General features: G+C 63.0%; 2 protein-coding genes across 12 annotated transcripts; one reads left to right on the top strand and one right to left on the bottom strand.

Annotated features, from left to right (window-relative positions):
- Nucleotides 1-11,373: 11,373 nt before the first annotated feature.
- Nucleotides 11,374-34,380, top strand: SLC19A1 (solute carrier family 19 member 1). 9 transcript variants are annotated; one of them, XM_059164951.1, is made up of 7 exons: nt 15,013-16,253; nt 16,604-16,755; nt 17,830-18,073; nt 21,453-22,191; nt 22,291-22,483; nt 24,809-24,950; nt 33,629-34,380. In XM_059164951.1, exons 3-7 carry the CDS (start codon nt 17,873-17,875, stop codon nt 33,818-33,820), a joined length of 1,467 nt encoding a protein of 488 aa, XP_059020934.1. In that variant the 5' UTR covers nt 15,013-16,253; nt 16,604-16,755; nt 17,830-17,872; the 3' UTR covers nt 33,821-34,380. The 9 variants fall into 9 exon arrangements, with proteins under 9 accessions (XP_059020930.1, XP_059020933.1, XP_059020936.1 ...); XM_059164947.1 differs by lacking the exons at nt 15,013-16,253; nt 16,604-16,755 and adding an exon at nt 11,374-11,483; XM_059164950.1 differs by lacking the exons at nt 15,013-16,253; nt 16,604-16,755 and adding an exon at nt 12,300-12,425.
- A 1,968-nt stretch (nt 34,381-36,348) lies between these two features.
- Nucleotides 36,349-116,721, bottom strand: COL18A1 (collagen type XVIII alpha 1 chain). 3 transcript variants are annotated; one of them, XM_059164945.1, is made up of 42 exons: nt 116,622-116,721; nt 116,437-116,531; nt 69,032-69,576; nt 62,991-63,077; nt 62,138-62,197; nt 60,237-60,366; nt 57,137-57,207; nt 56,773-56,877; nt 56,425-56,451; nt 56,064-56,126; nt 55,895-55,981; nt 55,477-55,530; nt 55,205-55,363; nt 54,680-54,742; nt 53,966-53,992; nt 52,751-52,882; nt 52,228-52,290; nt 51,126-51,152; nt 50,302-50,337; nt 49,642-49,713; nt 49,239-49,274; nt 48,886-48,975; nt 48,199-48,228; nt 48,009-48,035; nt 47,695-47,757; nt 47,419-47,493; nt 46,661-46,687; nt 46,409-46,462; nt 46,077-46,151; nt 45,108-45,176; nt 44,574-44,616; nt 44,111-44,173; nt 41,237-41,280; nt 40,895-41,017; nt 40,184-40,337; nt 40,027-40,100; nt 39,474-39,602; nt 38,915-38,947; nt 37,844-38,080; nt 37,384-37,581; nt 36,979-37,094; nt 36,349-36,764 (listed from the first exon to the last, which is right to left on the bottom strand). In XM_059164945.1, the coding sequence occupies exons 1-42, from the start codon at nt 116,630-116,632 to the stop codon at nt 36,551-36,553; spliced, it is 3,888 nt and encodes a 1,295-aa protein (XP_059020928.1). In that variant the 5' UTR covers nt 116,633-116,721; the 3' UTR covers nt 36,349-36,550. The 3 variants fall into 3 exon arrangements, with proteins under 3 accessions (XP_059020928.1, XP_059020926.1, XP_059020927.1); XM_059164943.1 differs by lacking the exons at nt 116,437-116,531; nt 116,622-116,721 and adding an exon at nt 80,407-81,823; XM_059164944.1 differs by lacking the exons at nt 116,437-116,531; nt 116,622-116,721 and adding an exon at nt 81,148-81,823.
- Between the last annotated feature and the right edge of the window lie 20,686 nt (nt 116,722-137,407).

The raw sequence follows: 137,407 nt of genomic DNA, 5'->3' as shown, positions 1-137,407 counted from the left end.
CAGAGGTCTGAGAGGGAAAGAGAAATGCCCCGTCAGGGAGCAGCTGGACCAGCGTTGCCTGCCGCGGGGAGCCGGCAGCGCTCGCCAGCTGTGGGGCCCCTGGCGGCCTTGCCTCATGCTCAGAAACCCCACACGTCTCCCCAGCACTGCCCCCGGCTGGACGGACCCCAGAAGCAGAAGTAACGGGCCTCCCTCCCCTGCCCCCCAGGAGGCCCGTCTCGACCCCCTTTCAGCCCTGAGTGGGGCCAGCAGAACGTGACCCCAGCCGGTGGAGGCTCCCCACCAAGGCACTGCCCCCACCCTGTCTGGGTCTGGGCAGAACGGAGTGATGCCACGTTTCCGTCTGGACAAGCCCCGGACCTGTGGATGGGCTCCTAGCCTCCGCTTTTCACAGGCGGCTGAGGAGTGCCCTGCCAGACAGCTCAGACCAGCGCCCCAGCAGGACACTTATGCCCAAGCTGCCCCATCTCAGGGGACAGCGTCCTGGGTCGGGACCTGGTGAGCTCAAGACAGACGGCTGCAGGGACTTGCCCACACCCAGATAAGCAGCTGTCGCCCTCCCTGCCCGGTGCTGGTGAGAAGTGTCCAGGCTGGTGGAAAACACGGGGGCGCGGGCCGCGAGTGAGGCCAGAAGCACCTTCCATGGTCCCGTTCTGCCCGAACCCGCCCAGGGCCACCTGCGCCCCATTACAACGTGCGGGCCTCTCGCGGAGAGATGACATCCTCTGTCGTCGGCGTGCTGCGTGGCCTCCACGCTGTCCCCTTGAGGTCATCAGGGCCCTGCACCCTAGAGGAGCAGCAGGGCAAGCCCTCCCCCACCCCGCCAGCCTTGCCGGACGACCAGTCCCAAGGAGGGCAGGTGCGGCCCAGCTTGTCGCATCCTAGGATGCCATTGGCTGCACCGGCCAGTGGAGCAGAGAATCACTAGGCCAACCTCTGGGCGGGGTGGACCCGAGGGCCCTGCAGCCGCCTTTGGGAAAGCAGAGCCCCAGGATATCCCCGAAGCCTCACGGGGCAGCCCCGAGGAGGCAGGGAGCCCTTCATTCCACAGGGGAGGCGGGCGAGGCCACGGCCTGGCTCCTGCGGGACCGAAGCCCGGGCTGCGGGGGGCAGGCGCTGCCGTGCTGTCCTCCCCTCGCTCCGGGCCCGTGTTGCTGACGGGGCCGTGGTGGCCCATCGGAGCCGCGAGGAGCCATTCCCTCTTGTTGGCGAGCATCCCTGGGATCTCTAAGGGCGGCGAGAACAGCCTTCTGCCGGACCCTGGCACGGCCCAGGCTGGGCAGCCTGTCCCCACCTGCAGCCTGACTCCATCCCGCAGCCGCGGCCTCCGGGGGCCACACCGGGGTGGTCAGCCCTGACACCCACACCCAGCCTCAGAGTGGCCTCTCAGGTGGGGGCACACGACGCCGGCTCTCCCCACCAGTGTCTGGATTTGCCGCGCGGTTACCCCGTGGGAAAGGGGAACACAGGAGAGCCATGGGTGCAGGGGTGGGGAGGGGGGAGGGGTGGGGAGGGGTGGAAAGAGGGGTGCACGTAGGAGAGGGGTGTAGGGGCGTGGAGGGAGCAGCCCATACCTGGCTCCACTGACTGGACATGCCCACCCTAGTGCTTGGCCACTCTGAGCCCTGGTGCCTGGTATGGGGGCTCGACCCCAAACCTTTGCCCCCTGACAGGACGTGGGCTGCTTGGGTCCAGGTCAGGCCCTCCCTGGACGTCCCACAGTGAGAGCGTGGGGCACGGAGGGCAGGTGTGTAGGCTGTGATCCTGGACCCTGGCCTGGGGGCGGCTGGTCTGCAGGGGGCCTGGATGGGAGAACACCGCCCCCAGGGCAGGATCCCCTGCACTGCACGTCGGCCCCCGGCTCCCACTCGGATCAAGGCCGAAAGGACCCCGGGACCCAGAGCCAGGCTGGCGGCCTCGGCTGGTGACCCTCGGCGCGGCGAGGAGTCTAGTCGGTGACAGCTGCGCCCCAAACCACGGGCCCCCAGGTGCTCAGACAGCAGGACCAGCACTGGGTGGAATGTCTGCACAGCTTCAGAAAGAACTCAATTAGCTTTAATTAGTATAAATGTAAGCAATTTTAATTAGTTTTAGCTAATTTTAAACCTTTAATTAGTTAGAAACCAGGGTGTTCACACAAAAAAATGTCAGATTCCAGCCTTCTTTTGAGAAGTCGGCATCACTAGCAACACCAGCCCATCCCCCAATGGGGCAAGCAGGGGTCACTGAGCAGAACAGAGGCTGGGGGGCCTGAGGGAGATGGGGGTTGATGGGGGATGGGGAGCCCTGGGCAGTGGGGGGCCCTTGAGGGAAGGGGGACCCCGGGGAGCTGGAGGACCCCGGGGAGCTGGATAGCTCTGGAGATCGAGGTCCCTAAGGGAGATGGGGAGCCCAGGGCGGAAACGGGGGGCCGAGGGAACGATGGAGGCCCTGGGGAGTGGCGTACTGTGGGGGTCCCTGGAGGATCGGAGGCCCTGGTCCCCAGGCTCCATCCAGACCCTGCCTCCCTGTTTCCTGCCGTCCCTGCGTCTGGGGAGCCTGCAGTCTCAGGCAGGGTCCGTCGTTTCCGTCTGGGACCGTGCGCTCTATTTAGGCAGGAACCCTGCAGATCAGGGGCCATGACGTTCCCTCCCCAGGTGACCGTCCAGGGGCAGTAGCCGCCCTCCTCTGGGGATGTCCGTCGTGCTCCCTCTCTTCAGGGGAGCACGGTTGAGGCCTGAAGGGACCCTGCCAGGGGCCAGCGGCTCCTCAGGCCGCTCTTCCCCCGTCTGTGTCTCCCTGCTCAGTGGTACCTCGAGCTTTGTGGCTCTGACCCATGACCTGTGCCACTGCCCGTGAACACGGGGCCTCCTGCCCACACGGGGCCTTCTGCACCAGAGCTCGCTGAGTCTCGCTGAAACATAGCCCCTTCCCATCAGCCCCCAAACAGTGGCGTGGAAGGGTCAGCAGTCTCCTGCACCACCCCGGGGCTGGCCAGGCTCTGCGAGGCTCCCCTGGAGGCAGGCAGAGCCTGGGGCATGCAACCGCACTCCTGCCTGGCTTTCTGCCACTCCCCTGACCTGGCCTTGCCAAGGTCAGGGGGCGCAGTGACCCTCGGAGTCAGCAGGAGGAGCTGTCGAACCCACTGTCTCAGGAATCGGTGTGCAGCATGGGCGCCCCCACCCTCCGGGCTGCCCCATGGCCTGGCCCGTCCATCCCCTGTCAGCTTGGGCCCGAAGGGCAGGAGGCTAGTCAGCGTCAGTCCTAGAGCTGGAGGACAGGGGAGGGCAGGGGAGGGCCATGTGGGACTCTGGGGCCAGACCTTTCCAACCTCACCTCTCCCTGCAAAACCTGCTGCCCGCTGACACCTCAGCTAACAGACCCCAGCCAGAGGCCACTGCCATCTAGCTCTAGCCTCAAGGTCTGTGACCCAAACCCCCGCCGGACACCTGCTCAGGGGCCACCAACATGGCCAGAGGCCACGGGGGTGCCAACCGTGCACGTGGTTAGCAGCAAGAACCTGTCCACTGTCATCCCTGCATTCAGGGAGGGACAGGACGCCAACCCCTCGGCTTGTGGAGCATTCCCCGCTGGTCACTCCGTGCCACCCACCCTGCCCCGACCGAGCCCACACTAACAAGCAAGGGTGTGGTCACGTGCCCCTCAGGGCCCTGCGAGCTCACCTCTGCCCACCACCATGTCCAGTGCCCACCAGCCCACCCACCGGCCAGATCACGATGGTCAGGGTGGGCCTCGGGCCCCGAATGCAGTCCCAGCTCTCGGGAGCCAAAGGGCAGCACCGCGTTGTCGCCTGAGGAAGCAGGACGCGATGCCAGGAGCTGCCTGCCCCCTGGTGGCCGCGTACCCAAGCTGGACACGTCTCCACAGCATCGCGTCCAGGAAGAGGAGTGAAAGGACAGAGTTTCCAGAAGAGGACGGAGCCGTGACGGCGCGGGACGGGTCACACGGCAGGACGCAGGACGACGCCGTGACGGCGCGGGACGGGTCACACGGCAGGACGCAGGACGGAGCCGTGACCGCGCGGGACGGGTCACACGGCAGGACGCAATGTTCTGGGAACATAAAATCACGGACCAGCCCTAGAACCCGAGAATTCTCGGTGAGGGTCCTTCTGCGGGTCAGGGTGCTGACTCCCGTGGTTTTCTGTTTAGAAGGGGAAGCCAGGCGTAGTGCTGGGACTTGACCGGTCTGGACGGGAGCTGACAGTGAACTAAAGGGAGAAGGAAATCCGCCGTGAACACCAAGATCGAGCTCGCCGGCGGGTGGTCGCCGACAGCGCAGCAGTAAGAGCAGTCGCCAGCGCGGTGACGGCAGCCCCAGCCGGAGAAGCCACGTGTGCGCTGGCCGGTGCGCGGGTCCACAGGGCGCGGTCCGCGGTGCGTGGGGGCTGCTCGGCCTGCGCGGGCAGGAAATCCGGGCGCCCGCTCCAGCCTGGCTGCGTCCAGAGGCCATGATGCTCGGTGACCGGACACAGAAGGACCAACCCCACGTGATTCCACTCCCGTGAGGCCCCTGGAGTCCTCAGCTGCAGAGGTGGCTGGGGAGATGGGGGTGCACCATGCGGGCGGGGGAGGGGGCTGTGCTCTGGGGAGACGGAAAACCCGGAGGGTTCAACAGCGTGACCTGGTGTCACTGAGCCGCACCCTGAGAAGCGGCCAACTCTGTACATTTCACGTTCTATGCATTTTGCCATAATTTATAAAACAACAGTAGTGAGGCCCAGGCCATGGATGTGATGGGGGCCCCCGCCCGCCGCTGGGGGTGAGGGGTGGGGACAGGGGGTGCTCAGCCCGGGAGCAGTCCGGTTGGGGCTCGTCTGGGGCTCTGTCCTGGGGACATCCTCGTGGGGGAACATTCGTTATAACCCAACACAGTCCTGCATCATGTGGACATATCTGAAATGGGTCGTGTCCCTTGCCCTCGTATGCAGCAGGATGGATGGGGGCACCCTCCAATGGAACGGACCCACAGGCCTCACCAGTCACCACCGAGGGGACTGCCTGCACCCCCCCTTGGGGAAGCAGTCCCCACTTCTGGGAGCCTCCCAAACTGGGGGACATCCAGCTCCTGCCTTTCAGTTGGGCGTCCTCCTGGGTCCAGAACATTGCAAATTTGGGAGAATCTGTCTGCTTGGTGTTTCTGGAAGGAAAGAGCTTTTGTTGCTCAGGATCTCGAGTATTTGGTGTACTTTTGGAGCACCCTCCCACTAGGCGGACCCAGGAGAAGGGCAGGCGGAGGGGCAGAGCCACGTGGCCAGGGCTGGGCTGGGCTCAGGCGACCTCCCAGGACAGAGCACAGGAGCTGCTCATGGCTCAGCCAGAGGGCTGGGGAATGGGGCCTGCACTGTGGTTCGGCCGGTTCTGGACCAGGCTCACCCACCCGTCCCCACCCAGGACCCTCAGGAGGGCCCACCTGCAGGGCCGGGTCTCCACACACCAGGGGGCTGAGCTCCAAGCAGGGGGCCTATCGTCCCCAGCTGGGCTTCCTGGGTGGCCTCCCTCCAAGGGAGGACCGACAGCAACTTGGAATGGTGATGCTGAAACGTGCAAGCAGAGTCTGTACAACTCCCGCCACTGTGATCCTTGTGGTCGCTGTGAGCGACACACGGTGTTTCAACTCGAATTAGGAAAGTTAAGAATGCAGTTTCGAGCTGCATCTAGGTCTCCGGGGGCCATGGGGGCCGTAGGCAGCGTCTCCGTCATCATTCATCCCACGCAGCTCACGCAGGACTCGTGTCAGAATTCATGATGGGCCTTACAGCTCAGACAGGACCCATCACCCAGTGTTTAAACCACGCCAGAGAGCTGAGTCGACTCGGAGCAAAGATGCACCGTCACTAGGGAGCACAGGAGGGCGGCCCAATGTCTGGACGGCTTGTCGTGGAGGCAGAGGCACCGCATCGCTCCCGCTCCGAAGGCTGGCATTTCAAGAGCTGACGACGCTAAGTGTGGACGAGAACACGGACCGTCCGATGGTCCGGTCGAGGAGGACAGTCGGGCAGTTTCCAGCAAAGCTCAACGCGCAGCTCCTGCTGGACGCCGCCGTGCGCTCCCGGGCAGCCAGTCGTAAGAATGGTAACTTCTGGGGCGCCTGGGTGGCTCAGTGGGTTAAGCTGCTGCCTTCGGCTCAGGTCATGATCCCAGGGTCCTGGGATCGAGTCCCACATCGGGCTCTCTGCTCAGCGGGGAGCCTGCTTCCCTCTCTCTCTGCCTGCCTCTCTGCTTACTTGTGATCTCTGTCTGTCAAATAAATAAAAATTAAAAAAAAAAAAAAAAGAATGGTAACTTCTGTTCTCACAGAACTCAGGCACACACGCTCTTGGCATGTTTACTTAGAATCGCTGAGCTTGGCAACAACCCAAACGTCAAGGAAGGAAGGATAAAGGCGCGGTGGGGCCACACCTGGAAACCGCTGGAAGAGCGGGAAGAAGCGGGTGGAGAGGGCAGAGAGGCGAGTCCCTGTCCAGGAAACTGTCCCGAGTCCCCGTCCAGGAAACCGTCCCGGCAGGAAGCCGCGGGGCTCTGCCACCTGGCCGGAGCCGGGGGGGAGGACGGGCTGGGGAGGCCCAGGACCTCTGGACGGCCTGCTGTGTCTAGACAGCGCGGCGAAGGCTGTGATGTCGGGACACACTGAACTGCAGACGGCCACGGGTCTGATTAATTGCGTGTGAATTGCCCCCCAATAAAGTGGGTGTTTGGAAAGCCTGCAGGGCCGCGGTAGGAACCGTCAGGTTGCGAGCGCCGTCCCCCATCTCCCTCCCTCCTGTCCTGCTCTGGTGGTGCAGATCAGGGGGAAGATCAGGAGGAAGGGGCCCAGAGAACAAGAGGCTGGGGCAGAGGCCACAGTGTCAGGCTGGGGCAGAGGCCACAGTGTCAGGGGCTGCCCAGGCCTTCCCCACTGGGAGGCAGGTGAAGTGGCCAGAATGCTGGACTCTGGCTCTCGGTCACAGGTGAGACACAGTGCCCTGGAGCAGCGTGGTGGGGACACAGGTCAGGTGTGCCCTGGGCTGGGGCACACCCATGGCCATTCAGGCCTCCATGTGACTTGCTCCCGCAGAAACCCCCACCCTGGATGAAGACCCCCTCACATCTCCTGTACAGCGGGGTCTGTCTCTCCCCAGGCCCCAGGCTGAAGATGCCCTCAGACCAGGAATGGCCAGCGTGACCAGCGCCCACCCACCCGAGTCCTGTCCCCACCTGGCCACCCTCCTGACTCCAGACCCCCCCCCTCGCCGGCCCGCTTGGCACCAGGCAGCTCCTCCTCATGGTCTGAGGCCCTCCCTGGTTGGGGGCTGCCTTTGTCATCCCCCACAGAGACCTGGATCCTGGACCCCCCAAGTGGCAGCCAGGGGTCCCCGTCCACCCTCCCATGTGCCGGACCCCACTGTTGGTGTTATGCCCCAAAGAAGTGGCGTCTCTAGACATGAAGGGTGGTTTCTTGCTGGAGCTCCCTTCGTTACTTTGTCTTACTTAGTCTCAGAAATGAACCCGAAAATTTATTTGCAGAGTTTCAAAAACCAAAGCCCCTCCCCCCGCCCCGAGACCTGGGACAGAACTGCAGTAAATGGGGGGCGGGGGTTCAGGTCTGGGCAGCACTGCCTTCTTCGCCATCTGAGGGGTCTGGACCAGGGCCATGGGGTGGTGGTCCCCAGACCCCCAATGGTAAGCTCCTCTCAGTGCTTGCCAGGAACCCCATTTTCGTTGTATTTTGTGGTCAAATTGCCAAGAGTATTCTCTATGCCACATTTTTTTTCATTTTTATTTTTTGAGGAACCATACTTGGAATTTTAAAAAGTCAAGTTTTATTTGCTTCCCACTGAATGCATTTTCTCCCCTCTCCCACCGCTTCATTCTGTCTTGCTTTCTCTTTCTCACCCTGTTGTTCCTCTCTGGTTTCTGAGTTAACTGCTACGTTGCTTTAATTTTAATAATAGAACCAAGAAAAAATAAAACAAAAGCATCCAACAGTGAATTTTCCTCTGAGGCCCTCGGGCTAGGTCCCGTGGGAGTTGGTGACGTGTCCCCACGGCCACTGGTCTATAAATAGAAGCAGTGTTAGCTCCAACTTCCTCTCTGAGTCACTGGGAAGAATGGCTGCTGACTTCTGACCGGTGGGTCCTCGTGCACCTTGAAGGCGTGACAATACAGCCCAAGTGATTTTCATTTTTGAAAACATTTCCAGCTTCAATTTGCAACTTGTTTTTTTTCATGGGGTCTTGGGGGGAAAATGTGTATTCTCTCTATGCACACTACATTTTATATAAAAAAAAAAAGTTAAAAACAAAATTCCACTGAGTAAATTTGAAGATCTAATTGGCTTTATTCAACAATTCATGACTTGGGCAACATCCCACCTGGCAGATGGAACAGAGCTCCAAGAAGCTGTACAAGGAAGGTTTTTATAGGCAAATGGGGGGGGGTGTGAGGGGGGACACAAGGCTGTCACGTGCGTTTTATTTTGGTCAAGGTCACCTTCCCTTAGGGAAGCCAGGGTCTTATCAAGCAGATTACCTTTTACCTTACCAAGGAAGATTAGTGCTGACCAGGAAATTCTGAACAGATTGGTTTAAAATTCCACTCGTGGGAGAGGCTTAAAGTACAATTAGGTCAGGTGTCAAGGGTGGGTGGCGGCTAGCACGAATGATTCCATCCCATGGCATGTTTCGTTTTAACACAAAATCCAAATCACCAATAGTGGAGCTTAAGTCTCTAGGATCGCCATCAGGCATTCTCTGTGGTCTGCCCAGTTTTGCCAGGAAAGGACCGACACCCGTCCCTGGTCCGTCCTGTCCTCCTTGCTCACCCACAGACTCAGTTTCTGTGTCCAGTGCCAGGCTGTGACTCTGCGAATGGCTCTGTGGATGTGGGTTTTATGGGTGTAACATGGTCTCCTTGCCCACTTCACCTTTCCTCACCCTGAATTCCACTTTCTCAGGGGTTAGCACGAGGACACAGCCGCTTGAGCTGCGCCTGCGCCCTTCCCGCGCGCTCTCCCATCACTTTGCCGCAGGGGGTCCGTGGTGGAGTCCACGCTGCTACGGGATGGCAGTCCACCCACTCTGCGGACACTGTCCCGGCCAGCTCTGCCCAGGACACTCTGTGAGGCAGCTGTCACGGGCACTCGGGGCTTCCCTGGGCGAGCCAGGGCCCAGGGCGACAGTCTGCTGTCTCAGCCCTGGACAGCTCCTGCTGACCGTGGACCGGAACCGGAGTTCGGCGGCGTGGACTCCAGGCTTCGCAAGTGGGGGTCCCAGCACAAGGGGCAGGTCAGTGGTGGGACATCCAAGGCTCTCTGTGGGAGAAAGCGGCCCAACCCGCCAACCCGAGTGGGTTCTCCCACCCCGCACCCGCTGCAGGGACGCGCCCAGCCAGCGCCCGAAGCCTGTGGGCTGCAGCACCCCCTTCCTCACGTTCAGAGAGTGCGCGACGGCGCTTCGCCTTCTTAGCAGTTTTCCCCCTTCGAGGTCCAAGGCCGGTACTGTCCAGCCCGGGGCCGCGCTGGGTGACTCTGCAGGGTCCTCCTGCGGCAGCGCCCACCGGGAGCTCGAAAACGCCTCATCACGACAAAGAAGGCTGGCAGAATCTAAAATCAGAGAAACAGCTCCCGGGGTGCAGAAGCTGGAGTAGGCGCTGGAGGACACTGGATCTGCGGGCCGCAGGGAAGCCGTGTAGACGCAGCCATTAGTCCAGGGAAACCTGCCTGAGCGAAGCCCGGGAGCCCGCGCTCTCCTGCGCTGCCGCAGCCGCGGCCAGATCTTCCCCTGCCCCAGCAACAGCCCGGCCAATCAGAAGCCGCCACAGCCCGGCCAATCAGAAGCCGTCACCAGGGGGCCCTCCGCAGAGCCCCGTCCCGCGCGCTGTGCACCTGCCCGCGGTTTTGTCCTGACGCGCGCCCCGAATGTCCATTTCCGGCTCTTCTCCATAAAACCCTTCGGCGGGGGAAGAAGCTGGCCCGCGGCTGTCACTTTGCTCCGGGGCTTTGGTAACGGCCTCCCCGAGCTCAGCGGTCAGCCGGAACGCACCCTGCACCCCGTGCACCCGTCTCAGCGGCCTGGGGCTCCGCCGGGCCGGGCAGGATGGACGCTGGGCTCTAGATCTCTAGATCTAGACTCTAAAGGCTCTAGATCTCCTTGGGCCGGCGGCCATCGTGCCCCCTTCTCCGAGTGCGAGGCGATGAGCCTGTCCTGGGGTGGGGGTGGGGGGCACTGCTGTTACTGCCCGATATGGGCCCCTGCTGTTCCCTTCCTGGGAGTGGATCCCACGGGGTGGCCGCCAGCTCCCTGGGCATGTCCCCCTCCTGCTCTCTCCAGGCAGACCTGGTCATTCCTTTGTCTTCGTGGCCCCCTAGATGGCGGAGGCCCAGGTCCTGCCCCACCCCCCACCCCGGGGCCTCTCTGGGGCGTGGTGGGCAGCCAGTCTCCCCACCCTGCCCTCCCCCCACGAAAGTCCAAGGCGAGCCTCCCCCAAGCGGAGTCTGGAGGCTGGCAGGGGGCCCTGGCGCTCACCCCAATTCCAGGAAGCAGGGCCGACCTCCGACCCCACAGAGCCACCCCCGCAGGACGGGCCCGAGCCGCGAAGACCACGGACTGTCCTGCAAGAAACCAGCCAGCCCCGCCGCCCGGGCGAGGAGAAACTGAGCAACCGCGGTCAGCCGGAGCCCCCGCGTTCTGCAGCGGACGCCGGGTCACAACCACCCCCCGACTTCCTCCTTCTTCCGCACAAAATGCGCCCCTCTTCTTCGCTGGGCCGGCCTGCGGTCTTGCAGAGCTCGCGTGTCCCAAACGGGCATTCTCCGCCGTTCCTAGAGCAACCGGGAATGATCTAGGTCAGTCCTGGATCCGCTCCTTAGCGCTGACCAAGCACGGGCTGTTTCCTGTTCAAGGTTCGCACCTCCTTCCCGCCGCTTCCTGTGCGCCGTGCGGGTGCAGCGTCTCCCCCTGCATTCTCCTCCCCGGAAGCCCGGGACCGGACCTGACCTCCGCTCCCCCCACCCCCTCCACCAGAGCCTGGCTTCAGAGTGGACGGGGGGACCAGGGGAGCACCCGGGGGCTCGGGCACTGGGTGCCTCTGGGTAGGGGCTTGCCACGACCCCCAGGAGCAGGTGCCTGTGCCGTGTGGGTGCGGCAGGCAGCCGCCAGACCGAATGTGGGTCCGGGGGAATCCTAGGCTGGCGCTGCGTCGGGGGAGGGGAAGTCCGTCAAAACCCCAACAGTTCTGTCCTGGCTGGCACAGTGACCAACGTCCCTGGCTTAAGCTTGCGGGTTAGCCAGAAAAGGAACGTTTAAAATGAGCCAAAAAAAAAAAGAAAAAAAAAAAGAAAAAAAAAAGGCACATTCACTTCCAGCTTGGGATGGCAGGCGGGGTAAGCCCCAGCGGGGGTCAAGGGGCCGGCCCTCCTCCAAGAGGCGGTCACAGCTGGTTAGCGGGCAGGAGTGCCTCCCTCCAGGGCTTCTGCAGAGCTGCGGCCAGGGCCAGTAGGTGTGGGTAGGTTCCAGTGGGTGCTGGAAGGGGCCTCCTGGTGGGGGCTGCCTGAGGAGGTGGCCCAACGGGGGATTTGGGAGGAGTGATTCAGCTGAGCCTTCCAGGAGTGTGGGGGGAAGGGGAGAGGGAAACAGAGCAGAGGGACGGGTGTGTGCAGTGGGGGATGCCGGGGGGGGGGGGGGGGGGCGGTCTGGTAGGGGTCGCATAGGGAGGGGGTCGGGTGGGAGCTGCGGGGCGGTGGCATCCAGTACAGGCTGCGGTGAGACAGACGGCCAGAAAGGGCAGCTGCGAGAGAGGGGATGGTCCCGTGGGGGCTGCGTGGGGGCGGGGCAGGGTTAGCCCAGGCTGTGGGCGAGCGGGGATAAGGGGATGGCCCGTAACGGGGAGCGGGTGCCGGGGGCACGGTCCAGTCCGGGCTGCAGCCCTGGGGGTGGGGGAGGTGGTCCAGTCCCCTGGGGGCTGCACGGGCGGCAGGGGAGGGGAGCGAGGGACAGTCAGTGGTGGCTGGGGCCCGAGTGGGGCGGCAGGTGGGCGACCCAGCAGGGGACTGGGGGCCGGGCGGAGGTGGGGAGACCTCCAGACCCGGCTGCACCGGGGGCGGTGTCGGGAGGGGCGGTCCCGTGGGGGCTGCGGCCGTGCGGGCAGACCCTCCGCGGGTACGCCAGGCCCCTCACGGCGGGCCCCCGCCCGCGCCACGAGGCGGCCGCGTGACCGAGGTGGGGGGCGGCGAGGGGGCGGGCCGGGGCGGGCGGAGCGCGGGCCGGGAGGTCCGTGCTCGGGCGGGGGCGTGGTCGGGGCGTGTCCGGGGCGGGGTTTCGCCGCTTTTCCCGGCAGCGCCCGCGGCCACGGGTCACCGTGTGCGCCGGGACGGCGCGTGCGCCGGGTCCCGGTGGGTCCCCGGCCCCGCCGCCCGCGCGCCCCGAGGAGCGGACGCCTGCCGCCCAGGTACTCCGCGAGGCGCGCGCGCGGGGCTGCGGGGTGCGTGCGAGGTCCCGGGCCGGGCGCAGGCGCGGTCCGCGCGTGCGGGACGCGCCCTGGGCGCACGGTGACCCGTTCTCCCGGCGCTGGCCGTGGCTCCCGCGTGCGGCGCCCCACCCTCGCCTCCGCCCGAGCAGGGGGGGACTCGGGCTTCGCCCGCCCGCCGCCTGATGCCCCCGGACGCATTTCCCCCCGGGGCTCGCGGTGCGCGCCGCTCCGAACCCCACCTGTCACTTCCGCAAGGTCCGGCTAGTTGGGGTCTGAGGGCCGCCCGGACCCTCGCCCGTCACCGTCGGACTCCGTGTCCCTTCGGCGGGATGGGCAGGACCGCGTGGACTCGGTGCTGGCGCCCCGGCCCCGTGTCGCGGCACAACCATCCCGGCGCACGTGTTCCTCGCGCGGGAAGGCGGGGGATCCCCGGCCCACCCACCCGACCCGGGGAACCCTTGGCGCGCCTCCCAGTCCCGTGCCGGGCCCAGAGCTGGAGGCGCGCTGGCGCGGAGAGTGCCGGAGATTGCCTGGAATCCGGCGCCGTGCTGCAGCCCTCTCCTGAGTGGACCCACACCTCGCAGGAGGAAAGTATCCCCAAAGGTCCTGTCTGCTCTCCACGCTTGCCCCGGAGAGTCCGCGGCCTTGGCGCAGGCGCGCGCGGTGTGCTCCTGAGGTTCTTTACAATCTCTGGGTGCCCAGCCCCAGCCGGCCTGGTGTCAGAGCAGAAGTTGGAATCTGAGCCAGCTCAGAAATCCGGAATGCGTCTAGAAAAAGCTGTTTTCCATTCTGCTCAGAGCGCAGGTGGGGTTGTGGATCTGCCTCCCGCTTCCTGGGCAAGTGACCGAGCAGGGCCCCCCTGCCCCCCCTCCAGATTGGATCAGCAGAGCCGGGACTTTGTGTCCTGGGGGAACTGCTTCCCTCTGCGGGCCTGGGTGCCCAGAGCTCATGGTTGGGGTTCCCGGATGGTGTCCCACCGCCCCCCTGCCTTGCTCACTCCTGACTTGGTGCTACTAGTTCCTTTCTTTCGGAGGGGGCTTTGCAGGATGTTATTAACTCCAGACACTCCAGCCTGCTGCTGGGCAAAGCTGCTCACCTCCCACGTGTTTTAAACTTGAGGGTTGAGTGTCTACAGCAGTGATGGCCGGGGGTTTAAATTTACTCTTTGGAACACGGAACTGTGTCAGGTGGTTTGGGGGGAGGATGTAAGGGTTCTTCGTTTTCACTAAGAAGTTAACGAAACAGCCTTGTTAACCTGGGAGAGTGGTAGCTGGTTTAAAACCCAGGACACATGGTGTCTGGTTTTGGGTCTCCCGGCTAACTAGGTCCTGAAGGGACCAGCAGCTGGTGCTCCACACTACCCTCCCCCCCGCCCCCCACCCCAGGACAGGTGCTGGAGGGCTGTGAGGAACGGTCCATGTGGAACTGTCAGAACCTTCTCTGGGAGGCACGTGATGGGGTCCTTTGCTTGCCCTGAGGAGGCCTGAGGTTGCCTGGTGTTGGCTGGGGTCAGCACACTTGTGGTCCGAGCCAGTCCTCTTGTCTGTCACCTGCCCTAAGCGTGGGCACCTCATTTGCCGTCTGGGCTGCCCATGAGCGTGTGAGGGGGTCTTTCCACCTCCCCCACCTGGAGTGCGAGCCTGGGAAGGGCCTCTGTGTTGAGAAGAGCAGTCTGTGTTTTCCAGAGAGGACTTTGAGTTACAGCGGCAGTGGCCGGCCTCCTGTCAGGGTTGGTGACTACCCCCAGCTCAGGTGAGTGGAATAAAGAGACCCCTGCAGCCGAAGTCCACTCGGGACGCAGGCGGGGCCCCTGCCGGCTGCCCAGATGGCCGGCTCCCGGGTGGGTCAGCCCTTCGCTTTGAACCTAAGTCCTTGCACAGCGGCCTCTCTCTGGAGAAGCCGGGAGCCAGGGCTCGAGGCCGTGGGCTGTGCCCGGGGCCCTCAGACACCCTGGTACTGGGGTGCCCCGCATTTCTTCTGCAGTGGCCGCTCTTAAAAAAGGAGTTTGAATCAGACTCTGGAGTTTTAGCCCGTTGCTGTGTAGGTGCTGCTGCTTCAGGGGTGGGGCCTTGCTCCTCCCTGTGGCCTTGTCCGGCCTGGCTCCGTCCAGAGGGACCTGTTGTCCAGCCTGTTTCAGAAGTCTCGGTGTTGACAGAAGTGTGGAATATGAGCCTCAAAGATGCACATTCCAGAGTGGCCTTGGGCCTCGTGACCCTGGGGTGTCGTTCAGATAAGCTTTATCACTCACCGCCTCACCTTGCTCTTGCTGTGGCCTGTCATGCTCGCCCTCGAGGCCTGCCTGTCCTTCCTTCTGTGACACCAGCTGGGGGCACTCGAGCTGCCAGGGCTGACCAGAGGTCCGCTGTGCCGCATGTGCACTGCCATGGGACCTCTTCTCTCAGGAATCTGGGGGCTGCCTGTGCGGGGGGGGGCAGGATGGTGACCACCCTCACCCCAAGTTGGAGAAGGGGCAGGTTTTCTTTTTTCTTTCTTTCTTTTTTTTTTTTTTTTTAAAAGATTTTATTTATTTATTTGGCAGACAGAGATCACGAGCAGGCAGAGAGGCCGGCAGAGAGAGAGGAGGAAGCAGGCTCCCCGCTGAGCAGAGAGCCCGATGCGGGGCTCGATCCCAGGACCCTGAGATCATGACCCGAGCTGAAGGCAGAGGCTTAACCCACTGAGCCACCCAGGTGCCCCAAGGGGCAGGTTTTCTAAATAGCGCTCAGGAAGAATGTCTGAAGCAGAAACGCAAGTGCCCAGTTTTGAAGGGATGCGCTCAAGGGTCTGGTACCTTTTGTGCTTCTTGCGTTTCCTCTGCCATTTCTGGTGTGGGCCAGAGTGAGGCTGGGCTGGCCGTGAGGCCGCAAATGCGCTCTTTGTCCAGGGTGAGCATTTCCGTTCCTAACCTTGGAGAGTGGGTCTGGGCGCCTGGGCAGAGGAGAGCTTAAGTCCCCCTTTCCAGTGGGTGTGCAATGGGTGGGAGACGACTCCTGGGCACCGGAGACCTGGGGTGCACTGGCCCGGTGGGGGGTGGGGGGCCAAGCCAGCTAAGGGGCTGCAAGTGTGAGTGAACACAGTGTGGGCCCCGAGGTGCAATGCATGTGAACCCGGGGCTCCATGAGCTGTGGGGACACGGGGCCCTCAGCTTCAGGTGCTTGAAGAACAGGCAGCCACAGAGGCTTGGGCATCTCTCTCACAGCTGGGGGTGGGGGGGCTCTCCACTCCTACCATTATAAATGGGGGGGGGCTAGGTTGTCCAGCTTGCACCCCGCACTGGGCAGTGTTCCCAGATTTCAGGCATGGAGCTAGGGGATGGGCTGGGAACGAAGGGGCTCCCTGAGACGCTGTCTCTGCAGACGCTCTCCCCAGCCTGTGAGCTCCCTGGCCAGCCCCTGGGGCGGCTCCTTGCGTGCCTGTCCTTCTGGGGTTTGGGGCTGTTGTTACCCTGGAGGACTCCTGGGGGCCCTTCCGAGCAGTGATCGGGCGCCAGCTTGCCACGCCCCCTGGGGGCCCTGGATGTGAAGCTCTGCACGTCCAGCCAGGAGTCCTGAGGCGGCATCCCCACCTGCTCAGACATGCCTGTGGGATGTGTTAAGGTGTAGAGTCCTGGGCCATGACCCAGACCTTCAGAGAGCTGCAGCGAGCAGAGCCCAGAGTGGGAGTTTCTGGCAGTTCTCAGCGTAGTGTACGAAGCACTGCCCCTCGGTTTCGGAAGCGGTAGGAGTCCAAGATCCAGAGCAGAAAACATTAACGCGTTTGGTGTGGTGTTTGAAATTCCCACTACTGCCCAGGACTCGGGGACACCAGGTGAGGGAAGTTCCTGTTGCTTCTGGAGGTGACACCTTTTGAACAGGAGGGCCAAGTCCTCAGGGCTCCTGATCCCTTGGGGGCAGGGGCAGGGGCAGGTGGGGACCCACTCCCAGGGACCCTCGGCTCAGGTGGCTTCTCAGCTGCTCACCCCGAGCTGGAGAGCTTACCTGGCCGGCGGCCAGGGGGTGTACCTGGGAGTAGGAGAGTGAGCTGGAGGGGAGTCTGAGGGCCGGGATGGGTCCCTGGGGTGCACCCCGACATGGGAGTGGTTCTGCCGGTGGCAGGCCCTGGGGCCCTCCCATCTGGTTTTGTTTTGTTTTGTTTTAAAGATTTTATTTATTTGACAGAGATCACAAGTAGGCAGAGAGGCAGGCAGATAGAGAGAGAGGTGGAAGCAGGCTCGACGCCGAGCAGAGAACCCGATGTGGGGCCCGATCCCAGGACCCTGGGATCACGACCTGAGCCGAAAGCAGAGGCTTTAACCCACTGAGCCACCCAGGTGCCCCCCTCTCCCATCCGTTTATGCAAGCTCCCAGTGGGTTCGGGAAAGCACGTACCAGAACCTGCCCTCAGGAACCCTTGGCCTGGTCCCCAATGCAACAGTTTCCCGCAGGGGCAGTGGGGTGGGTGGGGGCAGTGGAAGCTGCAGCTCCCCAGTCTGGCCGATGGTTTCATTTGGCCTCTTGGGAGCACTGAAGGGGGTTAGCCCAGGACATTGTAACTCTTGGGATCACCCTCTCCCGCATCACTCGCTCCCTTGGAAACCCTGGCATTCCCGCAGCTACGCCTCACCTCTGCCCCGCCGTTCCTTGTCGCACCCACAAAGAGACCCCCAGCCTGTCTTCTTCAGGGCTTCACTGCTGTCCCTCTGTTGTCCCTGTGTCCCAGAAATAAGCACAGATGCTTAGATGGTGGGAACGGTTCTGCTCATTGGGCCACACAGTTCACTTCCCTGAGGCCCCAGCCCTGGTGTGGGGACTCTGTCTGTTGTCCATGGTCCTGGGTGGGGAGGGCGTCCTCGGCAGTCCCCTGGCCTTCCTGGGCCTCATCCTGGGAGGAGTGGCAGGGGGTGCGGGGGGGACTTCCTGCTTGGACAGTCTCGAGCTACCTGTGTTGGGATCCCTGGACCCCGCATCTCCACCAGGCTGGCCCCACATCTTGGGAACTTTTTGTGCCCACTGCTGGAAATTGGAGAGGGTTTCTCCATGGACCCAGACCCTCTACAGTCACCCTCTGTGAACAGGCCGTGCAGGAATGAACACAGAGCTCCCACTGTGAGCTCGTGGGAGGAGTTTGGGTGCCTGAAAGATGGCACTTTAAGTTGTGTTTGGTTTGAGTTGACGGATACTTAAGGTGCAGCAATCTTGCTGGTCTCCTGGTGGTGGTGACCGCCTGGGCTGGCTGGACCAGATGTCTGGGCTGTGACACGCGCCAGGCCTTTCTCAGGGCTGGGGCCCCTGCCCTGTGTGGACATTGTGTCCCGACCACATCGAAAGAGCCCTGGGGTTTGTGGGGAGGAGGCATGGGGTCCGAGGGCTGTTGGAGCTGCCCTGAGCCTGTGCTCATCTTTCAGGAGCGCCATCGTCTCGTCCGGGGCCGCCGGGGGGCTGGGCAGCATGGTGCCCTCCGGCCCCGTGGTGGAGAAGGACGAGCCCGCGGAGCCGGGGCCAGACCCGGAGCCGGACCCGGAGCTCAAGTCCTGGAGGTGCCTGGTGTTCTACCTGTGTTTCTACGGCTTCATGGCGCAGTTGCGGCCGGGGGAGAGCTTCATCACACCCTACCTCCTGAGCCCCGATAAGAACTTCACTCGGGAACAGGTGCGTGGCCTCCCTGGCCCAGAGTGGCTGAGCCTGCAAGGTTAGGTGGGTGGCCGCGTGGTGGGAGGCGTCCTGCCCTCTGCCCCCCGCAGGGCACCTTCAAGCAGGGGTGGGGGGCGGACTTGGACTCCTAAGCAGGCTAGTTGAGGAGTGACGGCAGGTTGCAGATGGGTCCGCGTCTGCTGAGGGTCGGAGGGAAGAGTGCGGGGAGGGGGCACCCTGCACCCCCCCCCCCCCCCCCCCCACAGGGGCTCACGTGGCAGGAGACCTCTAACAGCCGTTTGCCCGAAGGGACCCGGAGGGATTGACTCAGCAGAAGGATGAAGATCTCCGGGTTGGAACTTGGGTAACAGTTTCTACCCCAGGGCGGTAGAGGCGGGAAAGCAGTTTTCTCCCCAAAGCTCTCCTTATCAGGAGAACAAAAGAGCCGAAGGGCTGTTGGTAGATAAAATGTGCCGTCAGGCCTTCTGTCCGGGTGAGGCCTTCTGTCTGAGCCCAGATCCTGCCCTGCTCCTCCTGCCCCCAGTTCCAGGCTGGCGCTGCCCTGTGCTCCTTGGTCCTGCCCAGCCCTGGCCTCAGGCACTTTCCCTCCAGCACGTCACTGTGGCTAGACGGCTGGGTCCCACTGAGCCGCGGGCTTTCTCTGGGAGCCTGGCCTTTCTCCCTGCCTGAGAGCCTGACCCCTTCCCCTTGTGGACCTTCGAATTCTTAAAAGTCACATGGAGTCGCTGTGCACATGAGGCCTGACCTGACCTGCCTCAGGTGGGGGCTGGGCCCGCAGTGGCTGGTGTTGTGGCCTCTCTGGCTTGTGTCTGCCCCGGGCTTGCGAGTGGGGTTTGGGACGGCCTCTGCGGCGTGTCCCTGCTAGGCTGACTGGGGACACTTGTCCACACATGTCCAGGCTGCCCTGACCTCAGTGCACTCTAATGCTTGAACTGGTGCTTCCATAGTGTCTGTTAGCCCCGAGGGAAATCTGCTGCAGGTGTCCTGGGTACTGCCATGTGCGGCCTGGTGTTGCCGGCACAGACTCCTGCCTCTGCCGCCCGTGTGGCTGGCTGCCCATTTCCCTCTGTCCCCGGCAGTGGACTGGCACGGCTGAATCTCTGCCCATCTGATAGCCATTGAGAGCGGCTTGCTCGGCATGTTCTCCTTTGGTCTGCGCAGTGGGCCCTGGGCCTGGCTGGCACCTGCGGTCCTGGGGCTCGCTGCGCCGCCTCCACATTTCCTGCAGGGCTGTCCCCCTCCTGGTTGCCCTGGGGGATCGGACTGTCATCTGTTTCTCCCTGTCTGGGCCACTCACTTTGCTCGTGGTGTCCTGTTATGCTGGGGTTCTAAGTTCTGGTCCCGCCAGATCGTCCCTCGTGCTTCTTGCTGGGGGACACCCCCATCCTCTCTGGCTTAGTGACCGGCTGGCTCTCTGTCTTCCCATCTGTGACGCCCTTCCATCAGGCTGCCTAGGCTGAGTCCACGGCGCCACGCCAACGGGGAGCCCCCATCTGGGACTGCTAACAACACTCCTCCTCGCGGGCCTGGCCCCACCTGTCCTCTGTCAGCCTGGGGTCATCAGGGCCCAGCAGGGAAGGCCACTGTCCTGCTCCCCTGCCCTCCCCTTGCACGGGCCTCAGCGCCCCTCCAGGTGCTGCCAGATCGGGCTTGCGCTTCCTGCTGGATTTTGGGGTCCCTCGTCCTGCTCCCGAGAACCCACTGTTTTGCGTCCTTCTTGCCCTGCCGTGGCTCTGCCGCCACTCCCCCCACCTCCTCCCTTGTCTTGGCTGCTTTGGGGCCCAGCCGATCCTGCCCATTCAGAGAAGCAGCTGCCTGGGAGCCACCTGGATCCAGATCCGGGCACGGTTCCTGTGCTTTGCGGTCAGCCTGGCCCTGGCCTGTCCGCACACTAGGCTCCTGGGAAGGCGTCCAGGCAACACTAGGCTAAGCCAATAGGAAGCTGTCCTTGTGCCAAGTGCTGGGCCACTTGACAGATGCCACCGAACCCCAGGGACTTTGTGGGTGCTCACTCCCCTGGTACCTTCCAAGTGGATGTGGGTCAGCCGCCTCTGCCGGCCCGTTGGCCTGCCAAGCCCGAGGAGAGCCCATGGAGGATGCAGGGCAGGGTGAGAAGGGGAACGGGAAGGAGGGGTGGTCGGTCCTCCTGAGTCTCTACCCTCTGGGCTCTGCGGCCGGCCGTCATAACTGAGGGGCGGGTAGATGCCCTGGGCATGTCTGGACTCGAGCCAGGGCTCCGTGGCTCCTGGTGGCCCACTGTAGCGTGTTCTTTACCCTGGGACTGACCTGCACTCAGTCTCGGCATTCCTGGAGGCCTTTGGTGCACAGTGCTGTGGGGACCACAACCTTTGGGGTCATCCTTGGCTTTCCTGTGGGGGTGGGGGTTGACGAGGCCACTAGGCACAGGAGCCTCAGCCAGGAGGGGATCCAAAACCTTCCTGAGAGTCGCTGAGGCTTGGCCACCTGGGGCTCAGTCTGGGCACAGCCCTAGAAATGCTGTTCTACCCTCGTCCGGGACCACCTGAGGCTCCCCCTGGGTGGGCAGGGCTGCAGACAGCCATGGGTGAAGGCTGAGGCACCGGGTCCACAAGGCCACCTGGAGGCTGGCAGGTGGCGGGCATGGCACAGCCCCATGTGCTGACCTGAGGCTCCATATGGTCTCTCGGTTTCCTTATGTGGGGCCTTGGGGCCTGCTGGCTCTTGGGCCTGGCTCAGGTGGTTCCGGTGCCCGAGACAGGCTTCGTGCCCCAAGCCTGTGGATCACCAGGGAGGCCGTGATCTCTGAGGGCCCAGCTGGGTCTGCCCTAGTAGATGGGAGCCACGGCCAGAGCCCCCTGCTGGAGTCCAGTGGGGCTGGGCACAGGGCTTCCATCACAGCGTCCCTGTGCCCTGGGACCCCCTGAGGTGGGCCGCGGGTGCTGTCCCTCTGCAGAGAGGCGAGGTCCTACCATGGCGGCCCCTCTGAGGTGGGCCGCGGGTGCTGTCCCTCTGCAGAGAGGCGAGGTCCGATCATGGCGGCCCCGCTTCTGTTCCTTTTCCTTCCGGCTTCCTCCTCCCTGTGCTCCGTGGAACCCGCTGCCTGAGGCCTCTCCTCCCAGGCCGAGGCATCCATCCGTCCCACTGTCAAGGACACACCAGGTCACATTTTCATCTCCTAAAAGCCTGCGAACCTAGGTTGCCACACGTTCTGGTGTCATTCGGGACCATCAGCGGGTCGCGCCAGCTTTCCACAGGCCGTGCTGGCTGGGCCCCAGGGAGCCGTGGGAGGCGGGCAGGGTGGGTGCCCTCTGATGCGGAGGGCTCGCCCAGGACCCCCGTCGCCCCTCCCCAGCGCCCCCATGCCCCCGCCCAGCCTCACGAGCCCGCTGTCCCCCAGGTCACCAACGAGATCACGCCGGTGCTGTCCTACTCGTACCTGGCGGTGCTGGTGCCCATGTTCCTGCTGACCGACTACCTGCGCTACACGCCGGTGCTGGTGCTGCAGAGCGCGAGCTTCGTGGCGGCCTGGCTGCTGCTGCTGCTCGGCCGCTCGGTGCTGCACATGCAGCTCATGGAGCTGTGCTACAGCGTCACCATGGCCGCGCGCATCGCCTACTCCTCCTACATCTTCTCGCTCGTGCGGCCCGCGCGCTACCAGCGCATGGCCGGCTACTCCCGCTCCGCCGCGCTGCTCGGCGTCTTCACCAGCTCGGTGCTGGGCCAGCTGCTGGTCTCCGCCGCCGGCGTGCCCTTCTCCACGCTCAACCTCGCGTCGCTCGGCCTGCTGTGCTGCAGCCTGCTGCTCGCGCTCTTCCTGCGGCGGCCCCGGCGCAGCCTCTTCTTCAACCGCGACGCCGCCGCGCGCCGCGGGGCCGCCGCCTCCGAGCTGGCCCGCATGAACCCGGGCGCGGCGCGGGGGGCCTGGCGGGACTGGACGCCGGCGCGCGTGCTCCGCGAGCTGGGGGCCACCGCGCACTCGCCGCAGCTGCGCCTCTGGTCCCTCTGGTGGGTCTTCAACTCGGCCGCCTACTACCTGATCGTCTACTACGTGCACATCCTGTGGAACGTGGTCCACCCCACCGCGGACAGCGCCTCGGTCTACAACGGCGGTGCGGACGCCGCGTCCACGCTGCTCGGTAGGCCCGCGGCCCCGCCCGCCGCGCTTCCGCACAACCCCGCGCCCGCCCCCCCCCCCCCCGCCCCCCCGGCGGCGGTGACCTGTCCTGTCCCCCTAGGTGCCATCACCTCCTTCTCCGCGGGCTTTGTGAAGATCCGCTGGGCGCTGTGGGCCAAGCTGGTCATCGCGGGCGTGACGGCGGCGCAGGCGGCGCTGGTGTTCCTCATGTACAGCACCAACAACATCTGGCTGTGCTACCTGGCCTTCGTGCTCTTCCGCGGCGCCTACCAGTTCCTGGTGCCCATCGCCACGTGAGTTGACCCGAGTGTGGGGCTGTCAGGACGCAGTCTGGATGGCCCCTGACGTGACAGAGCTCAGAGCAGGCACTGGCGGGCAGCTGGGAGTGGACAAACCGTCTGCGTCTATTAAGAGGCGTCTTTTCTGGAATGTTCTGCGGGGAGCAGAAGGGGCGTGTGCAGGCAGTGCTGAGCTCGCTCAGTGGTGTGCAGTCGTTCATGTCGGGGGCAGCAGTGAACTGGGCTTTCTCAGTCGGGCCAGTCATCCCGTTGTCCACAGCACAGCCTGTCTTGGCTTCTGTGACCCCGAGCGTGATGCAGAGTCTGGTCCCCGTGCTGTCCCCTCTGTGGCTCCCACAGAGGCTACTTGCTGGCCTCGGTCACCAGCCATTGTGAAGCCATTCTTCCCAGCGCCCTTCCCTGTTTTCGAGGCCCCAAGTCCTACATGGGCCGGTCTGTGGTGCACAAGGCCTTTCCTGTCCCCACCCACCACAGGGCAGTGACACACAGCCAAGGAGTGACCAAGTAGTCCCGCCCCCCCTCTGCCGAGGGCTCTCCTGGTGCCCTAGCATTTCTCACACCCCTGGGGACTCCCCTCTTTCTGCCCAGGGATGTCCCCAGAGCCGCCCTTCTGCCCACTTCTGCCTTCCAAACCCTTCTCCATCCTGCGCCCTGCTTGCTGCCGAGGCCCTGGCATGCTTGATCTGTCCCTTTCACGGAGCCGATGCCGCACACCCACATCACACGTGTGGCTCGTACCCAGCGGGTGGGCCTGGCTCTGTTACCAGCTGCCCTTCTCTTGGCCCTGGTTCCCTGCTGGGCCTCACTCCTCAGGGCAGGGTGGGGAACCCTCCTGGTCACCCCGAGTTAGAACATCTGTCCCCACTGGTTCTTGCGCTCAGGCGGCATCCCTAGCTCCTGGTGCAGTGGGGCCACCGACTCTGTGCTCCCCGTGGCCAGGCCCGGGTCTTCCTGCTTCCCAGCACCACTCCCCCGCTCTCAGCGGGCAAATGTCCCAGAAGCATCTCCTTAGCACACTCCCACTTGGAAAGGGCTCTATGTCATCTCGCACTGCCATCCACTTCTTTATCTCTGCTGCTGGAATGTCTTTGCTGGTTGTAGAAACCGCAGGAGAGGTCAGGTCTGGCATAGGTAGGCGTGGGGGAGTGAGTGGGTGCCGCTGCCTCCTCCTACCCGAAGCCTGGCTGCTGGTGCTCGGGCCTCGGCCTCCGGCCCTGCCCGCCTGGCTGCCCACGTCCGCTGACATCCTCGGCTCTTGCTGGTACTGAGCAGCTGGGCCCTAGTTGGCGGGGTGACATGCACGGTATTTCCCTGTGACAGGCCTGAGGTCAGCACCCTCTTGCCTACTTGTGGGCCAAGCTGGTCATCACAGGTGTGACACGTTTCTCTCTGCATTGGGATGGTGGCCACGGAGGGGTCCCAGGAGGGGGCTGGCCGGGCAGAGTGCAGGCTTTGGAAAGGAGGTGTTGGCAGACAGCGGGCAAGCGTGTGGTGGGCCTGTGGGCGTGTGGGCCTGATGGCCTTCCTGTAGGGACAGCGTGGCTGGCTCCTCCCTGGTGTCAGTGGCCTGTTCATTTCTGGCCTCTTCTGCTGGGTTCTCTGCTGCGCTTGTGTCAACCGAGTATGGTAGGAGCCTCCCGACGTGTGCCGCTGGCACGGCTCCGTTTGCTCCCACTTGGGTTCATGGAGGCCGTGGGGGACACGCAGGGTGGTGGCGTGGTGTTCTGCCATGGCAGGCACGTGGCCCAGCGTGGGCTCCTCCAGTCCTCCGCCTGATGCGCTCTTTCTCTGGCTCCACGCGCTGTCACGCTGCTGCTCGTCGGGGCCCGGCGGGTCTGTCATGTGCCACCCCTGACCCAGCACGGTGGCGTCACTCACCCTCTGTCATCCTCTCGAAAGGCTTCTCGGGTGTGTCTGTCGTCGCTTTTCAGAGCTCTAGAGCGTCTCCTGTCCAGTCACTCGTTTCTGGAGGTTTCTCTGCAGCGGATCGGGAAGGGAGGGCACATTTGTTCTCCTGCTTCCCTTGTTTGCGTTACCGCCGTGTCCCGGACTCCCCACGTCTTCAACAGCGAACGGCCGCGCTTCCCCGAGATGCTCTGCCTGTTCTCATGAGGACGACTGACTGTGCCCCGGAATTACGGGGAGACGTTTCGAACATCCTCCTGGGGGCACACTTGTCCTCGGTCTTGGATTCACGGAGCCGGATCTCGTGCCCGGGCGCGGGGGATGGACGGCTGCTGGCTGGACGTGCCGAGTCCCTTTGAACTGTGGGCGCCTCTCATTCCCCCAGAGTCTGACTTCGGCCGCTTTCCCGTTCAGTTTTCAGATCGCGTCTTCTCTCTCTAAAGAGCTCTGTGCGCTGGTTTTCGGAGTGAATACATTCCTTGCCACCGTCCTCAAGACCATCATCACCCTCATTGTCTCTGACAAGCGGGGTCTGGGCCTCCCGGTCCACTCACAGGTGAGCCCACTTCGGCCTCGCTGCCCGGGGGACGCGGGTGTCTGGGCAGCGGCTTCTCCCACCCCACGGGCCTGGGGCTGTCGGTCTACTGTTGGGGGCAGAGGGGTTGTGTGCAGGGCGGGCTGGGCATTTCCGGCCAGACGCACAGACTGGAGCGGAGCAGGGAGGGGAGGGGCGGCCAGATGCCCTCTGACCTCTGCGGCAGCCCAGGTGCTGTCTGTCCTTTTTGGAGGAGCTCTGACCAGCCTGCATCGTCCCCCGTGCCGGCTGGTGTCCCAGGAAGGATGGAGGCCTGGCCGTGAGCCCTTCCCTTGGTGGTCCCCGCTCACTGCCCTCATTTGAGAGCTCTGCCCTTGTCAGTGCCTGTCAGACCCGGGCACAGGCTCACGGGCCAGCTCTGTGTCTGCCATACATGTGACGTGTGGGGATGTGATGTTGGTGCCCCTTCCCTCACCTAACCCTGAGTGGGTTCTCGGTGCTTCTGAGAGGAGCTGGAGAGCTCTTGCTCCTGGGAGGTTGGGCGACACGCATGTGTGTGACTCCAGGTGGTCTCAGCCAAGGTAGGACCTGTCTGGGCCAGCTGGAATGAGCCACAAGATGGTAGCCGGGCCCCTGGACCAGTGCCGTCCGCCAGCGGGGCTTGTGGCCTCCATCTGTCTGGAGCCCGGACACCCTGAGCTTGGGGGGCTCCGTCTGAGGGGGCTGAGTGGGCACAGCCTCGGTGACCGCAGAGCTGACTGGGAGAAGGTGCTGGGCAGGACAGACTTTCTCATTTAGAGACGGGCCCATGGGGTTTGGATGTGCCCTTGAGGAGTAGGAGATCTGAACCATCTGCCCCTGTTTGCAGGCTTCTGGGCTGAGCACTGGGACTGTCCTGCCCACTGGGGACAAGTGCAGCTGCACCTGTGGGGTCAGCGGGGGACAAGGGGGCTGTGCCCTGTGCCCGGGGATGGGCAGGTTGGGGGGCCTCGCTCGGAAGCAGCAGCCTTTGCAGGGGAGCACCCTTGGCCCTCGACTTTCCACGGAGCCTGGCCTGGCAGCAGCACCTGGGAGGAGCCCCCACCGGGTCGCCTCTGGGCAGCGGGGTTGTTAGTGTGGCTGGACGGACGCCCGTCTCGGTTCCGGGAGGGCTTAGTGGACCCAGCCACACAGCAGCCCCAACCTCAGGTTGCTACCCCTGTCGATGGCCCTGTTCAGCCTGGGGGGCCCAGGGGCAGTGTGCCTGGAGGCCGGGCCATGCTCCGGGGCCCACTTTAGAAGAGGGGCTGGGGGCTCTTCCCCAGGGGCTGGGCCTTCCCATGTAGTAGCTCTTGGTTGTGTCGGGTCAAGTGCAGAGAAAAATACATTGGGTTTTCTCTGGCTGGTCTCATTTCCCAGTTAAAAAATAAACTTAGACGTGGGGCGGTTAGTTCGTGATCAGAAATGCTGGCGGGAGCCGCGGGGAAATTCCCGCTCACGTTCCCTGTTCACGGCCAGGGCGCCCACGTCATCTCACGTGCTCTTCGCCGTAAAATAAAACAGCAAAAACGGGCATGTTTGGGAGCAACAAAGAATGACAATTCAGGACAAGCCACAGCAAAACCACGGGCGGGCCGGACCCATCCAGAAGAGGGGCGCATTTTGTGCGGAAGAAGGAGGAAGTCGGGGGGTGGTTGTGACCCGGCGTCCGCTGCAGAACGCGGGGGCTCCGGCTGACCGCGGTTGCTCAGTTTCTCCTCGCCCAGGCGGCGGGGCTGGCTGGTTTCTTGCAGGACAGTCCGTGATCTTCGCGGCTGGGGCCCGTCCTGCGGGGGTGGCTCTGTGGGGTCGGAGGTCGGCCCTGCTTCCTGGAATTGGGGTGAGCGCCAGGGCCCCCTGCCAGCCTCCAGACTCCGCTTGGGGGAGGCTTGCCTTCATCGACTGTCGGTGTTGAGAGGGAGTCGGCGTTCGGGCTAGATGGAGACTCGTGGGACCCGGGGCACAGCAGGTGGGGAGCTGACCTGGGTGTGCTTGTTTTTTAAGTTAGACTTTATGTTCAGACAACCGTACGTTCCGATGCAGCGTGAGAGGTAACGTAGACCTATGTGCCTGTTCCCACTGTCCCCGCCGGACACGCCCCACGTGGGGGGACTGACCTTATATAGGTGAGAGCGAGACCCCCCCTGCCCTTCAGGGCCCTACAGTGGCCGTTCCTGGCCACAGCCCTGACCCCAACCCTACAGTCCCTCCACCATTTCTGTATCTTCTTTCAAGAGTGTCACTTAGGTGGAATCGTGGTCTGTCACCTGTAGGTTGGGCTTTCTTGCTCAGCCCGCCCCGCCCCCCCCAGGATCCACATGGGTCACCATGTGCTCGTGTGTGTGTGTGTGTGTGTCCGTCCATCTGTCGTCGCCTTCCACTGGGTGGTGGACACGGCGTGTGTGCTTGGTCCCCGTAAAGGACTCTGGGCTGTTCCTGGTCGTTGGCTGTCGAGGACACAGGAGCCTTGAGCACTGAGCACGGGCCGTGGCTTGTCTGGGTGCGGGCGTGGCAGAGCCATGGCCAACTCCCACGGCTGCTCTGCTTTGCCTTCCTGCCGGCAGGTACTGGGCGGCAGGGAGAGCCAGTGCCCCCAGATCCTTTCGGGGTCATCCCTCTTTTTTACTGAGCATCTGACTGGCTGGGGTGGTGCCTGTTTGTGGTCCTGATTGCGTGTCCCCGATGTCGCAAGCCGGGCTCTGCCCTCGTGTGCCCCCCGCACGTCGTCTGGCAAGACCGCCCTCCGCTCTGCTGCTGCTTCCCATGGGGGGGAGGCTTGTTTTCAGTCTTGGGGTCTGAGTGTTGTCTGTCTGTGGGAGGAACTAGTCCTTTGGGGGATTTACACCAGACCCTTGAGCAACACACTGTGGACCACGTGGGTTCATGTAGACGTGGACTTTTTCAGCAGATGTGGTGCTCGCGACAGGTGTGTTTTCTTGGGGATTTTCCGTAGCGCTGTCTGCAGCTGACCGTACTGCAGGAGCGTGATCCGGGGCGCACACGTCCGGGCACATGGGGTCTGCCGCGTCACTGGTAGAGCTGCTGGTCAGCGGCAGGTGACCAGCGGTCCGTCGGACGTTCCGTGTGGCACCTCTAAGCCCTGCGTTCTCGGGGTCGGCCGTGTCTGGTTCGCATGCGCCCTCGGCAGCCGTGGCTCATCTTTCTATCCTGACAGGGTTTTGCAGAGCAGGACGTCTTCATCTTGGCGAGGTCTGATTTGTCTGTTTCTCCCATTATGGATCTGAGTTTTGGTGCCAAGTGTAAGAACTTTTGGCATAACCCGGGCTCTGGAAGTTGCCCCCTGTATCTTCTTTTCTAAAGTTTTAAAGACTGGCCCAGTCGGAAGAGCATGCGAACTCTTGCCCCGGGGGCTGTGAAGGGGAGTCCCACGTTGGCTGTAGAGTGGTAAAATGCACACGTCAGTAGAGTTGGCTGTAAAAGGCATACGTCAGTCTGAAGAAGAAAGACGGAAATGTGGCACCTGGGCGGCTCAGTTGGTCAAGCGTCCAACTCTTGGTTTCGCTCCGGTCACGTTCTCAGCATCGTGAGCTCGAGTCCCGCCTTGGGCTCTGCGCTGGGTGTGGGGGCTGCTTAAGATTCTCTCTCCCTTTCCCCTCCCCCCCCCTTCTAAACAACAAAATACAAAAAGCAAAGGGAACAACTTCTGTAGTTGCGCACGCAGGTCTGTGAGCCGTCGGAGTTACGTTCGTGTGCGGTGTGCGGTTTCCGTCAAGGCGGCTCGTCTGCGCTCGTCCCGCCACGCCGGGGCTCTCCTGGAAGAGACGCTCTTCTCTGCGCCTGGGTCAGGATCCGGTGGCGCGTGTCTGCGCGAGTCTGCCTGTGGCTTCTCGTGTGTCCCTGTGCTCTGCTCCCGCCCCTCCCCCGCAGCCTCCCGCTCTCCGGCCGCGTGGGACCTTCGGAAACGGGGCAGACCGATTCCTCCAGCTTTGACGTGTTTCCTCAGAATTGTTTTAACTATTACAGCATCTTTGCCTTTCCGTGTAAATTCTGGGGTCGTCCGTCAACTTACCGAAGTCCTGGCTGGTCTCGAGAATGTCGCGCTGTCATTTCTGGGAGACGGAAAACCTCTGCTCCTCGAGTCTGCCGTCTGTGGACAGGCGCACTCTCCGTTTAGTTAGAACTTTCTGGGTTTCTTTCAGCACTGGTGGTTCTCAGCATAGATTGTACCTGCTGTGTTAGATTTGTACCTGAGTCTTTCGTCATTTTTTCCAGCAGTCGTGAGTGATGCTGTGTTTTTAATTTTCGCATCTGCACGTGCTGCCAGGGCTGCCGAACAGAACACCAGAGGCCGGTGGCTCACATAGGCTTTATTTTCTCGCAGTCCTGGAATCTAGAAGTCCGAGACCAAGGTGTGAGCCCGGCCGGCTCCTCCAGAGCAGCCAACTGGCGCGCAGACGTCGCCTTCTGTGTCCTCATGTGGCCTTTTCTCTGTGTGTTTGCACGTCTGTGCCTCTCTCCTCAGGACACCAGCCCTGTTGGAATAGGGCCCATAGTTAGGACCTTCTTTGACCTTAATCACCTCCTTGAAGGCCTTGTCCCAGATACGGTTGCACTGGGAGTGAGGCTCTCACAGGCGAACCTTGGGCAGGACACGGTTCAGTTCGTAGCAGTATCTGCTACGTGTGTCGTGAATGCCCAGAAATAAAGCCGGTGCTTGAATGTTGGTCTTTCACAGTCTCACTGACGTCATTTATTGGTTCTGGGGAGTTTGTTGTCCCTGTGCTTTTAATTTCCTAGTCTTGCCTTCCTGAAGCTGGCTCTAACTTTCTCTTTCTCTCTCTTTTTCAAAATTTATTTGACAGACAGAGATCACAAGCAGGCAGAGAGGCAGGCAGAGAGAGAGGGAAGCAGGCTCCCTGCTGAGCAGAGAGCCCAATGCTGGGCTCGATCCCAGGACCCTGGGACCACGATCCAAGCCGAAGTGAGAGGCTTAACCCACTGAGCCCCCCAGGTGCCCCTCGGAATTTCTCTTTGTCATTTCCTTCTACTTGCTTTATATTTATGTTGTTCGTGTTTTTCTAGGTTCATGAGGTGAGAGCTGCCATCAGTGATGAAACTTGCTTTGTGGTGTTTGTGTTTTCAGGGCTATGCCTTTCCCTCCCGGTGCTGCTGTAGCTGCACCCGCACATTGGTGTGTTGCATTTTCATTTTCATTTTTGTCCATTCCAGTGTATTTTCTGATCGCTCTTGAGACTTTCTCTGACCTATAATTATTTCAAAGAGTTTTGTTTAGTTTCCAGGTGTTTGGAGATTTTCCCATATCTCTTTGTTGCTGATTTCTGTTTTCATTCTGTTTTTTGATCAGAGAATACAGTCTGTCTGTCTTTTAAGTTGACTGAGGTTTGTTTAATGGCCCAGGATGTGGTCTGTCTTGTTAGGTGTTCTGTGGACCCTCGGAAGGGTGTGATTTCTGCTCTTGTTGGATAGAGCGTTTTATAGATTCCTGTCAGGCAGGTCCTCTTGTTGGTGATGATGTCGACTTGTTCTCCATCCTTGTGACTTTTGTCTCATCCTGATGTTGAGAGAGGGGTGTTGGCATCTCTGTCCTCAGCCGTGGGCTTGGCTGTCTGTCCTTCTGGTTCTGACACGTTTTTGCAGCACGGCCGTAGCTCTTCTTTCTGTTGCATGTGCCTTGCGAATGGCCGTGTTCTTGGTGGATTGAGCTTTGACCATTATGGAATGGAATGTCGTTCTCTGCCTCTGGTCATTTCTTTTCTCTGAAGTCTACTCTGCCTGCCAGCAACATCACCCATTTTCCTGTAACTCATGTTTGCACGATACATTCTTTCCTGCCCCTTTACCTGTTAACCACCTGTATCGTTGCATTTGAAACGAGTGTCCTGCAGATCGCAGATGGTTGAGTCGTGTTCTTTCATCTATTCTGCCTTAGTAAGTGGCCAGTTTAGGCCATTTACAGTTAGTGTAACGTTGAAGTGCTGGAGTTGATGCTGCCTTACCATTTTTCTTTTCTTCTCCCTGCTTTTTATTTTCTGTGCCTTCCTGTGGATTATTTGCACATTCTTTAGAATTTCATTTTGGTTTATCTCTGGTGTTTTTTCAGTATATCTCTTAGTATGGCTTTTTTGATGGTGGCTTTTTGGGTTAAAAGAGCAGTTTGAGTGAAGTATAGAAATCTTGCCTCCTACTGTGTCATTCTGTCTCCCACTGTTTATAGCACCGTGTCTTGACTGTTTCCTCCGTGTACCAGTACAGCCACATGAAACTGGGTTCTGACTTCTGCTTTAACTGTCCAACATTTAGAAGATTCTAGAGGAGAAGGAAAATCTTCCATTTACCCGTGATTGGGCTCTCCGTGTTCTTTCTCTTTCCAGTTGGTCCAGGGTTTCTTTATGATTCCTGTTTAGAGCACCTCCTTTAAGCCATTCTTTTCGGGTGGGTTGACAGACTTCTCTCTTAGTTTTTCCTTCTTCCAGGAGCGTCTTGATTTCATTTCTAAAGATTATTACTGGATGTAGGGCTCTACATTGATAGCTTTTTCTTTTAACTTTGAAAATGTGTTCCCTTCCTTGTGTTTTTCATGGTTTCTGATGAAAAATCCGCTGTTTTCCCCTTAAAGTGTCACTTTTTTTCTGGCTGCTTTCATGAGTTTTTACTTTTTCTTTGCCTTTCATTTCCAGGAGTTTAAATACGGTATGCTGGTCTGGTTTTCTTTGGGTCTGCCCTATTCATGGTTCCCTCAGTGTCTTGGATCTGTAGGTTTATGTCTCTTACCAGCTCGGGGAATCGTCAGCCATAACTGCGTCGAGTACTTCGCCAGCCCCGTCCTCTTTCCTTCCGCGGGATTCTCATGACACGCGTCGTGTCTTTTGTTGTAAAGGGAATGAGATCAGCCTGGGACTCTTTGGTCTGTCTTCTCGCTGCTCAGAGTCGGTGACTTCTGCCGTCCCATCTTCCTGCTCACGGAGCGTTTTCTCTGTCCCATCAGCTCTGCTGCAGAGGCCATTCTTTGAGTTTTTAGTTTGGTTGTGGCGTTTTTAGTTCTGTCTTTTCTTGAATGTTTCTCTCTGTTCCTGCTGTGTTACTGCTTGTTGAAGCATTTTCATCTTGGCTGCTTTAAAGTCTTTCTCCGATGGCATTGCTGTCCGTGTCATCTCAGCCTCGTCTGTTGACTGTATTTATTCAGTCAGAGGCCTTTGTGGTTCTAGGTCTGCTGGGTGAGTGACTGAAAACTGGGCATTTTGGATATTACGTTATGAGATCTGGATCTTACTGAAACCCTCCAGTGTAACTGGCTTCTCCCGACACTGCTCTCACAGACGAAGTTGGGAACGTGGGCTTGTCACAGCCAGGTAACAGGCTCCCCAACAGTGCTCCTGACCTAGGGGTTGATGGGGGCCTCCTCCTCACTGCTGGGTGGGGATGGGAGTTCTGGCTCCCCACCTGGCCTCCAGCCTCCCGCACTTAGGAGGTGCATGGGGGCCTTGTATGGCTTCCCACATGGCCTCAGGGGACACAGCAGGGCTGGGGTGTTCTTGCTGCTGCTGAGTGATGGTGAGAGTTCTCACTCTGCGCGCAGGAATTTGGGGGCTGTTACAACGTGGGCAGAGTGAAAGTCTGGGCTTTCTGTGTGGTCTCTGCTGGGGTGAGCGTTCCAGCTCCCTGCCCTGCCTTGACCACCACCACCTGGTTAGAGTCTGGGCGGTGAGGCTGGGTCTTGCTGTAGCCAGGGGCTCCCCTCTGTCAGGTCCCTGTCCTGGGTGCCCCTCTCCTCGTCCTTTGGCTACAAAGAACAGCTTTTGTTGGGGTATTTTTCCTTTATCAACTGGCTTTTCTGGATTACTGGTTTTTTCAGATCTAAAAATAAACCCAGTACAAAGTTAAAAAAGCTCAGGGGACACATGTCTGCGTCCTCTGCTGCAGCGGCCCGACTGGTGAACTGCCCTCCACCGCCCAGAGTCCCCTGCTCGTGTGTGTTCTGCGTGTGGTGTCCAGGCTTCCAGCCGTAGTCAGGGGAGGGGCAGGGAGACAATGACCATCACCCCCCAGAAGCAGCGTCCTTCAGGGCTAGTTCCCAGGGTCGGTGTGAGGATGAGCTTTCCCGAAGGCATCGGAGAGGGGCGTGCCAGGAGCAGAGTGCCGCGGCCTCATGCCTGGTCTGGCGCGGGGATGCAGAGACCGTCCAGCACTGTCCGGCCTGGAGGTCGCTAGAGCAGCTGGGGCGTGTGCGGCTGCACCTGTCTGGGCGGGCACCGGCCTTGTGCTTGGGAATGCCTGGGTCTTGGGGCTGTGCAGCTGGGCCTCTGGTGCCTCGGGCTGCGGGTTCTCGACCGCGCTCTGCACACAAAGATCTCCTCGAGCCCTTGGCCGCTGTGGAAACTTGACCCACAGAGGGAAGCACATGTTGTCCTAAGTGAGCAGAGAGCCTTGGGTGATCACAGAGGCCTCACCGTAAAGGACGCGTGCAGGGTTCTGCTTCCTGGAGGGGAGCAGAGAGCGGGCTTGCCCCCCGTGGGACTGACCCCGGGCCATCCCCTGACCCCGGAGCACCAGTCCCTGCCCCCTGCAGTGCTCCCATGGCCTCCGCAGGAGGGAGAGCCAGGGAGGCTTGCAGGCTCCCCGCCCGACTGTGCCTGCTCCTGCCCCTCTGCGGGGCTGGGCTCACCCGTCCCACCCTACCCCTGCCCCTCTCTCTGCCGCAGTTTTTCATCTACTTCGTGTACTTCCTGGTGCTGTTTGGCGTCTACCTCTTGGGGGCCTTGGTGGTGGTCCTGCGGCATTTCCGGGACGGCCGCCGCGCGCCCCAGCCCCCGGCGCTGAGCCCCGCGGAGGAGAAGGCCATGCAGCCGCTGGCCACCCTGGAGCAGAGCCTGCAGCCTGAGGCCAAGGCCTGACCTCCGACCCCAGAGGCCACCCCCAGGATCCTCCACGCCCGGCGGCCTTGGCGTTTCAGGACAGACGCCCCGTCCACGTCCCCGCCTCTCGGTGTCAGCGATCCAGGTGTCCGGCCTCAGCTACATTCCAGGGTTCAGACTGTGGAACCAGTGACCAGCGGGGACCCTCCACGGCACCTCCCTGTGCCCTGCACCCAGGGGCTACCTGCCTCAGGAGGGGCCGTGGCTTGTCTTGCTGTGGCCTGAGGGTGGTGCCCCTCTGCCCTGTGTGGCACTCTGGTCCTGTCCCCTCACTCGCTGGGACACTCGGGCAGCTGCTGGGACGCTGGGGGCTGTGCTGTCCCCGCCCACATGTGGTGGGCAGTGGGGTTCACGTGCCTCCTCATCGTCACCCCCCACCCTGGGAGGCAGGCCCTGCTTGTCCCTGGGGACCCTTGACTGGGATGGGGACTCGGCCCTGCAGCACGAGGCTGGGAGCCGGACGTCTGGGGCCCGTTTTCCAGGTACCTGCCTTAGTGCTCTTGGTTTTTTAAAAAAATTAACCTGAACGAGAAACCTCAGTAGGCTCTTGTGTCCTGTGGGGGAAGCTAGACATTGGCCAGCAGGCCCGTGTCAGGTGGATGTGGGGTCCCTGCCCCAGACCCCACTTCTCCCCAGGCCTCCAGTGACCTGCCCGTCCCCAAAGTGGGTTAAAACTGACCTACCTCAGCAGCGGCTGCGGGCAGTGTGGGGCTGCTGGCCTGCCAGCCGAGACGGGACCCGCCCGGAGGGCGCCCCCGGGGTCTCTCAGCCTGTTGTGTCCCTTCCGAGATACAAGACTGTCTGCTCTCCCTGAAGGGGATGAGACCACAAGCCCCAAGTGTGGGGGGGCTCCTGATTCTCTCCCAGCCTAGCGGGGGCGGGGGTGGAAGGAGATGGTCAGGAGGCCAAGGAGGGGCCCGGCCCATCCCTACCGCAGGCCGATCGGTTCCCCAGCTGAGCGCAGCCCTTCCCACGGCTCACGGCGTCTGGCCCCATGCGCGGGGTCGGGCATCCATGCACACTTGCACCATGAACCCTGTGGGGTGGAGGCAGAGGACTTGGGGGAAGGGGCTGTGTCTCACCTCTGGTCACTGAGCATGTGACGCAGGGCTCTGGCCCGGGAACTTCCGGCCCAGAGAACCCTCCTGTCAGTGGCCCCCCAGTAGCTGCTCAGCTGGTCCCACGCGCTACAGCGGCCATGGGGTGAACACGGGAGTGGGACGCAGACCAGCTCCACGGCCTTGGAGGCAGAGCCCGTGACCACACGACCACGGTGACTGGACCCACTGGTGTGGCCCACAGGCCGCAGAGCTGAGCAGCTGGGTCCTCGCCCACTGGAAGAGGGTCCCGTGTCGTCCCGCGCGACGCTCAGGTGCACCTCCCAGTGTCCCCTTCGCTGCGGCCCCTCTTGCGTGGGGCACAGCGAGGCAGGTCCCGTGGAGCCGTGTCCTGGCTGGGCGCAGGCGTGGCTGTCCTATTTGCCTCCGGAATTTTTCTTTTAAGATTGTATTTATTTTGCGAGAGAGAGAGCACAAGCAGGGTTGGTGCTGGGGTGGGGGGTGGCGTGAACAGAGGGGCAGAAGCAGACGCCTTGCGGAGCAGAGAGCCGGACGTGATGCAGGGCTCGGTCCCAGGACCCCGAGATCATGACCTGAGCTGAAGGCAGATGATTATTGAACTCCGCGTCCTGCAGAGACGAACCTGGGACTCTGGCCCTGAGCCAGCAGGCTGGGGTTCCGGCCGCGGACGAGGGGACGGGGAGTGGGTGTGGGCCTGGTTGGGCTCCAGGAGGTGAAGCCAGGCCAACTTCTGTTTTACGAAGCCTTGTCCCAGGAAAGGAGCACTGGGCATGGGGTGGCCCCTGGACGGGACGCTACTGTCCCTGGGGTATGGCCCTCTCAAAACTCAGCATGGGGGCGTCTGGCTGGCTCAGTCATTAGAGCTCCTGATCCCAGCATCATGAGCTTCGTCATGAGCTTCGGCCCCACCTTGGGGATGGAGATGGCTTAAAAGAAACTTCCTGAAGGCGCTGGCTGGGCCGAGCTCCATGCTGGGTGTGATCTCATGGGTCTTATGGGCAACCGGGGTGGCACGGAGAGCTGAGTGGGGTTGGGATGATGGCCGGAGCCTGGGGGCCCTAGGGAGACTGGAATCAGCAGCGGGGGGGGGGGGGGGAGGTGCTGATTTTGGGGAACTGCCCTGGCCTGGGGGTGGCCGGGGTGAGGTGGCCCCACCCTGTGCCCGTGGCCTGAGCCGTCCTGACAGCTCCCAGCGGGGGAGGGAGGGCCTGTTACAGCTGCAGCCCCCCGGGGCGGCCCAGAGAGGGAGGGAGGCCACCAGGAGCGAGTCAGCACCTGCGGGGGCCACGGAGGGCCCCAGGGCGTGCGCCCCCGTAGTGAGTTCCCTTGCCGGGGACAGGGTCTACTCCCGGTCTGACTGGGCCGAGAAGGTGGGGCCCTGCGTGAGGAGGCGCGGTGGGGGGATGCGAGAGAGTCCTGGCACCAGGCTTCGTTTTAAACTTTTTAAAAAATACACTCTTTGGCTTCCTTTTATTTCTTGAGGGTTACATTACACGGGAGCCATACAAGAAAGTGTCCCAGCTGGGTCCCCACCCTGGGGGGAGGGGTGCTCCTGTGCCTGGCGCTTCTCCCGCCTCCTGGCCTCCCAGCGGGCAGTCCGTCCGTCCGTCCGTCCGAGCCGGCGGAGTCCCTACTTGGAGGAGGAGGTCATGAAGCTGTTCTCGATGCAGAGCACGATGAAGGCCTGGTGGCAGCTCGCGGCCTTCTGCTCCAGCAGCCGGCCGGCCAGCAGGGAAGACGCCTGGCCCGTGACGCCCGCAGCCTCCGTCCGCCACGTCTCGCAGTAGCTGTCGGTCAGCCGGCGCCCGCTGGGGTCTGAGCCGTGCCACACGCTCTTCTGGGGCCTGCGAGACGCCGCAGCCGTCAGCCCCAGACCAGGGCCCCAGACCAGGTCCTGGCTACTCAGGGCAAAGCGCGTGCTTCCCAAAGGTGCCTCATGTTGGCTGGATGAGGGGCCCGTGGGGGGGCGCAGAGCTGGCCGTCCTTGGTCCCTGGGGGTCCACCTCCCAGACCACACCCCTGCTGCCTCTGCTGGGGGGCGCAACCCGGGGAGCCTACCAGGCCGGGTGCTGCAGGACGTCTCTGCCGTCGAAAGAGAAGATGCGGGCCCCAGGCTTCAGCTGGCCCTCGGAGCCCGAGAACAAGGCCTCCCAGCTGGGGAACAGCTCCTCGTCCTGGGAGGGAAGCGCACTGGGCCTTATTCCCTCCCTGGAGATGTCCTGCCAGAGGCGGCCGCCTCCACGGCCCCCTCCCCTGCAAGGCCCCCTCCCCCGCCCGGACCCCATCTGGCCCTGAGGAGCACACAGTGGTGGGCAGAGGCCGAGGTGTGGGGGCCGTTGAGCCCCCCAGGAGCATTTCCAAGCCTGAGCTCCAAGGAGGCTGCACACGCAGGCCTGGCTCTGCAGCTCAGGGGGTCCGGCCCTGTGGGAGGCTCTGGGGGGCCCCCAGGGCAGCCGCACTCACCCTGAGGTTGACAATGGGCACGCCGGTGCGGTCGGCTCGGCGCACCACGCTGTAGAGGTCCTGCAGCCGTGAGGACAGGAAGGCGCGGAAGGTGCCGGGCAGCCCGGCAGCGCGCGCCTGCTGGAAGCACTGGAAGTCGGCCCCGCGGATGCCGCGCAGGCCGCCCGGCTGGGGGCTGTTCAGGGCCACCAGGTGCAGCTGCAGGGTGCAGAGCCGCGGGGTCAGCAGCCAGCCGTTTCGCAGGGCCTGATTGTGCCCCGTGCTGGGGGTCCCGGGGTCCAGAGCGGCCACTGCCAGCCGCCACCCCCGCCTAGCGCTCTGGCAAGTGCCTGTCCTTTCCTCCACCAGAGACAGCCAGAGGGCAGGTCCCAGGCCTAGAGAACCCCCCCCCCCCCCCCCCGCCCGGCAGCCCCGGGAGTCCCTGTGGGCCGAGGGCTGGCGTCCACACGGGGTCGCTCACCACTGGCTGGTAGTCCTGGTGGGTGTGGCTGTGGGTGGGCCCGCCGGTGGGGCGAGCCGGCTGGAAGTGCCGGTAGGAGCCGTGGTGTGGGGCCCCAGGGTAGGGCTGCGGGTCCGGCAGACGTGGGGGGCTGGCCAGGATGTCATCTGCCCGCCAGGGCCGCACCGTGGAGTGGGTGAGCTCCCGTCGGGGGTATGGGTTGCCCGCAGGGGGCTGCAAGGCGGCCACCTCGTTGTCCTGCAGACAGAGAGGCGGTGGCAAGGGCCCGGTGCTCCTGCCTGGACGGGCTGAGCGGCAGCTGCCTGTCTGGGACCCGCTTCGTCTGCACCCTGGCGCGTGGGGAGCTGCATGGTGGACCCACTGGCCCTGGGCTGCCCTGGAGAGTTAGGGCAGGAGTCCGGCCAGCCCGATGCCGGCAGTGGTACCTGGGCCTGTGCTCAAGGTCGGGACCACGTCCCTGGCCTTCCAGCCCGTCCTCACCTCTGCACAGACACCCCAGCTCTCCGCCTCCAACCCTGTTCCACCACCTCAGAGAGGTGACCCGCACCCCATCCAATCCCCAGCAGCACCGGAGGCCTCCTGATGCACCACAGTCTGCCTCGGCCTGTATCCCAGTGCCCTATGACCGGGTCCCCGCGCTCACGTTCTAGGATCACGTAAATCGCCCGTTCCCCGCCATCTTCACCTCCTGTCCCCCTGCCCGTGAGCTCCACGGGGCCCGGGCCTGCGCGTCCCTGTGCCTGGCATATAGGAGGGCCCAGGACCAGGCTGAATGAATGAATGGATTCGGGAGTGGACCCGCTGGGCTCTGAGCGGACAGACCGGTGGAACCTGGGACACACACCCCCTAAGGCAGCCTCGGCCCCAGGCTGTTGGAGAAGAGCCACATCGGCAGGAAACCCAAGTATCTTGGACCCCCCCAGGGGTCCATCTCTGAGCCTGGCACCCTTGGAGGGTGGTGAGCGTGGCCTGAAGGTAGGCAGCCTCGTGGTCTGTGCACCCCTCCCACACCCCGCACCCCAGGGCCCCGGAGCCGCCGCCGTTGGCTGTGGAGAGGAGACGGCTCCTTACCGTCCCGCGTGGGAGTGGCGTCCGTGCCTCCAGCTGGAAGAAAATGCAGGGGTTACCCCACCGACCCCCAATGCCTGGCACCCCACCCTCCCCGGCAGTGCCTGGCACACACCACCTTCCATGCGTTTACTTTCCCAAGTGGGAGAGGAGGCGCCCAGGGAGCTCTATCAGTGAAGCATCTGCCTTGGCTGGGGTCATGATCCCGGGGTCTGGGATTGAGCCCCGCGCCGGGCTCCCTGCTCAGCACAGAGCCTGCTTCTTCCTTCCCACCCGCCCCCGCGCATGCTCATTCTCTCAAATAAATAAAAATCTTAAAAAAAATAAATAAATAAACGGGAGGATCACTTCTCCGTGAACCCTAAACTCCAAAAAACAGTCCACTCATTAAAAGAGTAAAGAAACGTCCAGAAGAACGCCGTCTGTCACCTGCCCCGTGAGGCATCCGCGGCTCAGACCTGCCCCTCGCGCATGGTCCCCCGAACCCTACCGCACCGCAGGCCGGCCAGGGACGCGCTCTGCACCACCCCCCCACCCCCGGCCGTGCGTGCCAGGAACTCACCAGGACCTTCCGCAGCCCGCCGCGGACCCGGACGTACAGCTCCTCCCTCTCGGCCACGAAGATGAGCCAGCCCTCCGGCACCTCAGGCACCTTGTCCAGCATGGTCTGGTACGTGGCCCAGATCCTCACCTGCCGGGAGCCCGACCTGGTGGGTCCCCATCCCACGCAGGCAGCATCTGCGCTCGTGGGGGTGGGGGCCATCTCGCAGGCTCACGTGCCTCCCTTTCTCCCCGAGGCTGGTCCCTGGGAAGGCTCTGTGGGCCGGGGAGGCCCCCCGCGGGGAGGGCTGGACCCCGAGTCCTCACGCTCCCCATGAGCTCTCCAGGGGCTTCCAGGGGCCTCTTCCCGGCTGGACCCCCGAGTGCCCTGCTGCCCCTAGGCTCCCGCTTCTGCTTCGGAAACCACGTCTAGAGGCTGTGGTGCCTTTGCCATGGGGACAAACCTGGGCCCAGCACTGGGGGTCTCTGAAAGCCCACCCACAGTCGTCAAAGGGAAGGGTGGCCGGACAGGCTGGGGCGGGGAGCATCTGACCAGACACTGAGAGGACCCTTACCCCGGAGGACGTGCCCATGGTTCCAGGGGGCCCAGGGGGCCCAGGTGGGCCCGGGGGGCCGGGAACGCTGATGGCTGTAGGAGAGAAACCAGAGATGGAGCTCATGGCCCCGGCTGGACCGGTGGGAGCCCAGGCCCCCATCCCCTGCCAGACTTACTTTGCCGGTAAGGGCCAGGAAAGGAAGGGGGCCCTGGGGGACCCGGGGGTCCAGGGGGCCCAGGGGGTCCCTGACGCCCCTCGTGGCCGATGCCAGGGGGTCCCTGAGGTCCAGGTGGGCCAGGCTGGCCCCGAATGCTCTCTCCCTTGGGACCCTAGTTGGGGGGGTGGGGGGGTCAACAAAACAGGAGGCAGGAAAGCCTGAGGGGCGGGGCTGCATTTTCCAAGAGGTCCTGCAGGGAGCAGCTCGGAGCACCCCTGCCTCCCTCCCCACCCCTCCCTTCCCGTGCCACAGGGCCTGGGAAACCTGGCTTCCCGCACCGCGCGTCCTCCACGGGACGAGATCTCAGAAGACAGACGGAGAGGCAGCCCCTACAGCCTTCCTTCCCCATCCGTCCCCCGGGCAGAAGCTGTGGTCTGGGCTCCCTGGAGCCTTTTAGGGCGGATGGTCCCACAGGAAAGATCAGTGCCAGCGGGAGAGCAGGCGTGAAGGCCTGGGTGAGGGTCCCTCGTGCCCCTGCCCCCCGGCTGGCGGGAGGTGCGCCCAGGCCCCGCCCCCCCCTGAGAGTGGGGATGAGAACTGGAGGGGAGAGCTGGCGGGCACAGCCTGCGGGCCTCGCGGGCGTTCATGGCCGAGCGGCACCTGCCGCAGCTCCGGCCCAGGACCCTGGGGCCCTGAACGCCGGCACGGGCCCGGGGAGCCCAAACTTACCGGAATCCCAGGGTAGCCTGGCGGGCCGGGGGGGCCAGGCACACTTGAGCCGAAGAATCCACCACCCCCGGGCTCACCCCGTTCGCCCTTCGGCCCAGGGTCCCCTCGGTCCCCCTTCTCCCCCTGTGGATGGAAACGCTGGTCTGAGACGGCCCGGCTGCCACCACCGGCGTGGGGGCAGGGCTGACCCCAGGAGGCTGGCGTGAGCGAGGTGAGGCAGCAGAAGCTTCCGGAGCCCGGGTCTGGGTTCTGACGTCAGACCCAGGTCTGACGGACGGGTCCCTGCACTGCCCGAACCCTGCGGAACGCGAGGCGCGGGGGGGGCGGGCAGGTGTCACCCACCTTCATTTCAGCCTCCAGCGGGAGGAGGTCCAACGGGAACTGCCCTGCAGGAGAGAAGTGGGGAGGGGCCTCGGTGAGCCCCTCGGCAGCGCCGCCACCCCCACCTGCGTCTTCCTTCCTCGCCTTTAGAATTTCTGTTTCTGGGGGATTCCTGGCGGCTTGGCCTGGTGCCCGGAACCCCTGCCCAGAACCCCCCTCGTGGGAGCCACCGTCCTGACCCCGTTCTCCAAATGACACGTTTTTAGAATTTCTTTTTGTTTACAAGAGGTCGTTGATTTTTGTAAAGTCTCCTCCTGACGGCAGTAAATCGACCAATTTAAGGCTTTATCTGCACGTCTTTTCAGATGGTCGATGTTCAAACAGGGTTTTCTGTAAAAATGGCAGTTTTATTCCTTCTTTTCTAAAATCACGCAGCAGAGATTCCGCTCCCCTGCTTCCCGCCGAGCTGGGGCCCACTTGGTGGCCAGGGCCAGAGGTCAGAGGGTCAGAGGCCCGGCACCCCCCAGGAGGGCGGCCCTACAGGCTCCCCCCGCCCGCGGCCCTTCTGCGCTCCCTCTGGTAGGGGGCACGCCAGCACCAGGGTCTTCTCCTCGGCCTGATCTGCATCTTCTGGTCTCAGCTCTTCCCCAAGGTCACTTTGCTCCTGTCCTCAGACTTCTAGAGCCGGGGCTGAGACACCGGTGCCGTGTGGGGCTGGGACGTCCTGAGCCATTGAGACACAGCGGCTGGGTGAACCCTGGGGGCTGGGGCCAGGGTGGGGCCCCCTCGGGTGGGAGGCCCTCTGGGGTCCTGTTGCCCCGGGGCCCACGGTGGCCACAGATGAGGGCAGGGAGCCCCTCACCGCCTTCCATTCCAGTGTGTCTGCGCCCGTGTGCTTTCTGCGCATCTGGAATGTGCGGCCCCAATGGGGGCTTCCGGCTCGCTCGTGCCCCACGTGGGCACGTGGGGTGCAGACTGGGCCCGAGAGGACCCTGTGGTCGCCGGGCAGGGACCTGCCCAGCGGTAACCTGCCGTCAGCCGCTCCATCTCCCGCCCAAGCTGCTCTTCCGTGCGCGGTCCCATCGCTTGCCAGGAGCCCCCCCCCCCCCGCCCCCCGTGATGACTGCTGTCCCGCCCAGACCTGCTCTTGACTTCGCGAAGGCGTGTTGCCGGGCCCAGAAGTCTGGGATTGCTGTGTTTTCCTGGGGGGCGTCCCCCTTTATCGACGTGAACAGTTTCTTAGAATTTCTGGCAACGTTTCCTGCCTCAAGATAGACCCGCACAACCTCTTTCTCTCTCTCTCTCACACACACACACAATGCGATTGTACGTGCGGGCGCTAGTGCGCACACACATATCGATGCGCACATGCGGGCGCATGCACATGCACACAGAGGCACTTGGCACGCGCACACACAGGCAGACTCGCGCACACACAGGCAGACTCGCGCACACACAGGCACTCGCAGCTGCACACGCACACACGAGCGCACAGAGGTGCACACGGGCCTCCCCGTCCTCCCGCGGTCCGCAGGCGTGTCCTCGCTGCCGAGTGTCTCGGCCGAGCGGCGTGCGGTCTGGTTCGCACCGGCCGCCGGTTTGTCCTGTGACTGCCGTAGCCGCCGTCCTCACGGTCGGTGCAGCGACTGCTTTCACCTTCCGCCTGCTCCTCCCGCCTCCTTCTAGGAGCCCGTCGCTCTGTTCCTTCTCCCTCCTCTCCGGCCTTCTCCCGGGTGCAGGTGTCCGCGGGGCGGGCCTCCCGCGTGTCCGCTTCCTGCTGCTGCGTTCTCCGCTCGTCCCTGAGCCGGGAAGGCGCGGCCTGGCTTGAGTCTGGCGTGGCCGAGGGCCCCCTGCTCCCGGCGGCGTCTCTTCCCTCAGCGACGTGTACCGCCGGCGTCACCTCCGTCTCCCAGAAGGCCCCACGGTCCTGCCAGGGCTGGTCGTGGCACAGCCTCGTGGCTGCTGCTTCTTGACCCCGAGGGGCGTCTCACAGTTTCGCGGCCTTTCCACCTCCTGGAGCCTCTTTGGCGTCTCTCTGCTCGCCAGGAGTCTGGTCGTGACGGTCGTGTGAAGGACTCCTGGAGTCTCTCCGCAGTCTGGGAAAACCCTTGGTGCCTTCACATGCTCTCCTGCCGGTGCCCGCGCCCCCGCAGCCCTGCCCCCTGGCTCGGCGCGGACCTCCCCTCCCCTCGCTCCCTCGCCCGTCCCGCGCAGAGTCCTCGGGTCCGGCTCTCCCTTCCAGAATGGAGGCCCCTCGCCTCCCCCTGCTGGAACACTGTGGCCTGGGTCTGGGCACAGCTGGGCTCCCGGGGCCTGCCTCGCCCGCCATGTGCCCTCCCTCTTGCGTTCTGGTCTGCTCTGGCCATTTTGTTTTCCTGCTCAGCCTCATTAAGCCCTAGTCTCTGCAAGCTCCAGCAGCCCTTGGGGGAAACCTGGGGTTTCCCCTCCGACCTGCCCTCACTCTGGGCTGCAGGCCCCTCCATGGAGGTCCTGGCGGGCCACCCTGTAGTCGGCACCGCCTGGGGCTGGGAACCCGGCGCTCTGGCTTCCGGTCTGCCGGCTCCCGCCGTTCACGGTGCTGTTCTGGGTTTCATTCAGGAGAAGAGTCTGGCAGAGGGTTCTCGCGCCCCCAACCGCGCCCCCAACCCCGGAACAGTCCGGCCGATGAGGGCTCCCACACGCCATCCCGGGACCCCAACACGCTGGGCCCAGCCCTGTCCCTCAGCCCTGCTGCCAGGCCACCCCGGTGCCCCGCACCCAGACCCAGCACCACAGGTCCTGTCTGGCCCCGCCAGCCTGGGAGGGGCTTCTTCCAGCAGGCGGGCAGCTGGGTCAGCACAGGCACAGCAGTGTTGGGGGACCTCCCTAGCCCAAGGCCACCCAGAGCACCCTCACCTGGTGGTCCTGGAGGGCCCACGTCTCCTTTGTCACCCTTGGGTCCAGAAGGCCCCTGGAGCCCTGGAGGGACAGAGGTGCCCGCACCCGTCATGGTGTGTGTGACGAAGCCCTCCGGCCCAGCACACCAGGCCCCGCACCACCGGCAGCTGCGTCACTCGGATCTGGGACACCTCAGGGCAAGAGCTCCCCCCGAGGCTGCCCCTGGAGACCCCACCCTCCTGCGGGTGTGTGCCCACGGACCGCAGGCAGGGCCAGGAGCCAGTGCAGGCCGTGCTGTGTCTGCTCCTGACGTGCCTGGAAGGCCAGCCTGGGAGGACCCAGGAGGCCCTGCCGGGCGGCTGTGACTGATCTGGATTAGACGCCCAGACTTCCTGCTGCCCCGGGAGCAGAGTGTCCCTGGGCGCTCCGTGTCCTGCAAGGGGCCACCGCCCACCCTCCCCGAGACCCCGGGCGTCCTCACCTGGCAATCCTGGGGCTCCAGGGCGGCCGGACTCCGTAAAGGCCTGCAGAGAGGCTGCCAGTGAGGGAGGGAGTCTACGAGCGGAGCCGGCCCCCACGCAGGCCCCCCGAACCCAGAGGCCCCACCCCTCCTCGAGGACCCACGGACGCTCCCGGCAGGCAGGGAGGAGAAGGGAGAAGAAACCAGGCTTAGGGGTCGGAAGCCCTGCTCGTGATGGGATCTGGCCCTGCGGGTCACTTCATGTGGCTGAACCTCATAAAACAGCGTGTGTGTCCCTCCAGGACCCCGGGGCTGGAGCCCCAGGCTCCCAGATCCAGGAGCCCCCCTGCCCTTCCCCAGCCCTCCTGCCCCAGAGAGGGGCCTGCCAGGCAGGTGGGCCTGGGTCCCAACCAGCCAACTCCTCTGCCAGAAATTGTTAGAACCCTCCCTGGGGGTCAGCCCTCCCTGGGGGTCGAACCACACCATCCTGGGGGTGGGCCTCGGTTGGGCCTGTGAGGAGGGAGAGGGGAGAACGCGTTAAGCGGGGGAACTCACGTTGCTGTCATAGATGGGGACCCCAGGAGGCCCTGGGGGCCCCGGAGGCCCTGGGGGACCAGGTGGACCCTGCGCGGGGAGAAGAGCTCTGTCAGTCACGTTCCCGCCAGGCCCGGGAGGGGCCAGAGGGGCAGATGTGGGCAGGAGCATTTCTAGAAGGCTCAGGGGAATCAGAAAACTGAACGTGGAAAGCACAGAATCAGGAAGCGTCCGGTCTGCTCTGCCGCTGGGGGGGTCCCTGGGCACAGAGCGGCCTCTCTCAGAACATCCCTTGGGGACACGTGGAGAGGGCAACAGGACTGGACGGGGGCGTGCACCCCAAGGCGGAGTCCATGTGTTTCCAGGCTCAAGGGGCAGCCCCAGAGGCCCGCGCCGGAGGCCGAGCTTGGGTAGGAACTTTCGCTACTCGTGCATGTAGGAGCCGGCGTCGCCCGGCAGCCCGAGACAAGGGCTTCTTCGGAAAGTGGCTGGTGTCCTGGACCATGTGCGTCAGGAGAGACCAGGGATGGGTGAGGTGATGCACCGTCCCCGCCTGCCTGTGGTCACCCCTGTGACCCCGCCCGTACCCCTGCCTTGGGGCCCGACTTCCAGGAACAAAGTCACCCAGGGCTCCAGGCAGCTGGCTGGGCGCCTGGCCGTGAGGTCGTGAGCGGGTCCTGCATCTGCAGGCAGAGACGATCACAAACGCCTGAACTACCGAAGAAAACCCCGCTCGGAAGCCAACGGAGGTGCTGAAGGTCACGCTGCATGTGGGGCGAAGGGAAGCCACCACGGGCGGGGGCGCGTTTGGAAGCAGCCGTGCCCTCTGAGAGCTACGCGGGGTCTCTGCCTGGCAGCGTGGGCGGGCATGTGCGTGCGTGTGGGGACCCTGTGTCCGCGGTGGGGACCTGGTGCCAGCGGGGTCACAGTGCAGAGAACCCCCTGCGGCCCTCAGGGTTCCAGACACGCCATTCCTCGGGGGACACTCACCCTCACACCGAAGCCGACGCTGGCGTGTCCCGGCTCCCCCTTCTCCCCCTTCAATCCGTTCATCCCGGGGCGACCCTGCGGCAGAGCACGGGGTTGGGGGCCGCAGGCGCTGCCTCCCACCCAGCCTCGCCCGCTCTCAGTTCCCACCCAGGATCTCCCCGGGAGCCAGACGCTCGGTCCCAGCCACCCATAAGCTGGGCATCGCGGTCTTCGTCCTGGAGACAGATGTCCTCATGCAGGGACGGTCCCCGGGGCAGGGCACTGGGAGGGCCCGGGGTCCTCTCCCCTCCCCCACGCTGCCCACATGCCGCATGGAATCCCCAGGTCCTTACCGGCCGCCCGGGGAAGCCAATCTCTCCCTTGTGACCTGGCCGCCCGTAGGGACCCTGCAGAAAGGAGCAGCCGCCCTCCAGGTGAGCAGAGACCAGCCCCGGCTGTGGCCTCCTGCCCGCCCCCTGCCCCGACGTTTGACAGGTATAGCTGGTCTGCTCGGGCCGCTCCGCAGCCGGGCCGTGACCGGCGCCTTTGGGGCCTGCATGTTCTCGGACATGCGTGTTCGCTGGGCGTGGGGGGGGGCTACTCACCGGGGGTCCTCGGAAGCCAGGCTCTCCCTGAACGGAAAACCAGAGGCACCGTCAGACGGCAGCGGGTCGCCCCCCAACCCGGCAGCGCCCTCGGGGCTGTGACAACAGCAGGGAGGCAGGATGCGGCAGAGGCAGCCGCTCTGGGCGTGGACGAGCCCACCTGGGGGCCGCAGAGTTCTCTGGGCCCGGAGGTCCAAGGTCCCACAGCCAGAGGGCCTTTGGGGTCCCTGTAGGACTGCCCTCCACGGCCACCAAATCCAGACTCAGCTACCCCCCGAGACCCTCAGAGCCTGTCTGGGGGTGGGGGGACCTGGCGCACAGCCCCCTCCACCCCCTCGGAGCCTCTTGAGGAGGAGGGCTGGGAGCCCACGGCAGCGGCAGCCGCTGAGGGACGGCCACAGCCTCAGGGCAGGGCGTCTCCCTCAGGCGAGGCCTGGGCTGGACACTCCCCACCCTCCCGAGAGTCGCCAGCCCGTCTGCAGGGTAGGCTCAGCCGACGCAGGGGAGAATCAGGACCGGTGGTGGCCAGGCTGGGCATGCCAGGCTCTGCAGGACCTCGAGGTCCTTCCCAGTGCGGCTGTGACCGAGGGACAGACAGGAGAGGGCCAGGGGCCCAGGCTATGGAAGTCCCTGGAACCCTGCTCAGGAGCGGCTCTCAGGGGGAGGCAGGAACTGGCCCCTCTCGGGCCCTTCCACAGCCCCGGCAACGCCCCTCCCCGGCCTGGTTGAAGGTGGGTGGTCTCAGGGACCCAACTCACCTTGGCCCCTTTCTGGCCGGGCGCCAGCATGCTGCCATCGTGGCTGAAGACCGGGCCGGGCTCGCCCTTCTCACCCTGGAACAGCGCGGGGGACAGGCATGAGGCTGGCTCTGGGGAAGGGGGGGTCCTTGACCCCCAGGCCCCAGAGTGTGGTGAGTGGGGGCCTCCCCCGCCGGGGCTCTGGGGTGGGGGAGCCCCTGTGCTCCTGGCCACAGGTCATGTGTCCACCCCTCCAGGGGCATGGTGGGGGCGGTCCCTGGCACCGGGGCCTCTCACCTTGGGTCCCGGGAGGCCCTGCTGGCCTTTTGAGCCCACATCTCCCTTCGGCCCAGCTGGTCCCTGTGGGGACACAGACAGGAATGAAGGCCACGTGCGGAGCCTGTCCCACCACGGCTGCCTCCTGGTCGGGCCGGAGTCAGGCGGAGGATGGCCCGCGACACCTTGCCGAGAACCCCACCCCAAGCCTCCACTCTGGTCCTGGGGGGCTTCTGCTCAGGACCCAGAAGGTTCCTCAGCTTTGCGGGCACCCTCCACCACTGGGCTTGCCAGGGGTCCCCGGCTGGTGCAGGACAGAGAGAGAGTCCACTTACGGGAAAACCCGCGAACCCTGGCCGGCCCTGCGGAAGAGGGGGACAGGTCAGCGCAGGGGGCGGAGTGCGAGGCGGGTCAGCACTGGTCGGGGGATGGGTCAGCGCGGCGGGGGTGGGGGTGGGGGGTGCGGAGGGGTGCAGGGCGGCACACGGACGCGGGCCGCGGTTCCCACCAGGACAGCACACGCACCTCGGGTCCAGGCACGCCGGCCAGCACTCTCTGTCCGCACGCCGGAGAAACACGGAACCCAGGAAGGAAGGAAGAGACGTGTGTATGACAAAAGTCCACTCCTCTTACGGGAGCCACAGAACCGCACAGAAACGCCGTGCAAGAAAAACTGCCTTCGGTCGTCCTCCAGGCATTGGCCTCGAGGTCCCTCGGATCAGAGGGGAAGCCACGTGCTGGGAGCCTGCCCCGCACCGGAGAACCTTCCGAAGACCCTGGGGCCTGGGGCCAGTCCCCCTCCTCCATACTGGGCCTGGGGCTGGGGCAGAGCCGCCAGCGTCGGCAGGCTCAGGGCCAGGGACCCCGACGGGGAGGCCCTGCAAGGCCTGGTGGGAGAGGCCTTGTTCCGCCTCGATTTTCTGCTACAGAACCTCCGTTTCTCTCTGGACACACAGCCCCGTATTTTTCTCCTCTTAGATAATGTAGAAGCATCACCGGAATGAGACACAGTCACGGGTTCTGAATAGAACCGACAGACCGTAAACCCTGGCGTCTTTGGGGGTTGCCCTGGGTGGGGAGAGCCGACAGGTCCCCCCACAGGGTCCGGGTTGGGGCTGCACCGGCTGTAGCCAGTGCTGGGTGTGGGGGCAGAGTGGCGGCCCCTGCCAGGCCTTGGAAAGGGCTCTCGGAAAGCGGCTTCAGCGTCCTTACATCCTGCTCCGACAGGTAGACGACAGGCCCCGGGGGTCCGGGGGGTCCGGGGAGGCCGGGCTGTCCCACTCCGTCCCTCCCTGGTTCGCCCTGGAAGAGAAAGCTTGTGTCCAGCACTTAGATTGCTTGCGGGGGTCTCTGGACGGGACCCGCATGCCCACCGGGTGTGAGGAGGTGCCTGGGGCCGGGGCCCTGAGAGCCTCCCAGCCCAGCAGGGCAGGTTCCAAGCCAGGACCCCAGACTTGAGGGGTTTGCCCCAAGTCTCTGAGGCCACGCAGGTGGCAGGGGGCAGGGACAGCCCCAAGGCCTGGACATGCACCTGCTCTGCCCGGGGAGCCTGAGCCCCAACTCACTTTCTCTCCCTGGGTCCCTTTTTCTCCTTTGGGTCCCTGCAGCGATGAAAAGGAAACGAGTCAGAACCGGACCCACCGGACCTCCCTCCCTGGAGACCCCAGAGCCCCAGCACGGGCTGAGTGAAGGTGTGGAGAGTTCTTCCTTCCTGGGGAAGGGGGTGAGCCAGGCCAGCCCACGGCCCATGGACCCAGGGTCTGCACCCCTCGGGGTACAGAGAAGTGGTCAGGAACCCCCAGAGACCATATCGAGGCTCTGGCTTTATCAGAGTAGCTCCTGCAGGACGGTACCACAATCGCTGTCCTAGGAAGCCACTCACCCGGGGGACGGTCCCCCCATCGCTGTCCTGGGGAGCCACTCACCCGGGGGACGGTCCCCACATCGCTGTCCTGGGGAGCCACTCACCTGGGCTCCAGCTGTGCCCTCTCTGCCAGGGAGGCCGGGGAACCCAGGAGGGCCGTCAGCCCCAACTTCTCCCTGTATCCAACACAGGGAGAGACGAATGTCAGCCCACCCCCCCAGCAAACCCTGGGGTCGGGCTGAGAAAGCCAGGGCTTCTGCAGGTCACCAGCTCACACCCCCGAGGGCGATTCAGCCCAATGGGCCCCCGGCGTCCTGCTTAGGAGCCCCAAGGGGCCGAGAAGAGGAGGGACCGGGGTTGGACAGGCTCGTGTGGTTCCCAGGAGTCACACCTGAGAGCGGGGAGGAAGCCTGTCCTGCCTGGGGGGGGGGGGTTGTGTCCTGGCATGTCAGGGCGCAGGTGTCCTGGACAGGGGTGACCTGGGGGGGTCATGATCCTGGGGTGCTCTTGGAGTTGCCCTGGGGGTGGGTGCCCTTGGGACAATCCTGGACTCTAAGGAAGGAAGGCTGAGGCCAGACAACACAAGGAAGGACCAGAGGAAGAATGACCCTGGGTCCGGCCTTGAAGGTCACTGCATGCAAGCCTCATCCTTAGTCCCTTGGCTCCAAGGGGACAGGTGGTGGGGCGATGGGGCCCCTCCCCGCTCCAACTGGGGCTGGTAAAGATCCCTGACTTCCTGAACCCGAGAAAAGGCTCTTCCTTACCTTGGCGCCTGGCGGTCCGGTTACTCCGGGATCCCCCTAGAGTGGGAGAAGGGGCCCGTGAGTGCGGAGCACGGCAGCCCAGCCCCATGGCGGCGTCGACTCTCTCCTTCCTCCAGGCGGGAGGGAGGGCCCATGACGCGGGGGGCCTCTCACGGACCCCTCAGGCCTGCCCCATCCAGAGCGGAGGGGCCCGGGGGCTGCAGGGAGCCGTGCGGGCACTGTGAGCTAACACACACGGCCCTAGACTATTCCGGAAGCTGGGCCGTCTGTTTGCTCTAAGGAGCGGCTCCATTTTTAAGAAAGCGAGAAACTGTCTTTCCAAAACGCAACCTTCTGAGACATCCCAAAGTTTGGCAAATCAAAGCAAAACCTTCTAAAACAACATCCATCAGAGGAACATTACAGAACATCCTAGACTGGACCCCCGTAGGCCCTCAAACCCGTATGTTTGGGGTGCATGGCATACCCGTGGGGGGCCCTCCTAGGGATCCCCCCCCGGCCCTCCGTGGGGAGGGGTGGGGGCTGGTGGGGAGCAGAGAGTAGAGCAGGGAGGTGGGAAGGGTCCCAGGGCTTTCACGCCACTGCCCCAGAGTCTGGGAGGTGTGGGGGGCAGGTTCCTTCACCTCCCCAGGTCGGCAAGCACCCTCAGATGTGCAAAGGCAGGGACGCGCAGCTTTGGAAGGGTGCCTCCCACCCCCGACAGGGAAGCTCGGGGTGGGTGGTGAGGACCGTCCCGTCCCGTCAAGGCTTCCCGTAGTTCACCGATCGCCCAGGGTGAACTCTTGCTACTCCCCTAGTGCGGAGGGAGGGGTGTGCTCACTGACCTTGACCCCGGGCGGGCCGGCGGGACCCTGTGGGACCGAGAAGGAAAGCAGCCTGAGGTCCTGCAGGGAGGGGCTTCCTCCCACAGGTGCGGGCAGCCCTGGGCAGTCCCAGGAGCGACGGTCTGTTCTGGGCACCAGCTGGACCTCTCAGGCAGCACACGGGAGACCGGGGCGGGTGAGCCTGGTGCCCTCCACGGGTGGTGGCCACCGTTTGATGGGAGTGATGGGTCAGCGCCTTCGAGCAGATGGGCCGCCACCCTTGGTCCTGCCTCAGGCACGGGCTGCACAGCTTTGCTGTGACCCTCAGGGTCTCCGTGCCCTCCACGGTCATAAAACAGCCCTGCTGACCCCTCCAGGGTCGAGGGCACTGAATCTGTGTACTCTGGTCGAGGACCCATGCCCCTGAGACCTCGCGGCCACCCCTCTGCCCTCAGGTCACAGCAGGAATGACCTGTCACCACTTGGATCACATCCACGGGAGGCCCAGGCAGCTAACTGAGCCCAAGACCAGGAGCTTCTGTCACGTAAAAGACACCAAATTAAAGGGCAAACAGCTCACCAGGGGATTCCTTTCCGCCAAGAGGAGATTCTCCATAATGTTGCCAGCGGCTCACCCTCGCCAGGGGGGGTCCATGGCTGAAGGGCCTCAGGCACTCCGTGGCCATGACCGAGGCACTGCCCACCCCCAGGACACAGGTGGCCCTCACCTGTGCTAAGTCCTGGGCCTTCCAGGGCACCAGCAGCTCCAGCGAAACCCAGGCCCGACCCGCACATATGTTAACAGCAGAACGAGGTGGGATTTCACGGGAACGTGCCCACGTTCACTGAAAAAATTCTAGTCCGGTCAAAAGTTGATGACGTCCCCAAGTCGGAGCCATACAGAGGCCGGAGGACCCGGAAAGAGCCGTCTTTCAGGGCGGACTGTGCCCCCCGTCCACTCACTGCACCACCGGGGCACCTTCCCACGCGCAGAGTCCGCTCCTGTCCTAAGGGCCCGATGTGGATGGTGCCAGGAGCCAGCGGCCTTGCTGGGTGCCACTCGGGGGCTGGGCCCAGGGACGCCCCCTCCCCAAGAGCCGAGCGAGCCCCGCGAGGACAGTACCTGAGGCCCGCTGGCTCCTTGAGCCGTCGACCAGAAGGGTGCCCCGGAGCCTTCCATGTCATCCTGCGGAGAGCACAGGAGGGACGCCTGGGCTGGGGTCTCTTACAGGAACAGCCCCCTCCTCGAGCCAGACACTGGCACAGACTCGGCCGTAGTTGAGTGGGGTGGGCTCAGGGCCGATGAGAAGCAGCAGGGACCCCGCTGGGCCCAGGCAGCCCTCCTGCGCACGTGCCGGGGGCCGGGCTGTCTGACGGGGTCTGGTTTCCGCTCTCGTCCTGCGGAGCAGCCTTCCCGCAGCGCGTACCAGACACGGTCCCTGAGCAGGGACCACACGAGGAAACGGGCAGCGGCTCCTTCCCACGGCCCACGGGTCCACCGGGCGGCACCGTCTAGGCGCTGCCACGGTCGGGAGTCAGGCAGGGCTATAAATAGCCTGCGCCCGGGGCTCGGATGGGGCTGGAGACACCGCCAGTCGGGGTGTGGTGCCTGGGGGTGTCTGGGGGCGGCAGCCACTAGTACTCACAAACCCTGCGGCGAGTCCTGGTCCTGGTGGCCCGGGGGGACCGGGGGGCCCTGGTGGTCCGGCTGGTCCGGGGGCTCCTGCCAAGCCATTCTCCCCAGGAGCGCCAGCGGGGCCGGGGTCACCCTTGTCTCCCTGCACAGGTGGGGAGACAGGATGTTCCCAGATGTTCCCACCTCTGGCTGAGCCCTGAGAAGCCGAGGCCTCCCCGGGGCCCCCACTTTCCTCGCGTGCTCTCTAACCCCCTCGAGGAGCCCACCCGAGAGTGGACGTTGGACGAGCACACCTGGCAGCCCCCGTTCCTGCTCTGACTCTGGGAGCCGACCGAAACCACGCGGGCGACCAGGAGGGCGGCCTGGAGGCCTCGGGCAGAAGCTGGTACCCCGCTGGCGCCCAGCCAGACTCTCCCGCGTCCCCGCCAGTCTGGGCGTGGCCACACCGCCTCGGTCTCTCCGGTGTCACGGGAGTGGAAGCGATGTGCACCCCTGGGACCCACGGGACGTACAGACGGAAGGAGCCGGGGTCCCCGAACGATCGCAATGAAGGAGCCAGGGCCCCGCGACCGGACGCCTGACCTTGACCGTGAGCAAGACACCAGCTACCGGCTGCGCAGAGAAGTGGACACAGCGAGGCGAGGCCGGGACACCCGCGGACGCACACGCGGAGACCCTCCCTCCAGGTCGGGGTGTGGGGGGCGCGGCGTGGAGGGGTGCGGAGGGCCGTGGCGGGCCGGTGAGGGACGGCGCCCCGAAGCAGTGACGCAGAGGGGGCCTTCGGGGCCCAGAGCACGCGGTGGGGGGTGGGCGTGCAGGAGCCGCTGGGATGCCTCTGAGGGTGCCTGGGTCCCAAGGGCCCGGTGCCTCCCAGCGTGCGAGCAGGGAAGGGGAGTGGGGAGCCGAGGCAGGGGGCTCCCCTGCAGAGGGCTGGGCTCAGGGCAGGGGCCGTCCTGAGGCCAGTTTAACAAAGAGTCAGAGTTCTGACGTATAGCACCCCCTGACCTGAGGGCCGACCTCAGCAGAATCATGAACTCTGCTTCCCTGGTTTTACTCTTCCTGCTTTCCGGTCCCATCAGACCAGCTCGTCTGGTACCTCCCACCTTCGGGAAGCTTCTGTGTTAACGTCTGTGCTCGGGCGTCCCCGCCCGCGCTGACCTCTCCCGTTTGTTTTCCCAGCCCCCCCCCCCCCCCCCCCCGCCGACAGCGGTCAGCTCATCCGTACCTTAGGTCCAGGGGCGCCCGCGTCGCCCTGCAGGAGAGAGACGACAATCACTCGAAGCAGAAGATGACAGCCGACGCCGGGGAAGCAAACGGATTCGCTCATTCCCTCCCGACCCACAAGGTCACCGTCACTGAGCCGACTCGTCCTGCGCGGCGCCCGGGAGACGGGCTCGCGCGCTCTGGGGGAGCCCCCGGCCCAGCACACCTGCGGGGCTGCCGTCCCCACCCCGTTCCAGGCGGGACAAGGCTCGACGGGGAGGGGGGGTGATGGCGGCCGCCCCAGGGGGAGAGCCCCTCTAGCCCAGCTGTCCCCACGGTGCGGGCCCGAGCACAGCGGGTCACAGACCGCGCCCCTGCTCAGCCCCATGCTGCCGGGCGCTCACAGTAGGGTCGCACCGAAGACGGCCTGCATCCCCACCCTGGAAACCCAAACCAAAATTAAAACCTGAGACAGAACTTCCAAATCAAGTGTCAGTCTCACTCAAAACCCCAACCCCCTTAGCCTGCTCGTTTCCGTAGGAAACACTAGGCCCGGCGTCCTGAATTTTTGCGTTGTTCTCGGCCAACTCCGGAGGCCGCCGGCCCCCACTGGCAGACCCCCGGCAGCTTTGACAGATGGCGGACGGTGGCCGCACGCTGGCGTAAGGCCACCTGCCCTGTGTGGCCGCCTTTGTGGTGTTTCCCGTGCGCGCAGGTCAACGCCCCCCAGACTTACGGGGCTGCCTTTCTGGCCCGTCTTCCCCGGTCCCCCGTCTCTTCCTGGAGGGCCTGGCGGTCCCTGGGGGACAAAAGCAGAGTGTGGGGCCAGACGGAACTCAGTCGCGGAGAAAGATTCATGGGTTCGTGGATGACTCTCTGGGCGTGGGCTCTCCTCGGAATCCAGGCCTCGGACTTTCCCCCGAAGGGCCAGATCGCAGCGCGCCAGAGACCCTGCCCGTGGCTCGCAGGCCACACACAGCGGGCGCAGTTTTTACATTTCTTTCCTCTCCTCTGCTTTTGTTGGAGTTGCTCGAATACGGGAGGGGGAGGGGGTGGTCACCACACGGGGCGGCGTGCCAGGGTCGGGAGCTGCCGAGCAGATGCCCCAGGACACACACCTGGTTCCCGTGGCCCAACCAACCACAGTGGTCCCACGTGTGGCATCGCTGGCTGCCTAGGCCCCTCCTTCCGCGGACTCAGGGGTAGGGCTAGGCCAAGCCCGGGTGGGGACAAGACAGGAGGGACAGGAGGCAGGCCTTACCGGGGTGCCAGGAAGCCCAGGGGGCCCATTCCGCCCGGGCACACCAGGGAGGCCGGCGGGTCCTGGCACGTCTGAGCTGTTCATCCCGAAGCGGCCTGGCTCTCCGGGCAGGCCTGGGACGCCTGGGGGCCCCGGGGGGCCGGGGTAGCCTCTGGGGCCCTGCACATGGAGAACCACGGGGTGGTCATGGCTCACGGCCCCTGCCAAGGGACGGCCCCCACCCCCACGGGATCCACGTGCCCACGGAGCCGGCAGAACCTGGGGACACTCACCCGCAGGCTCTCCAGGTCTCCGCCGAACCCGGAGCCCTCCATGTCGATGAAGGTCTGAGGGAGAGAGCCCAGAGACATGTCGTCGGGAGCCCAGGCCCTCCCAGCCGGCCGTCCCCTTGCCTGAGGTCAGTGGGTAGGGGCTCGCCCTGGCCTGATACTCCCCGCGAGCCCTGCCCACGCGGCCCACAGTCGGGAGGATGCAGTGAGAAGCCACAGCAGGAAGGGCCGCAGCCTGGCAGGCCCCACGGACCCCTACTCCCCGCAGCCCAGAAGGCAGGGGCCGACCCCCAGGCTTGGACACCCTCTTGGGAAGTGGGTGAGTCTGAAGAAGGTGTTACAGAGCCTAGCCGGGAAGAGGGTCTCTCGTCCTGGGGCTGCAGATGGGCCCGTGCTGGAAGGGACCAGAGCCGCAACTCACCAGCTTGTCATGCCTGAAGGAGGGTCCTGGTGGGCCTGGAGGCCCTTGGGGTCCTGGAGGTCCTCTCGGCCCGACCCCAGGGTCCCCCTGGGTAAAAGATAGCAGTTACGTCAGGGTGCATGGCCCTCGCTGCCATCAGGGCTGGGGAGCCGGGGGCCCTGACCCTCACCTTCTCGCCCTTGGGGCCCGCGTCTCCCGGGGTCCCGGGGAAGCCCTGTGGCCCAGGGTCGCCCTAGAAAACAAAGACCAGCAGCTCGGTCAGGGAGTGGGCCCTTTGCTGTCGCAGACAGGCGGCCAGGCAGACAGCTGAGCCGGGCGGAGCCGCCGGAGGAGGAACACGTAACTGTGTATTTTTCAATCAACAGTTAGAATTGTATTTTCTTGACAAAAATTAAGCTGAATTTTCAAAATGGCTTCATTTTTGAAATCTCTGTGCTGAGCGGAGTTGAGAGAGCGCCACAGGCACAAAGCCTGCCGGTCTCACACCCACGTGACAGATGCAGCCCGCTCTGCAGGAAGGGCCAACTCACCGGTGTCCCGTCTTCACCGGGATCCCCCTGGAACGAGCGAGAGAACCGTGAGCCCCAGACAGCGACCCCCCGTGTCCCCATACCGATCTGAACACGGACCTGGAGCCCCGCACCCCAAGCCCCATGGCAGGGCCAGGGGTGGACTCGGAGAGCCTCCCTCCCCACACGCTGTGGGCTGGCCCTGCCGGCGGTCGCCCCCGGCCTCCTGGCACAGGGAGGATGTGGCCTTGAGGTCAGGGCTAGCCCGAGGTCGCCCTCCCGGGACCTACTGGCTGGCCACACCCCTCCTAGCTGTCCCCTCCTGCCCCGGCCCATCACCCCGGCCCGGCCCAGCGCAGGTCGACTCACTGGCTCGCCGTCTCTTCCAGGGATGCCATCCTTCCCTGGTGGCCCTGGGGGCCCAGGAGGGCACTGCGGCCCGGGAACAGGCTCAGGGCTCCGCGCGGCAGGACCCTGGGGATGAAGAAGCGAGGGCATAGGCTGAGGGGCCCACGGCCACACCCTGCACAGTCCCGGAGACATGCACAGGACACACAGTGGTTGCTGGCGCCAGCCGGGCCGGCCACGCGCTCCTAGCACTGCGAGGGCCACAGGGGCCCCTGGGTGCAGCCCCAGGACAAGGACGGAAGACGCAGTGTGGCCCCAGCAGCTGTGCCGGAAACCCCGTGCATGCTAGAAGCACCGCCCACCGCAGTCAGGGAAGGGGCCTCACCTCTTCCAGGCTGCCCCCGAGGCTCCAAACGCTCCCTGCGGTGACCAGATCCAAGGTGGGGAGGGTCCGAGCTGGGGGAGCAGAGGTGGCCGTCACACCCGGAGCACGGCCCGGTGGCACGTGGGGCTCACGGCCCGACCCAGGCTGCCTGCGGTCCTGGGACGCGGCCTGCCTGGAGCCCAGCTGTGTCCCCGACACATCGACGCGTGTGCACACGCACACACTCACCCCGCACACACAGTTCCTGTGCACATGCGCACACTTGCACACGCTCACACACGTGCGCACACACACGTGCACTGTCCTGCACTCATGTGCACACACGTTATTCCTTCCCTTGCCGAACCCTAACGCTTGCTGCGTGCATCGCAGCCCTTCCTCTAGATGCCACACTCCCCCCGAGCTCGGGGACGCCGTCCTGCGCCAGGCGGTCACGTCAGGACGTCTCGTGCTGTTACACACGGTGACTGAACAGCTCGGACCAAAGCGCCTCCACTGGCCCCATGCCATCCTCTGCAGCTTCTTCCTGGGCACGGTGGACGGGGGACGTGCCAGGACCCCAGGAAATGAGCTGCCCGTGGGCCAAGTCCAGCCAGATGGGCCGCTGGCCTGCCTCAGGAGGGCCTGGAGCTGCAGACGTTTCCACAGAGCTCCGGGGCAACAACACCAGGCAGACCAGAGATCCCAGAGCACCGGCCCCCGAGACACCAGCCGCCGGCTCGCCCTGCTGATGCCAAGACAGGCTCAGGATGGGCACCTTCCCCTTTGTGACTGACAAGGAATTTGGGGGATGCACTAAGGCTGCTCCCCCAAACCTTCATCCACTGGGGTCCGCACTCCCAGGCCCATTTGCCGAGGGAGGTTGGGAGGAACATTCTTCCCCTGCGGGGGAGGGGGATGGGTGCTCTGGCGGGTTCGCAGGCAGCGTGTGGGGACCACAGGGGATCTGAGGCCCTGCAGCTAACCAGGGACAGGTGCCCACGCCTCCACCCCCCCAGCACAGCTCTGCAGGACCCTGTCCTGCGTTCAGAAGGAATCTGAGCCGTGTCCACACTCCACGGTGTGGTGTGCCAGCTGGAGCCCTTGACCACAGCCCCTGACCACCCTGCCAGTGCTCCTGGATAGCCCTGAGCCCCGCAGACTGGCCGTCACACATAGCCCACTGCAGACCCCCACGGGGCGCCGGTCGGCGCAGGAGGGCGGCCTCTTCCCGTGGCAGACGGCACGGCGTGCGAACCTCTGCGGCCTGTGTGCCCAACACTGGCACGATCAAAGGCAAATGTAAGATCTCCGCCTCAGTGAGCGTTGAAACAGCAGCGTCTCATTGAAGGAAAACAAAGGAGAGAAACCGTGTTTGGGTGGCGCGGATCCGCCAGGCTGCCCGTTCCCCTCCGGGACCGGCCACGGGGCCAGAGACGTTCCGGCCGACGGTCCCGCTGGCCGTCCGTGCAGAAAAGACAAACGGAGTCTGAAACGCACAAGGAAATGCTAAGGCCGTAAAAACCAGAGCAGCTTCCCAAAGAGACAGCGAATCTGGACGTCACGCGACATCATCTCAAGACAGTACAAAGCTCTGGGAATCAGGACGGTGTGGCCAGACGGGCTCACGAAACAGCACGGGAGTCTAGGGACAGATGCATACACGGGGACCTGATTTCCAACAGGGCAACATCGCAGCTCAGCAGGAGACAGGGCAGGGGAGGGCACGGAGTTCCCGGGAAGGGAGCTGAGAACCGTGCTTTATGCCAAATACCAAACTGAACTCAAAGCAGGTCGCAGAGGAAAATGCAAAGCCTGGGACCATGACCCTGACCAGAACACGTCGGAAACTTCGTGGTCTTGGGCAGGGCCGACTTCCTAGACATAGCAACAAAGCTGAGATCCATGAATGAATGGGTTGATAAATGGAGTTTCGTCTAAACTCATAACGGACCCATTCTGCTCTTCTAGCGACACTATTAACAAAAGGAAGAGTAAACCCCAGACTGGAAAATTATTCAGAGAACGGACGCCTGGCGGGGGCAAGCCAGCCCGAGTGCAAAAACTCCCGACACTTGGGGACGGGAAAGCAGCAGCCCGCGAAGATGAGGACGGATTCCTTCCCGAAGACAACGCGTGAACGGCACAGGAGCCCGTGGAAAGGGGCTCAACAGCGCCAGTCACGGGGACCGGCTGGGCACGAGCGGCCCGGAGCACCTGCCACAATGGGCGTGACGGAGGGTGGCCATGCCCAGCGCCGCCCAGGAGTGGCGGGGGCGGCGTCTGCAGCCGCTGCCTTGGGAAACGGTCGACAGCTTCTTGGCTGGTGAAGGGCACACGCACGCCCAGGCCCTGCTGTCCCCCCAAGGTGCTGACTGGGAGGCACGGGAGCCGGTGCCCCCGCAGAGGCTCGCCCGGAACCCCACAGCATCTCCCGCCCTAACAGCCCCAAACTGGACGCGACGCGGTGCCCCCCCGCAGCTGAGTGGACGGACGGCTCCGGGTCCATCCACACGTGGAGACCCCCCCGGGACCAACGGTGTCGAGTCACAACCCCATGATTCCAACCAAAAGGCACGGGGCGTACGATCCCACATACGTCCTGTTCCAGAGAACGGCTGCGTCCGCAGTGACTGGGAGTCCGGGTGTCGCTGGGGCAGGGCAGGGCCAGGACAGAGGGACTGCAAAGCGGGTGACAGCCTTCTGGGGCCGGGGCCCGCGGCCCCACAGCCGTACCCGACCCCGGCCAGCAGACGCCCCATCATGGTCCCCAGGGAACGTCCCCGACCCTACATGTGGGCCCAGGGCAGGCCTCGTTCACGGAGGTCCCGGGCAGAGGCCGATCTGTCCTGCAATGTGTCCCCCCAAGCCAACTCCCATGTCCTCCCAGCGAGGCCACAGTGCCGGTGGGATGGGCCCGCAAACCCCCACCAGCCACAGCAGCGTGAGAAACGGACCACAAAGAGCAGGCCCAGAGCTCTGCGGCGATGCGCCCGGGGCCACCAGGGGGCCAGGTGGGCACTGCCCACTCGCCCGGCTGGGCGAGCATCCGCGAAGGACAGAGCCCCTTGCTGCCCGGGCACACCACGGACACAGACGCCACACCAGCCCACAGTTTCACCTGCCAACGCAGGCACCGTGGTTTCTTCCTCCATTTCTTCCGTTCTGGAACCTTCCTCATTCCCGCCCGCAGCCAACGGTGGAGAAGTGACCGGGGGAGCCTCAGGAAGGCTGGGGTTGGACGATGGACCCTGGCAAGCGAGAGCGGGAGAAATGGCTGTTATTTGGTGACCGCGGGTGTCCTGGGCACGGGAGCGGGGCCGGCATGTCAGGTGACGACGTGGTTTGTCGGGTCAGACGCTCACAGATTCTGACAAAAGACGGCGACAAAGACCAGGGGCTCCATCTTGGACAGGAGACGTGCCCGGCCCCCCGTGGCCGTCTTCTCCCAAACGGTCCGTGGGGCCCAGGTCCCCTGACGCCCCGAGCTGGAGCTCTTCCTGTGCCCGCTCCGCTCGCTCGGGCCCCAGGCAGCCCCGTGCTGACACCCAGGGCCCTGACTCCTCCCCAAGGTCAGGGACCAGCCAGGTGGGGGCGGATCACAGACACCTGTCGGGGGGCGGAAGCCTCCGGCATTCCACGGCCCAGGCGGCTCCGGGCGCCACTTGTGCTGGGCGGGGGCCACGACTGGGCACGTCACAGCTGGGGCGGGAGGCTGACGTGCACCCTGAGGGCAGGCCGGCTCTGCTCAGAAACCCCATCTTCCTGCCCCCCCCACTCCCCTGCTGAAGCTCCGGATGTGTCAGCCCAGCACGCAGACGTCCACACACGCCGTCCAGAGGCTTCTTGCAAGCACCTGACTCACAGGGGCCTGAGCTCCCCAGTGACTCCGTGTGGATCTGGGCCCCTGGTGACCGTCATTCCTGGGAGCCTGTCCAAGGCCGCACACCAGGCCTCCCCCTGCACCACAGCCCCGGGGATCTGGGGGAAGGTGCCCTGGGACCCCCAAGCGCCAGCAGCCCCCCGACATCCCAGAGCCTCTGAGCATGAGAGACGGAGGCGCAGGCCCGGCCGTGGAGAGTGGGCGGGGGGCCCTAGAGGCCACGTGTGTCCCCAGCCGCACCTGCCCACACCACACAACGGCTATGGCCCTGTCCTCTGCGCTCAGGGAAGCCACCGCAGGCCAGCCAGCCAGATTTCCCAAACCGGAGCCTGGCCGGGTGTGGGTTCCCAGCTCGAGGGCCACAGGTTACGGGGCCGAGGGTGAATGCACGTGAGCAGCTCCGGGTCCTCAAGTCCTGACAGGGGCCACAGAGTCCCACGCTTCATGCCACGGCCATGGCAGAGCCCAGAACCCCACTTCCATGAGGCTCAGCCTGCCTGATGCACTGGTTTGCACCAGGGAACCCTGGGGTGACAGGAACCCAAATCCAGCTGCGTGTGCAAGGAGTCCACAGGCTCTCCGACACGGGCGGGGGCTGCCACGGGCACCACGTGTGGACGCTATGTCCAGGGGGCCCGCCAGGTGCCCTCCCAGAGCTGCTTCAACCAGTGCAAGGCTGGGGCTCCCCAGCACCCCCTGTGGCTGGAGCTCGGACCCTGCCTGTCCTGCCCCCCGGTGCGTGACCTCTGGGACAAGGCAGCGGGGGACGAAGCTGGGGAAGGGCAGGGCCACCCATTTGTGCAAATCGGAAAAACGGCTGCCTTTTCCTCCCGTGCATTATTTCAGAGGGTGGGAGCTGGGGGAGTTCTGACTCGGCCTCCGGAACCTTCCTCACCGAAATGCTGGACTTACGAGCTAACATGGAGGCGTAAACAGAACATCGAGGTCAACCCCCCAGGCCCGAAGAGGGTTCAGAATCATAAACCGAATTTTAAATCTCCTTAGGGCCACCCAAGTCCCAGTGTTCCCGTGTCCAGCTGAGGATGTGTCCGCAGGTCCCAGAGAGCCCGTGCAGGTCTCCTGTGCGTGCTCACAGGCCCTCGCTCCCGGGAGGGCAGCCTCGGCTTCACGGCACTCACCGACGGCTCCCTGACGGGCTCCCGGGTCTCCTCCAGCCCGCTCCCGAAGTCTCCGGACGCCTGCGGGCATGCAGGGAAGGAGGAAGCCAGTGACCAAAGGGCATCCGTGCGGGGTCAGCCTGGCCGCCGGCCGGCACACCAGTCAGACCTACACCGAACCGCCAAGAGACACGCTCCCTTCCTTGGACTTGTCGTCCCGTTCCGGGGCCACGGCGCTGGGAAAGAGCCAGAGGACAAGACAGGGCGAGGAGCTCCGGGCACAGCTGTCAACACGAAGGCCACGGGGGGACGGCCTGATGGCGCTGCACAGAGCGGCCGCCGCCGCGGGACAGGTGACCATTCCTCTCGCTCCTGCGCTGCTCACCCACACAGCTGAGGACCTCACTCTGCTCAGGGCCGTGGGGTCCCTGGGGGCAACCCGAGCTCTGGATTCTCCCTGGGAGACCGGCTCTCCCCGCTCTGTCCCTCACGCCGAGAGATGGATTTTCTTCTTTCGATCCCATGCACGCACACACACACACGCTTGCACGCACACTTGCCCACGCACACGCTCTCACACACACACACGCGCATCTGGCCGTGGGGGCCACTGGCGACCGTGCCAGCTGACGGCGTCTCGGGATCCCGTTCACCTCCACATTCGCTGTTGAGTTTTTAAGCAGCGAGTTCGAGGCCGGGAAGGCTCTGGCGTGGGTAAAGGAAGCTGTGGTCCCAGGTTCCTGGTGCCCAAACAGCATCTTTCAAAGGAGACCCTTCCAGTCCCACCACACTGCGATTCCTGGCACCCACGTGCCCCGGGCCCTCCGCCCTCGGGTAGGGGTGGGTGGGGCGGGGAGGGAACCCCGACACTCACCCCGCCGCTGTCCTCGTCGTCCTCCTCCAGACAGTGCAGGGAGCTCACGTGGGGGTCCCCGCGCACCCTCAGCTCCGCGATCGCCCCCTGAAGGCAGAGGGAGAGAGGGGTCACTGCCGGTCCCGAGGCAGGTGGTGCGGACAGGCCGGCACCCAGTGCGGAGCCTGGTGACCTTGGCGGGGACACAGAGCAGAGCGAGGTCCAGACGAAGCCCAATCAGAGAGGAGATCGCGCTTGGGTCGCCCCCTGGGGCTCCAAAGCATCCGTGTGCGGGACGTGGAATGGAGGCTGCGCTCCCAGAGGGCGCGGCGTAAGACGGGCACCACCGGCCCTGAGGAGCACCAGCATGCGTGTCCTCCCCAAACCCCGGGGCTTGGGGCCTGGGGAGCTGGCAATGGGGGAGGGGCAGCTGTGTATAACCCCAGCTATTTTGGGGGCCGCTGGAGTCCGTGACTGGAAACCGGTGGGCGTGCCGCAGGGCACGGACAGCTCAGACCATCCCCCGGAGTTGGAGGGGTGCTCCCCTGGGATGTGACGGCCAGGCTGAGCCCTTGCCGTCAGGCACACGAGGCCACGGGGCCTCCCGCGACACCTGCTGTGAGGTTTCCCTGCCTGGACAGTGAGTGTCCACACGTATGTTTTCTAGCGTTTTCTTTTTTCTCAACACCTCAACCCCGGGGACGTCCGCCGGCGCACTGCTCCCCGCTAGAAGCCGTACTCGGCCAGTCTGAGAGGTCCCGGCACAGAACGGCCGGGCGGCTGCCAAGCGCGGTGTCCATCCTGACCGCAGGGCGTCGTGCTGGGGTCAACCCAGCTCAGGACTGAGCGTGGCCCTGCCCGGCGCTACGCACACTGAGATGTCGTTCACGTGACCTCCGTGAGTCCCCAGAGCCTCCTGATCTCCCCAACCACGTGCGCGCGCGGGGCCCTTCTCACCGCGTCTGCACACATCCACAGGCCGCGAGCCGGTGCCACCGCTGCCGCTCTTTGTCTCTCTAGACGACTCTCTTCTCCCTTCCTCAGCTGACCCTCGACCCCATGACCTTCCTGCTCCACACCAACGAGAAGCATGTGACAACCAACCAGCAACACGCCACCGTGTCCTCAGCTGAGCCGTGCCTGAAGGCTGCACGTGCCTCCCAAGGCTGCCTCCTCCAGGAAGCACTCCTGGATCCCTACCCAGGACAGTTACCACCTCGGGGCCAGTTCCGCTGACTCTACTGGCCCCCTCCACCTCCTGCTGCAGACCGTGAGGCCTGTGGGGCCCATCCCATCTCCCTGTGTGTGTTCCCGAAGATCAGATCCCGAAAATCAGAGCTACTGCCGTAGCTCTGTGGTCCACACCGTGGACCGTGGCCCCAGGAGGAAGCTGACTGGTTCTCCACCAGACTCGGGGTAGTCGTCTGTTCCAGAAAGTTCAACTGGGGGGCGGCCGGCTGATGTCCGGGACTCACGGCACTCCAAGGGAAGCGGACAGCCAGCGGCCTGAACGGGGAGTCAGGGGCAGGGGCCTGGTGGCTGTCCGTCGGCCTGTCCCCAGGCTAGTGGGTGGCTGCTTTGCAGGGGGAGGCAGTGGCCAGAGACTAGCCCCTGAGACTAGCCCAACCAAAGCAGCAGGTGCCTGTGTCTAACCCTGTCTAACCCTGAGCCCAGCAGGGCCCCCCATCAGACCTAGGGCCATGGTCACCTCTCCCTGCCCCCTCCTCCTGCCTCCGTCCCCCACCAAGGGCAGTGCGGCCCTGCAGCGTCTCCACAAAGCACAGGGTCAGAGTGAGGCCCAGCCCTTCTCTCAGTGGTTGCCGGGGAATCCACCGCAGAGCCGTCAGCGGGATTCGAGGAGGCCTGGACTGACCGCCTGGGACTCGTGCCGAGAGCTCCTCTCTGGGGCTGGCCCGAGCCCTCGTGACGCACTGAAGGGTGAAGAGGCAGCCTGGGGACTGGCTGCAGACAGGCCCCTGCCAGGGCTGGGGCTCCAGGACGAGGGTAAGACAGTCCACGCCATGGTGGGGGAGTCGGCCGTGGACCGTGCTTTGGAGTTTGAGAAAGGGGAGACCTTCCTTCAAGCTCTGGGATGCTCCGGCTGCCACGGAGGGCAGCCACGCTGCATGGGGGCGGTGCATGATCGTGTGCGTGGGAGCGTTGTGTGGCCGGGTCATGTGTGCGCATGTGTTCACGTATGAGCGAGCGAGCATGCGAGCGTGTGTGAGTGCGGCGAGAGCACACCCGTGTGAACGAGCCCGTGCGCAGCCCAGGAGCAGGGGAGGCACATGCAGGTGCCCGCCACCATCCAGGCTCCCGGAGGCACCGCTGGACGCAGGAAACACGGGCCATCCCGGGCCACCAACGCCGGGGTTGGCAGCAGCATCCTGCTCGCTGTGGAAGGACAGAGTGGCCCAGGTGACTTGGGTCACCAAGTTTGAAGACACAAGGACAACACAGGGCAGACGTTAAATCCTAGAAGGTCGTGCTTTCCGGGAAGCAGCGCGTTGGCCCCTTGGGGTGGCAGTGATGAGGGGAGGGCACAGCGCTCCCGGCAGGTGGGGTCGGGGGCCAGACATCCCACCAGAACAGTGCCCCCGACCCTGCCCCTCGAGGCTCCAGGCTTCCCATGGAGCAGGTGCAGCACCAGCACAGGCCCCAAGGGTCTCCCCAGGAGGCCGGCGCCAAAGGCGAGAGGGCCGTGCGGGCCCAGGGTGCGCAGCTCCCCAGGGACACACTTAGCAGGGAAGACGGGAGTTGTGCAAACATCACAAGACCCGCGGCCAACACGGGACAGAGCGACTGTTGTGAAATCTGGAGGCGCCGCACTTCGTCAACAAAGGCCATTTGAACCATGTCCTGAGCGGCCACGCCGGGGCCACGCAGCGTGGCTGTGGGCATGACGAGAGCTCCGGGCTGGGCGAGCGGGTCTGAGGTCACCCGTGCGGGGCACCTCCCGGGGACCCCAACTCCCGGGGCCGCAGAGTTCTCCAGGCGGCGCCTGACCCAGGAAGGGCTGTGTCTGGGCCGAGCACGGGGCGGGATGCGCTGCGTGGGGGACACGGCCTGTGGCACTCCCGGGCCGACTCACCCCTGCCTGCACTCGGCTGTGCGGGCCTCCGCTGGCCCGGGTCGGTCTCGTCCCGGTCCCTACGGCAGCCACAGCTGGGGCGGCCCCAGCCCCGTCTCCCCGCACTCCTTGCGCCACAGGCTTCTGCCCCGGCTCACGTCAAGCCTTGACTGTTGGCACGAGAGCGTCTGACTTCCTCGCGGCTCCTTCTCGCCGGGTCACGTCCGGGCAAGTTGTCCCATCACAGACAACCTCCACCCGTCTCTCCCTCGGCGAAGGCAGGGACCGGCAGGAATGCCGAACCTTGTCGGCCCAGGAGTCGGCGCCCCGCTCTCCCTCGGTCTGGAGCAGCGGGCTGAGGGACTCCCAACCCTGACGACGTGGCCCCACCTGCTCTGTGCCATCTCCGGCCTCCAGCCTGTCCGTGGCTGGTGGGCGCCCCCAGCTCCGGGGGACCGGGAGTGGCTTTCCTCTCTCACAGCCCACACAGCCGAGGAATGTCCCCATGCCCACGGGGTTGCCACTGAACATTAAGGGACCATTGGGCACGAGGTGCCACTGCCCGGGCGGGCTGTCTGCGGGACCGGGGTCCGAGAGCCGCCAGGAAGCGTCTGCAGGGAGACACGAACCCCACGGCGAGCAGGAGAGTTCGCCAGGGACACGCGGCCCCAGAGCTCGTGAAATAGTCAAAAGTATCACAAAGGCCCCCGGCCCCTGAGCACGGGCTGGAAACGGCCCCCGAGCACAGGCTGGAAAGTGCCGCCCTAACGGCGTTGGGGCACGACATCCCAGTAGACGCTGTGTCCCGCTCTTGACCCAGGAACCAACCGAGTCTGTGACCTGAGAGGAACAATGAAGGCTCTGTGGGGCCGGCCGCGGGAGGGCCGGAGGGGACACCCAGCTTCCTCCCAGAGCCCCACGCTCGCTTCTGCCAAATCTTGTAAGTCACATGACGGGAGGGACTTTTCCCCGGGAACCTCGATTCAGAAAGTCTGGAAAGCGCTAACCCATCCGCCCTCCAAGCTCCTCCCGGCAGCCGGCTGGAACCGGATCGAACACCCACACGGGAAATTCCTGAGCCCTCCCGTCTGCGGGGCTGCGAGCCCCTAGACCGCGCTGGGCTGCGGCCGACCCAGCCCAAGTGAGGTCAGCTGGAAGCCAAGCCGCCGCCCAGCACCGGCAGGGAGCACACACCTCGCTGCGTTCCTGTCTTCCCTACCTCAGAGGCTTGGGGCCATGTCACCGCCATGGACGTGTTCCACATAAACACATTCAATATCTCCATGGTTTAAGCAAAAAGGTGACATCACAAAAAGGCAAAAGGCAATTTGGGAGATAAAATTTATAGTGGACAAATTGAAGGACCAGTTTCTCTCATATATAAAGAGCTTGTATAAATCAATAAGAAACGGACGAACCCATCAAAACAAAAATGCAAAGAACATAAAAAGGCCAGCCACAAAAGAAGAAATTCAGACAGCCAAAAATCACGTGAAAAAATCAGTCTGTCTACACAAACAACCAAGACGTGCACGTTAAAACACCCAGACTCCGTCTGCCTGTTTGGACGGGCGGCTGTGTTCTGTGTGCATGACACAGAGCCCTGATACGGCCCAGGGAGGAGGTGCCGGGCATCCTTGTCCACGACAGGGGTGGCCTGTGGCATGCCATGACATGGTGACACTGTCCCCACCAGCACAGGCAGCCTTCCTGCTGAACTGTTACAGACTTGGGGACAGGGCGGTCGTGACCCCAGGGAGGTCCTGGGATCGAGCTCTGCACTGGGCTCCCTGCACCCCTCCCCGACTTGTGCTCTTTCTCTCAAATAAACAAATCTTAAAAAAAAAAAAATAGAAAGAAAGAAAGTAGGACAGAAAGACAGGCGCAGGGACCCTCTGGGGTGCGCTCCCATCTGCGTCCGCGGGACACCCCCCATGAACACAGCCCCTCCCTCGCCGGGATGGCCCGTCTGCCTTTCTTCCCGTTAATCATGTTTGAGGATCAAAACGAAAACACAAAGAGGCCCAGTTTGGTATCAAAGTCCTGCTCCCAGACCCCAGGGGTTAAGCGTTCCCGTCAGAGGTGAAAGGTCAGCTTTCAGCCCCCGAGTCACCAGGACTCAGAACGTCCGTCAGGCAGCCTTTGTCTGGGCAATAATTAGCCTTCTGTCCTGGGGACCCCGCCCCCCTAGGCGCACACAGGGACCCTGTCTGGCCCGGGCGCAGGGGCGTCCCAGCGCGGGGGGCACTAGGGGCGGGGTTGGGGCTCGTGAATCAGCGCCTGTCGAGGGTAGGAGACTGAGTGCCGGGAGAAAGACCCCCACCCGGGCCCTGGGAAGGCCCAGGCCAGGCAGAGGGGACAGGGGCCTCCCTGAGGACAGGTGGGGACGGCGGCCAGCCAGGGTCCCTGGGGCACTTCTGCCCCTGCTGCCCTGAAGCCGAGTCGCGGACGCCCAGGCTGGTGAAAACAAGGACAGTTGGCAGGGCTGACGGGTGACGGGTGACGGGTGACGGCTGACGGCTGACAGGTGACGGCTGACGGGTGACGGGAACCGCCGGCCCGGCCCAGGCTCAGTGCTACGCTCTGCTGTTACCGTCTTGACACCCCCCGTTTTCAGCGTGCACAAGTCCCGTGGGCCTGGACGGGGACCCCCTCAGCCAGTGGGGCCCCAGGGTCACTGCAGCCACCACACACAGGAGGGGGCTCCTGTCGCGGCGGGATGGGGGTCCAGGGAGGAAGGTGGTCCCAAGGGGCCTCCTGCACAGGGGGATCAAAGGGGTGAGAGCACCAGGAGGGGGACATGCGGGAGCCCAACGGAGCTCGGACCCCCAGGGCTGCGGACCCCTGCAGGGCAGACGGCTCTGCCCCGGGGTGGCCTGCTCTGGGGGACGGCGGCACAAGGCAGGCGGCCGCTATCATCCTGGTCCCCGTGTCTGCACAGACGCCCGCCCCCAGGGCAGGTCCCCCCCAAGGATGGTGGCCATAGCGTTACCTGGAACTTATCAGGGTCCGCTCCTCCGGCCTGGGCCACGAAGAGGCCTGCGCCGGGCTCCAGCTCCAGGCCCCGCGGGGAGCGCGCCAGCGGCACCCGCTGGAACAACTCGCAGTCCACGAACAGCGCCGCGGTCGCGCCGTCCACACTGAGGGCAAAGCGCGTCCACTGGCCGGTGAAGGCCGGGAGGCGGAAGCTGGCGGCCGTGTGGGTCCGCGCGGCCCCCGGCTCCGTGTACAGCAGCTGGATCTGCTGGTGCCCGTCACGCACGCCCGACAGCTTCACGCCCACGGAGACCACCGCCTGCGCCGCGTCCGTGATGGCGAACAGCACGCCCGCGTCCTCCGTGGCGGGCCGGACGTGGAAGTGCAGCGAGAAGTCGCGGAAGAACCGGCTGGGGAAGTGGTAGCGGGCGGCCTGGCCGCTGTTGGCGTCCGGGCCGAAGACGAAGGCCGGCCCCACGTCGGGGTCGTCCACCTGGGTCACCTGCTGGGGCGGGGGCTCTCCGAGCAGCTGCAGGAGCCCCACCTCCACGCCCAGAGTTTCTGCAAAGAAGAGAGAGACCCCGGTGAGGGTGTGCCTGGGGGTAACTGGGCAGGCAGCGTGCCAGGGGACTCTGAGCCGCGAGGGCCCCCCACCCGCCTGGCACCTGCCCTGCTTCTCCAGGCACCACACGGTCCACACATCACGGCTCCTTCCCTCCGTGGGCTCGCGGGCCCGGAGAACGCGACAGGAACGTCCCACCGGGGGCTGGAGGGGGCAAGGTTGTGCGGGGCGCGGCGACCCTGTCCGAGCCCCAGCCTGCCGCGGGGGCCAGGGCCTGCACTCCCCCCACCCCACGACCCACGCCCCCACCCTCGGCCAGCGGGAACCGGGCTCCAGACCCAGTGAGGGCCCCTGCCCGGGGCGCCCGCCTTGCCAACGTCAGTCCACATGAAGGACAGAAACCCGACGGCCCCGCAGTTCCCAGCACTCTGATCCCCGTCACCGACCCGCCTGCACGCTCAACCCCCAGGGCAGGGAACTAGACCAGGGGCTGCTTCTGGGAGGCTCTGTCCTGCCATGAGCCAGTCCTGGGGGGTCGGGCCCGTGCCCCCCTGGAATACAGGGAAGCCGCCCGCTGCCCAGCGTCAGGGGCTTCCTCGGTGCCCCCTCCCGCCGTGTCCACGCGGGGCTGCCACAGCCCTGACCTGCAGGGGGCCAAGCGGCTGACGAGCCCCGAGGGAGACCTGGGGTTCCTTCACCAACAGACGCTCATACCTTCCTCTCAATGGCCCTGGGAGTCCCAGCCCCCACTGGTTCGCTCCCTCGGGAGCCCGCGCCCTCCCACCACATGGCAGCAGCCTGAGTCTAGGCTGGGGACGCGGCCATGGGCCCAGTGTTCCCCGCATCTCTTGTCCTTCCGGGTGAGACCAAAGGCTGCTGTGGTGGGGACATGGGCCATGATCTCCAGGACGCTGGTCCTGGGCCCCAGCAGGGCTTGACTTGACCGCGCACCGGGACCTGCCCGAGCCTTTCAGGTGAAGCCCGGAGAACGCTCCCTGGGCAGGCAGGGGCCACCAGCAGCCTGACGGTCTCGGGCCGGGAGGGTCGGGTGCAGGGGCCAGAGGGCAGGGCCCACCTCTCTGTCCAGGGAGCGTAGTCACTGCAGCACACAGGGAGGGGGAGAGCCGTGGGGACCAACAGCGGGTCAAGGACAGACCGACGCTTCAGGTATTCCCCACATGCACGCTTTACCGGCTGCAGCCGGGGCGTTGGGGCCACAGTCCAGCCAAAGGGTCAGAAAAGACTCACTGTCACGTTCAGTCACGTTCACCCACAGGCCTTTCTCTCAAGACCCCACTGCAGCCTGGGCGTGGTCATTCTCCAAGGTGAGGATCACACGCGGTTGGGCGGGGGATGCTCTTCCGGGAAGGGGCTGCTGGCCAGTGGGCGTCCTGAGCAAGGTGGTGAGCGCGCCCGCGACCCTGTGCGTGAGCGTGACTGAACGTGACAGTGAGTGTGAATGCGCGTGTGTGGGGGGGTGTGCTGGGCATCTGACGTCTGGCCTGAGCAGTGGCCAGGTCAGAGCCGAGGGAGGCAAGGCCAAACCCCAACTTCTTAAGGCAAGTCCTGTCTTGCAAAGAGCTCTTTGAGAACCACAGACAAAGACAGAAGTCACCCACATGAGGACAAGCCCTTGGGTACCCCCAGGGGTGGTCCACGTGGGACCGTGCTGGGCATCTTGGCCCGGCATGGCCCTGACCTCCCGCCACGGGCAGCACCACCGGCCGGCCGGGGCTCCCCATCCCTGGCAGGTAAGATCCTCCCGCAGACAGGAAGTGGGGTGCGGCCGAGCGATGTGCAGACCGCAGTCTCGTCGAACGGCAGCTTGGCCTCGGTGCTAGGGAGCAGGGGGCCTCCCAGGAAGACCGCAGGCTCCGGGGAGACAGTGCCTACTTGATGCTCGAGGACAGACACTGCTGTCCGCCCTGATGGCAGCTGCTGGGACCGTCCCCTCATCTGCCATTCACGGGGCCTCAGCGTGCAGTTGGGGAGAAGCTCTAAGGTCAGGAAGCCAGACGCTCACCAGCCTCCAGGTCAGTGGCCCTGCTGTCCTGACTCAGCTGTCTCCGGAGTTAAACACGGATACACCCACCACTGCCCTTCCTCCCAGGCAGCTAGAAGTCTCCCAGATTAATTCAGAACGCAAGAGCCACTGGTGTCCTGGGCTGACAGACAACAGCGTGGGCCAAGGCAGGCCCAGGGACCCCAGCGACGCCCAGCCAGCTCCTTTCTCTCCATGAAATTCCTCACGGTTCCCACTGGCAGGCAGTCGCTAAGTGCCATGGCCCTGAAGTCATGGGTCCCTTCTCCAGTTACTGGCTCTGTGAGTGGAGGATGGGGTCACCTCCCCACAGACCTTCTGGAAGCTGCTGCTCTAAAGGCCCTGGCCCAGCTGTGGTGGGCAGGAAACCAAGATGTCTCCAAAAAGCAAATGCCCATGCCGTGCTCAGAGAGTTTAGAAGAACACCTTCGTGGGAACACAGTGAGTGACATGTCTGGCAAGTGGGAGCCCCTCTGGTTGGTCCACACTTACCTAGATTAAGGAATCATGGGACCTGGGGTGCCTGAGTGGCTCAGTGGGTTAAAGCCTCTGCCTTTGGCTCAAGTCATGATCTCAGGGTTCTGGGATCGAGCCCCACATCGGGCTCTCTGCTCAGCAGGGAGCCTGCTTCCCCCTCTCTCTCTCTGCCTGCCTCTCTGCCTGCTTGTGATCTGTCAAATAAATAAATAAAATCTTAAAAAAAAAAAAAAAAAGGAATCAGGGCACTTGCCTAGTTGAAGACAGTTTCCCTTTCGGCAAACAGCCAGCCATGCCCAAGGGGAATTGCCCTAAGTACATGGGGCTGGTTTAGCACTCAAGATCAATGACTTTGGTCCACCTCATCAATACCAGCTGATAAGAATCACAGAATCGTACCAGTAGATAAAGAAAAGGCATTTGATAAAATCCAACACTCGTGCACAGTAAAAACTCTCAGTAAATGAAGAAAAAAACAGAATCTCCTCTGTTGCATGAAGAGTATCTGCAAAGCAGCCCCACAGCTCATATCACACTTTGTGGTGAGAAACCTGAAGCCTTCACACTAACATCAGGTGTCTCTCACCACCCCTTTGCAACATCGTGCTACAGGTTCTCGCTAATGCAATGAGGCAAGAATAGGAAATAAAATGCACAGATTGGGAAGGAAAAGATAAAAAATGTCTGTTTGTAGATGACTTGACTATCTATGCAACAAATCCAAAAGAACTGATGAAAAGGAAACAAAACAAAAATAACCCTCCTGGAACTAATAAACAATTATAGCAAGGTAGTAGGATATGAGATTAATATACAAAATTCAATCACTTTCCTATACACCAGTAATGAACAAGTGGAATTTGAAATTAAAAATGTAATACCATTTATATTAACATTCCCACAAATGAAGTACACAGGCACAACAAATACACGTACAACACCCATATGAAGAAAACAACAGAACTCTGCTGAAATAAATCAAAGAACTAAACAATGCAGGGATGGCCCATGTTCATGGATAGAAAGACTTAATGCTGTCACAATGTCAGTCATTCCCACTGTGGTGTGTAGGTCCAGGGCAGTTCCAGTTAAAATCCCACCAAGCTCTTCTGTGGATACTGAAGAACTGATCCTGAAGCTTATGTGACAGGCAAAGACCCAGAAGAGCCAACACAAAGTTGGAGAAGAACAAAGTTGAGGAGCGACACCCCCGACTTCAGGAGTCACTATGGAGCGACTATGGTACTGGAGAAGGAACGGACAAATAGAGCAATGGGACAGCACAGAGCGCCCCGAAACACAGCCACACACACGCTGCCCAAGGCACAAGGCCACCCGCGTCTTCAACAAGTGGGCGGGAACAACGGCACGTCCACACGCAAAAAGTGACTCTAGACACAGACCTCACGCTCTTGACGATGCTCTCACCGTGGATCACAGACTCCATGCAGAATGCGAAACGATCAAACTTGGAGAAGACAACACAGGAGAAATCCTGGGGTACCCTGCGGAGGGGGTGACTTTTCACACTCAGCAGCAAAGGCATAATCCGAGAAAGAGAGGACGGATGAGCCGGCTTTGTTAACGCGTCAACCTGTGTTCTGTGAAAGACCGTGTCAGGAGAGTGAGAAGACGAGCCACAGCCTGGGAGCAAGCATTTGCCAACGACACCTCCGATACAGGACAGTGATCTGTGATATATAAAGAGCTCTGGAAACTCAACAATGAAACAAACGACCTTTTAGAAACGGACAAAGGACCTGAACAGAGAAGACACACAGACAGCCAATCAGTAAAGCTGCCCCACGTCCCAGGTCGCCGGGGAGATGAAGCTCAAACAGCGGCGACACGGCTGCACCCCTCCGAGAGCGGCCACGGTCTGGCGAGGACGGGAGCGCCCGGAGCGCCCGGTCACGGCTGCGGGGAAAGCAGGTGGTGCCGCCACCTCGGAAGGAGGTTTGGTGGTTTCTCCCAAGACGAAACCTGCTCTTCCCACCCGACCCGGCGATCGCACTCCCTGAGGTCCCCCACGGCGGACGGGAACACACGCCCCCACAGAAACCCGCACACGAGGGCGGCGGCAGCTCCGTGCGTAACTGCCAACCCCTGGAAGCCACCCAGGGGCCCTCCAGCGGGTGGACGGACACGGGAACTGTCCCTCCAGCCGTGGGAGGGTGTTCAGCACGAAGAGGACATGAGCCATCCCGCCATGAGGGGTCGCGGGGGGCCGTGAGTGCGTGTCAGAGTGACAGGAGCCGGTCTGAGACGGCTGCGGCCCGTGTGATCCCAGCGACAGGACTCTGTGGCAAAGGCACCGTTGTGGGGCCGGTGACAGGCCGTGTTGCGGGGCGGGGGGAGGAGGGACGAATGGGCGGAGCACGGCAGACGGGGAGGGCAGAGGACTCTGAGACCCCGCAGCGGTGGATGCCCGTCCCTACACACAGAACGCCCGCCCCGAGAGGGACCCCCGCCCCGAGAGGGACCCTCCCGTGAACAACGGACTCTGGGGGATGACGACGTGTCCGTGTGGGCTCACTCATGGGACCAGACGCACGACTCGGGTGCGGGATGCGGACAGTGGGGGAGGCTGTGCCCGAGTGGGGAGGGTAAGTGGGACAAGGAGGCGACAGGTTTTGACGATCCACTGAGATGTGACAAGCCACGTATCAGCAACGCGCACTCTTATGCACACACACGTCATAAAGTGCAGAAGGTCCTCAATCATCCTGGAGACCACGAGACACTGTCTCCTCCTACGTTCCTGCTGGACTGGAGCGTAGCACCCTAGTGAGACAGACACGCAGGCACGAAAGCTCAGCACCTGTCGCCTTATTACGCAGAGTCACAACCACAAAATAAAAGATGTCTGGAGCGAATGGAAAACCTAAAGTTGATATCAGAGAAGAAAATATATTGAAAACATTTTACGAAACATCTAGGGGCACCTGGGGGGCTCAGCTGGTTGAGTGTGCCGTTCTTGGTTTCGGCTCAGGTCATGATCTCAGGGTCCTGGGATCGAGCTCCGCATCGGGCTCTCTGCTCCGCACGGAGTCAGCTAGAGGATTCTCCCCTCTCCCCCTACCGCTCTACCCACACACATGCACGTGCTCTTTCTTTCTAAAATAAGTCCCCTGGGGGGGGGGGGTTAACTGTCTATACCTGATGCATTAAGAGCATCCACACTCATCTGCTGTTCAGTTCGACCCATCAAAGCCGGAGTGAAATGTTTCTGATGACTTGGAGAGGAAGTGCTAAAGGACATCAATGATCTTTGCAGAAGGTTGTGAAACCCCTGAGCTCAGGGACAGGTCCAGCCACCCGGAGCCCAAATCAGGGCCAGCAGGGACAGGGCACACAGGTCAAGAGGACAAGTGGAGCCACAAATGGCGCAAGAAGCTGGTGAAGTCCCTGAAAGTCTGTGTTTGCGGAGGACAAGCCAGAGCACAAGGCAACGAGAGCATTTCCCACAGTGACGTGGGGCATTTCTGAGAACTGTCGACATAGAAACGAGGGACTCTGGGGTACACAGTGAGCCCATGAATGCAAAAAAGGCTCGAGAGTATGCGTACTTGAGCGCGCACACCACGGTACGCAGGGGAGTGGCGCAGCACGTCTGTTCCGTGGTGTCTGGGGCGTGCAAACGGTACTGTGCAGACGCAGCTAACGTTCTAGCCCCAGACGGGGAGGCTAACCAAATCTAACGGCATACACCCTGAAAAATGTGGCCCATGGCAGCCCCCAGGAGCTGGAGGTGGCAGGGGACACGTCCAGAAGGAACACAGCCTTGCGGACAGGCACCTTAATTTTAGCCCAGTGAGACGGACTTCGGACTTCTGACCTCTACAATTGTCAGGTTACACGTCTGCATTATTTTAAGCTACGAAGTTTGTGCCCATTTGTCACAGCAACCACAGGAAACCCGCACACACACATTCACAAAAAAGGCAAGAGTGCACAGGACGGATAGATGCCCCATTCCAGCAGCGAGAGGAGCTTGTGAGTTGTGCTCAGCCCCCTCTTGTGTGGCTCTGATCTCAACATCTATGTGTTCATGAGCTATTTCTGGGATAAAATGTAACCCAGGAGAGAAGCAACGGAGCACAAGATGATGCGGCAGAGCGGTCCTAAGGGGTGGGGGTGGCAGGCAAAGGTGGCCCCCCAGGGCTGGAACTTGTGGTTCGGGAACGGAAGGCTCACTCTGAGCACTGACTACTCTGCGCACTCTCTCCTCCCCGGGACTGGGGCCACATGTCTGCAGTCCCTGCTCCTTCCAAGTAGGGCTGCCCACAGACAGCTGGCAGGGCAACCGTGCGTGGAGGCTGGGGTCCCCGAGCAGTTTCACACACCTCAGTGGCACGTTGGGGCCCCCAACTGCGAGGTCCCTTGGAGGGGACGAGGCAGGACCCACAGCACAGTCCTTCCAGTCACAAGGCCAGCCTCTCTGAGCGCATGACCCCGGGAGAAAGAGTGGCTGCTGAGCCTTCCAAGAATCAGAAGATCAGAAAAAGAACTTAGAGGGAAGCCAGCATGGCGGTGGGGGAGAGGCTGGGCCAGATACCAGGAAGGGAACTGATCACAAACACGACCCTGCACTGGAATCACACACACGACTCCTCGAGAGCACAAAGCTGAGCATCTGCCCCGCCACCTGGTCTGCGGTTCTCTCCGGACACGTTTCAAGACAAAAACAAACTACGTGTTACGTGTGACGATCACATTCTAACACGGTAAACCTGATCCAATATCCAGACGGGTGGACGGACGGACGGACGGATGGATCTGTGGGCGGCTGGTGCATCTATGATTGGTGGAGGACTAACGGACGGATGGGAGTCGGTGAGTGGACGGAAGTGGGCGGACGGGCGAGCTCCTCACGAGCTTCTCACGCGTTATATAATAGTAAATGGTCGTTTGAGACCTGATTTCTCAAGGGAAAAGGAAAGCATCAACAATGACTCCCGTGCGGCAGGATGGACAGCTCCCTCACCAAGGGGAAGGACGCGGTCAGGGAGACGACCCCACGGAGAGCAACCGCCACCGCACCATCTCCTCAGGGAGGCCGCAGGTGAGCTCCCGTCTGCACGATGTGCCCCGTCAGCCTTCCCCAGCAGGAAGGAGTAACTGCCACAGACAATGGTGACCCCGACGGCCACGGGGCGGACAGGCAGGGAAGCCCCACCCCGAGCGCCGCCTGTCAGCTTACCTGCAGACGAGCCCATCCACTGCTCTGCACCTGACATCCCAGCAGGAAAGCCGAAGCCATGACTGGGACCTGTGGGACAGCTCAGCCAAGGTCCTCAAACCACAACTTGCAGGTTGCCAAGAGGCGGGCGGCAAGCCTAAGGATCTCTCCGTGAAGGTGATCCTACGTTCTCACGTCCGAGGCAGCTGGAAGCCTCACGTTACTGCAGCAGTTACGTCTGCCGTTGCTGAGTTCACGGGTCGTTAGAGGTGGGGGTGTTAGCCTAGCAGCCCGGAAGCCTGCACACCCGGTGGGTCCGTGACAGACCGACTGGGCACCCTCCCCAGAAGACAGTGCCGGCCTTAGAATCGTGGCAGTGAGGAGACCCCGCTGGCTGGGGCCCTGCGGCCTGGGGCTCTGCCTGCCAGGCGTCTGTGGGGTGCTTACACCCAGTCCTGGGGCTAGACTGCCCGCGTCCACCTTGCAGCTCGCTCTTGCTAGCCATGAGGCACTCACACGTCTTTATTCCCACCAGACCTCAGTTTCTCCCCTGCAGACAGGAACAACAGCTGCTCCCAGGCTCAGAACAGGACCTGTCTTCACGGTCATTCCCAGGAACATCAGGAAATGTGCACAGAGAGCAAAGCCCAGGCTGCCCATCACGGTCCTGCGGCGATGCCCCACTCGGTGCCCCCTTCCCCAAGGGCAGTTGCCCTGCTGGCTGACCCTCCCCTGTGTAGAGGCCCTACTCACTTTTCCCTGAGGCCTGAGGGACACAGACAGACAGGCACCTGGTCCCCCACAGCGCGCTGACACACGGCCGGCTGCGGCCACGGCACAGGGGCTCCCCCAGCAGCTCTCTCCTCTCAGCCACCTCCCTGGGCCTCAACCAGTGGCTGCACGGTCCCCCTGCCCAGGGCGGGCATCAGCCCCTCCCCACCCGCTCTCTCCGTGGGGACAGGAGGGAAGCAGGTAAGGGAGGACACGTCCAGCAGGATGGCCAGAGCTGTGGCCTTACCAGGGGACCCGTCCACACACCCCTGCCCCAGGGTGAAGGGGGCAGGGGCCGTCTCTGCCCTGGAGCCTGGGGCCCCCACGCCGGACACACGCGATGGACAGGACAGAAACAGCGCGGCCTCGGGGAAGGCGCGGTGGGCGGCTCTGGTTGGGTCTAGAAATGACGCGGCACCCCCTTCGGCCTCCTTCCCCTCCAGAGCACCTCACCCGCTCCACACTCCCTCCACCCCAGAGCCTCCCGATTCCCACGTAGCCCGGGGCCCCCTCATCACGGGAGACCAGCCACCCACAGGGAGGAGGAGCTGGGGATCCCTCCCGATCAGGGCCCGCCCTCTGCCCTGCCTGTCCCCACCAGCTGGGGGCGGAAAGGCCCAGGGGCTTGGCCGTGGCGGCATCCCTGTTGGGAGGCCAGAGGAGGGATGATGTTCCCAGCCCAAGCCCTGGCTCCCTGGGGACCCTCCCCAGCCAGGCCACACCCACGAGGGACCCTCACGGTGATAAATTCCTGACCCCCACCTGTGGCCTGAGGGGACGTGGGCAGTAGCACCGCCTGAGGAGTCCCCCAAGGCTCTGCAGGGAACATGGCCTCTCTGACGGCCCGGGGTCCCTGCCAACGTGTGCAGATGTCTGGTAAGAAGTCCCTGTCAGGCCACTCGGCTAAGCAAGGCAGCTGCACTCAGAGACGGTCCCCGCCCCACGCCTCCCTGCCCGGGCCACGTGAGCACCACCTCACCCTAGCTCCCAGCCCGCACCCAGTGTGGCCCCCAGACCGAGGAGACCGGCCGGACCGGCAGCAGGACCCATGTGTGCGCAGGCCCGGCGCCCAGGGCAGAGGAGGCGGGCTGTGCTTCAGCGGCCCCGGAGGCCTCACTACGGCGCTGGGTGCCCACACACGGCTCACGGCCACGGCCCAGACCCTCGAGGAGGCCGCACCAGCCGGGCATCAGGTGTCCGGGCGCCGAATGTCTGTGGGAGCAAGCAGCTCACCGGGGCCTCACTGCACGCGGGGACGTCAAGCCCCCCGCACCAGCAGCCCCAGGTGCACCCCCGCCTCCCCCGGGCCTCGGCTCTCAGGCAGCCACGGGCCTCTCCACTTGGCATCCACCGGGTCTCGCAGAGCCACCCGGTGTGGCTCCTCTGCCGCGTTACCTCCTGATAACTCCCGTTCTTACGTGGGGCTCAGCGCCCCCCCACCCCGGCTCACCAGTCTGTGGCCGCTGGAGCCCCTTCCTCCGCCCCTCCCGCCCCCTTCCTCGGTGGGGCTGGGCACAGGAGCCAGGGCCCCGGCGGGGTGAAGGCCCCACCTTGGGGTCCACCCTCACCAGCCCAGCTCCAAAGCCCAGCGAGTCCCAGGACTGAAACAGGTCAAGGCTGCTCCCAATGGCAGGGGAGCAGGACACCCAGACCCCTTGAGTGGGGCCGAGGCCTTGAGGGCGAACAGGAGCATCCACACCGCTCAGAGGCCCTCCCGGGGCCAGCAGAGGCAGCTGTCAGGGCCTCTCTTGGGCTACGGCCTTGCCCTGTCCCCTGCCCATCACATGGCGACGGGGGCACAGTTCAGGCTGGGGGAGAGGCCCAGGAGTGGCCCCAGCACTCACAGGTGCCGGCTGGGACAGCTCTGTGACCTTGGCAGACTCACTGCCTATAGTGACCCCTTGACCTTCTGAACAAGTTCTCTCCCTCCTGCATCGGGCCCCACAACCCCAGCCATGCAGGCTGGGCCACAGCGGCCCAGAGGAGGGACCACAGCGGCCCAGAGGGCTGGAATCCTGGCTCCCCCAGGCAGATCACTGCTCCGTGCCTCAGTGTCCCCTCCGGACACTGAGCTGTATCACAGGCTCTCCCGGAGCCGTGGGGAGGACTGGACGAGCCATGGAGCTCAGGCAGGGCTGCTGCTGAGAGCTGGCGCCTGTGGTGCACAGAGCGAGGGTCAGGAGCCCCCTCTCCCCTCCAGAGCTCAGCCTTTCCCCTGCTAAGGCAGCATCTCAGCCCATCTGCCCCCCGCTCGCATCGTGCATGGGGCGGGGGCCTCTGTGCCGGGTTCCCTGCAGCCCGGCCGAGCTCACCTGGCAGGCCAGAGAGACAGGGTGGGGAGGAGAGCCGGCCAGTTACCTGCACCCGGCCCGATGAACACGCAGTAGCCGTCCTCCCGGGCCGGGAGCGAGGCGCAGGGGACCGGCAGCCCGCCCCCGTCCAGGTGGCTCCAGCACGCGTCCTCCAGGGCCTCGCAGAACTGGCGGCAGGGTGGGGGCGCGGGCAGCGGGCCTGCGGCACAGGGCGGGGCCAGCAGCAGGCAGAAGAACCAGGCGAGGAAACGGTGGCAGCGCGTCTGGAGGAGGCCCCCCCAGGCCCGGGCGGCGGCCTGCACCTCCTCGCTGCTCCCGTGGTGCAGGTGGTTGGGCAGCCACGAGCGTCCGATGCCCAGGCGGCCGCAGACGGGCAGGGAGGGAGGCAGTGGCAGGCAGCGGCCAGCGGCCCCGGGCACGGGCTGCCCGGTGGGGGTCCGAGGGGCCGCCCCCAGCAGCGCAGAGACACCAGCAAGACCCGGCCCCACAGAGCCAGCCCCGTGAGGAGCCCAAGCACCCCTGTCCATGGTTAAGAGTGGGATCCAAGCCGCCAGCGTGGGGGGGTCAGAGGAGAGAGCCGCAGGAGCAGTGAGGGCACCCGGGGGACCTGCCACCAGGGCAAGCAGACGTGGCGAGCGCTTGTGGATGTCGGGGGGTCGGTGCCGCTGGCTGGGACGGGCTGCCACGGGCAGGAGTCCTCCACTGTCCGGATCCCGGGGCCGCCCCGGGGACGACGGGCTCCCCCAGGGAGGGGCCCCACCCAGCGCGGAGGACAGAGAAGCTCTACCTGGAGAAGGTGGCAGCAGTGAGGGCCCGCCCGGGGAGGGAGGCAGCTGGGTGGGCCCCGGCGGGGTGCCGGCCTCCATCTTCGGGGTGTCCGGGGAGCTCGGGGCCATGCTGCCCAGCCAAAGAGCCGTGTCGTTCTCTTGGGGGGCGCTGGAGGGCCCGGCCAGCGTGAGGGGGGCTGTGGGGGTCACAGGGGCTGGCGTCTCTGTCGCGGGGGAGCCCGCGGGGGTTGTGGTGTCATCCCACAGCTGTACAAAGCTCCGGATGCCCTGAGCCACGCGCAGGATCTTGGCCCCCACGCCGGCGAGGTTCTCCTCCTTCGTGTCCGGGCCCGCGGTGGAGGCAGCGGGTGTGGTGGAGGCCCTGCCCTGGCCGGTCTCCAGCCTCTCCACGGGGAGTGCGGGGCTGGCAGGGGCTGTCCCCTGCTCCGAGGGGCCATGCTGGGGGGCCGAGTGCGTGGTGGTGTCCTCCCCGGGCTGCACATGGGGGCTCCGCGGGGGCGCGGAGACCAGTTCGGCCGGGGGCCCTTCTGTCCTAGTGGACCACAGCCAGTTCAGGCTCAGGAGGTTAGCCTGGGCGGCGGCGGGGCGGCAGGTGAGCAGCAGCGGCGGCAGCAGCAGCAGCAGCAGCGGGCCCGGGCGGCCGCAGGGGTGAGGAGCCATCAGGGCTGTGCGCCCCGGAGGAGCCGCGGGGGGCGGTCTGCGCGCCGGGGGCGGGGCCAGCTGGCTCCGCCCTCCCCGCCCACAGGCCGCGCCCCTCCCGGGCTCCTGCCCCGGAGGCTCTCTCCGCACCCTCCCCTGTCGCCAAAGAGGAAAGGCTCTAGATCAATGGGACAGGCTCTGGGGCGACTTCTCCTGGGTCTTTGCAGCAGCCACAGAGGGAGAGGGTCCCTGCTCCCGCGCACGGCTCCCCTCCCTCCGCAGACCCTGCGCCCCCTCCAGGACCTGACCCTGGGAAGGGCAGGGCTGGGGCCAGGGCAGGGCTGGGAGCCCCTGGACAGCCCCAGCCCACGTATGCTCGGACACCCTGCAACCGTAGGCGAGAGCCTGGCCCGGGGCCACCAGTCTGTAGCCAAGCCGGAACTTTAAAAAATGCTTAGTTTTCCAGTTCTTGCGGAACAAGTGTTGCCTCTGAGACTTCACCAGCTGGAGACCCAAAGGGCGGGTCGTCCATGCACGCCCGGGGCCAGGCTCTCATCTGCTCAGACCCCAGTGCCCTCGGGACACCCCATCTCCATCTGGCCAGAGCCACTGGCTGGGCACCAACCGTGCCCTGCTCTGCACGGTCCTGTCCTGAGGGTTTCCAAGAGAACCCCAGGGCTGCTCCAGGGACAAGAAGGCCACAGCGGCTGGTGTCCGGCAGGCAGAAGAGGGTCACGGGGCTGGTGGACACTGGAACGTCCCAGACAGACATGGGTCTCCCCGTAACCTTGCCTGGACCCTGTGTAGAGCAGGGGCTCTGCCTCTCCTGGGTGCCCAGCACGGGGCTGGGTGCTGGGCCTCTAACAGAGACAGTCCCAGGGGTGCAGGGGCGGTGGGCTTCCCCGTCCACATGAGGACCCCCAGGGCCTCTGACCCAGCACCGGCCCAGCGCTCTGCCTTGACCCTGTGAATCGCGCGGGGCACAGCCGCCAGCTGGCTTAGGAGGCTTCCTGGCTCATGCCAGAGACCCCAGAGGAGGCAGAGCCAGAAGGCGTTGGCACACTTACACAGACCCTGGCCCGCCCACGCACACTCACACGCACTCACACCATCACACACTGCTTTCGCCTGACGTTCTACTTCAGCTCCCACATCCCCTCAACACCCCGACTTCCCTAGGCTCTGGTGGGGGTCTCAGCCCACCCTCCCCCCGGGACTGGGTTCAGCCACGAAGCCGCTGTGAGGCGTCCCCAGCTGTCCCCAGCTCAGGGCACCGAGCATGTCGTCAGTTAGGTACCGTCCAAAGGGCAGGGCCTGGCTGTTCGGGTCAGAACTTGGATTTCAGAGAAGAGGAACACTGTGTCCCTCTGCAAAGTGGGGCCTTCCATATGCAAACATGTGTCTCGGTGAGGCCGCGTTCCCAGCAAAAATCCCACAGTGCTCAGAATTCTGAGAAACGTGTGAGTCGTCTCTGCTTGAAAATCCACTAATGGGATGTTATGCCAAGAGCGTCTCCGGAAAATCTCGGGACAAACATTCCAAAGGCTCTCCCTTCTCCCGCACAGCAGGGCACGTCCATCAGAAGGGGGCTCCCTTGTCCCTCCGGGTGGCCCTGGGCCCACTCGCGGTGGGGCTGGCCCTGCAGACGCTGGCTCAGCTGGCCTCCGGGCAGAACAGGGACCCAGGCTGCACCCGAGGGACGGCAGCTTCTTCCATATGGCTACCCACACCGCAACCCCGCAGGGCTCCCCTTCACCCTGCTTCCCCCACGCACGCCCTCGGTGCCGCCTTCCAGAGGACACCTGCCTTCCAGAGGACACCTTCTAGAGGACACCTTCCGTCACCCGGAAGCACTGCTGGAGCCTCCCGCGGTCAACTTCACAGTGTGGCCCTACCCCCAGGTCTCTGCTCCCTCCAGCGAGCAACCCCCCAGGGAGCAACTCCCCAGGCCCTGCCCCGTGAGCCTCCTCCACACACACTCACACTCACGTGTGCACACGCACGCACGCTCACTCCCATGCTCACACCATTTACACCCACACGACGCACACTCAGGCCATGCACACAGGCAAACTCGCGTGTCGTACGTCCCCACACATGCACCTGCCCATTCTACCTGGACAACGGCTCTCGGAAAGCACCGCGGTGAAGTCCGGCTTCCCCTTGCCGGCTCCTCCAGCCGGGGCTGCCACAGGCCCCTTCCCAGCCCAGCTCCTGGGGGACACACACCACAGAGTCTGGATCCTGAGGCTCCGACCTGAGCTCCGTGTAAAGGGTCCCGTCTGGCTCGTGCCGTGGGAGTCGGGGCTTGGATAATCACCCCAGGTCGCCCATGGGGACAGAGAAGGAGGGGACATCCATTTAAAAGTCACTGGGTCAGGGCACCTGGGTGGCTCAGTGGGTTAAGCCTCTGCCTTTGGCTCAGGTCATGATCTCAAGGTCCTGGGATCGAGCCCCACATCGGGCTCTCTGCTCAGCAGGGAGCCTGCTTCCTCCTCTCTCTCTGCCTGCCTCTCTGCCTGCTTGTGATCTCTGTCTGTCAAATAAATAAATAAATAAAATCTTAAAAAAAAACCTCACGGGTCAGGTGCTAAATTTCTGAAAGCACTTGGTTCTCCGAGGCCCCCAGCCCAGAAGTCACTCCTTGTGGTCCACGAAAACCGCCCCACTGATCAGTGCCGGGTCCAGGCCACAGACCCAGACTCTGTAGCCACGGCAGGGCCCCCAACTGAACGCCGCATCAGAGCTGCACCTGGAAGTCCCTTGACTACTCGGACAGCTCCAGCCCGAGCCTCGGGGAACAGGGCTTGTCCCCCAGGTGGTGATGCTGAGTCAGGACTCGGGGTCTGTGAGCACCGAGCTCCCTGCCCGCAGCCGCCAGCCCCCAGCGCCCACTCTCACGGAGGCGCTGGTCCTGAGGTAGGCAGCCGACACGCGGGTCTCCTGCTGGTGCCACAATCCAAGTCGCTCCCCAGAAAGTGTCCCAACCCGGGTTTCCCTGGGACTGCGAACGGAGCATCTACAGGGAAACGCAACCCTCTCTCAGCACCCCCGTGCCCCCAAGAGACAAAGGAGAGGAACCCCCCAGGGATGGCTCAGCGCTCAGGTCGCTGTGGCTGGAAGAAGCCCCCCAGGGCAGCAGCGCCCTTTGCGCAGAGCAGCCCCCGGGGTTGAGGCGCCAGCAGCCGGCGGGAGGCATCTGCACAGACCCAGAGGTGCGGGTGCACAGGGGCACAACGACCCGACCCCCACCCAGCACGCCCACGGCCGTCACAGGGGCGCTTCCTGCACGCCTGCTGCCCCCAGAAGCCCAGAGCATGCTGCCCGCCCTGCCCTGCCCTCCGCCAGCAGCCCGGGTGGCCCGACGCACCCCTGCCGCCCGCCGGGGTCTTGTCCCGTCTTGCTGGGCCGCCTGTTTTGGATTCCTGACTGATGTGGTCTTTTATTTTCATTTTTGAAGGAGCACAAACACCCACACGTGAGCCGCGAGAATCGGCCCCGGGAGGCACCGGAAGGTGACGCCACCTGTCCGAGTGGCTTTCCGGGCGCTCACCTGTCAGAATCCCGCCGCGTGCCTCCAACCCCCACGGCCCACAGCAGGGCCACCCCTCAGACGGTCCCCGAGCCCCTGCCGGCTCAGAAGCCCTGGGGACCACAGAACTGTGCAGGGCTGGCCTGGCACGTGTCCCCAAGCCCCTGAGGAGCCCCCAAGCTCCCAGTGCCCAGGGACATGCTCCCAGGGGCCACACACACATCCAGGAAAGGTCTCTGCACTGTGGATGCATTTCTAGCTCTTTCGAAATAAAAACATGACTTTTCATCTCTCTGTGGTGCAGCCGGTTTATAGCCGCCCCTCAGTGCGCTGCCCCGACTCCGCGCCCGGTGACGCTTCGGAGCAGAATGACAGAGACACAGCTCCTGACAGGCCCCCTGAAGGCTCTGCCGCTGGTGAGGGGCTGACGGCAAGCTCCAGGCGGGACCTCCAGGCCGGGTGAGGGGCTGACGGCAAGCTCCAGGCGGGACCCCCAGGCCGGGCCACCGACGTCTCCCAGCCATGGCCCTGCCCCAGGGCTGCCGTCCACACGAAGCGACCAGAGGCGGCCAGGTAGCCCGGGCCCAGGTCAGGGCCCACAGGCGCCTGCCCTCCCTGGTTTGCAGACAGCAGAGGCCCCTAGGTTCACAGCCCCATGTGACTCGGCGGACATAGCCCAGCATTTCCACAGCCCACGGGGAGGGAAGAACCACCCCCTGCTGGCAAACCCAATCCCTCTGAGGTGCCATGAAGCCCTGGAGAACCGTGTCGGCGCCTAAAGGAGTGCCTGGTCAGCACACCGCTGGCCCGAGGGTGGCAGAAACCAACAGGAGAGCCTGGGCCTGCCAGCGGGGTCCCTACACCCCAGCCCCCCACGTCCGCCCTCGGAAGCGACCCTGACCAGTGCGGGCCAACCGCTGGGAAGAATGGCCTTGGACGCGAGATGCGGTCAGAGAGCAAGTTCACCAGGCGTCAGGGTCACAGGGAGAACGTGCCGGGTCAGCTCAGCCCGGCTGCAGTGGCCACTCCACCCACCGCCTCCCCCTCTGGAGGGAAGGCCCCTGGGAGGGCACTCGCCGAAGCCTGACTCCGGACCTCGAGAAGCGGCTGGAGACGTCCGAGCGGGGGGCCTGTCACGGGACAGCTGGCCAGACTCCCCACAGACCTCCACGCCGGAGCACAGAAGGCGGGCGGGGGTCTGGAGGCGGAGGGGCCAGGCCCCAGGTGCAGCGCGTAGGCCTTGACCTTCCAGGGCCCCCAGCTCTGCAGAGGACAGCACGGGACCCCGGGGCACGTCTGAGGATGGACCGCCGCCGCCAGGAGGCCCTCACTTTGGGACATGAAGTGCCCAGCAGCGGTGAGGAGGCTGCCACTCCCCTTAACCAAGGAGCATGCGTGTGCGTGTGTGTGGGGTGAGCTCACACGGCTGTGATGTGTGTGCGTGCACAAGGACACTCCTGCGTGCACACGTGTGTCCATGCACGTGGATGCGGACGGGGGAGGTCTGGGAGCGTGGTGCAGTAGAGGCCAGAGCTCGAGCAGAGGTGTGTGACTGAGCCCAGAGGGTCTCCCCTCCTTTCTGTGCGTTTGAAATGCAAATAGAGATCTCTTTCCCGCCTTTGTCCCCTGTGCCTTCTGGGGAAGGGAAATGACCCAGGTGTGTCCTCACAGCCCCTCTCCCACTCCACGTGGTGATTCAAAGCTCGTCCCTCCTGCCCTGCGGAACTCCCCACAGGACGCCCTGAAGCCCACAGGACGCCCTGAAGCCGAGGGCGAGCACGGCTGCTCACAGACTCCAGACTCTCCTCTGAGACCCGAGGGTGCCTCCCACTTTGCTCCTTTCCGAGGTCGTCTGGGTCCTGCTGGTGCCTGGAAGTTCCGTCTGAAGGTCAGGCTCCACTTGCTGGTTCCGGGCCATGTGGGGGCCCCCAGTCGGGGGGCTCGGCGTGCTGCTTGGGGTGCCGCCGTCCAACCCCCAGGAAGTCTTCTGGTTCGCGAACACCGTGCGTTTCTCCACGCGGATCTTCACGCCCCTCGACGCTGCTTCCAACTTCCAGAGTACAAGCTCTGCATTCCTTCTGCTAAATTTACTCCTAAGTACTTGACTCTTTTGTACTTTTGTAAATGGATTTTTTTACTTGATTTCATTTTTGGATCATCTGTTGCCAGTGCACAGAAGTTCTATTGATTTTCACGTTGATTGTGTATCCTGGAGCTTGATGAACTCACCTGTTAGCTGCTGCCGTGTTTCGTGCATCTCTACAACCGTGTGGTGTGCACAGAGCACAACGTCGAGTGGAAGTGGTGGGGGGCACCCGTCTCGTGCACGGTCATGGGGACACGTGTGGCCTCCCCCCGGCAGGCAGGACATCAGCGTCCGTTCTAGCAGATGCCTTTTACAGGGCTCAGGAAGCTCCCTGCTACTCCTACTTTCTCCAGTTTTTATCTCAAGAGCATGCTGAATTTCATCGAATGCCTCTTCCGGGTCTACTGAGATGACCCCATCACTTCACTCTTTATTCCGCAGGAATCGCGGCATCACGGACGTCAAACCAACCTTGTGTGTCTGCGGCAGAGCCCGCGGGTGGTGCTGAACGGCGGCCTTCTTCACCGCGGGGCTCCGTCTGCTGCTCCTTGGGTGTCTGCGTCCACAGTCAGCACAGATGCCGGACTGGACCGTGGCTTGCTTTCTCGCGACGTCTGCTTTGGGGTTCGGGTAGTGCTGGCCTCATAAAGTCAGCTGGGAACGGTTTCGCCCTTTTTATTTCTGAACATCTGGTCTTAATTCTTCAACTGTTTGACGGAATCTGGCTGCAAACGGGGGCTTTTCTTCATACGGGTACTTTTTGGATTATTAAATCAATCTCCTTTAACGGCTACAGACCTATTTGAATCATCTACTTCTCATTAAGTCTCACGAGTTTGTGTCTTTCTACGAATCTGCCCGTTCCCTCTAAGCTATCCAAGTTGTTGATGTAACCGTTCACCATCAGGTCAGAACAGTGCACCGGAGCAAACAGACCCGGAGGACCCAAATCTCGCCACAGTAAGCGAGGCCGTGCGGAGCTGGTCCGAGGCTGGCCGTGTGGGCGGTGGAGCGACGCGTACACCGCTGGTCAGGAAGGCCAAGACCACCCAGGGGGAGAGCAGCATTTCAACAAGCAGAGCCGGACCACGCGGGCGTCCGCAGGCGAGAGCGGACAGGACCCCTACCTCACACCACCTACGAGATTTAACTTCAAATGGATCAGAAGCCTAAACGTAAGCGCCGACGAAACTCGTGGAGGAAAACGGGAGTAAGTCTCCGTGACCTTGGACTTCACCAGGAGTCTCAGATACGAGATCGGGGAGTTAAACCCCCTCTTTAACTTTAAAGTTAAATCAAACTTTAAAACTGTTGTGCCTCAAAGGACACCATCAAGAAAGGGAAAAACCCACAGGATGGAAGGAAATGCCGAGAATCACGTAACGACCGAGGGACTGGTGTCCGGATGCTGGAAACACTGGCCACAACCCAGTGCCAGACGCGTCATCCAATGAAAACATAGGCCAAGACCTGAGCGGGCATTTCTCGGAGGAAGACGTCCTCACGGCCGCGGGCGCGTGCAGGGAGCTCCATAGCACCCGCCGTCGGGGAGGTGCGGCGCCCGGCCACGTGGGCTGCACATCACACCCGCCAGGACCGTGGGGTCAAAGGCAGAGCGGAGGCAGCAGGGGCTGGGGGCCGAGTCCGAGCTCGCCGGCCGCTGGCGGGAAGGTGAACAGGGCAGACCTCGAGGAAGAGGCTGGAGGGTCCTGAAATCATGAAACACAGAGCGACCCGTGTCTAAAGAGCCACTCGGGAAACGGACGGAGAGAAATGCCGCCCCGGGTCGTGCACACCAGCGCTTGCGGCCGCACGGTCCCTGACGGTCAAAGGTGGAAACCGCCCCACCCCAGCCACGAGGGTCGCCCAGCCCTGAGAAGGAGCAGAGCCGGGACACCTGCTACCAGACGGGCCTCGGGACAGCCCGAGCGAGGGGGGCATGTTCCGCTGACCACCCGCCCAGAACACAGACGCCCGCCGACACAGGGGCGCGGCTGCTCGCGGCCAGGGTGACGGGCTTCCTCCCACAGTGACAGTCGCTCTGGGCAACCCTGATGACGTGGGGACTGGTACAGTCGTCGTCCGTGGGCTGCGCGGTGTTAAGTACACCGGAACGAAGTGTTCAGAGGAGGGACGGAGCTCGCGGCACGTCCAGAAACCAGTGTCTCAGTCAGATGCCGCGTGACCTCCGGGTCGGCCGGGGAGGCTGGTCCGCCCGTACGTTTGACGACAGCCTTTCCATCCTCTGTGAGCTGCCGCGGCTCCACTTGGGCCCCGGGCGTATCTCCCACTTTTTAAAACCAGGGACGTGGATGGAGCCGGGTCCCCTTTGCTGCTAGATGGTTTCCTGGTTTGCTCCTGGCCTCTTTCGAGACCCGTGGGGGCTTTGCTTCCAGTGAAGGGAGCCTCTCGCCGGCCGTCTGTGCGCCCGGTGCCCGGCTCGTCCTCGACGCCTCGCACCCCCAGAGCCGCGCTCCTGTCCGCTCTGTGTGCCCGTGGCCGCCAGGCAAGGCCGCTCGCACTGATGGGCGGACAGGAGTCGCGGTCCACGTCCCGGTGAAGGCAAGACTCCCAGGCCGTCCCCAGCACATGCACTTGACGGTCGGAAACCCCGGCGGGCGGCAGGACGGGACCGTCCCGGCGGGGGCCCCACGCGCAACCACCGCCCTGTGCATAAAGGGCACACAGGAGTTCGCCGTGGGCCAGGATATGTGGGACAGAGGGAAGACCACGCAAGCCTGTTCCCCACAAAGGGACACCAAACTCTCGTGGGCTGATGCTAGCCCAGCGGCCAGGGTGGGGACGGGCAGCCTCTGCCAGCCTGCGGACCGGCAGCCCCTGCTCCGGGAGTCTGGGCGCCGACCGGCACCAACGCCAGCACGAGGCCTGTCTCGCAGGTTATTCACCGAGACTAGAGTCCCCGCACGCCGGCTGCTGAAGTGTTTTTCTGGGAATGGGGCCACACGGCCCGCGTTTCACAGAAAGGCTCCTGACCCAGGAAATTAATCTTTGACTAGTGTTTTCACCGGAGCCTCCCGGGGCCTGGCGTCCTCAGCAGCATGGAGACAAGTAACTCACCCCCACAGCCCCAAATACGGACACAGCACAGTGCCTGGCCCCGGACCTCCCAGGACGCCAGGGGACACCTGGGGAGGACCTGGTGCCCTGGCCGGGGAGGGGCGGCGGAGTGGGGGTGTCTCGGCACCTCAGGGCAGGGGCTGTGGGGGCAAAAGGAGCCACGAACAGTCCGACTAGATTTTAAGGGTCTGGCGGGTTTCTCATTAACTAGAGGCTTCACGGAAAGCCGGAGGCAGGCTCACGAGGCCAGGTTCCCATGGGGAGGGGGCCAGGACGCGGCTGACCTGCTCGGCCCCCGATCCGTGATGACCACGCCCCCGTCTGACTGGGGTGAGGGGTCGAACACGCCCATGTGCCAGCACCCCAACGCCGCCCACACCCTCCAGGTTCCACCCCGAGGTCCTGGGCCCTGTGCCTGGCCGGGGCGGCACAGCCGACACGGGCAGGCTGGATGGGGACACAGTCGGGGGTCCTCAGACCCACTCCTGACCACGGACCACCACGAGGACAGGACTCGGGGCTGCTCTCCGTCCTGATCTCCAGAAGCACAGCAAAGGTCCAGAAACAGCCGTGCCACAGAGAGGAGCGCACGGGGCGTGGCGGTGTCAAGCAGCACCTGACGGGAGTTTCTGCCCCGGACACAGGGGGGTACATAGCCAGACAGTCAGCACGTCGCCCCCGAACCCCAGCATGCTCCAGGTTCGCGCCATGGCAGCCAAGGCAGGAAGCCCCTGGACACAGCTCTGTCTTCTCAGTTCCACGTCCTCCCCGAGGCCCGAGGAGCACGACTGCACGGGCAGGACTCGCTCCGGCCACGGGGCCTTGCCCTCGGGAAGCGAAGGACCTGCAGGGTCGGGGCTCGGCCTGTGTCACCTCCCAGCTTTCCATCGTGCGCATGCGCGCCGACAGAAGGTGGACCGCCGCGCCGCTGACACCCGACGACGGGCTGGAGGGCTCGGACAGTGCGGCCGGGAGAGTCCACCCGCAGGAGGACACGGGAGTATGTGCCTGGGAGCAGGGGCGTCCCTGTGGCTGTGGGACCACACTCGCCGAGGGCAGAACACAGGGCTGCTCTCCTTCTTGTCATATGAGAATTTTCTAGTTTTGGGTTTGGGTTTGGGTTTGGGGGGGCGGCTTGGGTAGATACGAGAACAGAACTCACGCGTAAGAATAAAGCAGACGGAGAGCCAGGTGCAGGAACAGAGGAGTCCGGTGGTTTTGTCTCCGGCGTGTGCACGCCGTGCTGGGTGGACAATGTGCAGTCACAGACCCAAGGCGGCCTGGTGGGGCCGGGAAGGGTCCGGCCCCTGGGAGCGTGCCTGAGCCCACGGGATGTCGAGGACGAGTGTGGGCATCGCTCTAGGATGGTTCAGGCCTCACCAGAACCAGCCTTGGGCTGGGCCTTCTGTGGGCCTGGACAGTCCCCCAGGTCAGCACTGGCCCAGCCACCCCCATCTGGACCCCCACGTCCTCCTCAGGAGCTGCTTCCAGCTAGGGTCGAGCGCCTGCCCCTCAGGGCACCGCAGGGCGGGGGGCAGGCCGGGGCGCTGGGTACCCCAGCTCTCCCGGCAGGACCCGCCAGGGTGTCCTTCCTGCACGGCTGGGGCACAGCTGGCGTCCACACCAGGGAATGGTCAGGGATTCTGCAGAGGGGGGGATGGTGGCCTCGAAAACACGCCTAAAGCCTCACGGATGGAGCCTGTGACCGGCATTGTCGGGGCAAAGGGTCTTGCAGGTGCCATGACTTAGGGACCTCAAGGAGCCCAGCCTGGACTAAGACGAGCTAAACCCAAGGACAGGGTCCTTATGAAGAACCAAAGAGGAGAGACACAGACGCAGAGCAGAAGCCACAGGCAGAGGGAGGCGGAGACGGGCAGGATGTGGCCACCAGCCAGGGACACCTGGGGCCTGAATGTGCACGAGGCAGGAGGGACCCTCTCCTGGAGCCGGCAGGGAGTGCGGTCCTGGGTCACCTTGACCTCAGACCTCTGGCCCCTGCCCTGGGAGAGAAGAGACTTCTGTTGCTGCAGGGGTGTGGTAATCCGTGACGGCAGCCCTGGGACTCACACCCCTTCCTAAGGATCCATGGGGAGCAGTCCAGGGGCTGGGGTCGGCTGGGGGGTGGGAGCACCAACTCCCCCAGGGCTACCCTGAGCAGTGGGGGGACTGGTGTCCTCCGTGCTGTAGGAACGGCTGCTGGGTGTGCTGGGGGGGCACGGCAGAAACCGGTGGGGGACGCCCACGGAGCCCCCGCCCAGCCCCACGGAGCCCCTGCCCAGGCCCATGGAGCACACAGCGCTGTGCTGGCCTCCAGCTGGCCTCCATGACAGTGTGGCACAGGAGAACCGGACACCTTGCCCAGGCCCCGGGACAAAGTGGGAAGGAGGCTCCCGTCACCACTGCCACAGGACCCTGACTGTCCTACGTGGACCTTGGCCAGGAGCGGCCTGTGATCGTAGCCCGGCCGCAGCCGCCCACTGGGAGTCAGTACAACGTACCCTATCCCTGCTCTGGCCTCGGCTGCTGGGTCCTGGCCCTGGTCCAGGGCCTCAGGAGAGCAAGGGGGACGCAGGCCCCGGGACCCACAGACTCAGGCTGTAGTGAGTCCCGTCTGCTCCTTCGGAAAACTTCTCCAGAGAATGCTGGTCGATCCGAGGGTCACAGATGCCCCCGTGACCTCGGTGGGACCCCAGCATCGGCTTTTCCCGTCCCAGGGCTGATTCTAGAGGTGGGAACAGGGCAGCAGAGCGGCAGGTGTGCCCCCCACTCCGGGCAGATGTGGGAACGTGCAGACCCAGACCGTGTGTTTGGTTTTAACCCACAAATGCCCCCGCGGCCTCTCGCATCCTGACCCCGGGCCGGCGTCGCCCTCCGCACGCCCCCATGCTGAGTTCGCCTCCCGGGTCTGCGGCCGCCTCCGTCCCTGACGTGTCTCTGCTTCCCGTCCTTACTCGGGGGACTGGGAAGGCAGAAGAAACAGAACCCCACGTGGGCCACGCGGAGGAACCCTGCTCGCAGCGGGCACGGGACGACAATGTGACGGTGCGTGCCCCGACGCTAGCCTCCTGCTGTCAAGCGCCGGCTGCAGCGTGCGGCCAGGTCCCAGCTCCCGGCCCCGGGCTCTCCCCCTGTCCCGCCAGCGCCTGCCTCCGGACCCTGTCTGCCGACGACCGTGTCCCCAGAGGTGGAGGGACCTGCAGGAAACATGGCTCCGTCCACGAAGGAGGACTGGTCCCCGCGCCCCAACCCTGGGAGGGGGCCTTGTCTCGCGGCGACCCCCGTGGGGCGCACACGGGGCCGCTCTCGCTGCCGCTCCCACCACACACACTGGACACTCCAGGCTCTGCCGGGCCCCCTTCTGCCGGCCCCTCCCACCCGGAAAGAGAAAACCACTTTTGTCCCGCCGATAAACCAGGTGGGGTGCCGGAGGGGAAACGCCTCCAAGGGCAGAGCGGGTGGAGGGGCATTCGATGGCACGGGGCGGGGGGGCCGGCCGTGGTCCCCAGCCTGGGGTGTCTACCGGCCTGGGCCCACCACGCAGGCTCACGCCACGGGCCACGGAGCCACAGGGCACCACCACCCATCACGGCCCCTCGCTAACGCCCCGGGCACAGCTGCAACCACGTGACCGATCGTGCCCGGAACAGGGAACAGAACTGGGACGGAAACGGGACGACAGTCACAGAACAGACAGCCGTGCCGGGAGCCTCACCTTCGGGGCCCTGCCGCGCGGACGTCCAGGAGACCCGGAGTGGCCGTCTGCCAGCACCACCCCATGGCCGCAGCCCGCCGGTGACCAGAGTGCCTCATGGAAGGGGCGGAGCCAGAGGGCCACCAGCTGGCCCACGAGTTCTGAGTGGGCACAGACACCCTTGTGGACCTGCCTGGATTTTCACTCTGGCTGAGCACGACGGGGCCGCAGCCCCCCACAGGCCCGCACCCGGAGCCGGGGACCCTTCCAGCAGACCCCCAGGCACTGCTGCCTCCTCATCCCAAGCCCCACAGGCTCGAAGCACCCAAAACCGTCGAGTGCCAGCCCCTGGAGGAAACCAGGCCCTGTTCCTGCACGGGCTGGAAACCGCCCCAGCGTCCATGCTGGGATCCGTCTAACTGGGATCCGCCCCGGGCCTGAGGACCCTGGCCCCGCCCACGGCGGGCTGTCCAACCGCACTGTCCGGCAGGGGGAGCCACAGACCACACAGACCTCGGCTCCTCCATCTCGGGGAGCCTGCACTGGGCACGGGGCACGGGATTCCTTACGTTTGCTGTAGCGTCCGGACAGGCCTGGGGGTGAAAGTTAACCCAGCTCACCGCTGGCCTTCCTCTGCCCACGGCACAGAGGAGCTGCCCTTACACGGAGGTCCAGTGCTGCTCCCCATCCGCCCGGGCCCGCCTGCCCGGGGGCTCTCCGGCAGGGCCGGTGCGTGTGCGGTGGCGGAGGAGAACACACCTGCCTGGCGCTCCGCACTCGCTCACAGGGCCTGCTGCCTGGTGGGTTCCATCTGGTTCGGCTGCTCAGAACGACACTGGACTGACGTCCTGCGGGGGGAGCCTTGGTTGGCGGAGCACAGATTTCTAAACGTGGGAGCACCGGCTCAAAGAAACGAAGATCCTAGAACTTAGGAATTTCAGTCCTTCCGAGAACGCAGGCAGGGTCCCCCTGCCCCAGCCGCGCAGAGGCCGCCCCCTCCCACGGCCACCCTGACGGCGGGGAGCAGGAAGGCTCTGTTTCCTGGGCACGTCCCGGGGGTCCCCAGTAGCAGAGGCAGGTGCGCCGTCACCCGCGCGCCGTGGCCCGCGCTGCAACACCTCATCTCTGTCTGTCCGGTCCCTGCACTCCCACGTCCGGACTCGGCTGGTGCCGCTGTCTTCGGAGGGTCGGTCGCTGGCATCCCCAGCACGAGGCCCCTGGATAGTTCCCCTAAACGCCAGCCGGACGTGACCAGTTTCCTTTTTAACGTCTGGACCTTTACACGCCTTCACACACGTGCTTCTCAAGCTGCGACAAAGACTCGCTCTTCGCCAGTCGCACTGGCAAGGACTTTCATAAAACACGATAAGGACGTCTCAGGGACACCAAATTGTTATAAATGTTCCTAAACAGGTACTGCCCCTTTCTTGTTTTATTCCTGTCCCAATACCGCCCTGGTCCCCCGTAGGCCTGTGTCCTCTCGGGGGGCTCCAGGGAGGGGCCACCATGCACCGGCTCCCGGGGCGGGAGGAGAAAGCCTTGGCCTCGCCCTCCAGGGTCACAGATATGCGGTTTGAAGGGGGCACGTCTGGCCTTTCCTGGGTCAGCATGAGGCGTCCAGGTAGGGGCACAGCGGGGCCAAGTCCCCAAGCTTCCTCCCCGTTGACCAGCCCTGTCTGTCCGTCTGTCTTGAGAAGTACTCCCAGCTGCCGCGTGCGGTGGGCTCAGCTGTGACGCCGCCTGGCCTCCCGCCAACGGGACAGACTCCCCCAGGCCCATCTGTGTCCTGGAGGCCGGATCGGCCACGAGCTTCGTCCACGGGGCCCACAGTAGATCTTCACAGGTCACGAGGGCGCCCTCGCCGTCGATGGGGAAGAGCCCCGCAGGCCGTGCCCTGGTCTTCCCTCAACACTCGGGATGAGCTCTGGTGGCATCGGCCCCAGGGGCATGTCGGGGACCCACGCCGCCTTCCTTCCTGGTGAGCGCAGAGTCCACAGAGACCCCCCAGTGCGCCCGGCTCGGTCACGGAGAGCCATGGTCTCGTGGGGCAGGCGAAGGGGACGCGGGCGGGTGGAGAAAGAGGACCGAGGGTCTCCCTCCGGCGGTGGCGGCGGCCCGGCAGTTCGCGGCGGCTTCCCGACGTGCGCGCACAAGGCTGGGGCCGCGAGCTGCACGGGCAAGGGCGGGACACACGGACGGACAGACGCAGGAGTGCGCGTCTCAGCGCCCTATGGTCGCTTTGTGGACCCCTCCGCACGCGTGGACGCGGAGGCTGGCCGGCTCTCGGGAGCGCCGGGTCAGCGGTCCGGAGCACGCACGGGGGCATCTGCTGTCGGCCAGCTGCTCAGACACCTGCTGGGGCCATCAGGAAGCAAACTCTTTTCCACGAGAATAACAACGCCACTGCAGCCACGTCACCGCGGAGCTAGGCTGGGCCGGGTGCCCCACCGTCCCCAGCAGGCGGAGACCACCACCGGCGGGCCAGCGGGAGACCCAGGGCCGACGGAGAGGGCGGGCATGTGGCGACAGGCTCCCCACGTCCGGAAGTCAGCATCGGGATAAGCCCGAAGCCCAGAGTGGACGGCGCCTCCCGCCGACCAGGAGCTCCGGGGCAGGGGCGCCTCCAGTTCTAACCCCACGTCCCGTCTGCAGCCCAGACAGCGGCCTCCGTCCCTGGCTTCGGCCCAGCCAGCGTCCAACTGCGGCCACCTTGTTGGCTGGTTTAAGGCCTCCTCCTTCTGGATGAAGCTGGAAGTGGATATTCCATTAAACTTTCAGAGTCACAAGAGATGTGATCCGCAGGAAGTTATAAAACTGAGCACAGATTCATCTGAAGACGGGGCGCTGGGCTTACACCCCCTTCACACCCCAGACCCCGTACCCTGCACCCCTGCTGGTCTCCCCTGGGCCCATCCCCACAGCATGGCTCTGGGGAGGGCGAGGGCCAGAATCAGCAGCCAAGCTGACCCTTCGCTGAGCAGAATTTTAGGTGAATTCCCTGTGAATATCTTTCTCAGCAAAGGTCCCAGTTGTCCCGGAGTCAGAGAGTGTCCCCTCGGAGAAGAACAGGGGCCCCAGCGTGCCTCTCATTGGGGACCCAAGGGGACCCACGGAGCCCCACGGTGCTCAGCGCCGGGCCGGAAGTGACCCCTTCACCCCCGGGAGCCTCCGCAGTCGTGTCACACGTCCTGCTCCCTGCTCCCAGCCTCCAGACCCTGCCCACCCCTCGGACTCGCCGGCACCCCGAAGACCCACCAGATGTCCCTCCCAAACCCAGCCAGCCCGGTCCCGCCTGCAGCTCCCCTGCGATGCGGCACGGTCAGGGCGAGGCTGTGGGCCTCACCCCCGCACCCTGCCTGGCACTCAGATCCACGCCGACCCTCCCTCTGCCGGGACGGGGAGCGCCCCAGCCTCCCGCACTCACCAGGGAGGGCCCGGCCTTCCCACGTGGCCCACGAACTGAACTCTGGATGCGGGTCCAACAGTGGGGCCTCTGCGCCCAGCCCGGCCACACGGCCACCGACCCGGCCACAGACCAAGTCGCCCGGTCTAGGGATGCCGGGGAGGGGCTGCTGCCAAACCTGCAGGGGGGCTCCCTGGCGGCAAGTGGTCCCCAACCCTTGAACACAGGGCCACCGAAGAGCCGTGTCCACCACTTTCCTGCTGCTCCGCCAGACTTCTGAGACGCACACCTGCCAGCCGGCCTGCGCGTGGCCCTCCGCCTTGGGTGTGCATGAGCTCCTGCCCCAGCTTGTGCCCAACAGGAGGGGCAGGGGGCACTCCAGAGACACACCCACTGCCCCGTCCCTCCGGAACACCTCACGGGCCGGACACCCCTCCTCGATGACCTCTCCTCCCCTGATGAGGGTCTCCAAGCTCTTCTCAAACTGCGGCTTGTCTGTAACATGAACCACGGCAACAGCAAAGCTTCAGACTCCACAATGGGCTGTTCAAAGGCCCTGGGGTCGACCCAGTCCAGAGCAGCTCCGGCACCACCTGAGGGAGAGGACTGGAGATGAGCTGAGCATGCACCGGAGCCAGGGCTGACCCCCAGGCCCCAGGCAGGGATATGGCACAGCCCCCATCTCTTCCCCTACAGCCAGCCTGTCCCTGGGACACACCTGAAACCACCTGCATTTAAACAACACGTTGGTAAGAATGAGCTGAGGGTCCGTCTCTCGTTCTCTTGACGTTTCCTCTCCGCGCTGACTTTAAATGTTGTCCTGATGGGCCTTCCCGTCAATGCCACCCGTGTGTGGTCCACCTGGACCGTGAGGCCCGGAGGCCAGAGCTGCTGCAGTCACCCCGGGAGACCATGAGGGAGCTGGCGTGGCCACGGGGTGGGCCGAGCAGAGGAGCCGACCCCGGACACTTGAGCCGGGGCTTGGCGATGGGAGCAGCCCTGCTTTCGTGCTGGGGGCAGCAGTCAGGAGCCGCAGCCCCATCCCCGTGTGGGGTCAGGCTGCCGTCCTGCCCGCCGAAGCAGCGGCCTCGGGGTTTCTGTGATGCTTGCATGTGGGACTGGGCCCTGGAGCGGCATCCGTCCGTCCCCCGCTCAGGGCTTCTCAGTGCCATCTGGACCCCCACACGGCCCTGCTGGGGCCTGCACTTCCATGAGCCCGTCTGCCACGTGGGAGACGCCGAGTCCCTGGGTCCCACAGCCGGAGAGGGCTGTCACCGCGCGGAGCAGAGAACACACAGGCTGAGGACCAGAGCGGGTCCTGCGGGTCCTAGATGCTGCCTGCCATCTTGACCCCTCGAGCCTGTTTCTGCAGACAGAGCCTCTCGTGAGGACAGACGGACGGGAGATGGTGAAGTCTGCGGGCCTGCGACGGGGCGGGGTCGGTCTAATGAGCTGGCGAAGGCTCCAGGGCTTCCTGGCCTCCCAGCAGGCGGCCAGCAGGGAACACGGACAGCAAAGCCACACTCAGAGGCAGCAGGGACTGGTGGTTTGAAGTCCGCCGAGACGCGGAAGTAAAGGATTGCTCTTATTTCAGGAAACCTACCGAAGTGCTCTACCGTCCAAACGTCCCAGGGCATCTGAACACACGGGCTGTGCTTCCCCGCTCGTTCCTCCAGGACCTTGAGGGCGGACGGGACGCACACTCCGGGCCTCTGACCCCTTCAGAACGGAACCACCGCAGTTTCCTTTGGCTCAACTTCCAAGTCCAGTTTCAAAGAGGATTAACATCGGTGCAAAGCTGCTGGTTTTCTCCAGACGCCCCCTGGGGTTTCCCACAGGGTCATCCTGGGGGTGCGTTCGGGCGGCTCTGGGGCACATTTCGCAGATCTTGGGAAGTCGTTGTTAGCCCCGGGGTGTCCCTGGCGTCGGCCCCCCGGGGCCCCTGAAGGAGTGCCAGGTCATCAGGCGGCGCAGAGTCAGGCGGCTCAGCCCGGAGAGTCAGACGGCTCACCCCGGCGCCCGTGCGAGGCAGGATGCCGACGGGTCCACAGAGCCCTGGGGGCCATCGGGGGAGCCCGCCCGGGAGCCCACGGCTCAGCCCCAGGCACAGTCTGGTCCTTGAGCTCACAGGGCTCCCTTCCCCCGCCCCTGGTGCCTCTCCGCGGGCAGACCTGCCCCCTGGCCCGGGGCTCCCCACCCTGGAGGTGTCCTTCCACCTGGAGGCCATGACCCACCAGGCAGGGCCCAGGTTTGGAAAGCCCCTGGCATCTGCCCCATTTACAGCGGACAGCAAGCTGACTGGAGCGTCCCCCGAGGGCACGAAGTGTGGGCCCCCAGGCCTAGGATGAAGGGTTAGAGGCCGCAGGCAGTGCCCGCGTGGAGGAGCTTGCCACCCTCCTCCTCCTCCAGCTTTGCTCATCCCCAGGGCAGCCCGCCCCCACCACCCCTCCTCAGGAGCTCCCCCTTAAAGCCTCGAAGAGTGAGGGGGCTGCCGGGGGCGGGGGGCTGGGGAGAATTCTGCAGGATCTGGAAAAGCATCTGCACAGCTCCTGGGGGCCACACCACCCTCCTCTGGGGGCGTCAGGAGCCCCCATGGGAATGAGCCCCTCCCCCATACCCTCGGAGCCTGGCCTCCGCCCCCAGACAACCGACCACCACCCAGTGGGTCCCGCCTCCGCAGGGCTGTGAGTCCGCACACAGCAGGCGCTTCCTGGAGGTCTCTGCAAATGCCTCCAGCTGCCTCGGACCAGCAAGCAGGACCTTGGGCGACAGGAGCTCTGCTGAGTCTCAGACCCCCTCCCAGGCCAGCCTGACAGCCCAGATAAGCCGCTATGAATGGAATGTGACCTCCTCCTGGGATGTCAGCCCCCAGCCAAGCAAATAAATCACCTGGAAGAAAACCGGCCAGGCGCCTGCTGGACAGAGCCGTCACGTGGGTTACAGCCGGTGCACGGTGGCGGTGCGGCTGCCCCCCCACCGCGGTCCTGTGTCCGCCTTGGTCCCCCACCGCCCCACAGACCCGCCGTGATCAAGGCTTCTAGCCGGCCTGTGCCCCTGATGGGCTGCGGATGAGCAGGGCACAGGGCATCTGCCAGGCCATAAAAGGTCTCTCGGTGTGGTCCCTGCCTAGAAATCAAAGCAAATCCTCCCAGCGAATCACCAGAATCACCAGACCCGAGGCAAAGATGAGCCCTCTCCACATTCCTGGGCTTCCAGCGGCTTAGGCGCCACCCACGTTCTCCATCTGCCTTTGTAACCAGACCCAGGGTCACCCGCAGTGACCCCGAGCCCACCCCGGCAGCCCAGCCCCCCGTCCGCAGCCCCGTCCGCAGCCCACGCTGGCCTAGGGAGGGCAGAAGCCCCGGGCACCCCACTGGGCCCTGTGGGGACAACCAGGCAGGCGGCTGAGGGCCCCTCCTCCCGCCACGTTAGAAGACTCGGGGCCGCAGAAGGGCAAACCGACAGGAGCTGGAGGACCCCCACCTGCTCCAAACCTTAGCTCAGAGCCCTGGTGCACACAGGGTCACAACCAGGGCCCCCGGTCCACACCTCGCTTCACGCAAGGCGGCCAGCGGCCCCTCCAGAGGAACAGGGGCCAGGCCTGGGAGCCGACGGGCCCGGGGGTGGGGTGGGCCACCGGCGACTGAGGGTCACATGGATCCCAAAGGACCTGCTGCCAGGGAACGGAGAGTGGGAAGACACGCCCCCCAGGCTCTCCGGCCACACGGAGAAACCACCAGTATGGACAGATGGCCGTGGCCAGGAAGCACGTGCGTCTCCTCGCGCTGTCCCACCACAGCCCTGGGTCCCGGTGCCCACGGCCCGCGCGTCGGTCAGAAATGGAAACTGGAAGAAGATGCCTCCAGCCCCCTCCACAGGACCACAGGGAGCGGAAAGAAGGGGAGAGGGGACCCAGGAATCGGCCTTCCTGGGACACAGCCCTCAGCAGGGCAGCCTGCCTGTCCACGGATGAAAGAACGCGCCCCACGATCGCCCGGCCCGGCAAGCAGGGTGCACCTTTGTCCCTTCCGCCCCGGCAACCCCCTCCTTCGAGCCGCACCACCCCTGCCCTCTCTGCCCAGCTCCGCGGTGGCGAGCTGGAGAAGCACAGCCCTGCGCCCTCACCCCTCGGCAGGCCCGAGTCCTGGGAGGAGCTCCCGGCCGGGACGCCGCTGACACGCTTCTCCACGGACACACGGGACTCGTAGACGTGCCCCAGGGCCACGGGCGGGAACGACAGCCCTCAGTCCGGAGACGCTGCGGCAGCGTGGAAAGTGCCCACACGGTCCAGTGTCCACGCCGCGCACCTCCGTCGACAGAAAGGGGTGCGGGGCCGGCGCACGCTCCCACGTGGACGGGCCCGGGAGGACCTGGAGCATGTCCCGCTCAGTGGGAGAAGCCACATGCCACAGGACGTGGGACACGGGTGCACAGCCCTGCAGCCTGCCTGGAGCAGGGAGCAACTAGGGGTGTGGGGGTTCCCTCCTGAGAACGTTCCAGAACCAGACATGTGAGAGCTGTGTCCCCGAATCGTTGACTTTAAAATGGTTAACCTCACGTTGCATGAATTTTACCACCCAAACAATAAGAACACGATGGTTTCCGACCCACGTAAGTCAGACCTCCTGACGTGCACGGCAGCAGCTCACCTCGTGTCCCAGGGTCTCCTGACCTCTGTCCCCGTCCCCACCTGTGCCGGGGGCCAAGGCTAGCCTGCCTCCCTCGCAGGCTGCCAGCCCTTCCCGGGGAGGTCGCCCCATCGCGCAGCCACGCAAGCACATGGCCTCACCCCTACCGGCTCCCCAAGCTTCACAGGCCAGTGCCCACACCGTGTGCCATGGGGCAAGATGTACCCTCAGTGGTGCTCATGGAGGTTCGGGTGGGGAACAGCCAGGAGGGCTGCACGAGGGACGTGGTATGAACTGTGTCCTGGGCTCCCAAAACGATGCTGGGAAGCAGACTGGGCCACGGAGGCCCCAGGGCCCTGAGTCACCCTGTTCATGACTCAGACCTGAGTTCCTGGCCCAGGTGCGAGCCCAAATCCCCGTGGTCGCGGGTTCCTGCGGCCTCACCCCTCCGCGCCCAGCGCTCCCCAGGCCCGAGTGAACTGTCTGCCGGGCGGCGGGAATCGGATCCGGAACTGGCGGGACGCCAGGCAGCGAGCGGCGCAGGATGCTCAGGGCCCGCGGCAGCAGCCCCACGTCAAGAGGGCAAATCCAAACGCTGCCGACTCAGGGCAGCTCACCCCGCGTCGGCCCCAAACCCCAGCAGGCTCCCGGAGCCTCCCGCCAAGCGCGGAGGGGCTGCCCCGACACGCAGGCAGTGGGTGAGGTCACGGCCGGGATGGGCGAGAGGCAAGAGAGGGCCTGCCTGGGAGAGGCGGTGTGCAGCCCACGGGCTCCATGCGAGCAGGTCCCGGCTGGCGCCCGGTGGGGGTCAGGGGTCTGGGGCCATCAGGCCGGAGGAAGAAAAGCTTCTCTGGTCAGGACCTGCCTCCTGGGGTCCACGTCTGGAAGTGAGTGGGGGCCACGAGCAGGCAGGGAGTCTCTGGGAAGGTTGTGTCCCCGTGGGAGAAAGAGGGGCCGCTGGGAGGGGGCGTGGTGCTTCGATGTGAGCGCTCTGGGGTTCACAGCAGCCCCCACGGGGTCTGGGTGTGTCGGTGTCCCCGGGCGCTTGCACGTGCTCCAGAGAAACCCTCATCTCAAGCACACACGCACACACATACGCACGCGCACACGCCCCCCTCGCCCACCCGCCCGGCACACATGGGGTCTCTGGAAAGAGCTGCCTAATCCAGGAATGTCCGTCCGGCCAGCCCCGTGGGCAGCAGCACTCAGTGCCCTGTATGCCGAGAACAGCACCCTCTCAGCTCTGCGATGGCAGCTCCCTGCCCCCTGCATTCCCGGTCCCAGCGGGACCCACCAGCCGGTCCTCCTGCTCCCCAGCCACAAGCCCTGCGAGGAGGAGAGCCCTGCGAGTGACGGGGGTGGGGGGGCTGGAGGGGGGCCGGGGAGGGCTCCGCACCGGGGAAGAAGGCCCCTTCCGTCCAGGGTGACGGAGTCCTCATCAGCGGGTACCCTGGCCACAGACAGCAGGCAAAGCGCAGCAACAGAGAGGCGTGCCCGCGCCACAGAGACCGGGAGCCGGGCCTTGCTCGACGCCCCGCGGCTCCAGACGCCTGGCCTCCAGCCGGCAAAGCTGCAGTCTGCTTGGAGGCCGCGGGGAAGCACCTGGGAGGAAGCAGGCCACAGTGGCCACCCTGCTGCTCCCGGGGCGCGCTGGTGGGAGCAGGAGCCGCTGCCCTTTTGGCGTGGTCCCTGTGCCTGGCCCATGCGGGGCCCTAGAGGCCTGGCCCTCAGCCATGTCCTCAGCAGACAAGGCACCAGGGCCCTGCAGCTCCCCTGCCCCCTAATCCTCACACACCGTCCACGGATGGGGCAGCCGAGCTCAGGGTAGAGGAGGTGACATGGTCCTTCCAGCCCCCGGGAGTCACAGACGCCCCTCACCGGAAAAAAGCCCAGGGGCCAGCTGCCCAGCCAGGGTACCGGCACTCGTGGGGGAGCTGAGCCAGTCGGGGGTCCCAGCCCATCGGCAGTCGCTGGCCGCACCAGGAGCTCCACTGTGCCCCGGCCCCGGATTCCACCTGGGCAAGGCACCAGCACCCTCATGGTCCTCCCCTGGTTCCCATTACCCAGGACAGCAGGATCTGCCACCCCACGAGGACACGCACACAAGCCTAGGCAGACGATGGGTCCCAACTCACCCGCCTCCTCCCCTGCTCCTCCTGCTGCAAGGCTCGATGTCATTAGGGCCCAAATCAAGCTGAACCCAGTTCATGCTGAGGTCTGGCTGTGTCCTCCAGGGCCCGGGAAGGCCCTGCAGCCCCCTCCACCTGCCTGTAAAACCCTCTGGTCTCTGGGAAGCCCCCCCAACGGTCGCCCCACGCTGAGCCTTCAGGGGCCCATTTCCTTCCTCCTCTGGGAGGGCCCGAGATCCTCCGGGGAGCCTGGCATCGTGGGCAGTCACGAGGCGGGAAGGCGGACGGACAGCCGGGTAGGGCACCGTGAGAGGCACGCGGTGTCCGTGAGCACGAGCCCCGGGGACCCTACCCACGGGGAGCAGCCCTCCCGGAGCTGGGCGGGGTGGCTCCCCTTCTTCCAAACTGCAGGCCAGAAACCACGAGACTCTGGCCCCCGCTGCCCATGCTCGGTATCCGGGGGCCTGGTCCACACCACCGGCCCGTTTCGAGGTCAGCCTTGGAGACAGGACCCGCCTCCACCACCATCACACCCCGGGACCCACAGGAGATGCAGGGGCTGTGCCCCTCACAGGAGGTGCCACTCTGCAGAGGACCCTGGGCCGTGCCCTCCGGGGTGCCGTCCCCCCTCCCTCCCCCCCCGGGGCATCTCCTACACACCTGCCCGGGGTCCGGCGGCCAGCACAGGTGGGGCGGAGCACAGGTGTGGTCACCGGCAGCCGCGCCCGCCCCACCTGCTTCACGGCCTCTGTCTGCCCGCCGGGTCTGAGCCTCAGCCTTTGGGGCAGCGCAGCCCGCCGTGGCCTGGACCCTCCTCCACGGAAGGGCCCGGGGAGTGTGAATTTGCTCCGACTTGCTCCTCGGACACCCTGTGGAGGGCCGCAAGCGGCCTGTGGTGCTTGTCCCTTATCAGACCAGGCGCTGGGGTCGGGCGGTCCCTCCCCATGGGCACCTCCTGTCCACGGCACCCTTTGCCGGAGCCTTTGCCGGCTGGGCTCCCCGCCCCGCGGACGCTGGCGGGAGGCTCCCCTCGTCCTCTCCAGCCCTGCTCACGTCACTCCCTCCTCGATTCCAACTCGGAGTCTGAGAGAGCCGCACGTCCAGCCACTGCCTGCGGGGACGCTGCAGACCCCGGTCCCGAGGGGCCCCGAGGCTGTGGCTCCACCTCCGGACCCCGCAGTTGGTGGGACGGCGCCTTCCCCTGCGTGTCCACAACACATCTGGGCCAAGATGAAGCTGTTCTTCCACAGGGGGGTGCCTGCCGGGCCTGACGTGTTAATGTTTGACCGTGCCGGCGATAACTAACTCACTCGGCGCTAACCAGGGTGACTCCAGGGCCACAGGGCGGGGGAGGGGTCCGTGCTGCGCAGCAGCCGGTGCCGACCTGGGCCGGCCCTACAGAGACGGGGACGCAGAGGTGCCCCGTCCTAAAGGACGTCAGAAGACCATACTGCCCGGCCCAGTGGAGACAGGGGACCCCTGGGGTCCCGTCCCGCCTGGGAAACGCGCGCCGCGGAGGCTCCCACATCCTTCTCTGTTCGCGTGATCCGAGCACGTTGCTGGGGCAGTGGGGGCGACCGGAGCCCTACCCACACCCAGCAAGGGGACTCGGGGTCTTGGTGACCGCCCCCAGGCGAAAGCAGCCATCCTCAACCCCCCCCATTCAGGGACCAATTTCCAAATGGGGTCCGCCGGGGGTCAGGGAACAGCAGCAGGGACGGGGGGCCCGGGACGGGCTGGGGCCACTGGAGCCACGCAGTGGGCCTCTGCCTGTGGCCGATCCCTGTGCCCTGAGACACAACCCTGTGTGTGCGTGGGGGGGCACACCTGTGACTGCGAGGGGGCGTGTGTGAGCGCATCGGGTGGGAGGGAGTGAGGCCCCCCATGGCTGCCGTGCTCGGCACAGACTCTGCGGTGCACACACCCGTGAACGGCTCAGAAGCCGCACCGGCCGCAGCTCCCTGCGCCCCTGGGAGACGCTGATCCGCATCCGTCTGTGTGTCCTGCTCCCGGCCGGGGCAGGGGCGTGCAGAGAGGACTGGCAGTCAGCTTCCCTCGCTGCCGGGAGCGAGGGAGCAAGAGGGCGCCTGCCGCGGAGAGTAAAACGGTGGGGGCCCCGCTCACCTGGACGCAGGGGTTTGGCCCGGTGACCCCTGTGGGCTCATGGGAGCGTTTCCTCATCCAACAGACGGACGTCGGGTGCGAATCCCCCTAACGCCTCAGCCCGCACCCAAGAGCCTCGCTTCCAGGAGGGAGGGGGTGCGCCGGCAAACATCCCCCCATCACGCCTCCGGGCTGGGCTGACGCGCGGGGAACATGGGGGCGCAGCAGCCAGGGGAGGCCCCGAGCCGACCGCCGTCAGGTGCAGGATGGCTTGTCACTGCCGCTTTGCGCCCCTCGTGTACCCTGTGCTGTGGGGACAAACCCTGGCCAGGCCGCCGTCCTGCTAAGCAGACCCGTACTCACATCTCCTGGGCCAGAGGCACCTTGTCCTGGGGCCGACACACAGACCCTGCCCACCGTGCGCCACCCGCGCGGGCAGTACAGGGTTTACAATTCTGGCGAGGGTGCCTGAGGGTCAGCCGGGGAGGCGTCTGCCTTCGGCTCAGGTCATGATCTTGGGGACGGAGGCCCACGTCAGGCTCCCTGCTCAGCGGGGAGTCTGCTTCTCCCTCTGCTTGTGCCCTGTCCATCTGTCGCTAGGGGAGGACTGGGAAGGGGCTGAGCACCCCACACGCAGGTACCAGCTGACCCGGGACGGAGCAGGAACCAGCATGGATCACCCTGGGGGCCCGTCTCGCAGAGTGGGCGCCGTGTGGGAGAAGCAGGGATAAGCCATCACCCAGGAGAAAGGCCGGACCATGCACGGGGCAGGGCAGGAACCAGACCATGGGAGCCAGCCGGGCACACGCCCACACCCAGCTTCCAGCTGGAACTGTGGCTCCCTGGTTCCCGGGAGCCGTGGCCCCTTCTCCCCCCAAGTCCTGCACCACTGTCTCCTGGTGGCCAGAGTGAGGGCAGCCGGCCTTCTCCACACGGCCGCCACGCCGTTCCCCGGCGCTGGGCCCAGAGGTTCCAGAGGGCGCGGGAGTGGGCCCTGGGGAATGCCACGGCCGCCAGCCCTAACCCTGTTGCTGGGATACTCGCGGGGGAAGGAACGCGGGCGTGCGGTACCGACTCTCCCCTCCTTCCCAGAGGCGCTCGCGCCCCAGATCGCCCGGCGTCCCAGCTGGCCAGGAAGCGAGGAGGGAGCCGTCCCGGTGCTTTGTGGGGACGTTCCTACAGCACGAGGGCCCTCCGCGGCCTGTTCCCGGGCCAGGTCGAGCTGCACGGCTGCGGACGGGGACGGAGCTGTCGTGCCGTCGGGACACATGCGGTCAGCGAACGAGGCCGTGGCTCAGCCACCATCTGTTCTCCTGCCGAGAAGTCTCCTGTCCTGGTCCCCGGGAGCGACGCGGCCCGTGGGGGGCACAGCCTCACCTGCCCTGTGGGACAGAGATGACACGCCGCAGCTCCAAGAAGAGTGAAGCCCGCAGGTGCACGGCGGCAGACCTGCCAGAAGCCATGGGGGACAGTAGGAGCGTCCCGCAGACACTTGGATGCCTCTGGAGGGTCCCGGAGCCTTGCTGTTCCCAAGGGGACGCGAGGACAGGCAGGCACACACAGCAGGGAGCTGTGAGGGGAACCCTGGGACCCGAGGCCCCAGCTCACAGAGGGGAGCTCACAGCACAGCACAGACACGGCTCGGGCAGCGACGGGCCATGGAGGCAGGAGGAAGTCACGGATGTCGGATGATCTAGTTTATGGAAAGGGAGCCGCTTGCAGCTGTTGGGGTGGGGGGGTCTCCCAAGGACCCCATCTCGGGGCGGGTGCAGCCAGCGGAGTCTCAGCACCGCCACTAAGTGACCCCGCACACTCGGCCCCGACCACCCGTGGGGCTCCCCCGGAAGGCGCCTCGGGGAACCAGAACGTGGGTCACCAAGACAAGGGCAAAGGTCAGATGAGACGCTTCCAGACACCCGAAACTCACAAACTGAGTAAATCTACCTCTCCGACGTATGAGCAGAGGCCCGTGCTGTGGACGGGGGCGGAGTCCGAGGGGGAGACGAGGCAGCCGACTTCCCGTCAGTCTGTGGTCATTGTTTGCTAACGAGTTAGGGCTCAAAAACCAATTTCACTAGGACTTAGACCGTGGGGCACAGGGCCTAGGCTGGGACCAGACCACAGAGGAAGGTCAGCCTGGCCTGGGGGCCCTGGCTTCCCACCGTATGAGGCAACGCCACCCCCACACCTCGACGGGGAGGTCTGCACAGAGACCCGAGGAGGCCCCTCCCCGGCACGGGGCAGCCCAGGGCACCGCCCGCAGGACACAGAGCCAGGCCGGGGGGAGCCCCTCGCCCTACCTGGGCTGCTCCACATGTGAGGTCCCAGAAAAGGCCACTGCGCGGAAGCGCGGTCTGCAGCCCCCCAGCACACGGAAGCAAACTAAAGCATCATGCAGGGGTGTGGCCGCCGTGACCCCGGCCGCGAGCAAACCGGTCTCCACTCACACCCCACCAGATCCCGGCACTGCCACGACAGCGTCCAGACGGCTGCGGACGCAGACCGCTCAGCACACGTCGCGTCAGCCTTCTTTCTACGGGAAGCTGGGGTGGAGCGAGATGGGGCCCCCCCGTCAAGCTTCCCACCCCTCCACGCCCCTGCGTCCCCAAAGGCCCCTGCTCAGCCATTTCTGGGTGTGTCCGAGCCCCTGGCTGCTGTCCAGGGCACCTGGGGGTTGTTCTGCCAGGATGGGAACGTCCGCTGAGCTCTGAAAGCCGCTAGGACGGACCCATTGCGGGCGTCTCTGTGGGGAGCCGGCACCCAGGGTGTCCGTGTGAGGATAGGGGAGCTGGCCGCCAGGGGCCTGAGGGGCAGGAAGCGCGTCCCGGGGGCCCTGCACAATGGGGACCGACTCTCACCCCGACTAGCACTCTGCGCCTGAGAAGAGCAGGCCCCACGGTCCTACCCCTTCCCGTGGCGGAACCATGGTCTGGGCAGTGTCCTGCGGCAGTTGTGACCAGTGACCACAAGGCCATGACTTAGAACAGCCCACGTTTATTTTCCTACGGTTCTAGGCTCAGAAGTCCCAAACCCCCATGTCAGCGAGACGGGTCCGGTCCGGAGGCTCCAGGGGAGAATCGGCTTCCTGCCGCTTCCTGCCTCACGACGCACCTGTACCCCACGCCCCCCACCCCCCGCGGGGCCAGCGGCCTCGCTCCCCCCGACGGCGTCTCCCTGGTCCCTGACCCTGCCCTCCCGCCTCCCCCACCCTTGTTCGGATGCCAGGGTCACACGCGGAGCCCAGACGCAGCCCCTGGCTCCAGGCCCCCCCACCATGTCAGGCAGCACCCACAGGGCCTGTGGACGGGGATGGGGATGTCTCTGGCACTGTCCCTCAGCGGATCACAGAGGTTACGAGGGATTGGTGTCCAGGGTCCTAAGTGTGGGGACGTCAGGTATCCGGAATGCCGGCGGGCATCGGCCCTCTCACAGGCGGCCGCATCTGGCTTCGGGACGGTGACACGGGCTTCCGCACCCAGAGCGAGGGGCCATCCACAGGGGCCAGGCCTGCAGCCGGGGTGCAGGGAGCGCAGTCTGGTCTGTTTAAAATGCCGGATTTACCCCTAATGACAAGAAAGGTGGTGTCGGGATGGGTGTGTTTTCCTTTCTGGGTCCAAACTTCCCGGGTCATTCTCCATTCTTCTCACAATAAAAGGTTAGGAATGAGGAGCAAGGCAGATTCGGAGCCAGCCCTGCGGGTGCAGGGCCTTTAGCCAGAAAACGCCCCGAGGTGGGTGCCTCTCCCTGCCCAAGACCAGCCGCGGGCACACGGTGACCCCACAGTGTGACAGGGTCAGCCTCGAGGTTGGAGAAGGGAGCCCAGCAACGGCCAGGACCTGCCTGCGGGGCAGGGGGGCCGGGGGCCCCAGAGGGCGTCTGATGACCGAAGGGCCCCCTCCTCTCAGGGGCGAGAGGCTGCAAGCGGTTCAGCCCCAGGTGCAGACTTGCTCAGGGTGGGGGGAACCGCTCAGCTGAAATCACGGGTCCTCCAGGGCTCCAAGGGCGCCTGCTGGCCTGCGGTCCTGCCCTGGAGGGCTTCCCAGGAGACTGCAGGGGAGGGGCAGGTGTGTGACTGGCCTGCAGGGCAGCGTCAGGGGGCCCTGGGGCTGGAGGGGACTTCCCCTTCTCAGGACCCAGGGCAGGGGTGAGGGCCCGGGAGGTGAACACAGGCTGAGATGACAGATGACAGGCAGGGCCCCAGTTCTCCGAGGCCTCCCAGACGGCCTGACACCGGCGCGGGCCAGGTTTACAAGCACGGACGGGCCTGCGTCCAGGAAGCTCCTGGCTGGCTCGCGGCTCGCACAGAACAAGAGACTGTCTGAGCGGGAGCATTTTTTTAAAACACGGCAGCCTAGTAACAAGATCCAGCAAGCGGAGGCAGGTCCATGGCCCTGATCCCTCCAAAGGGACATGTGGGTGGGCGTGGCCGGGCGGGAGGGGGCGAGAACCGCCCCCCAGGACTCGGGGGTGCGGGCGGTGAGGGGGCGGCTTCGTCTGATAGAAACCATCACTCGAGCAGGCACAGCCCAGCGCCAAGTAAGAAACGCAAACGCAGACCCCATCTCCAGCTCCTGGTGTTCCCCCCTGGCCCTGCCCAGCCCAAGACGGTCCCCAGAGCTCAGCGGGGCGCGATCAGGACCCATCCCAGAAAGCCCACGTGTGCTGTGCACTCCCTGAAGGGCGTCCCGTTAAACCCCAGAGCCCCCCTGTCCGCCCCATCCCACAGCTCACACCCACAGGCTCAGACAGGGCGAGGCCCCCACCCGACGTCACACAGCGCTTGGTGGCCGCTCTGGAATCACACTTGGGGCCTGGGCCCTCAGCCATCCACCTGGGCAGAGTGCACAGCCTGGCCTCCGGTCAGCAGCGGCAGTCCCCCACCAGGTGGCCGCAACGCTTCTGTCTAAGGACCGTCCACTGCCCACAGCCACGAGGGCGGAGTGAAGGCCAGCAGCCGCCACGAAGCCGTGTCCCCCCCGAGCCCTGCTCAGCCACGCAAGCCTCACGAGCTCCTGCTCTGCCGCGTGGGCCCGGCGCTCGGGTCCAGCTCAGGGAACCGGCCACAGACTGGAGGGGAAACAGCTCCGCCGGGAGCAACAGCAGCGCCTGAGGGACGGCTACCCGCACAGGAGCGCAACGCACGGCCCCGCACAGACCCTGGAAGCAGGGGAAGCGATCGGCCTGTCCGGGCTCTGGCATCGCCGGCGACTGAAAACTCACTAAGTAGAAAGAACATTGAAAAGACTTTTTCTCCCGTTTGTCACATTAGCAGACTTTGAAAGTGATGGCACGTGGCCCAGGCGGCTTGGGCTAGACCGCGCATAGACCCTGAGGCCACCCGTCGTCCGCTGACCCCAGGCCCCCGGAGGGACCCAGCAGAGTGACCAGCGGGGTCTCGGCACCCTCAGCCTCCCAGCACTGCACCAGCCGGGATCGAACGTACGCTTTCTGAGGTCCGGACCAACACCAGCCCGCTGTCTGCTCTCAGCACCCCTGTCCCCAGCCGGAAAACGGCCCAAACACCGGCGCCAGGCGCAGGACAAGGGGCCCACCTCGGCCTCTTTCCTCCCGCAAGCCCACCGGGTGGGTTAGGTCTCTGCCACGCAGCCCGCCCAGGGAGGGTGGGGGCACTACCCCCCTCCCCGCATGCCCCCGCCCAACCCCGCCAGCCTCCCGACAGCACGTGGAGGAAAGGTCTCCGCTCATCCTGGAGGGGTAGGATGTCTGGCCTCGGGCCCGTGCACAGGGGCGCCCAGCCTCCAGCTCCGAGCGGACGAAGCGGCGGCTCCACCAGCCCGTCACGTTGCCGGGACCGGGACATCCGCGTTGCACAGGTAGGCGCCAAGAGCCGCACCCTCCCTGCACGGCCTTCACGCCAGCCCACGGCCCCCCGGAACAGAGTGGCGCCGCCCGCATGGCCCACAAGCAGCCGTGGGAGCTCCTGCGGACGGAGGACACGCAGTGGTCAAAGGCCGGCACCCGCCGGGGGCCCCAAACTCGGGGCCAGAACAGAGGACGCCAGATTGTGACTCATTTCGACTCTCCTCGAAGGAGCAATGAAATGTAAAACCAGGTTCTTCAGACTAGAATCCAGCGAAGGCCTGAATAATTACAAACAGCGTGAGGTGGCGGCAGCTCCCCCCGCCCGCCCCGGAGGCCACCAAGCTCCGGGGCGCTCCCTCCCTCCCATCCTCGGGCCAGCACTCCTGAGCCTTGGGCTCTGGCCTGACGTCCTCGCCCAGGAAACGCCCTGCAAAGCCCCGCAGGGCCCGCAGGCAGTGTGGCCCTCCAGAAACCAGGCGTGGCCCAGAGCTGGGCCCGCCAACTGCTCATCAGCGAGACCTGCTCGCCCCCCCACACCCTCTTCTGACCCCTGAGCTGGCCGGCAGGAAGTCAGCACCCCCCCCCAACCCTGGAGACCACCCCTTGGCGGCCCGGCCCTTCCCAGCAGGCCTTGGGCCATGAGACAGGACGAGGCTGACTGGACGTCGTATCAGAAGACGGGCTTTGCTCTGTTCGGCACATTCTCAGTGAGGAGGTTTTAGGGAGCCTCGGCCTCCCCTGGAAGGAGCCTGAGGGGTAGGGGACAAGGGTCTCCAACGCACGTCCATGGCCATGTGCCCTGACACGCACGATCGGCATCTAACGGACCCCTTTCTGGGGGGCGGGTGGACGGCCGCTCGTGGAACAGAAGCAGGTAGGCCTCCCCAGCCCTGGGCGAGGCTGGAGGAGACCCTCCCTCTGCAGCTTCCCGCCTAGCCTAGACGCCCCCTGGGGTCCCGGGCCTGTTCTAGGGTGGCCTCACCGCCCACACGGGGCAGGGAGTGGGCCCTACCTGCCCCACCCGGAGCCCCGCCCCCTCTCCCAAAGGCCCAGAGAGCCAAGCCTTTGCAACAATTTGGATGAATGGAACTAAGTCCTGCTGGTGGAGAGCGCGTGGACGTGTGCACACGCACGTGAGTGTGCTGGCCTGTGTGTGCGTGTGTGCACAGACCCGTGCGTGTGCTGAGCGTGTGCATGTGCGTGCATTTGTGTGTGCGTGCACAGACGTGTAAGCACTGCACGCGCGTGTCGGGGAGATGCAGCGAGGCTGGGGCAGGGCCCTCCGGATGGGGTCCGGGTCGGTGTCGCTCTTTCTAGGTCTCGGCCCGTAGCACTTTCCCTCTCCTCCTGCTTCTGACGGAAAACAGGAGTACCCTGAAAAACGAGTTTTGCTGAAATTCAAAACTATCTTATGAAGTCCTGTACCCGAACCCTGACGGCGGCCCTGAAGCCGGGCCACAGCTTCACTGAGAACCAGGCCCTAGAACCAGGCCGCCTCGGAGGAGTGCTTGCCATCTGCTTTGGTCCCATGCGACCAGGGAGCCGTGCCCCGGATGACAGACCCCCACAGACATGGGGGCCCCAGGATCTGTGCTTTGTTCAAACCAGGCCCCCGGAGGCCCACCCAGGGACCCCGAGCTTCCTGCGGGAGTCCTAGCAATGAGAAGGGTGGGAGCCCTGGGCCGAGGGCAGGGGTCTGCCAAGGCCAGATACAAGATGGCTTGGATGGGCACCAGGGTCTGGGGCTCCCTGCAAATGCCCTCCAGACTCTATCCTTGTGCCCCAGCCCCGATCTGACCCACTGCTCGCAGACGCCGCGGGCGTGCGCAGCCACATCAGACCCTGGTGATACACCTACTAGACCCGGGGGATACACCTACTAGAACCCACACACATCCACCAAGACAGCGGGTCTGCTGGCAGCACTGAGTCTCCCAGGTCACAGACAGCCTCAGCCCGTAGACCCCCCAGGCACCTAGTTACGGGGGGTGGGGGGGTGAAGGCACCAGCTCATTTATGACCATCAGACCCACATGAGCAATCCTTAGACGAAACAGCAAAAGACGTTCTTCTTTTTTGCAGGGGAGGGGTCAGGTGCAACACAGACAGAGATATGGAAAAATGCATCATTTTTGTTCCCAAAAATGTGCAAATCAACAAACTGGGCCTCAAACCTTTAATTCCCAAGGATGACGTCTAAGGGTTTCTAGAAAAAATTGAGCCTCTACTAAGTTAGGATTTCACACACACTGAGTCTCCTCAGGTAACATCTAGAGGGGCAAGTGTTGTCCCATTTCAAGAGGACTTAGTCCCCTGCTCCCCGCTGAGCCCGCTTCCTGCATTAATCTCCAGGATGCAAAGAAACGGCATTCCGCGGGGCGGTTTCCTTCCCAGAGGACCCTAGACCTGGGCCACCCCAGCACAGCCCCAGGAGTGCTGGGGACACTGAGCACACACGGTTTTTCCCACCAGCACTGCCGGCCCCCCCAGAAGTCCACCTCCCCTCAGATCTCAAGATTACATCTCACCAAAGCTTAGGGACATAACATCATATTGTTTCCACTTTGTGGCTAAAAGCCATCAACTCTGATTTCCTCCCCTTTGATTACAAAGTTTCATAAAGGGCGGGGGGGGGGGGCGGCTGGGCGTTCCAGGGTCAGAGGAGGGAGGAGGCGCTTACAAACTCCACCACGTGCAGCCCTGGCCTGGTCCCTGTGGGCCTCGCCGCGCCCCCCACCCCCGCAGCTGCAGGGACAGCCCCTCAAGCCAGGACCCACGGCCCCAAGTGGCCTGGGAGGTGGGTAAGAGCCCAGGGAACACGACAAGGTGTAGAGACAAACGTGTTCCCCAAGCGCCCCTGGACTTGACTCACACGGAGGAGGAAACAAACAGGTGCTTCCCGCGGATGTAGTGATGAGGGAGTCCCTTTTCAGAAAAGTCTACGGGGCTGTCTCCGCCTGAGGATGCTCCTACTAGAAACAGTGAAACAAGCAATTATTTCTTTCTCTCCAAGTCCTGTCCCTCCTTCCTGGCCAGCTGTGGCCAGCAGGTGTGTTGACGCTGTGGTGACCACAGTCCGCATTCTCCCACAGCAGGCCAGCCTGGAGAAGAGGGCTGTTGGGGACAGACGTCCGCACAGCACTGCCGCTCTACCTGGGACTAAACCAGAGACTCCCCTGGGGTGGGGGCTCCCTTCCGTGACTGGCAGGCCCCAGGGCCTCCTCCTCCTCCGGGGCCTTTGTGGGGCCAGTTAGGAAGACAAGCTGGCCCACCGCGTGTTTGGGGCCGGGGTCCCAGGAGCGGGCACAGGAAGTTGCAGCGGCTGGGACGGTGGCCCCGTGCGTGGCTGGCAACCCACGCGGGGAAAGCCCGGGTGCCGGCTGCACAGCGGGCTTCGGGGCATTGTTCCCGGCCGGCCGGGCGCTCGGCCGCATCAAAGGGGACCGCGCGCAACCCGACACCCTGGCGGGCGCGGGGACACAGGCCTGGCGGCCCTGCGGCGCACAAAGGCTGGCCCTGGGAAGCCCGGGGAGTTTCGCCTCAACAGGTTGGAAACGCAACAAGGTTGCTCCGCGCTGCACGGACCTGCCAGGGCCCTCGCGGTCACTCCCAGGCCCGGAGGCGCGACCCACTCGGCCATTCAGGCGCCGGGAGGGACGAGCCCGGTGACGCGGACACAGGCCCTGCGGGCCGGCAGCTGACGACCCGCGTCTCCGGAGCCCCTGCGCGTGGAACGGCCGCCGCCGCCGCCGCCCCAGCCCCGGCCCCTCGTCCGCCCTCCGCCCGCAGCGTGGTCCGCCCAGCGCGCCAGCTTCCCAGCCGAGTCGCCCAAGTTTGGTCACGAAGCGAAGGGCTCAGGAAGTGGACGGTCCCCGCTGCCCCTCGCCCCAGTCCGGTCTCCGACCCCGCCGGGGTGGCGCGAACCCCCGCAGCCTCAGAATGAATGGCCGGCGCGGGACACTCGGGACACACGGCCTCAGCGCGACCCCGTCCCCCTCCGCTCGGCCCCCGCAGCCACCTGCGCGCGTGGGCAGAGCCGGGCAGCCTCCCGGGACCGAAGCCGAGATGCGCCGGGCGTAAGGTCGCCGCCGCCTGGACGGGCCGGACACCCGCACCCAGCGCCGCTGGCAGGGGGCCGGCGCGGCGAGCCAAGCGTCGCGTCCCCGCCGGTCTTACCTGGCTCCGCGGAGGCCGCGCGCACTCCGAGCAGCAGGACCAGCGCGGCGAGCACGTCCAGGAGGCTCCGCGACCGCGGCCGCAGCCAAGGCCACCTGCGGGCGACAGGCCCCAGACCCCAGGTTAGAGCGCCGCGCGAGTCCACCGCCCGCCCGAGCGACCCGCTGCCCCTGCTCGCCCCGCACCTCGGCGCCATGCTCGGCGGGCCCGACCGTCAGCGCCGCGGATGCTGCGCGCTCGGCCGCCGGGTCGGGCAGAGGCGGGGCGGGGCGGGGAGGTGGGCCGGGGGCGCGGGGACGGGCCGCGGCGGGGCGGGGCGCGGGGGCGGGCAGTGGGGGCGGGGCGCAGGGAACGGGCCGGGACCAGGCGGGGACCGAGCGGGGCGGAGCCAGGGGCGGCCGGGGGCCTCGGGACGCGCGGAGGAGGAGCGGAGACCCGGCGGGGCGGGGCGGGGCTGGGGCCGGCCGGGGCCGGTCGGGGGCGGCCGGGGGCGGCCGGGGGCGGCCGGGCCCGCAGCCGAGGAGCCGCGACCCCGCGGGGTGCAGGGCCTCGGGCGCCGGGCTGGACCCGGTGGTGGACGGCGGGGAGTACGCGGGGGCAAACGGGGCGCGGAACGGGACGCAAGCCCGGGGCCGGATGACCCGCCGCTCCCCCGGGTCCTGGCGCTTTCTCCCCGCTCCCGCCCTCTGTCCCCTGCGCTCGTGGCCCGCCCGCGCCCCCGCCCCCGCCCCCGCCCCCGAGGGAGCTGCGTCCGCCTCCGCCCGAGGCCGCACGTGGGGTCCTGGCCTCCAGACCCCGCAGGGTCCGAGGGTACTCAGTGCGTCCGGCTGGCGGGCGGTTGGAACAAAGACCTTCCTTGCTGGAGGCCAGCGGATGAGGAGGACGCCGCCGAGCTCCTCCTGCCTAGCGTCGTGGGCACAGCGGCCGCGTCGTGGCGGACCCCCAGCCTCACTGCCTCCACAGGCGCGGGCTCAGGACAGTAGCGTTCCCCCAAGCCCCGCTGCCGGCCTCCTGCGGCAGCTCCGCAGCTCCGGGTGGATGGACCCTACTCCCCACGGAGCCCCAGTGCGCCTTCCACCCCGGTGGGGCCCTGCCCCCACTTTACAGAGGGCCCTGAGCGGTCTGGGGGCGGGGGGGGGGGGTGCAGTGAGAAGGACACGCAGCTCCCCTGGGTGTACTCCTGCCCCCAGGAATTGGCCACGAGCGCCCCATTCCTCTCTGGGGTGCAGCTGCCCCTCACCAGAGCCTACCCCAGCCTCTCCTGGGGTTATGTCTGCTCTTCCGGGCACTTCCTCAGGCCAGAACTCCAGAACCCCACCTGACTGCAAGCCTCCGGCTCCTTCTGGCAGGCTGGCAGTTGTGCCCTTGGGGTCCAGCCCTCACAGTCCCCCAAGTCGCCTGCACTCAACCAGAGCTTGTCACATCCAGCTTCCCAAAGTAAACTGCCTTTTCCCTGTACCTGGCCTTCTCCGCGTTTGCAGAGAGCAGAGGCCCCGGCACCATTGCCTTTGGCTGAGTTTTGAGCTAAGGGTTCTGATGCACCCTCCTCTGTCCCCACTGGGTCCTCTCCAGGTTGGGTGAAAAAGGGCACTGGTGGTCCATGGCAAGGACAGAAATCAAATAGAGGATTGTGACCCACTTTTTTAAACATGAGAGAACAACATGGATGAGAAAGGATTAGCACAGAGTTTTGGCAATTTTGGGGTCCATGTGAGGACAGAGGGGGGACTGGGGTCCCCCCCGCGGCGTGTGTCTGTGTCTGTTGGGAGCTGGTGCGGTGCCGGGGGAGGGGTCTGCACAGGTGCCTGGGTGTGTGTGTGTGTGCGTGTGTGTGCGTGCTGTGTTCATGTGTGTTCAGTGTGGTGGGCAGGAGCATGTCTGGGTCCCAGTGGCACCCCCTCCTGTGCCTCATGCTCCATCTGTCCGTCTGCCTGTCCACCCTTCCTTCTGTCTGTGGGCCAGAAGCCCCACTGTAGGGCGGGCTCTGAAGGGCAGCACCTCCCTCTCCCAGGTCACCTGCCCTACAGGCTGGTCCTGCTTCCACCCAGCCCAGCTCACTCTTTTCTAAAAAAATTTATTTAACTTCGACTAGTTAAGATGTAAGGTATTGTTATCTCAGGGGTGGAGGTCAGGGAGTCCCGCTGCACACAACACCCAGGGATCGTCTCATCACGTGCCCTCCTGAATGCCTCCCCCCCGTTCCCCCACCCCATTCCCTCCAACAACCCTCAGTTTGTTTCCTGGAGTTAAGTGTCTCTCACGGTTTGTCTCTCTCTCTAACCAGAGAGGTTCCCTTCCCCTGTGTTCATCTGCTTTGTTTCTTAAATCCCACATACGAGTGAGATCGTAGAATTGTCTTTCTCTGACGGACCGACTTCGCTCAGCACAGTCCCCTCCGGTTCCATCCACGCCGATGCCAAGGGCAGGACGTCTCCCTTTCTGATGGCCGAGTCACATTCCGTCGTGTAGACGAACCCCGTCTTCTCTGTCCGTGCATCTGCCGACGGATGTCCGGGCTCTTCCCGCAGTCCGGCTGTTGTGGACGTTGCTGCTGTGAACTCTGGGGGGCAGATGTCCCTTTGGGTCACTCCATCTGTATCTTTGGGGTAAATACCCAGTAGTGCGATTGCTGGGTCGTAGGGCAGCTCTATTCTCAACTTCCCGAGGACCCTCCGTGCTGTTTTCCAGAGCGGCGGCACCAGCTTGCGTTCCCACCAGCCGTGCAGGAGGTTCCCCTTTCTCCGCATCCTCGCCAGCACCAGTGACTGGCTGGTTGTAGCCGTTGTGACTTGTGACGGCCATGAGGTGGGGTCTCACTGCGGTGTTGCTCTGAATGTCCCGGATGCTGAGCGATCAGCCCTGCCCATTCCCACATCTTCAGATCAGAAGACCTGCCACCACAGGTGTGACTGATGCTGGTCCTGAGGCCCATCTCGGGCTCTAGGGAGGGCGGCTGGACCAGCGGCGGCGCTGATGCATCCGCCCTGCTCCTGTGGCTGGGGGTTCCCCCTCCCTCCCCTTCCCCCTCGTCCCCAACCCTGCCCCCTCCTCCCCTCTCCTCTCCTAGGTTGGAAACCCCGAGGCAGGTATGAGCCCACCTTCGCAGGCTTGGGGCAGAATGCCCGCGTCAGGGGACGGTCTGTGGAATGGAAAGTGCTATCAACAGCAAGAAGCACAAAAATAAGTCTTTGTGCTCTGAAACACTTAGGATGGCTCAACTCCTTGCTGTAAAAGCGTCTGCTCTGCATTCTTTTCCCCCTTCCTGTGTTACCGTAGGTCATTGCTCTGCCGCTCCCGTGGCAGCACATCTTCTTCCCCTTCGTTCACCAGCAAAGGTGATCACTGTAGGAAAGACGGAGAGTAGCGAGAGGCTCACAGAAAAGTCCCTGTGTCATTCCACTAACGCTGTGCTGCGGGTTTCCAGCCTCGTCCACGCAGACCCCTATTCCATGGGAACCGCACTCAGCCCCCAGGAGGGCCAACACGTATCAACTCACCCCACAGACGTGCCCGGGGCAGGGGAGACCTGGGGGGCGGGCAGCGGAGGGGCAGAGGGTGGGGGTGTCCAGAGCAAAGGCCCGGGAGAGAGGACCGTCCCCATGTGTGCGCTGGGGGGCCCTCGGGCCCTCGGCTGGTCTGTGGGGTGAGCGGGAGGGCCGTGCTGGAGCTTAGAGCGTGTGGGACGGGCTGAGCGCCGGGCGCCGCCGGCTTCCTCTCTGTTCCCTGCGGGTCGTTGGCATCCTGTTCCTCCTTCCCCAGGGAGCGATGACAGAAATGACAGGGCGGTGCTGGTCCCCCGCTCGTCCCAGGAAAGGTGAGGAGGGTCAGCAGTGCCCGGCGGAGCCCCTGCCCCGTGTGTGGCCGACAGTCCCCCCCCCACGGCCGGAAACGGGCTCCAGGTCCGCTCACGCAGCGCTGGGTTTGGTTCTGTCCGTCTGCTGGGTTTTGTCTCGAACTGACGCGGGGTTTTCGAAACCTGCGGTGGGCTCTCTCAGGCTCAGTGCTTGTGCCGCGGGGTCCTTCCTGCTCCACGGGCGGCAGGCCGGTCCTGGGGCGCGGCCCGCGGGTGTGTGCAGAGAGACAGGGAGGAGGCTCTGGGGCCTGGGGAGCGGAGCAGGGCCAGGGACAGGGAAAGAGCAGGACATCGGGCCTCTCCGCAGCCGGTCCCCCCTGCCTGCCTCCAGAGGCAGCCTGCGCTTGCTGCGTGCAGAGAAACTAACTTTTGCTCAGGAAGGGAAGAAGCGGTGTGTTGGCAGCGCAGGCGGGGAAAGCCGAAAACGTGTCTAGTTCAGGGCCAGGCCGCACACCGAGGCTCCCCGGCCCGAGTCACAGGGTCCGCCCCGGATCTGAGACCCAGCCGGGCCGCTCACAGTCGCGCAGGCCAAGGGCAGGGCCCATCCGAGACCCTACAGGCCGGCCTCCGCCGCACCCATGGCTCCCCTGCCTGGCACTTGGCGCCACAGCCCTTGTCAGACGGTGGTGTTGGTTTGTGTTGGTGGGTCTGTGCCCGCTGCCGACACGGGCAGCTCCCTACACGGCACTCGCACCAGGGGGCTGCTCCTGGGGGGAGGCCCGACCGGGGGAAGCACCTGCTGAGGGGAGGGACCAGGGGACCCGACTGCCTTTCGCACCTGCCGGTCTGCAGCCTTCCCCGGGCAGCCGGGCGGGCAGCGGTGGAGCCGGTGTCCGTGGGGATCTGTCCCAGCAGAGCCTGGGAATGACGAGGGAATGACGGATCTCCAGCAAATACAGTCTTATGGCCCCTGACGAAACGCACGGGAATCAGGGCTCCCGCGCACACGCTTGTCCAGCACCCCACGCGGCGTGCTGCTCTGACCTCTGAGGTGACCTGAGGAAGGGAGCGGCCCGGCGGCGCCGATGGGCTCCGTGCCAGGATCGCAGGAGACCCTTGGCTGTTCTCTGTTCTTCTCCACATAGCCAAAGGCTCAAACAATAAGCGTTTATATTAATTGTAGAGGGGCCACTTCCTCATTTCCCTGGTGCGAGGAAGTGTCTCAGCTCACGTTGAGTCCTCAGAGGGGAAGGGAGAGCCCCTGAACTCTCCAGTGCATCGTCTGACAACCTGGAACATTCTAGCCCCGGACCGCCTCCTCCCCGTAGAGACGGCACCGGGTGCCCCAGGACGAAGGGGAACACCCCACGCTTCGTATCCTGCAGGTGCCAGAAGGAAGGAGTCCAGGTGATTCCCGCTTCCTGCCGGCCTGGCTGCCTCCCACGACAAACAACCCGCCCTCTCCTTCCTCGGTGACCGGACACAGACGGCCATGCAAAGCCCCCTCGGGCCACTTCTGCTGTCCCCTGCGATGAGCCAGGATGACCACTTGGGGCGAAACCCCCCCGAGCTGTGTTTTGGGCCTTGGGTCACCTGCACACGCCCCAAGAGCAGGGCTGACGCCCTTCTGGCCCCACGTCCAGAGCAGGCGACGACGGGCTCTGCCCTTGGCCTTCCACGCCTCCCCCTCCCATCTGCGCTGCTTCGTGCTCAGGTCCACCCAGACCAGCAGCCTGGGAACCCCGGCACGCCGCCCGGCCCCACCTTTCCGTGGAGCCCCGATCCCTGCCGAAGCTGCTTCTCCTTCCCTGGCCGTTGTTTCGGGTGTTGGCTTGTGCCCTTCCCCCTCCGCTCCAGAGAGTTCGGGCCCAGAGGACAGCCCCGTCGCTTTGCCCCACCTGCGCAGAAGGAAGCCGGGAAGGAGCGACGCAGACACGTGAAAGCTGGGACAGGCGTTTCGAGGTGTTCCTCGCCAGGAACCCTGGTGAGAACCTTCAGGGCGCGGCCGGTCTACACCCCTGACAGCCTCCACCTTCCTGTACCTGTCCCCCTACGTTTGCGTCGTCTGTGCGCACCGCCCCGCTCCCTCTCACCCCAAAATGCGAGCCATCTGAACATAAAAAACGAACATGTGCTGTAACTCGGGTTAAAAATCCCCAACACTATGGACAAGGCTCAAGTCCCGCGACCTGCCTCTTCACCTCCGTCTCCTGACAACAGCATCCTTGTTATTACGCGTCTGGCTGTTTTAGGAGGCCAGTGCCTTATCCATTAGGCCACTGGGGCCTGCTGCTGGCTATTTTAAAATGCATTTTCCAGACGCATGTTTCTCTAGAAATGTAGACGTGTAAAAAGTTGTTTTATGAAATCTTCAAACACACAGGAGATGACACTCACGGTCCGAACGCTTGCTTTGTTAACGCCACGCGTGTTGCAGCTTTTCTCATGTCTGTATACGTGCGTGCATTTTAGTGATGGCTCCATTACTCCATGGTAGGGACACAGCGTACTCGGTCGTCCCACCGTTTGTGAGACTTAGGTTGTTTTGATTCTTTGCCTAAAATAATACACAGCCTTGAAAAGAGACGGAAGGCATCGCAAAGAATGAAACAGAAGAGCCAAAGGCGGGAAGTCCAGCGGAAGGTGAAGAGCAGTTAGACAGGCTCGTCGGTGAGCTCAGTTCATCTGGGGAGAGCCAGGACTCTGAAAACAGCGCTGCAGAAGCCTCTGCATGGAGACACAAGGAGAAGACCGGGCACGGAAGACAGAGCTGTGCCTTCAGGAGCAGAACTCTTTGAAGGAAAATAGCTGAAAATTTTCCAAGATTAGTGACAGGCACTAAACCATAGATCAAAGCTCAGAAAACATGCATCAAGATAAGTGCTCAAAAAAGAAAGTAAGGGGCGCCTGGTCGCCTCAGTGGATTGTCTCTGCCTTCAGTTCGGGTCATCATCTCAAGGTCCTGGGATTGAGACCTGCGTCAGACTCGCTGCTCAGTGGGGAGCCTGCTTCCACCCCCTCCCCCGCCCGCCTACTTGTGATCTCTCTCTGTCAAATATATAAATAAAATCTTTTAAAAAAAGTGAAACAAACAAGCAAACAAACAAAACAAAACAAAAATTCCATATGCATGACATATTCAAGCTGCTGGGGGAAAAGACATGGAAAGAGTCTCTAAGGCAACCAGAGTACAAACAGGGAAACATTCTGTGCAGAGAAGCAGAGATAAGAATTGTGGTTCAATTCTCCTCAGAAACTGTGTAAACTGGATGACCAGAGCCCTGAAATAAACAAAAAGTGTTGAAAATATATGTTAAAATTTAAGGATAATAAAAGACTATCTCAGACAAACAAGAACTGTGGAAATTTATTGCTGGCAAACATTGTATAAGAAATGATAGCCGACATTTCTCAACCAGAAGGAACGGTATCAGTCCCCCAACTGGGTCTTCAGGATGAAAGGAAGCGCACCAGAAATGGAAGAAACAGAGATAAGATAAATCTCTTTCTCTCTTTGTTTTTAATTGGTATAAAAGATACCTGCTATCTACAGGAAATACGGTGGCCATGTACTGTGCTCATGGCATACATGGAACTGACATGTACGATAAAGTCACGAAGGATGGTAGGGAGGGACTGGAAGCACATTGCTGTAAGCTCCCGACACTACATATGAGGTAGTCTAATGCTACTTAAAGGGAATTAAATTACTCGGAGTAATTTAAGTAACTTAAAATTTATATTGTAAACTCTAGGGCAAACACTAAAACAATTTCAAGTGGTATAAGCAATAAACCAAGAGAACATAAACCAAAATGATTTTAAAAAGTGCTCACCTGGGGCACCTGGGTGGCTAAGTTGGTTAAGTGTCTGACTTTGGCTCAGGTCATGATCCCAGGGTCCTGGGATCGAGCCCCCGCATCGGGCTCTCTGCTCAGCAGGGAGCCTGCTTCTCATTCTCCCTCTACCACAACTCCTGCTTGTGTTCCCACTTTCTGTCAAATAAATAAATAAAATATTTTTTAAAAAGTGCTCAATTAAGCAAGAGAAAGTAGAAAAAGAGTAAAAAGAAAAACAAATGGAACAAATAGAAGACACCTAGCAAAATTATAATTTTAATCCAATATTATCAATAATCACATTAAATGTGAATGGTCTAAACACACCAGTTAAAAGGTAGAGATGGCCAGATTCAATTAAAAAAAAAAGGCAAGACTCTATTATGTCTACAAGAAATCCACATTAAATATAAAACATATATAGATTTAATGCATAAGGATGAAAAGAGATATAACGCTCAATCACTAGCCAGAAGAAAGCCAGAGTAACTAGCTTGACAGCAGACAGACGTTTGGGGAAGAAGTATTATCCCACATAAAGAAGGACAATATATAACGATGATGTTAATTCTCCAAGAGGACACAACATTCATAAATCAGGATGTACCTAACCACAGACTCCAAAATATATGAAGCAGAAACTGACTAGACTGAAAAGGGAAATAGATCCCAAGTTACAGTTGAACATATCGGTGCTGTACTCTGAGTGATCCGTGAAAACAAGCGGACCACAAAATAAATAAAAGCATAGAAGACACAAGTGTCATCAACTACCTAGACCATTTATAGAACTGTCCACCCATAAATGCTTCTTAAAAGTAAAAATATAGGGACACCTGGGTGGCTCAGTGGGTGAAGCATCTGCCTTCGGCTCAGGTCATGATCTCAGGGTCCTTGGATTGAGCCCCACAGAGGGCTCTCTGCTCAGCAGGAAGCTGGCTTCTCCCTCTGCCACTCCCCCTGCTTGTGTTCCTGTTCTCGCTGTCTCTCTCTCTCTGTCAAATAAATAAATAAAATCTTAAAAAAAAAAAAAAACTAAAATAAAAATATACTCCTCTCAAGTGCATGTTGATATCATCAAGATATACTTTTTTTCTGGGCCACATAAAATCTCAGCAAACTTAAGACAATATAAATCATATAGAGTGTGCTTTCAAGTCATGACAGAACAAGAAATCAAAAAGATATCTGTAAAGTCCTTAAATATTTAGAAATCCTAAACAACACAATTCTAAGTAAGTCAAAGGTCAAAAGGACGTCTCAGGGAAATAAAAAAACATTTCAAATTAATTAAAAATGAAAGTTAAGTGAAAGTCTCAAAATTTGTGGGAAGAAGCTGAAGAAGTGCTTAGTAGGAAATTCATAGCACTGAATCCCACATTTAAAAAGAAGAAAGAGGGCACCTGGGTGGCTCAGTGGGTGAAGCCTCTGCCTTCAGCTCAGGTCATGATCTCGGGGTTCTGGGATCGAGCCCCACATTGGGCTCCCTGCTCAGCAGGGGGCCTGCTTCTCCCTCTCCCTCTGCCTGCTGTTCCTCCTGCGTCTGTTCCCTCTGTCTGTCAGATAAATAAGTAAAATCTTAAAAAAAAAATCCAATGTAATTCATAGTATTACTAGAAAAATGGAGAAAAATCATAGAATCATCTCCCCAAATGCAGAAAACAAATAAGACATACTAAATTCTAGAAATAGAAAGGAACTCCTCAGCCTGATAAGGGGCATCCACACAACGTTTCTAGATAACATTGTACTTCGTGTTGAAAAACTGAATGCTTTTTCCCTACAACAAAGAACACAACAGAGCAGAGAAAGCATCGCTATTCAGTATTATTCTGGAGATCCTAGACAAGAAAGGTCTTCAGCTGAGAAAGAGATGAAGAATGTACACATTGGAAAGGGGGAAATAAAAATGCCTATTAGCATATGAGATGATCGTTTATAGAAAGTCCCAAGGAATGTTGCGGGGCTCAGTGGGCTAAAGCCCCTGCCTTCGGCTCAGGTCATGATCTCAGGGTCCTGGGATCGAGTCCCGCATCGGACTCTCTGCTCAGCGGGGAGCCTGCTTCCTCCTCTCTCTCTGCCTGCCTCTCTGCCTGCTTGTGATCTCTGTCTGTGTTTAAAAAAAAAAAAAAAATCTTAAAAAAAGAAAAAAGAAAGTCCTAAGGAATGCATATAAAAGCTATCAGAATTAAGGGAGTGTAGCCAGGTTGTAAGATATAAAGACAACACAAAAGAATTGGTTTATTTCTATATACTAGCAATGAACAGTTGGAAATCAAAATTTGAAATAGTATTTAAACCAGGGGTGAATGTAATAAAATATATGCAAGATTTGTGTGCTGAACAGTATAAAACACCACTGAGATGTGTTGAAGAAATACCATGAGTTATTGCCTCACACCATAGTCAGAGCAGCTGAAACCAACAGCATGAGAAACACCAGATGATGGTGAGGACGTGGGGCTCTAGGAACATTGATTTGCACCCTGCTGCTGCGAGTGCAAACTGGTGCAGCCACTCTGAAAATAGTGTGGAAATTCCTCAAGAACTTAAAAATAGAATGACCTTTTTGTCCAACAATCATATTGGGTATTTACCCAAAGAATACAAAAACACTGATTCCAAGGGATGCACACATTATTTACAGAAGCCAAGATATGGAAGCATTCCAAGTGCCCATGGACTGATGAACGGATAGGGAGGCCCACACTGACAATCACTCACACACTCACACTCACTCTCGCACACTCACTGTCGCACACTCACACCCTCACACTCACACACTGGAATATTACTTGGCTATAAAAAAGAATGAAATCTCGCCATTTGCAACAACATGGATGGAGTATCATGTTAAGTGAAATAAGCCAGAGAAAGACAAATACTATATGATCTCACTCACATGTGAAATTTAAGATACAAAACAAACAAGCAAAGGAGAAAAGGAAAGAGACAAATCAAGAAAACAGCCTCAGTGACAGAGAACAGACCACCAGTTGTTGGGGGAATTGGGTGAAAAGGGTAGTGGGGAGTCAGGGGGTCTTTGTCCAGATGAGCTTTGGGGGATGCATGAAATTACTGAATCACTGTATTGTGCACCAGAAACGAATATAACCTTCTTTGTTAACTAGCTGGAATTAAAATAATATCTTAAAAAAATAAAGTTTGCATGACATTGGGCAAATTTTTAAAAATAAATAAATTCTGAATATAAAGGTAGTTATACCATGTGTTTGGATCAGAAGATTCAATACTGTTAAGATGTCCGTTCTCCCTAAATGGACCTACAGATATACCATGATACCAAGATAAAACCCACCAGTGTTTTGGCAATGCTAGCAAGCTGGTTATAAAATGTATATAAAAATACAAAGAACCAAGAATAGTCAAAAGAATTTTGAAAGGAAAAATAAGTTGGAAAATGTACCCTACCTGATTCTGATAATTTATTGTCAAGTTACAACGATTAAAGTGATGCAGTATTAACAAAAGGATATGTAAATCGATCAATAGAACTGAACAGAGAATCAAGAAGTAGACCCATGTATGTGGCCAACGAACTTTAGCAGAAGGTCCCGATCTCCTCTGTTCCCCTTTCCCAGCAAGTGACAGCTCAGACCTGGAAGAACAAGACCCATGTGGGTGGGTAAAGCCACGCCGGCTTGAAAACTCTGTTTCCCAAACACAGCTCAGGAGGGACTGGCCCCACGTCAACAGGAAGTGTGCCCAGTTACAGGTCTTGCTTTGAGAGGAGTTCAGATCAGTGGTGCACCAGGTATTTCCGGAGCATGTGCAGACAGCAGGACTGGTGTCAACTGGGGCCATTTTTATCCTTAGCGTTATTCCTGTGTCATGTCCCACCTTTACCAGATTTCCAGAGGAACAGGCGTAGAAAGCTAAGCCAATATCAAACCCATCGATAGAGATGATAAAAAATTGTGCCCGTCCTTTATTCACCCACCAGAATTGGCCAAATAGAACAAGCCAGACAGTACCATGTTCAAGGGTGGTACGGAGCCTCTGGAGTGCTCCTAACACGGCTGGTGGGGGCACAAATCAGTCAATCACTTTGAAAAACTAGCGGTATCAGTAAAGTGAAAATGCCCGTATCTGGACCCAGCAGCTCCTCTGTTGAAAATATCCCCAATAGGTACAGTTGCACACGTTCCCTAGAAAGCGTGCAAGGATGTCATAACAGCAAGATCTGGGGACAACAAGCATGTCTATCCGTCACTGTGTTAAAGTAACACAATGAGACTCTACTCAGTGACGAGGACGACGAGGAAGACTGTGCTCTGTGTGACAGCATGGGGGAACTTCACGGCTATTACCGGTGAATGGAAGGAGCCAGACCTACTCCCGGATTCCCTGTACACTAAGTTCTTACAGTTCAGTAGTCAAAAATATTGAAAGTCATTATTATGGATCATTAAAAAATTGGGACATTTTCCAATTCATTATGCATGATCAGCATGACCTCCACAATTACATCAGACAAAAACAAGGCATGTGTGTGCACTCACATGCTAAAGATTCACCTCCCTCGTGAACACAGAGGCAGAGAACTATCCAATGGAACTCACCTGCATGCTTATGGAACACTAACTTACCTCAGGAACATAAGGATGGGTCAGTGTCGGAACATCTGTTACTACAAGGGTCCACTTCAGTAGGTCAAAAGACAAAAGCCATGTGGTTATGCAAACAAATGCCAAGATGGGTGCCTGGGTGGCTCAGTTGGTTAAGCGTCTGCCTTCGGTTCAGGTCATGATCCCGGTGTCCTGGGATCGAGCCCCTAATCAGGGTCCCTGCTCGGCAGGAAGCCTGTTTCTCCCTCTCCTGTTCCCCCTGCTTGTGTTCCTTCTCTCGCTGTGTCTCTCTCTGTCAAACAAATAAATAAAATCTTTAAAAAAAACTCATAAAAACAAATGCCAAGATGCTTAATACAATTCAGTATTCGATGATACAAACTCTCATGCTTTGGGGCAAAACATGCTTCCTTCTTAAGTTGTTGAAAGTTATCTATTGTGAAGTATTATATATTCCGTTTAAAAATCAGTAAGAAGAAAATGATAAAAATTTGGTAAGAATAAACATGTAATTATACTTGAGATCCTAGACAATGTGATAGGGCAAGGAAAGAAATTAAGGCTAAATATTGGAACTGAGTATTTGCAGGTGATAGCATTGCTCATTCAGGGATCCCAAGAAGATCAGCCTGAACACGGCAAAACCATTAGAATGAAGGAGAGTTGAGAACGGTAGTCAGGGACGAGGTAAACAGCTCTCTTACACGCGAATGATAATAATGTTGACGTCATGGGAAAATATCTTACAATAGGGACAGAACACATGAAATGCCAGCAGTGAACTTTAGTAAGACGTGCATACGACTTGCTGAAAATGACAAGCTTCTATCAGGGGACTGAACAGGAGACCTCCGTAAATGTCAGGCCCCTCCCCGTTCTGGGACTAGTGAAGCCTGATGGTTAAGAGGGGACCTTCCAATGTCCGAGAGAGGACTAAGCACCATATGGGGGCCCAGGGTGGCCAGCTCAGGAACACGTCCTGTGATCACCACCACCTCCGCCCACAGACACTTACACACTTTTCTCCTGATCCTGGATTATAGTGTAAAGGGTTCGTACTTCATCTTTTGTTTCAGGCCCTGTGTTTGGGATAGCCAACAAGTTCATGGCTGAGGGTCCACATCAAGGCCCAGGAGAATGGACAGGCAAGAGTGCATCCTTTCAGCCAGCTGGCCCACACCTGGTCTCCGGGGAGCACCTTGGCAAGCCTCATCCGTGAGATGGTGGCAGCAGCACGGTGGGCCTCCGCAGCCAGGTGAGGACGCAGCAAGACCATCGCCAAGTTCAGCATCGCAGGAGGCAGAAGCTGAGGCAGGAGACGGAGTCTAGGGGGTACTTTTTTCCACTTTAGAGATGGGGCTCAGGGAGGGGAGACATTCCGCCCAGGTCCCATGGCTGGTGAGGCAGGGAGGGAACTCAGCTAGATGGCCGAAGAATCCAACCCTCACTCCCCCCACCCCATGTCCCGACCTAAAGTCAGCTGTTTTCCAGAATGCCATCCTCTTGGTGCTCCTGGTCTTGGGGAATGATGCTCCATCCCCCCAGCTGTGTGGGACCCTCCGTGCCCCCTCCTCTCTGCCCTGCATCCCCCACAGCTCCATCTGTCTTGTCTCCTGAGTGCGTCTGCACCTCAGTGTCTACCACGACCACGCTGGTCTAAACCAGGGTGGTCCGGGCTCTCTCACGTACTCCAGTCTGTCCTCCCCCCTGAGGACGAAGGGACAATTTCACTGCCACGGGAGAGCCAGTGGTGACTCCATCACCCTCGTGGTTTGGAGCAATGGCTGCAGACAGACCCTGGCTGCTGCCCCGCCTCTTTCCCCAGCTTCACTGGGACCCTCCCTCCATTGATCTGCTTGCTTTCTGCTCATCCCGGCCATGCTCCTTCGCGCTCCGGGCTTTTGTTCCTGCTGTCGCTGTGCGGGGCTGCTTTCCTCTTCCCTCATGAGGGCACTGTGCTGGGTCTCAGGCCCATCTGTGGAGCCCCTCTTGCTCCCTCATGGCGCCCAGTCCCACCCCGACTTGGCTGTGGACCACCCCTGTGTGCCCAGTGCCTGGTACACGTCAGCCTGTCTTGGCTTCTCCGTGGCAGGGAGGTCCTTCTTGTCGCCTCTCTGTGGCCCCTTTATGCGCTTGGATTTTACCCAGTGTTGCAGATTCCAGAAGCGCTCAAAGACAGCGGCTTACTCGAAGTTCTTTCGCGTTTGGCGATGTGCGTTGCTGGCCTTGGGATCCGAGTGGAGACGTGGCTGGGGGTGGGTGTGTTCCGAGCACAGTTGGGGCCCAGCTTCCCGGGCGCGCCTCCCTCGGTGGGGTGTGCGTTTCAGCGTGCCCGTCTCCAGAGGCTCCCACAGACTTCCCAGAGCGCGGCCCCTCGCTGGAGGCTTTACTGCGGAAACGGGTGTCACCACGTCCCTGCACGTCTGACGGCGTCTGTGGACACGCACGGGCCTCGGCACAGCCCTCCCTGGGACTGTTTCATCCCCGCGCAGAGAGCCGGCTCCTGGCAGCAGCCGCGTTCAGAATGCGTCAGGCCCGTGCTCAGCAACGTGCCGTCTGGCCCCGGGGCCGTGGGTGGGGAGAATGGCACCACCCAGGGTCACGAGGACTGGGGCTGACTCACCTGGCACCTGAGGGCCCGGCCGTCTGGCTGATGCTTTAGGCAGCACACAACAACAAGGAGTGTGCAAGAGGTGTGCAAGCAGTGTGCAAGGAGCAGGGCCTGTGGGTCTCCACTCCTCTGACTCCACACCCACCGGGCTGCGCAGGCTTCACGCTTCTCGAATCTAACCTGCGCGGGGTCTGGTCCTCTTCCTCTTCGGAGGGCCCCGGGGGCGGGTGAGCCGCGGGTGCCCGTGCGGCTCAGGCCGGGCCGCATCTCCCCTCCACCTCTCAGAGCCCCCCAGCCCAGGTGGCCCCAACCTTCCTTGCTGCCAAGGTCCCTGTCTGGGCTCAGGGGCCCTGGCTCCGCAGGGACAGCTCAGTCACGTCTGTCCAGTCGCATCCGGGGAGCCCGTGGAAGTCCTTGAGCAGTGACCGCCGAGGACAAGAATGCTTCGTGGCCAAGGGCAGTGCCATCTGCAGCTCATGGGGTCAGCCGTTCCTGAAGAATCCCTGGGACTCAGCAGGTGTGGGACGTAGGGAGGCTTCTTAGCCTGTCCATGCCGGAGTCCTCCCTGGGACACGGGAGGTAAGGAGGTCAGCTGGGGTCCTGCAGAAGACCCCGCGGTTCCGTGGCAGACAGGGGCGGCCAGTGAGCCTTCAGCAGGACGAGACTCCGGCACCACTAGTCAGCAGGGCGATGCGAGCGCCACCCCAGGGCCGTGCCTCACACGCCTGTTAGAATGGCTGATGGATGGAAGGCCGAGCGCACCAAGTGCTAGCGAAACTCTTGTGCTGGGCTAGAGATCTGCCGGCTTACGGTGGAGTGACGACCGATACACCCTGAAAATACTGTAAGTGGAAGTGCATTTACTACACTCAGCTCACAGCACATCACAGTTTGCCTGGCCTGCCTTCAGCTGCTGGGAACGCTTCTGTTCTCTTGCCGCTGGGCAGAATCACCTCACACGGCCTGTCTTAGGAAAGTGTCGAGTAGCTCGTGTACTGACTGAACATCACACCCAGAGTGACCCACAGTTGTCCCTGTGTCTGTTGGCCGCTGAGCCTCGGGACCGCCAGCTGCCCAGCATCGCGGGAGTGGACGGTACGCAGGATCCCCTGCCCAGGGAAAGACCCACATTCAAAATCTGAAGTTTGGCCTCTACAGAATGCACGCTGCTTTCACGCGGTTGCAAAGCTCAGAAAACAGGAATTCAAACCAGCGCAAGTTGGGGACCGTCTGTATAAAAGGAAACAACCACTTTTGAGGATAGTTTGGTATTTTCTTAAAAAGCAGACCGTGCCCTTGCCGTGGGGTCCAGATGTTCCCGCCCTGGGTGCTGACCCAGGAGAAAGGCCAGTCGGCGCCCACCCGGAGACCCGCGTCCAGATGCGTAAGCGGCTTCACAAGACACGCGTCATCGGGAGGCGGATGGTAGAGCAAGCTGGGATTTTGAGTTGCGGACGCCCCTCGGCGAGAGAAGGGGGTTGATGATCCGTCACTGACACACGCTCGGGCACCGGAGCTCTCCACCGCCGCACCGGGGGAGGGAGCCAGGCTGCAGACCACCCGCAGCTCCGTCCCTGGGGTATGAGATTCCAGGGCCGCAGACCGACCCGTGCAGACCAGCGGCTGCGTGGTTGGCCAGGAGCGGCCGGGGGCAGGGGCCACCCAGGAAACGCAGGCCACACGGGGATGTGTCCACCACGGGGCCGTGCCGACGGGTTCCCACGTGCGCAGGTGTCAGACCACACCGAACCGCGCACTTCAAGGTCAGTTTATGGAGTGGCAACTACGTATCAATAAAGCTGTTAACGAAGGTATCAGACAGCCGGGTGTTGTTGTAACCTGCACGGTTGAGCGGTGAGCCGCCCGGCTGGGAGCCCGCGGTACAACCCTGCGTTGCTGGTGGGGGTGGGGTTTACACTGTAAACGTCGAAAGTCAAGGAACGAGCCAAGGGCAACTTGAGCTTTGCTCTTTCTGCGATGTCAGGGCCCAGAGCAGGAAGCTCAAATGCCCCCAGTCAAGCTGCTGGTGCTGGCGGGGGCGGGGGTGGGGGGTCCTAACCCTGGGGCTGTCTGTCGGTGGGGCAGGAAGCAGAATGCAGCGGCAGACAAGACAGAGGGAGCCTTCGGGAGCCGCAGACCGAGCTTCACTGGGGGCTTTGTCACAAGAGCCTCCCGGGGGATGACTGTTTTCTGCCCCGGGCCCTGCACAGCCTCAAAAGCCCAGCGTTCCCTGAGACGGGGCCCCTTCCGTAGTTAGCACAGGTCCCTCTAAGCACGACTTTATGCTGCGACAGCGGCTCCTGCAGGACAGACGGGCTGGTCACTGAGGACCCAGGGGTTTAGGCCTCCCGGAGCTGAGGGGCTGGAGGTCCGGCTCGCCGCCGACGGCTGTGATCTAACGGGTCCCGCTCCTGTGATCAACCCCACAAAACCCTCAGCTAAAGGGTTCAGAAGGTTGCTGGCTTGGTGAGCGCATCCCCGTGGGGCCGGGGCACACCCCAGCTCCGGGGGTCCCCAGCCTCGCCCTGTTCCCCTCTTCCTCGGACCGTCCGTCCGTCCGCTTCCTACCGTCTGTTGTGACAAACCAGCAACAGGAAGAGCCGTGCTTGCTTGAGTTCAGTGACCTCTCCCAGCAGGTCCCCGAGCCCGAAGGACTTGGGGAGACTCCTGTCCGCGGCCCCTCGGACAGAAGCGGGGGTGACCGGGCCCCTCCGCTGGCAACTGGCGTCTGAAGCCGGGCGGGCTGAGCTTTAACCGGGGTGGGGGGACGCCGGGTAGTTAGTGTCTGAGTTGCCTGGAGTGGAGCCCACACGAGGGGTGTCAGAAGCGTCCTGAGTGCAGAGGTCAGCTGCCCTCACCCCCGCGCGGGAGGCCGGAGGGCCACAGACGCAGCCGGCGCCCAGCGCAGGACCCACTCCCCGCCGTGGCCTCGTTACCAGCCCCCCGCAGGTGGGCGAGGGGACGGGGCAGCGGGGGCCGGTGGTGAGGCTGTGGGGAGGCTGGGGAACGGCAGGAGAGTTGGGCGAGCTTTAAGGTGGGGGACTGCAGCGGGGGCTGCTCTGTGTGTAGTCGGGACCCGGCGAGCGGCCGGCAGGTGTGTGGGTTCGTGGGGTGGGTGGAGAGCGGGAGGACGAGGCCAGGGAGCGGGGGCGGGGTAGTGTTGGGGTGACAGGGGCTCTGGGCAGGACACCTTGCTGCGCAGCTGGGAGACACGGCAGCACCTGGAGGGGAGATACGGGCTTGGCGGGGCCCAGGAGCGTTGGCGGGGGGAGCCTCGGAGATCAGGCCGAGAGTGAGCTAGGCTGAAGGCGCTGGCATCGGAGCGGCACTGGGAGAGAAGGCCCCTGGGTCATCCTGGGTCATTCTGCTCCTGGCACCGGCCTCCAGACCCACAGGCAGGGACGCATCCAGGGTCAGGCCAGAAGCTGGTCCCCCGAGGAGCCCAGATGCTGACCAAAGCACATGCTGGTGCGTCTGCAGCCCCCGAGCCAGGCGTGGTGGTGGGATGTCCACGCGGTCCGTGACTCCCTTGCTTCCTGCCAGAGCCAGCTGGCCCAGCACGTGCTCCCAGACAGCCCTTCGAGGACTGCGGTCCCTGTGCACAGCCACTTCTGGGAGCACATCTGCTACTTCTCCAAGGGACGTTCCGTGAACAGGCCATTAGCCTGGAGAGTGGTGCCATGTTGGGCCAAGGCCATCCAGTGGCTGCAACGGGCCTTGGCATCATGGGAGAGTCTGGCACCAGCCACGGATGCAGGAGGCATCGAGGGGATGGCGAGCCCCGCCCTCGCGCCAGAGCCTGCTGTTGGCTCCAGGGAGAAACCAAAATGCCAGCCACTGCCCGCCCTTGCTCCTCAAACCCCAGTCAGCAGAGCCCAGCCCACCCCCCAAAACTGCCAGCCTTCCAGAACAATCCTGAACAATGCTGGGATGCTGATGACAGGGCTGTGGCCAGGAGGAGCCCCCTGGGCCTCACCCATGAGAGTCCCCAGGGTCACAGCAGGCTCCGGTTCCTCACGCCTGTTTTCTCTGCAGCAAGGAGGCAGCCCACCCACGTGTGAGGGCAGCAGACCCTAGCGGACCCCATCCTGCCTCAGGCTCAGGCTCGCCCTACCTCCGCCCCACACAGGGTGAATCGGCTGAGACGAATCCGCTCAGTGAGGAACAGCCATCCCAGGCATGTGAAAGTCCCGTGGCTGCCGTGACGAAGGGCCACGGATGGGTGACTTAGCAGAAATCTATCGTCCCATGGTCTGGAGGCCGGACACCCGAGGTTCCGGTATAGGCGGGTCCGGCTCCTCCAAAGGCTAGGACAGGACCCTTTCCAGGCTTCGTGCTGCTTCTGGTGGTTCCGCGTGGTCCTCGGTGTTCACAGGCTTGTAGACACAGTACACTGGTCCCTGCCTCTGTCTTTACGTGGCTGTCCTCTCCCCGTGTCTGGGTCTCTTCTCCTTATGAGGACACCAGTCATCGGATTTGGGGTTCACCCCGTTGCAGTCTGCCCTCATCTTGACTCGTTACATCTGCAAGGACCCTGCTCCCCAGGGAGATCACACACTAAGATTCTGGGGAGGACCTGGATTTTGTAGACACGCCACACAGCCAGGGCACTGCCCCTGGAGGTCAGAGTGATGGCGGGCAAATACGAGAACCACCGTTTCCTATAAGGCCACCTTGAAAATGTGATGAATGATATGTTTCATTTGTGTCCACATGTGAAAAATGAAAAGTTTGTTGCAGAAAATGAGTGGGCTTAGAACAAGTGGGTTTTCTTGTGGTTCCAGGAATGACTTTTAAACAACCTGTTCCTCACAGGTAGCCAGCACCGTGGTGTCCTCGTGTCTCCAGACACTCAGCCCAGGCCACTCCAGTTCAACATCAGCTTCTATGTCCTCTGGCCAAGCCATGCTAGAGGACAGAGGAACCACCACCGCATGGGCTGCCCAGACGCTGTGAAATAACATAGCACATGCCTTTCCCCTGCAGAGAGACCCCACACTCATGAACAAGAAGACCGGAACTTGTTTTTGGTTTTGTTTTGTTTTAAGATTTTGTTTATTTATTTGACAGAGGGAGAGAGTGATCACAAGTAGGCAGAGGGGGAGGGGGAAGCAGGCTCTGTGCTGAGCAGAGAGCCTGATGTAAGATTCGATCCCAGGACCCCGAGATCATGACCTGAGCCGAAGGCAGAGACTTTAACCCACTGAGCCACCCAGGCTCCCCAAAGACCAGATCTTTGTAAAGATGTCCACTGTCTCCAAATTGACATTCAGCTTCAGTGTAATTGAAATAAAATGCAAAACTGTTTTACGGGACCTCACCAATGAAATCTAAGAGTCGTATGAGAGAACACATGTCCAAGAATTGTTAAGATATTCCTGAAGAACCAGGTGGGAGTTTGCCCCACTACCTCAAGTTGTGTTAAAGCTACAAGAGTTGGGGCCCCCGGGCGGCTCAGTCTGTTAAGCTTCTGACTCTCGATGTCCACTCAGGTCCTGATCTCAGCGTCCTGGGTTCAAGCCCTGCACTGGGCTCCACACTAGCCATGAAGACTACATTAAAAATAAATAAATAAAAGCTACAATAATTAAGACAGTGTAGTGTGGGCAGAGAAATAGACAAAGAGATTAACCAAACAGAGTAGAAAGTCCCCAGTCACTTATAGCTCCTCCAAAAGGATGGGCCTTCCAAATGGTGCAGGAGGATTCGTATCCATGGGGTGAGAAGGAAATTGAAGCTCTACCTCAGATTTTGATTCAGAAATAGCAATAAATTCCCAACAGATTAAAGAAATGCAAATGTAAAAGGGAAAATGTTTTAAACTGAATATAGAGAAGATTTTTATGATCACAAGAGAAAGAAGGAGTTCTTAAAACACAAAACTTTCATCCATAAATGACAAGATTGATACATACAACCACATTGAAGTGAGTGTTCATAAAAAGACACAAAAAGGAAAGTGAATATCGGGCTGCCAACTGAGAAAAGACATTTGCCACAAAGGATTAGTACCCTGAATATATAGAGAACATCTACAAATTAAAAAAGGAAAACATCAGGGATGCCTGGGTGGCTCAGTTGGTTGAGCATCTGACTCTTGATCTCAGCTCAGGTCTTGATCTCAGTGTTGTGAGTTCAA

This window comes from Mustela lutreola, chromosome 2 (assembly GCF_030435805.1).
Source record: "Mustela lutreola isolate mMusLut2 chromosome 2, mMusLut2.pri, whole genome shotgun sequence".
Taxonomy (NCBI): Eukaryota; Metazoa; Chordata; class Mammalia; order Carnivora; family Mustelidae; genus Mustela; species Mustela lutreola.
The sequence above is the reverse complement of the archived record's forward strand: the minus strand, read 5'-3'. Positions and strand labels throughout refer to the sequence as shown.

What these genes read in the sequence shown, in the direction of transcription:
- COL18A1 (XM_059164943.1), bottom strand. Translation starts at nt 81,808, where the DNA reads ATGGCTCCTCACCCCTGCGGCCGCCCGGGCCCGCTGCTGCTGCTGCTG. An exon ending in GTTCATCGGGCCGGGTGCAG is followed by an intron (nt 69,577 to 80,406) that starts GTAACTGGCCGG and finishes TCTTCTTTGCAG; the next exon opens with AAACTCTGGGCGTGGAGGTG. An exon ending in GAGACCTGGAGAGCCTGCGG is followed by an intron (nt 55,364 to 55,476) that starts GTGAGTGTCCCC and finishes CTCCATGTGCAG; the next exon opens with GGCCCCAGAGGCTACCCCGG.
- SLC19A1 (XM_059164948.1), top strand. Translation starts at nt 20,888, where the DNA reads ATGGGAGCCACGGCCAGAGCCCCCTGCTGGAGTCCAGTGGGGCTGGGC. An exon ending in CACTGTCAAGGACACACCAG is followed by an intron (nt 21,215 to 21,452) that starts GTCACATTTTCA and finishes GCTGTCCCCCAG; the next exon opens with GTCACCAACGAGATCACGCC. An exon ending in GCCTCCCGGTCCACTCACAG is followed by an intron (nt 24,951 to 33,628) that starts GTGAGCCCACTT and finishes TCTCTGCCGCAG; the next exon opens with TTTTTCATCTACTTCGTGTA.